At 42.8% G+C, this 144,179-nt stretch overlaps 1 protein-coding gene across 1 annotated transcript; it reads right to left on the bottom strand.

Annotated features, from left to right (window-relative positions):
• Positions 1-75,117: 75,117 nt before the first annotated feature.
• On the bottom strand, positions 75,118-138,239 carry LOC124790833 (enhancer of split M1 protein). Its single transcript, XM_047257814.1, has 3 exons — positions 138,173-138,239; positions 81,174-81,338; positions 75,118-75,371 (listed from the first exon to the last, which is right to left on the bottom strand). Exons 1-3 carry the CDS (start codon positions 138,213-138,215, stop codon positions 75,265-75,267), a joined length of 315 nt encoding a protein of 104 aa, XP_047113770.1. The 5' UTR covers positions 138,216-138,239; the 3' UTR covers positions 75,118-75,264.
• Positions 138,240-144,179: the final 5,940 nt, after the last annotated feature.

Here is a 144,179-nt window from a genome sequence, read left to right as displayed (position 1 = left end):
CATAGCTCCGAATAAATCGTGACATTAAATTACCCAAAGTAATACGATTAACGAGTGAGCAAATGGAATACCACAGACTAACACAAGAATGCCTAAATGCATGTCATACCTTCCCACCGTGAAACAGACGCAGTTCCGAGGGCAGAAACGAGAACAGAAGCCGAGAGCAGAACCGTGTTAAGCTAGAAGGCCCTACGATAAGGGACGGACACCCACATCGCCAGCCAACCGCCAGGACCACCCCCCAGCCCATGTTAAAAGCAAGCAGCTGCAAGTTTTAGCGTGAGACTTTTTCGAGTCTCTGTTACGTTGCAAACTTTAAAAACATTGCCCCATCACGAAAAGTATAGCGTTTCTCATTGGATAGACAGAATTTTTGTAGGCGGAGCTTAAGGTTAACATTGAGACCCTGATTGGTCAGATGAAAACACAGCCAGATAGTTTTTTTTAAACCAACTTCGGTAAATTGTAGTAAGAAGAAGTTTGAGAGAGTTGCTTTCGAGACAACGAGGTGTATGGAGCTGCGCCGCCCGCCGCTTCCTGACGCTGCCTAACCAGCGACAAGGTAATGAAGGCACGCGATGCCGCATAACAGCGCATAAAGCTTCACTCAGAACTGCAGACGTTTCATCTGTTACACCCCCTTTTTACGTAATACTAGTGTTGATCGTCAATTAAATCTCACAGGGTTCACATTTGCTACTTGAAGTAAAAATCTGAAATGCGATGATTTTTCTGTTACATAATTATTGAGAAACCACATCAGCCACTGTAATTTACGACAAGTTAGATAAATAATTAAAGATAATTGAGGGTCACTGTAGACCATTTTGATAGTTTTCTCTTTTGTGAAACTTAATTTAAACCTAGATTATAGATGTGATATGGCATAGGTCACCCTTCGATCCAGTGTAGAACTTGGAAACCCATTCAGGGAATATTCGTTCACATTTTTGTTGAACGCAGTTGGTTTTTATCATCCTGTATTAAAACATTTCCTTTTATCAATAGTGCAATTTATAAATAATGTTTTGTGAGTAGAATAAAATTTCCAATGGTAAAGTTAACTGCTTTTTCGACGTTATTTTATCAGCTAACGAAAACTAGGAAAGCCTTGAACCCCTTCCACTAAATTTAGTTAGTATTAAGATTCTTTTACAGGGAGTGCAGTGGAGCTGACGCTGAAATCATTAAGTATTTGGTTATATCATCGCTAGTCTCACTGAACTCTTCTGAACTCTACATGTGATGTGTGGTCTGGCGTCTCCTTACCAGCAACAGGTCCCAGGTTCAAACTAGTCAATTCCCTAAAAAAACACTCTCAGAGCGTCGTTGCGCGAAAGTGGTAGGGAGACACGACTTAGAACAAACAGACACCACGCAGAATGTTAGAACATTATCTAACAACTTGAAAGCAGTGAGCTTGAGTGGTGAAAACAATAACTGACGAGGACGTCATCTCCGTCACTGTACGACTCTAAGAACTGTATTATCGTTGCATTATCTGGACTGTTGAAAGTTTCTTACCATAGAGAAATAGCAGCGTGGTAAACATGGGTTCTCGTAGGCCCTGAACAAAATGTAAAGCAAGTAAATTAAATTTGCTTTACATGGAACGAAAATTAAGTATTCAACTTTGAGGCATGGTACACTTGGTAGAATTCGTTAACTGAGAATAGTAGTAAGATAATGAATTCATCAAGTCAAGATGTATGAAATATTCAGTGTAAAACGAGGACAGAACTGATGTACAACATAGCCATTCTAGCTACGAACAGAGATCAAGTCAGAACTTTATCGTCCATTCCGGACGTGGCACAAAAAGTTACGTGAAAAATAGCTGCCCAAGCTGGGTAAAAACAGACTTGCGCCTGACAGGAGCTATTTGTAAGCCACTTCAATTTGGGCCAGCTCATAGACGGATAACGACCGCCACATGCTCTGAAGCAACTGAAAACGAAAACGAGGACCCAGCTCTACGCACAGTAAGTCCACATACAAAAGCAAGCACGGAAAGGACATGGTTGTAGCTAATTTCAATACTAGCGCGGTTTCCAGTCATGTGAATACAAACCGCATGCTTGCTGCAGTCTCACAGTTATGTTGAAAGTTGCTGATCGAATGCGTCCGTACCAAACTAAAAAATCGCTCTGAGCACTATGGGACTCAACAGCCAAGGTCATCAGTCCCCTAGAACTTAGAACTACCTAAACCTATCTAACCTAAGGACATCATACACATCCATGCCCGAGGCAGGATTCGAACCTGCGACCGTAGCGGTCGCGCGGTTCCAGACTGAAGCGCCTAGAACCGCTCGGCCACCGCGGCCGGCCGTACCAAACTAAAGCGTCGATCTTCCGCTCCAACGGATGCCCAGGACGAACGAGTCTTGTGTTTCAGATTGCTTCAGGGAAGCAAGCAAACGATGCACCCTTCGTACTTTGGTTGGCCGGCTCTTGTCAAAACTCTAGCTTTGCAGTAAGAGATCCCTTTCTCTTTCTGCTCCACAACACGCGCCACTCCCATAGACAGCGACGACTGGTGACTGAACATCTGCGAATCAATAAGAGACTTAAGCAGACCGCGCAGAAAGGCGACCGCCTCGAAAATTCCGTCTTTCAGTTGGATGGGTGCGTCGTGAAGAAGGTGGAAATTGCATCTTGAATGTCTCCCACTGGGTGGCAAACAACTTCATCTTTCGTTCAGATACAGCTACAGATGCTCTTTCATGGTTCCGTACTTTCGTGTTAAAATTTTTGGGATGTACGCTAATTTGTACACCCGATTTGAGAATGATCTGACACCTGAGTCGTGGTGAAAAAATAAATTAAAGCGCAGTGCAGCTATGTTAGCATAGTAGTTTTACTGTTATATTTTGAGAAATCTTTGTGTTTTTGCTCTAAGAGCAGTAATACTTTAAAGGGTTGTGAGACCATTTTTAAGCAACAGCAGATGAAACTGCGTGGGTGCTACACCATTAAGCATTACGCACGGTGTGCACAAGAATTGTTCCAAATTTTCAAGCCCCTCCGCCTCGTTGTAAAGTTTGATTTGTTTTTATTAATATTCAGCAGTTGTTTCCCGCCGTGTGTTCTGATGTTTCTGAAGCCTCAGTTCTGTAGTTGCATTTCTTGCAAAAAGTATTGTGAGAACAGTGAGGAGCGTTAAATGACATCTAGTACAAGTAGTTGCTGTATCCATAAATAAGTTAACGCCCTGCCATACTTCTCCATTCAGATCCGGTTTAAGGAATCTGTTCCATTATTTGCTTCAAACGAATTAGAGAAGTAACAGAAAGCCTAAATTAATAGGCAGGATTGGGATCTGTACACCGCTCCTCAACAGTACACGTCCAACATCGTCACCACTGCACTTCGTCGCTCCGTAATGGCGGTTCAATGCGCATGGTATTTCGATGGAGCTATTTGTGTCCTAGGTTCGTTCTAAATGGCAAATACTTCAGGAAGGTGGATCGGTCCTGACTGAATATGGGTATGCAGCTCCCCGGGTTCCTGAATTGGGGACTATTGAGTGCCACCAGTCTTTCGATACCGTAAAATCTGTGCTCATATCAGCGGCGACAGTGAGTTGTGATGGTGAAATATTATGTCTCTTGCAGAAGGGTGCATCTTGTCTTGATCATCTGGGTTGTGAAAATGGGATAAAACTCTGTAAGAATCATCTGAACCTTATATTGTGGTACACGTGTATAGGTTAGATGGCTGTAGAGACGAAACAGTGGTTACAATGTAGGCCATGGAGGACCTGTCGTACACTATTTGGGCTAAGTTGATCCAGATAAGTAGAAGTTATGTTTGGATCGGTTGTATATTTTCTTAGCTAATCGTGTTGTGAACATAGAATGTTCACACTGCTCTCTTCTAACCACCAATGACGTTGCCGTGCTGATTACGGGAACCACCATCCAGCCAAACAACTCAGTCCGAGTAATCAGATGACCTGAGGTATCGGTTCAAAAGCAGTCGTACGTTCTTTCCTTTCTCGTTATCGAAGTGTGCGTTTAGTGTTTCAACAAAGCGATTAAAACACAGGGAAATGGAACAGTATGCACACTTGACAAGGGCAATACGTTGGCACACTACATCATCCGGTGCAGCTGCCCTGCAGAAGTCTAGTATCAAGATCCCATCGTTCAGTCCTTCGCCACGAGCTTTTCCATTCCGCCGTGCTTTAATAATTTCACTGGAACATCACATTTGCACTTCGATAACGAGTAAGTCAAGAAAGTACGACAGCACTGCACGACACAGCAGAATATGATCGTAACTACTGCACGTATTAAAATATGTTATCTCAAGCAAACGTTTAGCCTTGTCTTTTAGATGGTTTGTTCCATCAGTAACTTGTGCTTCTATAGTCCTTAGATTTGTCAGCCTTCAAACATCGACTGTACCGAAATGCCAAATTTTACAAATGGTTCAAATGGCTCTGAGCACTATGGGACTTAACATCTGAGGTCATTAGTCCCATAGACTTAGAACTACTTAAACCTAACTAACCTAAGGACATCACACACATCCATGCCCGAGGCAGGATTTGAACCTGCGGCCATAGCGGTCGCGCGGTTCCATACTGAAGCGCCTAGAACCGCTCGGCCACTTCGGCCGGCTCCGAATTTTACAGATAAATGACCTTGGTGAGTGGTAGAACAGGCACAGATGCGTATTTTAAAATCATCTTCACGCGATTTTAGTCGTGCGAGATGAGGTATTTGCCTTGTGTGCAGGATGACGACTGTCTTAGCTGCTAGTGATGCCTCCTAATCGTGTTGTTAAGTCCTTACTGAGCGTGTTCAGTATCTGTGAACTACGGTGTACGCGTTCTTCAGAGCAATGGAACAGATGAGATGCATTCAAGTTATGAAATTCCTCAACTGGATCGACTTTCCACGTGTGCTTCATGAGTATAAGCCCAGCAGAAAAACCAGTCCTGGCCAGTCAGGACACATTTTTTAACTTACAGAGTCCATAGAATGAGTGTCCAGAGAACTCCTATGGCTTTCACGTTATATTCGAAATACCTATGTGCATTACATATATGGAATTTGATGATTGTCAACAGTAAGGTAGGCAACAATTCATTTTTTGCGACGCAGACCATATAAGGCTGTCGCATCTACCTTGCTGTATAGCCTTTTGTTGGTTATCACTGTATTGGAGAACCATAGCTCATACCTTACTATTGAGGTCATAGTATTATCTATGTTAAGTATGTTTGATCCACATGTTTGTTACATCTGATGATGACCTGTGCGACGAAACTGATAGTAAATAAAATTTTATGTTCGGTTACCAGCTTATCTCGGTGAGTAGGACGTGGACGTCTTATGATAATGAATGGGAATAATGCAGGTGCGTACGCTTCCACGGTCAGAATCTGTTAACATACAAGTTTTTTGGGTGTACATCGCGTCATGTTGTAAAATAGCTATTTTCACTCACTAATGAAGTGTAAAAAAGCTATCACTAAATACACGAAACTGAATTTTCGTGAGGATCTACTAATGAAGAAGTATCCATAAGTAAACTCAGGGGACAGTGCAACCGTGGCCGAAATGTAGGTTTTGTCATTTCATTGACAGTCGGTCTACAACATAACGTGGTTCTACACGCAGAAAATCGTTGTGTTAATTGGAAATATGTGAGTAAATAATAGAGCGTATTTACAAAAATGGTTCAAATGGCTCTAAGAACTATGGGACTTAAAATCTGAGGTCATCAGTCCCCTAGACTTAGAATTACTTAAACCTAACTAACCTAAGGACATCACACACATCCATGCCCGAGGCAGGATTCGAACCTGCGACCGTAGCAGCTGCACGGTTCCGGACTAAAACACCTAGAACCGCTCGGCCACAGCGGCCGGCCAGCACATTTACACCTCCTGAGTTACTCTATCGCCTGTTACTCGGAACATTGCCACACATAATTTTTTAAATTTCTTGCTTTGCCTGAAGTACCACATGTTTTAATCACATTAACGTCAAACGTGATTCTCGTACGATCATGGGCATAGATAACTCAATACAAGAGGGTACTGATGTCGCAGTGTAGCTTGTTGCTAACCAGCCATGGTAAACATCCAGCTGCGTGTTTCCTGTGTATATTTAGAGCAAAACACTGAGAAAACCGACGCGACGTGCCAAATGCAGGCACAGAGTTCTCTCTCGTCACGTCGTCTCAGAGGAGGTGCGTGCTTCGGTGAAAGGCCAGACACCTTCCACTGTACAGCTAATGGCCAATGTGTGTTGGTACTGTCTGGTAAATGAGGCGGGCTGTTATCACAAAGCAGCACGAACGGCTACGGCTCGCTCAGTTGACCAGCGAGTGGCGCCTCGTCAAAAGATGGCTGCCGGTCGAGAATTACTCGAGATATACTGTGGACTTGGTCATTTATTCCCAGCGTTTTGCTGGAAATCGATATTGAGGATAGGGTGCTAGTTAGTACTACTGCGCGTACTAAAATGTGTTATCTCAAGCAAACGTTTAGCCTTGTCTTTTAGATGGTGTGTTCCGTCAGTAATTTGTGCTTCTATAGTGCTTAGATTTGTCAGCCTTCAAACATCAACTGTACTCAAATACCGAACTTTACGGATAAATGACCATTTTGTAGTGTAAATTATTTATTTTCTCGTGTCAGAGGGCACAAATATTATATTTGCATATTAATGCAACTTGTATTGTGAAACAACAGGCTGTATAGATAAAAATGAAAATGTGAAAATCATCATCATCACACTCATTAGCTATTTGACATACACTGCAGGATAAGAGCTTCCTCCACACTTTTCCATATATGGAGCTGGTGTTGTGCCTCTAGGTCCTTGCTACAAGTCAGTGGCGCTAGAGGTGGAAAGGGTCCCTTTCCACAAGGGACTATCTCCGACGCTGCTGTGCCTGGGGCTATCCGAAAGTCGTGTTAGTGGTTGTCTCGAGGTAGAAGCGTGCTAATCGGCGCAGGAGCTTGGTGCATCGTGCCAGCGAGTACATTTGTCGTCCCTTGGCGTCTCTAATAACGCACGGTGTCTGTCCTGGGCCCCCTCCGAAAGTATTTGTGCCCCGACAGTTGAGGGGGCAATGGTTAGGTTGCCATATACGTGTTGTAGACATCATAAGTTTCCAGAGGGGGCCCGTGTAGGCGACCAAGGAGGATTTGCGTCAGACTGTGTACCTGTATCGGTGTGGTCTTCCAAGAGGCTAGGAACTGGCTCAGAACCTTAGCCTTGGGTGCGCCGGATAGCCCCTTCTGCATCCGCCCGTTACAGGTATGGATGAACCGCTCGGCTCCACCATTGCAGGCTGTTTGGAACGGTGCCGATCTCAGTTCGTTTAGGCATTTCGAGAGCGGAAATCCTGAAACACATTCGAGCACCTTCAGTGGAAAAAAATTTCTGCAAGGCGATTACTGTCAGTTTTTCTGTGATATTTAACATTCGAATTATACAGGGTGAGTCACTAACTATTGCCACCAAGAATAACTCCGAAAGTATGAAAGGAGCTGAAAAGTTTGTGGGACAACGGGTCCAAAATATGATGTTTGTTTTTTGTTGGTAGGTGGGGTCGCTTCAGAGATATGAAGGTCAAGTTCGTTTTTTAAATGGGATGCTATAGTTTGGTACTTATTTTCTGATAGAGGCTATAGAGACGAATCAAATGATGTGTAACAGTAAGGTCTTTGAAGATCAGCAAAGGTAAAAAATGTGGCATGAACGTACATTTACAGAAGATGTTCGGAGTGATGACCATTGGTATCAATGCAGTGCTGCAACCTTCTTATCATGGATTGAGTGGTATTCCTTATCACATCGGCACTTATCGAAGCTCATGCTCTGACAATTCCTACATGCAACTTACGGATTGACTTTTTTCGGGTGCATAAACATTTTATTTTTTTCTGTTATTACCTTTATGTTGTAATTTCTTGTACTGACATGTTCCATGAGCTTGGAGATTTGCTCCTCAATTTGGTCCTACGGAACTTGACGTGTAAATAAATAAATAAATAAATTACTCTCCTGGAGGTGGGGATCCAGACGTCTGTAGAGTGATCCCCAATCTTCGTATTATGGATTAAATGGCTGTAATGGTGGTGTTGGATGATGTTCTCGCTTGATGAGCTGCTATTGTTATCGTAGAATTTGTTTTTGTAGTTTGTCTTGTGGTGCCTGGTATTGCATTTGAAGATGCAGCTGTTAATATCACGTTTCATGAATTCCAGATATATGGTCACTGAATTTGGTCTGTCATCCTCACACACACGCTAAATTCAAGTCCTCCAGTACTACACCTTCCACGGTGAAACGTACGGTTTGTTACACATATAATATAGAAACACTGTACTCACATCTTATTTCACCACTACCTTCGCTCCGCGGTGTTACCCGCGGTTAAACAGATAGTTAGAAAAAGGTGCCCAGGTATGTGTTTATTCCGATCTTCTACTAGACCACCTCCACCTTCCCCCTCTCTCTGTCCATCTCCCTCTTCCCTCCATCTTCTCTTCCCCCCCCCCCCCCCCCGCCAATCTCTCCGTTTTCCCACTTCCTCCTCCCCTTTTCCTCTCCACGCTATCAGCCCCACCCCAGTAGGAGTCTCGTGTTTCTTACCCCTTTACAGATCGTAATTAATGTGTGTACCAGATCTGGTTGAAATCGTTCCAGCGGTTTAGAATGAGCTTCTTAGCGCGGCTTCGCCGGCGTACGCACATGCCAAATACATTTCACGTGTATTTAACATACTTCAAACGAATTTGTACACATATTTCACCTGTATCTCATCCGAATTTTACCTGCACTTTCATTTTCAGTTATCTCATTGTTTACGACGTCGTATCACCTGAACTATGTATCGCACAGTCACATAATTTTGCAGGTACATCTAGTGGTACATGCGGTTACTAAATATCTGTGACCTATATTGTCCGCAGAGTTATTAGGGTTCTAGTTGCAGCGACTTTGACTATTAATCAACACGTCCTCGGTTCTGGGGTAGAATCCCGCCACTACTTAAATTCTGAATAAAAGTCATCAACAATGGCGACAAAAAACTTACGGCATGAGACGTCACCCTTGTTCTGCCAATGGCCTTCTTGAAGGGGGCGCAGGAGCGGACAGAGGTTCAGGGCATTCTCTTGCCCTTGGGGTGGAGAACGGCCCCTAAAAGGCGGAAGAAACAGCAACGGTCACTGACATAAGGGTGCAAAAGGCAATACAAACCACTGAATTATGAACACATCCACAGTATATGCAACCTGTAATTGAAAGAGTCTTATGGTAATCTCTCCGGCGGCAAAAGATCCCAAGCCGGTCGCTGTGGCCGAGAGGTTCTGGGCGCTTCAGTCCAGAACCGCGCTGCTGCTACGGTTGCAGGTTCGAATCCTGCCTCGGGCATGGATATGTGTGATGTCCTTAGGTTAGTTAGGTTTCAGTAGTTCTAAGTCTAAGGGACTGATGACCTCAGATGGTAAGACACATAGTACTTAGAGCCATTTGAACCGTTTGAAAAGATTCCAAAATAGTCCCCCATTCGGATCTCTTGGAGGGGACCGCCAAGGGAAGGTGACCATGAGAAAAATATTGAATAAATAAGGACAACTTTCTACGGATCGAAGCGTGGAATGTCAGAAAAGTGAACGTGGCAGGGAACGTGGCAGGGAAGTGCAGAGGTTAATTTTAGATATAGTGGGGTTCAATGAAGTGAAATGGAAATACGATAAGGATCTCTGGCCACAAGAGTGTAAAGTAGTATCAGCAGCCGCAGAGAAAGCTATAACGGGAGTAGTATTCGTTATGAATAAGAAGGTAGGGCAGAGATTGTGTTGCTATGAACAGGTCAGTGATACGTTTGTTCTCATCAGAACCGACAGCAAACCAACCCCGGCAACAATAGTTGCGACATTGCGACCAGACGATGAAGAGATAGAGAAATTATGTGTGGATATTGAACAGGTAATTCAGCACCTAAAGGGAGATGAAAATTTAATATAGTCATGAGGTATTGGAAATGCAGCTATAGGGAGGGACTGGAAGAAAGGACTACAGGAGAATGTGGCCTTGGTAGTGGGAAGGAGAGTGGAGAAAGACTGAGTTCTGTAGTAAATATCAGTTAGGAATAGCGAATAGCCTGTTCAAAAACCACAAGAGAAAAAGGTCGGGGAAGACTTCAGTTAGATTACATTATGGTCAGGCAGAAATTCCGAAATCAGATATTGGGCTGTAAGGCGCACTCAAGTTAAAGAGACTAGTCAGGCAGAATCAGTTCGCGAAGAAGTTGGATATGGAAATACTAAGGAATGAAGAGATACTTTTAAAGTTCGCTGAGGCTATAGATGCTGCGATAAAGAATAGCTCAGTGCGCAGTTCAGTTGAAGAGGAATAGACATGTCTAGAAAATACCATCACAGAAGTTGCCAAGAAAAACTTAGGTAAAAGGAAGGTAACAGAAGAAATGATTCAGTTCATCGATGAAAGAATGAAGTACAAAAATAGGAAAATTCAGGAATACAGGAATAAACACTATGAGATAAATAGGTAGTGCAGGGAAGCTAAGGCGAAATGGTTCCATGAAATATGTGAAGAAATAGAAAAAGAAGTGATTGTCGGAAGGACTGGCTCAGCATATAAACAACTCAAAACAACCTTCTGTGAAATTAAGAGCAAGGGCGGTAACATTAAGAGTGCGATGAAAATTCCACTGTTAAATGCAGAGGAGAGAGCAGATAGGTGGAAAAAGAACACTGAAGACCTCTATGAGGGAGAGAACTTGTCTGATAATGTGACAGAAGAAGGAACGGGAGTCGATAGGAAAGAGATAGGGGACCAAGTATTAGAATCAGAATTTGATAGCTCTTTGGAAGACTCATCAGGCGAAGTGGCAACAAAACTAATATTCACTTTGGTTTGCAGAGTATATGAGACTGGTGATATACCATCAGACTTTGAGAAAAACATCATCCACACAGTTCCGAAGATAGCAAGAGCTGACAAGTGCAATAACTATCGCACAATGTCGTCATTTTGGTTTCTAAAGGAAGAAATTCGTTAGTGTCTAAGCTAACAAGTAATACGTTTTCTTCTTTCTGGAGTGGCTGCCAAATCTAATTTCCTCTGACGCCTGCAAAAAATTATTAGTACAGGAAATATTTTTGTTTTTAATTAACCTTTTGTGGTTCGCTTGCTTTCATTTTATTATAATTTACGCCCATCTCTCGTCCTTTCCTTCCTTATTTGATTTCCATTATTATCTGAAAAGATTTCATTAGTGGCTTACGTATATGAATTATAAATTCTACAGCGCTGTATTTGTTTATGTTTACTTGTGACGGTGAAAAACCATATGACACAAACCTGAATGATACCTTGTTCCACGGTTTTAGTTTTACCTTCCTCCATAATTTGCATTATTAGCATTTCTGCCTCTCTTTTCGAGCTATGCCCTGAACTGTTTCTGTGAGACAGCTTTGACCTCTTATAAAAGTTTCCTTATCCTAGAATAATCGTAACAATGGCGATTTATTAATAATATAATAATCGAATTGTCTTCCACAGACCTTCTTATAAAGTGTTTAGTATCGGAGGCATCTACAATGGATCCTCAAGGCATCTTACCTTCGTTTACTTACTTTAATATGGAGGAATTCCTTTGAATCCTCTTACATTACTTAACACTTATCATTTTCTGGGAGTTGTGTCATCTTGTTATTTCAATTATGCTTTCTGCATCTGTTCCTACTGGCAGCTCATACAGTTGATAAATGTTATTATCAACTTCTGGAGTGTTCTAAACTAACATTATTCTTTAGCAAGTGGATGTTTCTATACATAACGTGTCTCGTCGTAATACATGAGAAGTAATCATTTCATCCCTTAGTAAGCGCTGTATTCTTTTATTAAGCTAATGACACAACAATGGGTATCGTTTATTATATAAAAGTGGAAGGGCAGAGGAATTATTTGTGTTTCCATGGGGGCAATGGCGACCACTTCCTTTCACAACGTAGTAAGTCTGTTTCTCTCGTGTAAACGCTTCAGCGAGGATTGTGATGTATTTTCACTACCCATCCGCTGGAGCTACACAAAAAAAGGTGAACTGGGAACAGTGTACTAAGCTGGGCGACTAACTCCCGCTAAAACCCTTTACCTACCTTATGGCCAGCTGCCTCAAGCTAAAAGGAACAAAATAAAATGCTTCACCCTCGCTTCGCTGTCTATGGAAAGCTTATTCCAACCTCGAGTATTGACAACTAAAACTGCTGAAAACTTGGTTTCTCGGACTGAAATTGATATAAATGGATGAACAATAGTGTTCCTCTCATCTTCCTTTTCCTCTAATAGAAAATCCCTTGGATCTTCTAAGTGTACAAAATAAAGTGTTGTAGTGTCATTGTCGCTTCCGCTACAATGTGCTTTTGCTACAAAGCTGTGCTACTCACAGTGCTGTTTCACGGGAATTGTTTTGAGGGTCTGGTGCTGGTGGTGACCTTATTTCAACAACTTCGCGCCGATTTTGCTGCTTTACATCATCATTGGGGGTTGCCAGTCAGGAGCTGACGGTTGCAGTCGTCTGTTTTGAAAATTGGGAGGAGAATTATTATGACTGTTACTCTGAGTAGATATTGCTCAACCTTGATTTGCATTGCCATGACTATTAGATGGCAAATCACATTTATTGTTGTAGCTATCTGTTGGATGGTTACCACCATTGTCAAAAATATATTGATTTGCATGGTTATATGCATGTTCTGGGGAGCATTGTTTCCCTGGAAACTGTCCTGTTATAATAATTGTTTCTTCTATTACCCTTGTTTCTAAAAATTTTCTCACCATTTCTCTACTAGCAATACGAAATGTTTTACATTTTCGTACCTGAAGGAAGTGTTTGTAATCGAGCCTATCGTCCCTTCTGGATTCAGAATTGTGGGAATAGAATCTCATCGATTGGTCCGGTTGTTGCCTATCGTAATGTTCAGGTTGATGGACACTAGTGCAAATGCATTCTGAATGAGGCTGGCCTCTAATATTGTCGCCTGTACAGCCAACGGGTAACGGACCACTGATGCAATCCGACTGTTGCGTAATTTCGCAATCTGTCTGCGCTCCAGTAGCAGCTGGTATTTTTTCAGTATTAAGAATTTTTCTTAGGTTCTAAAGAATTTAATCTGTCTTTGACTTTCATGTTGATGAGCACTTGCCATTCCTGTGTCTATTTCATTTTTTAATACTCTTTCTTTTGGGAGAAGTGCACAGGGGCAGTGACGTCAGAGCTTGTGTCTACATTGCTGGACAAGTCTGTAACCTTTGTCATTAGGTCGTCAGTTTTCTGAGAAATTATGCCTAACTGCTCTACAATAGAATGAACAGTTCCTTCTACAGAATCTGTTTTGGTGCTAATTTCTGTAATTTTACAGGTATTTTGAGCGCAATGCTGTTTGAGAACCGTGATCAAAGTGCTGGGTACAGGATATATACGTGGACAAGGAAAAAAAATCCTCGGATTATTCTCGGATACCCCGTTTAAAAAATATACTTTTTCCCGGGCGAAAATATACTTTTCCGTGCTAAGTGACAGTAGGTTTTCCGTAGATTTTTCCTTTGGAACTGTAACACTTATCACTCCTATGAATGGTTAACGTTTTATACACTAGCGTAGAACTTCCCGAAAAAAAAACGGGGGAAAGAAGTTTTGGAAAGACCTTTGATGTGCAGCAACAATACGCTGCATATTTTCGTATTACAAATGTATAAATCCGAACTGCACAGCACGTTAGTTTCCAGAGCGTTGAAATCGAGATTGCGATGTCCTTTTGTAAGCCAGTCATATCTCATGCCACGTGATCTCGCCAGCCGATGACAGAAGATATTCAAAGCATAGGACACGTGTTATAGTCAGCCAATAGCAAGATCACTGTTGTGTAGGGCGAACACACAAAGAGGAAAAGTTAATGGTTTACATTAATATACATAGTATAGCTACAAGAAAAGCTAAGCTTTCACATATAATATTGGTCTCTAAGATTAATAAGGTAAAAGAGAAGCTAAGCTTTCACATGTAATATTGATCTTTTTGCGTGTGTCATACTTTAAGATACATCACACAAATTTAAAATAATGACATAAATGTCTGGTCTTCTGGACTCGAAATTCTTGTAAGTGGCTGGTCCTCAAGGTGTTCAGTTTTAAACGGTCTGTGATTCAAGAAATTCATCCCACTTTTTCACACGTAACATAATTCATCTTAGGTAAAAAGAAATTTACTGTGTAAGTAACGCTTTTCGAACCACTGTTCGCAATACTATTCCGAGACTGTTAGAAATAGATTCGATTTAGCAGTTACCAGAGACCGCCACAAAACAGGCATTATAGCGCGGGGGCAACTGCAGTGGTTTAAGAAACCCGCATGTTCGTATGTAACAAGCACTAAGAGTGCTTACATTACTCCATAAAAGAAACAGGACATCAGAGGATATTCCAAAAGCATAGGAATTTCGTAAACCACACTAAAATGCGTAATTCGGCTTGAACTGCACATTTGTTTTTTCCAGATTCACAGTGAAGTAGGTCCCATCTGATACTTTTCGTATAAAATTCGTCATCTTATCATTAAAAAATATGGATTCCAAGTTGCCTTTTCCACAAACAATAACTTACAAAAAAATCTCATCCTCAATTTCAAGTCCACAGTAGCTCTGATTCAGGAGTGAATAAAATCACTTGTGATACGTGTCTCGTTTATTATATGCACTGAAGCGCCAAGGGAACTGGTATAGCCATGCATATTCAAATACAGAGATGTGCAAACAGACAGAATACGGCGCTATTGTCGGCAATGCCTATATAACACGACAAATGTCTGGCGTAGTTGTTAGGTCAAGGCAGCACCGGGCGCCGTCGCGCACGCACCTCCACGCCGCTCCGCTCCGTCTCGCAATGCATAGACGCAAGGGAAGCAAGTTGACAGCTGCGCTCGCGCTGCTCGTCGAAGCGTTTGGGAGCACCCGCGGCCGCAAGCGCCAGCCGCAACAGAAACGCAAACGGCGGGCACTGGACGCCGTCCAGTGCTACAAGTGCCAGAAGTTGGGGCACATGGCGAGTGGTTGCACGAACGCTGCCGCGTGTCTGAAATGCGCGGCAACGCACGACCCCCGCAACTGCCCCAAACCACGAGGTGCAGCCAGCAAGTGCGTGAACTGAGGCGGTTCTCACGCTGCAAACTCACGCAGTTGCAGTTACCGCATGGCAGCTCGCCGTCAGACCGCCGCTCCACGCCCTGCGGTGTCTGGCGCCAAGTCGGCTGCCCGCCCTGGCGAGGGGTGCGAGCCACGCCGCCTCGAAGCCGCCACAGATCAAGCTGTGGCCGGCTTCCAAGCCGCCTTTGTGGCCGCAAGGGCCGCACTAAAGGAAGAGCTCGTAGCTGTTCATCGCCAGCTCCAGCAGCTGCGTGAAGAGCTGCGAGCTCTCAAGAAGAAGCCGCCAGTTCCTGCCGCCGCCTCCCCTGTGAGACGGCTGGTGGGGGTCGATGCCGCCACTCAGACATCGGCCGCTCCGCCCCCTGCAGCAATGCAGGAGGTGGCGCCAATGGAGACCGATGACGTGACGCCACGGATGTCCCCCTCTGCGAAGGCAGCTGCAAACAAAGGTGCTGCGGCACCGACCGACTCCTCCCATGAAGAGAAGCCTACAGCAAAGGAGAAGCCGTACCTAAAAATGCCAGACCGACACGACTTGCAGCCCTTCCTCAAGAAGATTGCGGCGTCACTACAGGACGGGTCTTACCCCTACTTGGACCACCCGTACCCCTTCACACCACCTTGTGCTAGGCCTCCCCTCCCCCACCGTCCGTACCGCTGCGACCACTCTAAGCTCAGGTGGCTGGATTTCATCACGAAGAAGGAGATAGCCTTAATCAACAAATACCCCATCTTCACACCTGAAGACTGGCTCTTACTGACAGACCTAGCAGAAATACATGTGACGGGCAAACTGCCTGCCGACATATTTAGTCGTTACAGTCCCCAAACCTAAGTAGCGAAACAACGAGAGGTCATCACCAGACGGGTCGGAGCTCATTCGAAAACTACCGGCCAGCTACTTAGGCTGTTCGTTTTCCACTTCTCTTATTGTCCCTCTGACTATCCTTTACTCTTCCTAAAAAAAAAAAAAAAAAAAAAAAAAAAAAAAAAAAAAAAAAAAAAAAAAATTGCACACAAGTCAAGTCAACCGAAAACTCAAGAAACGTCAAGAATTTTCCTCCCCTAGCCGTCAAGCCAGAACGAGAAGCGCCTCCGAGCGCTAGTACTTCACTCTCAGTCGAGGACATCTTCCTCTTTAATGTGTGTGTGCGCGCGCGCGTAGTTCAAATGGTTCAAATGGCTCTGAGCACTATGGGACTTAACTTCTAAGGTCATCAGTCCCCTAGAACTTAGAACTACTTAAACCTAACCTAAGGACATCACACACATCCATGCCCGAGGCAGGATTCGAACCTGCGACCGTAGCGGTCGCGCGGTTCCAGACTGTAGCGCCTTTAACCGCTTGGCCACCACGGCCGGCACGCGCGCGCAGGTGTTAGATCGCTTACTGCTGCAACAATGGCGGGTGGTCATAGCGCACGAGCGATGGGACACAGCATCTCCGAGGTAACGATGAAGGGCGCATTTTCCCGTATGATCATTTCACGAATGTATCGTAATGTCAGGAATCCGGTAAGACATCAAATCTCCGACATCGCTGCGGCCGGAAAAAGATCTTATAAGAACGGGACCAGCGACGACTGAGCAACCCTTCCGCAACTTGCTGCAGATTTCAGTGCTGGGACATCAACAAGTGTCAGTGTGTACCGTTGATGACTGCACGACACAAAGCTTTACGCCACGCCTGGGCCCGTCAACACCGATGTTGGCCTGTTGATGACTGGAAGCATGTTGCCTGGTCGGACGAGTCTCGTTGCAGATTGTATCTAGCGGATGGTTTGTAGACGTCATGAATCCAGGGACCCCGCAAGTCTGCAGGGGACTGTTCAAGCTGATGCACGCTCTGTAATGGCGTGGGGTGTGTGCAGTTGGAGTGATATGAGCACCTGCATCCATTCATATCTATTGTGAATTCCGACGGATTTGGACAGTTCCAGCAGGACAATGCGACACCTCACACGTCCTTAATTGCTACAGAGTGGCTTCAGGAACACTCTATGAGTTTAAACTATTCCGATGGCCAATAAACTCCCCAGACATAAACATTATTGAGCATATCTGGGATGCCTTGCAACGTGTTGTTCAGAAGAGATCTCGTATTATTAAGGATTTATGAACAGCCCTGCTGGATTCATGGTGTCATTTCCTTCCAGCACTACTTCAGACATTAGTCGATTCCATGACTCGTCGTGTTGCTTCACTTCTGCGTGCTCGCGGGGGCCATGCACAATTTTAGGCAGGTGTACCAGTTTCTTTGGCTCTTCAGTGTATGACAAACTGGAAGGTCTTTTAGTGTCAGGTACAAAGAGCATTTGTTGGGAAAAAGGGGCACTAATGTACACAATTCCACTTTTTCTGATCATATGCTACTTTCCGGACATAAACCGAAACGCGTTGAAGAAATTTCCATTTTGCACAGAGAAAGGAAAGGTCATAGGCTCGATGTACTGGAAGAGCTAGAGATTTTCAAGCATATTTCTAAGAAAGAAGGCCTCGTCCTCAACAAACAGTTACAATTACGTAACAAAAATGTTTCCAATTGTTTCAATCCACTGCTCGGGGAATTTTGATTCTTCTATTTTTTACTATATTTTTCCTGCTTCTGGTTTCGAAACATTATTTTCTTCTAATCTCATAGATATGTGATGCTAAAGTTACCTTCATGCAAATATTTTCTGGATTCTACAGCTGTTTGTAAAATATTTTTCTATGCTTTCCCGCCCTTTACGTGATAATAGTATCTGTAAAGCCCAACAGATGGCTCTATTATACTTAATCTGCTTGACTACTGCGTTATATCAAATAGACATTAAGCTCTCTTTATATTTTGTTTTTTAAAATTGACTGTCTTTCTTCAGTTATTTTTGTTATAATGTTTCAAATGGGCACTGTCTGGTCCTGATAGGCGGCGCAACTCGTTTTCTTGGCACCAATGTAAGCCACTGGGCTGATCAGTCTGATGTTCCCGTTGCAAAGGCTACAATGTTTTCTTTTACTTTTGACTTGAGCTTAGCTGCTCCATATTGTAGCGTTTCCTGATGCAAAGACCCATAAATAAAGTGCGACCGACTATTAATACGACGATAAATGTAAAATACTCTGTGGAATTTAAGCATCTCCGTGAGAACTCGATAACATAGTTATACAGACTGTATTAAGCTACGGCAAAGAGATAATTATTCCATTTTGGACATTGGAAGAAAGATAGATGTATGTCGGATTGAGCGGAGGTTGTTGGAAGCCGACATTGAGGCAGTAATCTATGTTTTATGCTATTTAAGAAAATGAATCTTCCCCCCATGAACCATGGACCTTGCCGTTGGTGGGGAGGCTTGCGTGCCTCAGCGATACAGATAGCCGTACCGTAGGTGCAACCACAACGGAGGGGTATCTGTTGAGAGGCCAGACAAACGTGTGGTTCCTGAAGAGGGGCAGCAGCCTTTTCAGTAGTTGCAAGGGCAACAGTCTGGATGATTGACTGATCTGGCCTTGTAACAATAACCAAAACGGCCTTGCTGTGCTGGTACTGCGAACGGCTGAAAGCAAGGGGAAACTACAGCCGTAATTTTTCCTGAGGGCATGCAGCTTTACTGTATGATTAAATGATGATGGCGTCCTCTTGGGTAAAATATTCGGAGGTAAAATAGTCCCCCATTCGGATCTCCGGGCGGGGACTACTCAAGAGGATGTCGTTATCAGGAGAAAGAAAACTGGCGTTCTACGGATCGGAGCGTGGAATGTCAGATCCCTTAATCGGGCAGGTAGGTTAGAAAATTTAAAAAGGGAAATGGATAGGTTGAAGTTAGATGTAGTGGGAATTAGTGAAGTTCGGTGGCAGGAGGAACAAGACTTCTGGTCAGGTGACTACAGGGTTATAAACACAAAATCAAATAGGGGTAATGCAGGAGTAGGTTTAATAATGAATAGGAAAATAGGAATGCGGGTAAGCTACTACAAACAGCATAGTGAACGCATTATTGTGGCCAAGATAGATACGAAGCCCACACCTACTACAGTAGTACAAGTTTATATGCCAACTAGCTCTGCAGATGACGAAGAAATTGAAGAAATGTATCATGAAATAAAAGAAATTATTCAGATTGTGAAGGGAGACGAAAATTTAATAGTCATGGGTGACTGGAATTCCAGTGTAGGAAGAGGTAGAGAAGGAAACATAGTAGGTGAATATGGATTGGGGGACAGAAATGAAAGAGGAAGCCGCCTGGTAGAATTTTGCACAAAGCACAACATAATCATAACTAACACTTGGTTTAAGAATCATGAAAGAAGGTTGTATACATGGAAGAACCCTGGAGATACTAAAAGGTATCAGATAGATTATATAATGGTAAGACAGAGATTTAGGAACCAGGTTTTAAATTGTAAGACATTTCCAGGGGCAGATGTGGACTCTGACCACAATCTATTGGTTATGACCTGTAGATTAAAACTGAAGAAACTGCAAAAAGGTGGGAATTTAAGGAGATGGGACCTGGACAAACTAAAAGAACCAGAGGTTGTACAGAGATTCAGGGAGAGCATAAGGGAGCAATTGACAGGAATGGGGGAAATAAATACAGTAGAAGAAGAATGGGTAGCTTTGAGGGATGAAGTAGTGAAGGCAGCAGAGGATCAAGTAGGTAAAAAGACGAGGGCTAGTAGAAATCCTTGGGTAACAGAAGAAATATTGAATTTAATTGATGAAAGGAGAAAATATAAAAATGCAGTAAGTGAAACAGGCAAAAAGGAATACAAACGTCTCAAAAATGAGATCGACAGGAAGTGCAAAATGGCTAAGCAGGGATGGCTAGAGGACAAATGTAAGGATGTAGAGGCCTATCTCACTAGGAGTAAGATAGATACCACCTACAGGAAAATTAAAGAGACCTTTGGAGATAAGAGAACGACTTGTATGAATATCAAGAGCTCAGATGGCAACCCAGTTCTAAGCAAAGAAGGGAAAGCAGAAAGGTGGAAGGATTATATAGAGGGTCTATACAAGGGCAATGTACTTGAGGACAATATTATGGAAATGGAAGAGGATGTAGATGAAGATGAAATGGGAGATATGATACTGCGTGAAGAGTTTGACAGAGCACTGAAAGATCTGAGTCGAAACAAGGCCCCCGGAGTAGACAATATTCCATTGGAACTACTGACGGCCGTGGGAGAGCCAGTCCTGACAAAACTCTACCATCTGGTGAGCAAGATGTATGAAACAGGCGAAATACCCTCAGACTTCAAGAAGAATATAATAATTCCAATCCCAAAGAAAGCAGGTGTTGACAGATGTGAAAATTACCGAACTATCAGCTTAATAAGTCACAGCTGCAAAATACTAACACGAATTCTTTACAGACGAATGGAAAAACTAGTAGAAGCCAACCTCGGGGAAGATCAGTTTGGATTCCGTAGAAACACTGGAACACGTGAGGCAATACTGACCTTACGACTTATCTTAGAAGAAAGATTAAGGAAAGGCAAACCTACGTTTCTAGCTTTTGTAGACTTAGAGAAAGCTTTTGACAATGTTGACTGGAATACTCTCTTTCAAATTCTAAAGGTGGCAGGGGTAAAATACAGGGAGCGAAGGGCTATTTACAATTTGTACAGAAACCAGATGGCAGTTGTAAGAGTCGAAGGGCACGAAAGGGAAGCAGTAGTTGGGAAGGGAGTGAGACAGGGTTGTAGCCTCTCCCCGATGTTATTCAATCTGTATATTGAACAAGCAGTAAAGGAAACAAAAGAAAAATTCGGAGTAGGTATTAAAATTCATGGAGAAGAAATAAAAACTTTGAGGTTCGCCGATGACATTGTAATTCTGTCAGAGACAGCAAAGGACTTGGAAGAGCAGTTGAATGGAATGGACAGTGTCTTGAAAAGAGGATATAAGATGAACATCAACAAAAGCAAAACAAGGATAATGGAATGTAGTCTAATTAAGTCGGGTGATGCTGAGGGAATTAGATTAGGAAATGAGGCACTTAAAGTAGTAAAGGAGTTTTGCTATTTGGGGAGCAAAATAACTGATGATGGTCGAAGTAGAGAGGATATAAAATGTAGGCTGGCAATGGCAAGGAAAGCGTTTCTGAAGAAGAGAAATTTGTTAACATCCAGTATTGATTTAAGTGTCAGGAAGTCATTTCTGAAAGTATTCGTATGGAGTGTAGCCATGTATGGAAGTGAAACATGGACGATAAATAGTTTGGACAAGAAGAGAATAGAAGCTTTCGAAATGTGGTGCTACAGAAGAATGCTGAAGATTAGATGGGTAGATCACATAACTAATGAGGAAGTATTGAATAGGATTGGGGAGAAGAGAAGTTTGTGGCACAACTTGACCAGAAGAAGGGGTCGGTTGGTAGGACATGTTCTGAGGCATCAAGGGATCACCAATTCAGTATTGGAGGGCAGCGTGGAGGGTAAAAATCGTAGGGGGAGACCAAGAGATGAATACACTAAGCAGATTCAGAAGGATGTAGGTTGCAGTAGGTACTGGGAGATGAAAAAGCTTGCACAGGATAGAGTAGCATGGAGAGCTGCATCAAACCAGTCTCAGGACTGAAGACGACAACAACAACAAGAAAATGAATAGATATAAAAGCACAAAAGCAAGGTGTGTAGAGTTCATAACCGTCAATCATTTCAAAGGAAATATCCCGTGATTATAAAGACGCAAGTCGTTCGGAAGTGTTGAGTGGTTTGATGGTGCGAACCTGCGGTTTTACACGGTTTTGGGATTCGTCGAGAATATTTCTCCGAAGACCTAAATAATTTCACGAATTAAAGTTGGACGACAAATTCCATACACATGACACAGCATAGCACTTGGTTGTAGCGATCGATTTCCGTAGAGCGACAAATCATCTTTAGCGATTTCAGATGGAGAAGTTCCAGCAAAGAGACTCAACGAGATCTGCTGCTGCGAAACGCGTATGGTATTACCGTATTCTTTAACTTACGGAGAACACTAAGCAATATAGACTTCATAACCACCGCAAACATAATTAAAAGGACTTATATGAAAGGAGTAAACAGTGAAAAGGAATCGCTAAACCAAACCATAAATAAAAATCAATTAATAGTAGTACGCAATCACATCAATAAAACGCTCATTAAATAATAGACAGAATAAAAATAAGAACTTTAAAAAATTCCGACTGTTGCTTTTTAGGAATGTAATTTTACATAAGTAACCTTAGGGTGTCGTGAAAATTATAAGCTTGGTCAACGTGTTTTTTGTTATACCTGATTTTCTATATATTATTTTATAGGATTTTGCAACTGTTCATTCTGATGAAGACACGCACAATAGGTGTCGAACCGTAGGTCAATGACCCTAATGTTTATGTGCAGCCAAATGGCTGTTTCATCTTATATTGAAACTAGGATACGGTTACTGAACAACAGCCATGTTAAAAATTACATCATTAGTTTGTACTGTTCTTTTAGAAGTAAAATGTGACCAGATTTTTCCCTTTATTGAATTGTGGAGTGCAATAGTCGCTCTATTTTGAAACGATGAACAGTAAACTCAAAGATGACTTTGCATCCAATTTCTCATAAATGAAGAGTGTTTTGCCAACTACTTATCTTGCGAGTCGTAATATTATCTCTTTGATGATAATCAGTGTGTGAGTTGAGAGCTAACTATCTACTGTTATTTTCGTAACACAAATTAAAAATATACCGCAAATTTTGTTGTGTTTTGTCTAAATCTTTAAAATTCTGCAATGTTGACAGACATTCAAATGATCACGAAGTCTTCTTCTAAGAACAGTAGTAAACGACAAGAAGTCCTGAAAATATATATTAAGCAAACCACTGGTTTCACAAATAGAAAATAAAAAGGTTGTCTTAGAGACCCCCCCCCCCCCGCCCCTCCCATAGTAACTGTGTTCCTGTCAACGCCCATGGTAGTTAAAGGGTTAAGGCACGAAACCAAGGTGTTGTTCCACGTATCGTCAAGCTAGTTAAATGTGGTTACATATCATGTAAAATTTCCAAGCTTTCGTTCTGTTTTTGGAACTTTTTTATGTTATATAGATCGTTTTTGTCCTATGTAAAGATTACATTCTTCATTCTTGAAGACATTGTTAGGCATAGCACGCCCGAGCAGTGCACGCTGTCCTTCGGTCCAGTCAGAGAATCAGCTGCGAGACGGAAGGATTGAAACTTGCTTCGGTCTCCCTGCCGTGAAGCCCCAGCCGTAACATTCCGAGACTTCATGTCTCGATGAAAAGTAAGGCTAGCATAATCTCACAAAATACGTATTTAATAACACCTGTAAAGAAGTAGTTAATGTTTATCATTTACAAAACTGTCACACGTGTTTTGTAGTATCACTATTTATGTGTGTTCTGTGCTATGTGCTGTATATTCCAGCTTCTGCTGGGCATTTTGCTATTCCTTTTCGGCTAATGATAGTCTCGACACTTTTGCACCACGATTTTTCAAGTAAATAAATATTCCTGGCGATGTACATGCCAATCTATTTTATTTACATTTTGATTTGTAGGCACCCATGGTGCTCGCTGTTCCGGGAGACTGTTTGGAATGTCAGTTGTTGAACACAACACAGACACAGTCTGACCCAGTTTCCAATACCATATACATTTTATCACACGCAATTGCTCATCTCTCAGGTCTGACTGAAATATCTTATTATTTATTTAAACAGTTATTTTGCGGACGTCTTTCTGTTCAATTTAAAAGTTATGTTTCGCTCGCAGAGCGTTCGTGACTCACTGACAAAATCACTAGACTGTTTCACCAGTTCACTTACATGTTTTTCGCTCATACGTACAGGCTACTTTGTGCACACAAAAATCAAGTAAATGTTCTTTCTTTATGATACGTGATCCTCATTCATACTCAAATATTATTTTCCTGTCGGTATCGTTCTTCTACTCATTTACATTTTATGACGTTCTGACAGTTTGATGCATTCATACGAAAGGTTTGCTTACAAATGGTTTTTTTTAAAAAATAAATAACGCTCTTTGCTCAATATTGGGTCAGTTGATCATACCGTACTACGTAATGCTGTGTATGCTGTACATTTTCTGTAGTATTCAACACAGATTCACTCTTTGACTTTAGTTCTTTTCACCTTTCTGCATATAACGAGGACCTATATCCACGTAGTTCCTTTCTTCACAGTGAGAGACAAACTCGCGAGCAAGGATAGATCGCGACCTTACTATGCACAACATCCCAAAAAATCAAATGGACAAAATACGTCCCGATATTCGTAAGTTACGTTCGTTTCTGACTTGAAGAAGTACCCGGAGGTGTACGCTGCATGCATTTAAACGTAACTGGTACATTGTCTTGTAACTGATAGTCAACTTTCATGACATATTTTGATACACAAATATAACCGTGGGTTCTGCACATTAGAAATGAGACAAAAAATGAATATTTCCATAGAAATAACACTAATTACTACACGAACGTACTAAATAGGTATTAAACCCTTCCAGCATTTTGTCTCCGGCATAACTCTCCTTCATCACGGCGCATTATAGGCAGCACAGTGTGTCTGGTATACATAAACTTGCATAAGATAGGTGTAGCCTTTGAGAATACGTCTTGATAATCATTCAGGAACATAGAAGGTTCTCGCTGCTGCGGCAAACTTGGGTAGTCAGATTTCGTTTGGTAATGGTACGTGACTACTCACTTTTTTTTATTTTTACGTCGTAATAACTCTCCTCAGATTGGTTATAGCTTATAAACAAAATATTCGGTCTGGTGCATTTTACCCCAATGTTATGAAAATATTTGCCACGTATGTCAATAGTCTTAACTATTTCTAGTGCTCTCTCTTCTCCTTTATCTACCAGCCAACAAAGTTCACGTGAGAGGTCGATCCTTGAGGCCCTCTCGCGCAAAAATTCCCAGTCCAATATGAAAAGCAACAAGTTATTTACAAACAGAATATTGCATCTGATAGGCTTCTTTTCGGCTTGCACCTGGTGCTTAATTAACTGATTTTTGGCAGCGATAGATCCTATCACGTTACAGTTCTTCACAGGAAATATAATTTTCTGACCTGATTAACCTGTTTGAAGAATTCACTATCCATCACAGAAACTGACGCTCTTGTGAAATCACCAATTGCACATTAATAGCGTTAAAACTGCCATTTATCGCAGCTTCGATCACTTCAGTGCCCTGCCTTTTACGAGTACGGGGTTCTTCTAACAGGTATTGCCTGAGGTAACACTCGTTATTGTACTTAGCATATTTAACACATTGTATTGCGTGCTTTCTCACTGCTCCGCGACCGTCTGCTGAAGGCTAGCATTGGCTGTGCGTAGTCTGACGCTGTGAAGGTATGGCCTGATTACCGTCAGTTACCTTCACAATGAGTGCACACTGTGCGTCTGTGGTTGATTTGGCTGTATGTTCCGTTGCGAAGGGGGCCATCGTAATCTACATGTACATCAACTCCGTAAGCCACCTAATGGTGTGTGGCGAAGGGTACTTTCGGTACCGCTATCTAATCCCTCCAACCCTGTTCCACGCGCGAATAGTGCGTGGGAAGAATGATTGTCGGTAAGCCTCTGCATTGGCTCTAATTTCTCGAATTTTCTCTTCGTGGTCAATATGCGAGATGTATGTGGGGGGAAGTAATATGTTGTCTGACTCCTCCTGAAAAGTGCTGTCCCGAAATTTCAATAGTAAATCTCTCCGTGATGCACAACGCCTCTCTTCTAACGTCTGTCAGTAGAGTTTGTTTAGCATCTCCGTAACGCTCTCTCGTCAGCTAAACGATGACGTGACGAAACGCGCCGTTCTTCGTTGGATCTTCACTGTCTCCTCTATCAGTCCTACCTCTTAGGGATCCCAGATACATAAACAATATTCAAGAATCGGGTGAACAAGCGCCTTATAAGCTACTTCTTTCGTGGGTGAGTTACATTTCCTTAAGATTTTTCCGATGAATCTGACTCTTGTATCTGCTTTTCCCACTACCTGTTTTATAGTCATTCCACTTAAGGTCGCTCTGGATAGTTACGCCTAGATATTTTACGGCTGACGCTGTCTCCAAATGTCATCAATAGTGTAACTGTAGAGTAATTGATTTCTTTTCCTATGTATGCGCAATATGTTACATTTATTTACGTTCAGGGTCAACTGCCAGAGTGCATCATTCATCAATTCTCTGCAGGTCGTTCTGCAAATTCATACTATCGTCTGGCGTTGCTACTTTGGTATAGACATGTGCATCATCTGCGAATAGCCTTACAGAGCATCCGACGCTTTCTGCTAGATCATTTACGTATATTGTAAACAGCAACGGTCCTATCACACTTCGCTGTGGTACTCCGGATACTACCTTTATATCTGTTGATTTAGTTCCGTTAAGAGCGACGTGTTGAGTTCTATCTGCAAGAAAGTGTTGAATCCAATCGCAGGTCTACTCCGATACTCCGTAAGCTCGTATTTTTTTTCATTAAAGGACAATGCGGGACGGTATCAAACGCCCTACTGAAATCAAGGAACACAGCATCAACCTGAGCGCCGTTGTCCACTGCGCTGTGGATCTAATGGAGGAACAGAGCAAGCTGATTTTCACAGGATTTCTGTTTGCGGAATTCATGTTGATTCTTATAGAGGAGATGTTCATTTTCCATGAACGTTATAATTCTTGAACATTAACGTGTTCCATAATCCTACAACAGACTGACGTCAACGATATAGGTCTATAATTGTGTGGATCTGTCTTATAGCCTTTCTTAAAAACGGAAATGACATGAGGTTTTTTCCAGTCGTTAAGTACCTTTCGTTGCTCAAGTGATCTACGATAAATTACTGCTAGAAGGGGAGCAAGTTCTTTCGAGTATCTTTATAGAATCTAATAGGTATTTCAGCTGGTCTTGAAGCCTTTCCACTACTAAGCGATTGTAGCTGCTTTTCAATTCCGCGATCGGTTATCTCAATATCTGCCATTTCGACGCTCGTTCGCACAACGATTGAAAGCAGGTAGAGTGTTACGATCTTCCGCGGAGAAACAACTTCGGAAGACCGAATTCAGTATTTCGGGCTTCTCTGTTATCTTCCGTTTCGGTGCCGGTGTGGTCGCTGAGAAAATGAATAGATGATTTTTGACCCACTGTATTAGTACGTAGGAAAAGCCAAGGATAACCGTTGTAAGCGCCACTTACTGATTTTACATACGACCAAAATCTCTTAGGGTTTTTTCTCAGGTCAGTCGACAACGTCTTACTTTCAAAATAATTGAACGCATCTCTCATTGCTCTTCTTACGCTCATTTTCGCTTCGTTCACCTTTTGTTTGTCAGCTAGGTTTTTACTTCTCTTGAGTCTGAGATGAAGTGGTCTTTGTTTACGTAGCACTTCTCTAACACATCTTTTAAACCATGGTGGATCTTTCCCATTCCTTAAAACTGTACTCGTAACATACTTGTCTAGGGCATATTGTACGATGCCTTTGGATTTTTTCCATTTGTTCTCTACATCTTCGTCCTCATCACCAAATATTTGATGCTGACTGCTAAGACATTCTGAAATTTGTATCCTGTCACCCTTGCTGAGCAAATATGTCTTCCTACCTTTCTTGACATTCCTTGTAGGACCCGTCGTCATAGATTCTGTCACAACCTTATGATCACTTACTCTACGTTAACTGATTCGATAAGTTCAGTTGTGTTCGTTGCCAGGAGGTCTAAGACGTTACCCTCACGAGTTGGTTCTCTAATTATCTGTTCAAGGTAATTTTCGGACAAAACGTCCAGAACAATGCCACACGATTCCCTGTCTCTGGCACCAATTTTGATGGCATAGCACTCCCAATCTATACTTGACAAGTTGAAATCACCCGCTACTACAACGGCATGATCAGGAAAATTACTGATGATATTTTGCAAGTTCTGTCTGAGGCGCTCTACAACTACAGCTCCTAACCCAGGTGGTCTATAAAAGCATCCGACCACCATTTTTGACCGTTTTTCAATACTCAATTTCACCCAGATTAATTCACATTCGGAAGCCGTAATAAGCTCGCTAGATTTTATCGAATTTTTTACTGCAACACGCCGCCACCATTGGCTACTAACCTATCCTTACGATAAACATTTAAGTCTGAATTTAGGATTTCGTTGTTATTGACGTATGGCTTCAACCATTATTCTGTTCCCAACACTAGCTCTGCATTATAACCTTCAGTAGTCCGCCCCGGTAGCTGAGTGGTCAGCGTGACAGACTGTCAATCCTAAGGGCCCGGGTTCGATTCCCGGCTGGGTCGGAGATTTTCTCCGCTCAGGGACTGGGTGTTGTGTTGTCCTAATCATCATCATTTCATCCCCATCGACGCGCAGGTCGCCGAAGTGGCGTCAAATTGAAAGACCTGTACCAGGCGAACGGTCTACCCCACGGGAGGCCTTAGCCGCACGACATTTCCATTTATACCTTCAGTAAGTGATGCTAATTCTGGGGCCTCTCTTTGGATGCTCCAGCAGTTTACTCACATCATATTAATCTTTTCTGTCTCTGATCTGCGAGGGCCAAGATTCTATGAGGTCGCTGTGGCTGACTTAACAGGCAAATCGTCTTTGCTCCCAGGTTAATCGCAGTCAAAAGTCCACTAATCTTAATATCGTACTAGCCAGGAAAGGGCGTTACTTTTACATAACGAAAGAATATTATTTCAAACTTTACAATAATACATGTATTTTCAAACACAAACTAAGAAATTATTAATTGCTACCAACCTTGAGAGATGTACATCGAGCAAAATGTTAGTGCGTCCATTCAGTTCAGCGGTACTAGCCAGACAAAAAAGCTTGCTATCTAGTTTTTGTAGTGGTTTTGTCTTTTTCTGTGAGATCTCTCTCTCTCTCTCTCTCTCTCTCTCTCTCTCTCACACACACACACACACACACACACACACACACGCTACTCAATATTACGTCTTTGGTTCAATTCACCCTGCGAATTAGATAGAAACAATTCTTAACGTACATTTAATGTCTTTACTAAAATCATTTCCAGGAGACGGTACACTGCTAAAGTTAATTTGTAAGTAGGCTGCTTAGGTTTTTATGTTGGTAACGCGACGTAGCGCTCTGTATGAAACTCACTGACTGTGCTGTGTGCAGTCTGTGGCTGGTTGGCATTGTTGCAATATTCGCTATTATAGTGTTGGGCAGTTGGATTTGAACAGCACGTAGCGTTGTGCAGTTGAAGGTTAGCCGCTAGCAGTGGTGGATGTGTGGAGAGAGCTGGCAGAGTTTTGAAAGCGAACGATCTGGACGTGTGTCCGTCAGAAAAAGGAAATTTGAAAGACTGGATGTCATGAACTGATATATATATTATGACTTTTGAACACTATTAAGGTAAATACATTGTTCGTTATCCATCAAAATCTTTCATTTGTTAACTATACCTATCATTAGTTATTGCCTTCAGTAGTTAGAATCTTTTATTTAGCTGGCAGTATTGGCACTCGCTGTATTGCAGTAGTTTGAGTAACGAAGATTTTTGTGAGGAAAGTGATTCATGTAAGCTATAGGTTATTGTTAGTCAGGGCCATTCTTTTGTAGGGATTATTGAAAGTCAAATTGCGTTGCGCTAAAAAAAAAAAAGTGTCAGTTTAGTGTTGATCAGAATAAGTAAAGAGAGAAATGTCTGAGCACGTTCAGTTTTGCTCAGATGTTTGAAAATCAAATAATGTAGTTTTCCAACACTTCCATTTATAAATTTTTCTAAGGGGAGACGTTTAAAATTTAGTCCATGGTGAGGTTTCTTTTCTGAGTCGCCTAGCTTCAGCCAGAGGCTTAACTTGATAGTGAGCATATCAAGGCCATTAGAACTCCGTCTGGCCCAGGAAAGAAGGGAAATGCATTGTTTATTGGAAAGGGTAACTTCTTCAGGAAGTTCATTTGAAACTTCGCCCAACTCTCCGTCGCCTTAATACACCTTCATCATAAGGGAGAGCAGTTTCGCTGGTCCAATACTCAGCAGTCGGCTTTTGATACATTCAAGCAGGCTCTCAGTAATGCCCCCGGTTCTCCAGACTGGTGTCTCCAGTTCTGGAATTTCTGCAGTCCTGTTGCAAAACAATAATGGACACCCTCCGCTGATCACATATGCATCGAGGGCTTTCTTCCTTGGCAGTAGTTAAATACTTTCTATACGAGTTGGAAGCATTGGCAGTATTATTTGCCTCGAAAAATTTAAGTCCTATTTAGAGTATAGATATTTCTTATTAGTGATAGACATTCAGACACTAGACTGGGTACTGGCTAGGGCCTATAACCCTATAAGGCTGACAGGATAGCTAACAGAGCAGTTCGAATTTCCACAAAACACGTAAAAGGTTCTGGCATCAGCTGGCTAATGAGGTGAATCGCATTGCAGCGACGCGGTCCATGTTTCACTCACTTAAGCTTATCCATTACGGATATTTTAGAACCCGTGACCTTTAGTTGAATGTAAATACATAAAAATGCAACCGGTCACTTTTTTGAATATTATTTATTATTTCATGAACCGGTTTTCGAACCTCTTGAGGTTCATCTTAAGATGGTTTTCTGAAAGATATATCATTATTTCTAACATAATGTGGGGTGCTGGCTCGCGACAGTATGGGTGGCTTTTTTCGTTAGTGTCCATCTGTCTGCTTCCGTTTTGATGGCTAATTGGTACATCCCTCTACACACTTTATTCATTTAAACTGTGACAGCGAGACTTTGCCAGCATCCATCATGTGCTATACAACTGTTGCTTGTAACAAAGCTTTATGCTTTATATTAGAATCAACAATGTAACATCCAGAAAACCTGAAAAGGTTCGAAAACCGGTTCATGGAATAATAAATAATATTCAAATAAGTGACTGGTTGCAGTTTTATGTATTTACACGTTTCACTCACTTTGCAGTGATCTTCCTCTGCAGCTTTCTCTGAAGCTACGACCGTGTTCCCTCGGTCACATACGGTGTAGCGAGAACTAGCCACACTAAATGTACTGAACAAGAGCATCAGATTTTTCCCAGTTCATTTATTTATTTGTTCCATCCCACTGTAGCATGTTACCTATAACGTAAACACAAGCTGTAATGGTTCTTACAGAAATTATGCAATATTCATTGATACTAAATTTTATCCTACACAATACTATCTCCCATCACGTAACTATTTCTACTATTAATAATAATAATAACAATTATAATTATAATTATAATAGTCATGAAAAACTATTTCCACTATGAGCAAAAGCTACACTTAGTACCAAATCTATGTGCACTACTGTTATGATAACTTCAGTTTTTGTCTCCCATATTCCGCAACGCACACCATCAGCCTGCCCCGCCGGTTCCTTGGGTACTTGAAGGGCATTGTGATTATGTCTGCCTCTTTCATTGTTTGCTGCTTCTCTGGTTGTAGTGAAGGATTCCTCTGTTCCAAGCGAGCATCGATGTTACCGATGGTGAGCGCAGCCAGACGCCAGTCCAGGTCACGCAGGTTCTGGTTCCTTGGGTGACGAGACACGGCCCACGGCTGCATTTCTCTCTGGTGGTGTTACGATGGCTGCCCTTACTGTGTTGGCAGTTCCTCTTCCGCAGCTGTTGACTCATCTGCCTTCGCTGCGTTGCTTCTCGATCTTCTGCCGCAACCTCTCGTAGCGCAGTAGACGGGGGTTGGTTGATAACTCGCTGCCCAAACCTTTCTTGAAATACTGTCAGCAATGTTGACCAAATCTGTCATTGATTCGTAACGCAGTACCTCCTTGACATGGAGTCTTCCGTTCCGATTCAGTTGCTGCCGATCTATATTTGGCTAAAAACGATAGGGGCGCATCGCTCTTCCGGCATCAACTTATCTTTTCTGCCATAGATGGATGATCCGAATGGGAATGAAGCATCTGACTCCCTCAGGAGGGCTGACACCCTTCTTAACTGGTCGTGGGCCCTACTGGCACTGAATTGGTGGAAGACAGGCCTCCGAGTGTGTCTGTGGTTCACAATGTACGCCAGAACACACTATCTGGTGTATGCCGGTGTAGCTGATACTGATTGGCTACTGTTGAGGAGTGTTGTACAAACCCCACCCAGCCTCCTTAAACTGGATCTGGAGGGAAAAAAACATCACAGAGTGTAAACTTGTTTTGGGAATGTCGTAGAAACCTAACTGTGAAAGAAACTTAGTTATTCATGTATGATATCAACAAAATGCTTTTCAGATGGTAACTACTCATATTTCACCTCATTTAAGGCCCTGCATTATTTTAACAATACATTGTTCCAAAAGCTGTGGCTATGGAATTGAGGCTCCATAGATGTCACAACCCATGATGGGAAAGAGAAAATGAGTTTTAATAACAGCAAATAAAAATCTGCCACTAGCTGAAGCAGCTTGGAGATGTGTAAATATTATTGTACAGTCTCTGTACAGTGATTGTCCGCCTGCTTAGCTGGGTGGTAACGTGCTCGCTTCCCATGCAAGCGGGCCTGGGTTCGATTCCCGGCAGGGTTGGAGATTTTCTCCACTCAGGGACTGGGTGTTGTCCTATCCTCCTCATCCTTTCATCCGCATCACCGGCGCGCAAGTCGCCTAATCTGGCGTCGACTGAAACAAGATTTGCACTTGGCGGCCGAACTTCCCCGGATGGGGCTTCGTGGCCAACGATGCCATACGCTCATTTCAATTCATTTTGTATAGTGATTGATGCTGTAGCAGTTGCGCATTTTTATCCGCTCAATGGCCCCACAATTCTGTAACGTACGACTGTCCTCGGATTAAGTCAGACAGATTTGCGAAGAATGTCAAACCACTTTTCCACTGTAGTTCAAAAAAGTGGCTCTGAGCACTATGGGACTTAACATATGTGGTCATCAGTCTCCTAGAACTTAGAACTACTTAAACCTAACTAACCTAAGTACAGCACACACATCCATGCCCGAGGCAGGATTCGAACCTGCGACCGTAGCGGTCACGCGGTTCCAGACTGAAGCGCCTAGAACCGCACGGCCACACCGACCGGCCCACTGTAGTTGCACTATGTTTTAATACATTATTTCACCATTACTCTGCCCTCAGATCATTCTCAAGCGCGGTATATGAATTGGCATAAATCACATAATTATTTACATTTTGACATCTGCAGCATGAAAGTACAGAACCACGAAAGACGTGAACTGTTTACTACCAAGCACGAGACATGTAAGGCACACTGCCCAGCTTCTGCCCATAGCAAATATCCACACGAACCAAATATTTAAGACCCTTCACACTTATTGTGTATGCTTCACACGTGTAATGAACACTTGATAGTGCAACAGAATCGTGGGATAATTATTATGATGGCTATTCTGTTATTCAACTTATGTATTCAATAGGAACAAGACTTCTGGTCATGTGACTACAGGGTTATAAACACAAAATCAAATAGGGGTAATGCAGGAGTAGGTTTCATAATGAACAGGAAAATAGGAATACGGGTAAACTACTGCAAACAGCATAGTGGACGCATTATTGTGGCCAAGATAGATACGAAGCCCACGCCTACCACAATAGTGCAAGTTTATACGCCAACTAGCTCCGCAGATGACGAAGAGATTGATGAAATGTATGATGGTATGCATTCAGATAGTGAAAGGAGACGAAAATTTAATAGTCATGGGTTACCGGAATTCGATAGTAGGAAAAGGAAGAGAAGGAAACGTAGTAGGTGAATATGGAATGGGATTAAGGAATGAAAGAGGATGCCGCCTGGTAGAATTTTGCACAGAGCATAACTTAATCATAGCTAACACTTGGTTCAAGAATCATAAAAGAAGGTTGTATACATGGAAGAAGCCTGGAGATACTGGAAGGTCTCAGATAGATTATATAGTGGTAAGACAGAGATTCAGGAACCAGGTTTTAAACTGTAAGACATTTCCAGGGGCAAATGTGGACTCTGACCAGAATCTATTGTTTAAGAACTGTAGATTAAAACTTAAGAAACTGCAAAAAGGTGGGGATTTGAGGAGATGGGACCAGGATAAACTGAAAGAACCAGAGGTTGTACAGAGTTTCAGGGAGAACATTAGGGAACGATTTACAGGAATGGGGGAAAGAAATACGGTAGAAGAAGAATGGGTAGCTTTGAGACATGAAATAATGAAGGTAGCAGAGGATCAAGTAGGTAAAAAGATGAATGCTAGTAGAAATCCTTGGGTAACAGAAGAGATATTGAATTTAATTGAAGGAGAAAACATAAAAATGCAGTAAATGAAGCAGGCAAAAAGGAATGCAAACGTCTCGAAAATGAGATCGACCGGAAGAGTAAAATGGCTAAGCAGGGATGGCTAGAGGACCAATGTAAGAATGTAGAGGCGCATATCACTGGGGGTAAGATAGATACTGCCCACAGGAAAATTAAAGAGACCTTTGGAGAAAAGAGAACCACTTGCATGAATATCAAGAACTCAGATGGAAACCCAGTCCTAAGCAAAGAAGGGAAAGCAGAAAGGTGGAAGGAGTATATAGAGGGTCTATACAAGGGCGATGTTCTTGAGGACAATATTATAGAAATGGAAGAGAATGTAGATGAAGATGAAATAGGAGATATGATACTGCGTGAAGAGTTTGACAGAGCACTGAAAGACCTAAGTCGAAACAAGGCCCTGGGAGTAGACAACATTCCATTAGAACTACTGACAGCCTTGGGAGAGCCATCTAATGAGCAAGATGTATGAGACAGGCGAAACACCCTCAGACTTCAAGAAGAATATAATAATTCCAACCACAAAGAAAGCAGGTGTTGACAGATGTGAAAATTACCGAACTGTCAGTTTAATAAGCCACGGTTGCAAAATACTAACACGACCTCTCTACAAACGAATGGAAAAACTGGCAGAAGCCGACCTCGGGGAAGATCAGTTTGGATTCCGTAGAAATGTTGGAACACGTGAGGCAATACTGACCCTAGGACTTATCTTAGCAAATAGATTAAGGAAAGGCAAACCCACGTTTCTAGCCTTTGTAAACTTAGAGGAAGCTTTTGACAATGTTGACTGGAATACTCTCTTTCAAATTATGAAGGTGGCAGGGATAAAATACAGGATCCGATGTTATTCAATCTGTATATTGAGCAAGCAGTAAAGGAAACAAAAGAAAAATTCGGAGTAGGAATTAAAATCCATGGAGAAGAAATAAAAACTTTGATGTTCGCCGATGACATTCTAATTCTGTCAGAGACAGCAAAGGAGCTGGAAGAGCAGCTGAACGGAATGGACAGTCTCTTGAAAGGAGGATAAAAGATGAACATTAGCAGAAGGAAATCGAGGATAATTGAATGTAGTCGAATTAAATCGGGTGATGCTGCGGGAATTCGATTAGGAAAGGAGAGGCTTAAAGTAGTAAATGAGTTTTGCTATTTGGGGAGCAAAATAACTGATGATGGTCGAAGTAGAGAGGATATAAAATGTAGACTGGCAATGGCAAGGAAAGCGTTTATGAAGAAGAGAAATTTGTTAACATCGAGTATAGATGTAAGTGTCAGGAAGTCGTTTCTGAAAGTATTTGTACGGAGTGTAGCCATGTATAGAAGTGAAACGTGGACGATAAATAGTTTAGACAAGAAGAGAATAGAAGCGTTCGAAATGTAGTGCTACAGAAGAATGCTGAAGATGAGATGGGTAGATCACATAACTAATGAGGAGGTATTGAATAGAATTGGAGAGAAGAGAAATTTGTGGCACAACTTGACTAGGAGAAGGGATCGGTTGGTGGGACATATTCTGAGGCATCAAGGGATCACCAATTTAGTATTGGAGGGCAGCGTGGAGGGTAAAAATCGTAGAGGGAGACCAAGAGATGAATACACTAAACAGATTCAGAAGGATGTAGGTTGCAGTAGGTACTGGGAGATGAAGAAGCTTGCACAGGATAGAGTAGCATGGAGAGCTGCATCAAACCAGTCTCAGGACTGAAGACCACAACAACAACAGGAATGTGGTTCACATCCTTGTGCAGAAGTCTTTACTTAAGTTTCCTATACATTTCACATATTATTTCCTTCAATAAGACCCAGCAAATGATTTCAGCATAGAGGTGCTGGATCAATTTAGAGGGGCGCAATTTTCGAAGATCAAGAGCTACATGATGTCTTCGTGCTTATTTGGAAGTTAAGAAGTTGATAAATCTAACATGATCGGATAAATATTTTACGAATTAGCGATGGGAGACATGGTGGTCATGATGACAATAAGAACAGCGGTAATTAGCACTTTCGAACACGGAATACAGCTGTAGGTTTATAGTCCAGTAGGTCCGTTTGTGGTCACCACGAGCAGTGAACATTTCTACTTAGTTTACAGTTTCGTGTCTATCACAGTCTTGGCAGTCCATGTGCAGTAGCACGGCGAGGCTTATCGAGAAAATGTGAGCACGTCTGCGTCATAAAAGTAGTTCAGTTGTGGCTGTGGGCGCAGTTGGCACCCAGCGGTGACGATGGCGCCGTCCATCCTTCCTGGAGCCGTAGCTCTTCTGGTCGCGCTGTTCTATCCAGCTGCGGCCAACCGTAAGTGCTACCGAGCCAACCTCTGTTCTAAAAGCACGGCGTATTAGTTATTGCACCTTTTCTGAGCGAGCTCTGAGACAGAACTGGTATTGTTAAATGCAAGCCTAAATAAGTACTGCTTCTTTCGCGTAATGTGCCGTCATCCTGAGTTACGCACCTCCGCTATCTGAAGACCATGCCAAATTAGTAAATGCAGTTCTTGCATTCCATCTCTAACGTCCTCATTCTTGGTAGGACGTTAAACTCCAACACCCCTTCCTTGTTTTCTTAGACCACAGTGTGCTGGACTTCAGTAGTTGATTGTTATAAATATGTAAGTGTATTTGGTAGTTCTTTTACTAAAAGTCGCGTATAATTTAGTTCGGAATTAGAAAGGCAAGGACTCATTAAGACTCGAGCAGTGCCTAGACAGCCGGCGTGTACTCAGTAACTTAGATACAGTTAGTGTAGTTACTTTCTGAGAGATCCATGAGATTTTGAATGTACATGGATTACGTGTTAAATGGTCGTACATAGATGGAGTGGTCGGGCCTGGTGGTACAGCTTACGAAGCTCGTGCAAGCAAACCGAAAGATGGGCTATTTGAATCCAGTCTTAGTACGAAATAGTTCATTCTGGCTCCTGTCCTTCACCTCTCAGTTTGGAAAACTCTCGCTAGGAACGACTTATCTGCTAGATTCATATCTTGGCATTTCGCTCTTTTTTACTTGTTAGTATTAGTACCCATGTCACGTAACGTAATACATCGCGTAAAGTAAAGTAACATGATACGTGATGTCTTTCCTCTAGGAACAAACCCGTTCACAGAAATTTTATCCTCCAGGAGAACTATAGACTTTAGCCATATGATATTATATATTATTTACTGTGGCTGGCGAATCTACTGGATTTTGGGCACAGGATCATGGGCTTAAGCCTATGAGTTGCAAGACGCAGGTGTGCCAACACCATGCAGCTAAGATCCCTCACTGCGCTGAGGAAGTACAGTTAACTCGTAAAAAAGCGCGTATATGTCAAGATTATCTTGATTTAAATGTCTTTGATGCTGCCTGCCAAGCCTGAAAGCTAATTCGCTTCTTTTACATCTCTAATTCCACCTACGACATGTTCACCTTTTTGTGCTATGAAAGGAGCATTTTTCACTTTGATTTCCAACTCTTATATAATTATGACATTAGGCAGCCGTAGCTTGGCAACCCATGTAGAGTTTTGTTGACTCGGGCGACGACTGATGCGGTATAGGTTTTTTAGTGTCTTTCGAAGCATGTTGCTTATATCGTGGGAAAACAACAGGACGACCATTAATTACATGCGTCTACCTTCCTACAAAATTTGAACTGATTCCCACACGAAACATAGAATTGGTGCGCGTAAAAACCTCACAAAACACTTATTTTCTGCATGTAAAATCCGAATGAGGCTATATTTTTTAAAAGCAAGTTTTCAGTTTTATTGTAAGAATCATTTATACCGTTCCCGCGCATTCAGTTCATGTAAGAGCTATTTTTACGTGCTACATTTAGCTCGACTTTAAACCACCGTATTTCAACAATGGGTAAAGATTACTTAGCAAAAAAAATTCATTTTGAGTTTATCCATCTATCTATCTTAATACAAAGTCTGAACCAATCCATTCAGATTTAAAGTAGAAGCAGTGCGCTTCAAAAACTTCCCAGAGAAATAGGTTTTTGACACTGTTTGCACATAAAATCCGAATGGTCCATATAAAAATGGCGCCGTTAGCAGAAAATCAATTTCACATCTTTTGCAAAAGAAATTAATCGATTTACACAATTTACCTGGACTCCAACGGATTGTTATTCAAAAGTGGCTGCAGTAAGATGTTCGAAAGGCTATACAAATGGCAGCTGGTCCGGTATAAACCAAAAACGTTGTACCCCAAGTTTCTAGCTGAAATAGGAACCGAGCAGCAAGATCTCCCAAAACAGATGTTCTGTGCGCGGCCTTCTCAAACATATTTGTTACAAGCCTTCCGCACTTGACGATTATAGATTGGGTCATGTTTCTGATCTTCAGCTGGTGACGAGTACACGAAAATTTCATTTTATTGTGCTCATTTTGCTGTATGAAACATTTTGTTTTCCTATAGGTAATGTTCTGTTTGTAATATAGAGCTACTTTTGTGTCAGACGTCTTGTAATAAATATAAAGAAGGCAGGACTTCATTAAATAGTAATAAATAAAGACTGGGACCAAAGGTTATAGGTGATCTAAACCCGCTTTTTGAGAATATCTGGAAAACGAAAAAGATTTTAGAAGAATGTAAACAGCATTAATCTAACACTACATAGAAATGGTTACAAACGGAAGGTGAACAACTGCAAGGAAGTTTCAAGTATCTCCGAGGAGTACAAAGTATTACGAAAAATTTTCCTGAACAGAGCTGAAGAAATTTAAGGTAAACAGCAGGTATAACTGGATGGCTAGCGAAAGTGAATATCATGCACAGAACGGATTTTTAACTTAAAATTAATAATTTGCAACGCGATGTTAACCAGAAAACCTGTAATAGAATTATTTATTGATTTGCAAAAAAATATTTGTTTCTGTAGATAGAGAACGAACAGAAAGAATGTTAGAGAGTAAGACGCTAAAGCAATGTTATCAAGTATAATTCATATTACTCTAACAAATGCGATATCTAAAATGAAATCTGTGTTAGAAATTTTTCAGACATTTGAAATAATAAGTAGTGCTAGACAAGGGGATGGTATATAACATTTCCTCTTCAACTATGTTTTAGATAAACGTCAAAGAATCTGATATTTGGAGTTAAAAATACTAAAATTGAAGTAGTAATTCTGGAAAGGAAATCAAGCGGCATTAGACTGATCTACCTGGCTTTTGGAGACGATTTTCCACAACTAATAGAAGTTATTACTCAAATAAATCTTTTGCGAGAAAAAATTGAATAGGCCTGCTCTCAGAATTACAGCTGAAAAAGCAGATTTCATGGCAAATATAAAGAATGCACCAAAACATGTAGCAACACAACTAGGTAAAACAGTGCTATTTACTACATTTAAGTATGTGCAATAGACATGAGAATTAATCAAATGGTAGCAGTAAATAGTTTAACTAAACATATCTACAACAAGAACCGCATACCGGAAACCAAAACTAAAGCGCTATACAGTAGTAGGACCAGAATATTTAAATGCATGCGAATGCTTAATGATGAATGACTACAGACAGAAAACTTGTTATTAGAAAAGTAACGGGTACGCACCGGTCAGAAACATCAAACTACCCACCAGGCAGCAGGCGCTGTTGGTGACTCCTGCTGACGACTCTTGCAGACCCAGCCCTGTCGCCGTGGCCGTCGTGCGACCTGCTGTACAACTGGTACTGGTGTCGGGGCCACCACGATGGCGGCATCATATGCGAGGTGAACGTGAAGCGCGGCTCCGTCGAGCCGCTAGCACCAATCTGGACGCGCTCCATTGAGACGGGCAACCAGGACCACAACACAGGTACGTGTTCTGTCTTAAACTTTGGAAGAGTCTAAGAGAGCTAGTTTTTCTACTTCCAGACACCACATACCCGGCGCGCAATGTATAATACTCATTTGCTGTTTGACTTTACTATTGTGTCGCATGGCACCAGCGAATCCATTTTCCACTAACTTCAAGAAAAATCGCTAGCCTGCTGGGAAGGACAAACTTGATCAGCATTCCTCTTTACCTGATGAAGGATGCATGTAACTGTGGCTGAAACTTCGGTCGTTTCCTTTCGATTACAACACATTAAAACCAAAAGAAATTTTATTTAAATTGACTCATGTCCCGAAGACAATGCTTCAATTATTTACTGCGCTGAATTGAAATAAAATATCAATACGTTTTCATATTTATCGTGTGGCAATACAGACACATAAGAAACAAACAGACAAATCACTAATATAACAAACGTTAATAATTGCAAACCAACATTACTAATATAACAAAGTTTACGGATTACAAACAAACATCTAGTCTATTAATATAATCTATCGACTCTGGAGTTGCGAGCAGGAAGTCGTCTTGGCTCCCATTATAGGCTTTTCTGGAACACTCTTCAACAATGTGGCTGATGGTGTGACTTTCTCTGCAGTCACACTGAGGGGATGGTATTTTACCCCACTTATACAGGGAGTAAGCACACCTGCCATGACGAGTTCTAATCCTATTTAGAATGGACCACGTTTTGCGTGGTAGGTCAAAACCAGGTGGCTTTTGTGTGACGCAAGGCATGTTATGATTTTGCCATGCATTCCATTTTTCAGACCATGCGTTTGCGATACTGAAACCTTCTTGTACACAGTTCCTTGCTGTTCTGTTGGCGGGTTCCTAGATCGAAGCCTATTAGTGTTTGCAGCCTCAATGTCTTGGTGGATTGGCAGGCTTCGATTTCCCATGATGTTTTTGTATTCACGTACAAGGGCGTCAGTACGTCGCAGGTGTGGCGGCGGGATGTGGTTTAATATTGGGAGCCATTGCGTTGGAGTGGGTTTAATTACTCCAGAAATCATCCTTAGTGTGTTATGCAACTGGACATCCATCTTTTTTACATGTGGGCTGTTTAGCCAAATCGGAGCACAGTATTCGGCAGCCGAGAATACAATTGCTAAAGCAGAAGTGCGGAGAGTGGAGGCCGTTGCTCCCTAGGTAGTACCACAGAGCTTTTGAATAATGTTGTTTCTTGTCTTTAATTTTTCGGTAGTCTTTGTTAGGTGCTCTTTAAAAGATAGTGTTCTGTCCAGCATCATGCCCAAGTACTTCGGAGTTTTATTATGCCTGAGAACGGTGTTTTCAAATCGAATGTTGAGTTCCTTTCCAGCGCGTTTGTTGTTGAGATGGAAGCAACTAACCTCTGTTTTGGAAGCATTTGGTTGAAGTCTGCACTTACGGAAATATTCACCCATTATCTTCAGGTCTTTCGTTAGGATATCCTCAGATGCTTCAATTGTGCTACATCTTGTAGCGAGGGCCCAATCGTCAGCATACCCAAACTTTCTTGATTGTGTTTCCGGCAGGTCTGCAATATAGAGGCTAAACAGCAGTGGTGCAAGCACTGATCCTTGTGGTAAGCCATTCTTTAGTTTTTCTGATGGAGCTGTAGTTACATAATTTGTTCAGAACTGCTGACTGATACATTTAATACTACCCGTCCGTTTTGCAACCTGCGCCACGCAAGTAACGAGCAGCCCTTAGTGGCTCAACATCTAAGTTTTCTTCATCTTAAATATCTTTGTGACTAATGCCCATTTGACATATTTATTGTTTTATAAATGACATATAAGTACTGCCAGTCTTTTGCGATGATTCCGTACTTATACCCTATCATATGTTTTTAGTCATAATTCTGTGACCATGTTATAGAATATAGACCATTCTTTGATTTAGATTCTGAGGAAGACACTCCTAGCAGTGTTGAAACCAGATTAATTTGTTAAAAATAGTGACAGAGGGCTGTTTGTCTTTCAACAGAAAATGTAGTGATATCGGTTGCTAGGATCTAGAGTGAAGTCGACGTTCTAACTCAAATCCTCATTACTTCACTGTTAATACTACACGTGATGTCAGATAACGTTCTCCAGGCATTTGCCAAACCTAAATCACTCAAAGTCAGCCATTTTCAGTCATCCTCTGTCCAGAGGTTTCACTCTTTACACCGCTTGAAGCGTCACTTAGCATCGCTTAAGGAAATGTGTGGCTTATGAGAAGCTGCTTGATCATTGTACCCCATCTCCCTACGCACAGTCATTCAGCTAGCTGGTAGCAAAAAATGAGATGTGCATATAACATACTGGGCCAGGAGTCGCCTTTTGGGGATTTCGTTGGAATGTTGCAAGACTTTATATTTGAAGCCACTTCGGTGACTTGTGTGTCGATGACGATAAAATACTGATGAGGATAACATACACACCCAGTCTCGAATGGAGAAATTCGCCGACTCTCCGGGAATCGAATGTTGCGTCCTGTCATCGAGAGTCAGCAAGACTAACCACAAGACCACGGTGTGATGACTGCTGTTGGCAATTTGGAACACACAAGTGATTCCTTCCACTGAATTCACGCGATTTTTGCAGTCACTCCCGACAATACTGGATAGTTTCTGTCCGTTAGTACATGAGATCCACCTTGTCTTGGTTTAGGTGTAGTTGTTCCCTCGCGTTACCGCTTCAAAAATACACTACTGGCCATTGAAATTGCTACACCACGAAGATGACGTGCTACAGACGCGAAATTTAACCGACAGGAAGAAAATGCTGTGATATGCAAATGATTAGCTTTTCAGAGCATTCACACAAGGTTGGCGCCGGTGGCGAGACCTACAACGTGCTGACATGAGGAAAGTTTCCAACCGATTTCTCATACACAAACAGCAGTTGACCGGCGTTGCCTGGTGAAACGTTGTTGTGATGCCTCGTGTAAGGAGTAGAAATGCGTACCATCACGTTTCCGACTTTGATAAAGGTCGGATTGTAGCCTATCGCGATTGCGGTTTATCGAATCGCGACATTGCTGCTCGCGTTGGTCGAGATCCAATGACTGTTAGCAGAATATGGAAACGGTGGGTTCAGGAGGGTAATACGGAACGCCGTGCTGGATCCCAACGGCCTCGTATCACTAGCAGTTGAGATTGACAGGTATCTTATGCGCATGGCTGTAACGTATCGTGCAGCCACGTCTCGATCCCTGAGTCAACAGATGGACACCTTTGCAAGACAACAACCGACTGCACGAACAGTTGGACGACGTTTGCAGCAGCATGGACTATCAGCTCGGAGACCATGGCTGCGGTTACCTTTGACGCTGCATCACAGACAGGAACGCCTGCGATGGTGTACTGAACGACGAACCTGGGTGCACGAATGACAAAACGTCATTTTTTCGGACGAATCCAGGTTCTGTTTACAGCATCATGATGTTCGCATCCGTGTTTGGCGACATCGCGGTGAACGTACTTTCGAAGCGTGTATTCGTCATCGCCATACTGGCGTATCACCCGGCGTGAGTACGGGGTGCCATTGGTTACACGTCTCGGTCACCTCTTGTTCGCATTGACGGCACATTGAACAGTGAACGTTACATTTCAGATGTATTACTACCCGTGGCTCTACCCTCCATTCGATGCGTGCGAAACCCTACATTTCAGCAGGATAATGCACAACCGCATGTTGCAGGTCCTGTACGAGCCTTTCTGGATACAGAAAATGTTCGACTGCTGCCCTGGCCAGCACATTCTCCAGATCTCTCACCAATTGAAAACGTCTGGTCAATGGTGGGCGAGCAACTGGCTCGTCACAATAGGCCAGTCACTACTCTTGATGAACTGTGGTATCGCGTTGAAGCTGCATGGGCAGCTGTACCTGTACACGCCATCCAAGCTCTGTTTGACTCAATGCCCAGGCATATCAAGGCCGTTATTACGGCCAGAGGTGGTTGTTCTGGGTACTGATTTCTCAGGCTCTATGCACCCAAATTGCTTGAAAATGTAATCACATGTCAGTTCTAGTATAATATATTTGTCCAATGAATATCCGTTTATCATCTGCATTTCACCTTGGTGTAGCAATTTTAATGTCCAGTAGTGTATATCACTAACAGCCGACTTGAGAAGCTTAAGATGGATTGAAATGTCTCTGATAGATTTGTTATTCACGTGACATCGAATGATTGTCCTCGTTCGAAGACGCTGAGGCGTCCTGATGATGATGATGTTTGGCTTATAGGGCGCTCAACTGCGTGGTCATCAGTGCCCGTACAAAGTCCCAATTTTTTCACACAATTTGACGCAATCCAATTGAACCACTGTCACGAATGATGATGATAATGAAATGATGAGGAAAATCACATACACCCGGTACCCGGGCTGAGGTGTCCTGAAGGACCCACTCTGCTACTACTACTACTCTATACTGGGATCACAATACTCTTCCCGCCAACCTTTGTACTATCTGATACGCCTCTCGAGACTTCTAGTGGCCTATTCCGCATTACACAGAGGCGTGTCAGTACTTCACATAAGACAGTGCTGCAGAGGCTTCCGAATATTATTTCCTGTGACTGCAGCAGAAGAAAGTATCAGTTGTCGACAATATCTGATGATTGTTTCGTAGCTCTTGCAATATTCGTAATCTGTTTTGCCAACATTTCTTTAGCATCGACAAAATCAAACCTAACAGTTCAGAACGTAACTAATAGTTGACTGATTTTCCTTATAACGTAGAAATTTCCGTCTATAGTGGAGCTAGAGGCACCGTGAATCATCTGAATGATAAATCATTGGACATCATAACTTACTCATATGAAAGTGGTGCTCTGTTACCAGCTACCCATCTACAAAAATTTATTGACAGATTTTGTTCTCATACTATATAGCCTCTTTTAAAAGGAATAAAAATGGTGTTTTATATCGGACATGCATTTCTTTTCACAGGACATGATGAGTTCGGTTTCATATACAATTATATCAACTACGCAGGGCAAATAAAATTATCCCTGAGGTATTGCTCCAAATCGGACAGAACATGGTCAGAACCACTTGAATGGCATCATAAAGGTAATAACTATTCACGTTTGTTTAATGTGGCATGCTAAACAAAATATTGATGATATTAGTGATAACAGCTTAACATGGATTTTATTGTTTATTGATAAACATATAAAAATAATGTTCACTAACTCAAACATTCACATCAGTTTACATACCCAATAACATGGGCTGCAACAAGAGGCAGATCATAAGCAATACGACACTTCGTAACAAGGTGGAAGGTGGATTTTGTTTACTCTTATGAATTCTCTGTGGGCGTGGCGTGTATATAAATCTCGTATGCAAGAGAAGATCAAATTGTTTGTTCTTATGTGCAAGTTTGTTTTGAATATGAGTGCCTACAGAACGTATGTTTGTGAATACGCGTGTTTCATATATAATCTTTTTAAATATTTTTATTTGCGAAATGTGCCATAGTCCGTATGGTAAATGAAGAGCCCTAACGCATGACATTGACTAGAAGAAGGGATCGGTTGGTAGGACATGTTCTGAGGCATCAAGGGATCACCAATTTAGTACTGGAGGGCAGCGTGGAGGATAAAAATCGTAGAGGGAGACCAAGAGATGAATACATTGACCAGATTCAGAAGGATGTAGGTTGCAGTAGGTACTGGGAGATGAAGAAGCTTGCTCAGAATAGAGTAGCATAGAGAGCTGCATCAAACCAGTCTCAGGACTGAAGACCACAACAACAACAACAACAACAACAACACATGGCAGTACTCTTGTGATGTATTAAGCGCGAGATGCAAAAGTTGGCCGTCAGTATTGCCTGCAAGCTTTGGCCTTCGATCACTGTGGCAACACTGAGGCGTTGGTGTTGGAACGTAAACAAAATTGCTTGTGGTAGTAAGCTAAGCAGCTACGCCTTTCCGACTTCGTCAGTCTGTGATCTTCTTTCACCGTTGGTATTACAGCAGTTGTCCTCTTGTGCCTATTTTCGACTGGTAAACGTAATAAGGTTATCACGTAACGAAGGCCATTCTGACACATCATAAGTGGTACTCCTATCGAAATAAGATTTGTGACAAATTATAACACAAGCGAAGGTCGAGTTTCCTTTTATATGACTAATACTAATAACATTTAATGTGCTGGGATACTGAAGCAATTACTAATTATTAAAGGAGGCATGCATACATTATCTGCGTTTGCTAGCACTCTGTGGCCGAACGGCTCTAGGCCCTTCAGTCTGGAACCGCGCGACCGCTACGGTCGCAGGTTCGAATCCTGCCTCGGGCATGGATGTGTGTGATGTCCTTAGGTTACTTAGGTTTAAGTAGTTCTAAGTTCTAGGGGACTGATGACCTCAGATGTTAAGTCCCATAGTGTTCAGAGTCATTTTTTTAGTCTCTCTGCGTGTCAGAGTATCGTAACACAAAGATATGCAGGTGGGTACCATACAGTATCCGTATCAAAAATGGTTAGCTCAGCTTATCTGGTTCCTTATTCCATGTTCCGATTTGCGATTTCTTTACCCAGCAGATTTAAAGAGTGTTAATGAAATTTCACTCGCAAATGAGAATTGTGAAAATAAAGTTGTATTAAGACAGTGCTTGGCATTAATATTCAGTTTCAATTAGCCACACAGCTACAAAGATCTTCAATAACAGTTTTACAATTATGCATAGCTATATAAACTGAAGCGCCAAAGGAACTGGTATACAGAGATATGTAAACAAGCAGAATACGGTGATGCGGTGGGCAACGCCTATATAAGCCGACAAGTGTCTGGCGCAGTTGTTGGGTCGGTTACTGCAGCTACAATGGCACGTTATCAAGATTTAAGTGAGTTTGAACGTGGAGTTAGAGTCGCCCCACGAACAATGGGACAGAGCATCTCCGAGGTAGCGATGACGTGAGTACCGTGAATATCATAAATCCGTCAAAACATCAAATCTCCGACACCGCTCCGGTAAGAAAAAGACCCTTCAATAACCGGACCGACTACGACTGAAGAGAATCGTTCAACGAGACAAAGTGCAACCATTCCGAAATTTTTTGCAGATCTGAATACTAGGCCATCAAAAAGTGTCAGCGTACGAACCATTCAACAAAACATCATCCATATTGGCTTTCGGAGCCGAAGTCTCACTCCTCTACCCTTGATGAATTTACGCCTCGCCTGGGCCCGTCAACACCAACATTGCACTGTTGATGTTAGGAAACATGCTACCTGGTCGGACGAGTCTCGTTTCCAATTGTATCGAGCGGATGGATGTGTACAGACAGATATGGAGGCAACCTCATGAATCCATGGACCCTACATATCAGCAGGGGACTGCTCCAACTGGAGGAGGCTCAGTAATGGTGTGGGGTGTGTGCAGTTGGAGTGATATGGGACCCCTGAAAGGTCTAGATACGACTCTGACAGGTTAGACGTACGTAAGCATCCTGTCTGATCACCTGCAACCATTCACGTCCATTGTGTATTCCGACGGAATTGGGCAATTCCAGCAGGACAATGCGACGCCCCCACACGTCCAGAAACGCTACAGAGTGGCTCCAGGAACGCTCTTCTGAGTATAAACCTTTCTGCTGGCCACCAAACTCTCCAGACATGAAGACTGTTGAGCACATCTGGGATGAGTTGCACCGTTTTGTTCGGAAGAGATCTCGTATTCTTAAGGATTTATTTACAGACCTGCAGAATTCATGGTGCCAGTTCCCTCCAGCACTACTACAGACATTAGTCGAGTCCATGCCACGTCTTGTTGCGGCACTTCTTCGTGCTTGCGGGAGCCCTCTACGATATTAGACAGGTGTACCAGTTTCTTTGGCTCATCAGTGTAAATTAATTGGACCATTCTATAGAAAATTAGTCACGTTCTTTTCACCTTCTAGTTTTTTTAACAGTAGTCGCATTTTCTATTCGTTTTGTGGCAGACACCCTTCCTTAGTTGATTTCTGCTAAAACCCGCTGCAGAGAGGCAGGTGCAACCTCTTCAAACGCGGTCAGGTTTCATATTCTGAGCTCAGCCTTCGCACTCAATCGGATTGTGTACTAACTGTACCTGCAGTAAATCTTCCAGAAGCAAAATCAAGAGGTTTCAGTTTCTGGATACAAAGTGCTCATGCAACAGGCCCTACTCACTTTATCCACTACCGTACAAATCAACCTCTGAGGAGCTCCCGAGCTTCGTTAGAATTCTGCAGTTCGTATTCCATCTCGTTCACGGATTCTTCAGCTATCCTATTGCTCTGTGGAGTTGATCTGTATTCCATCATTACAAAGTACATCAATTCGCAGAAAAGTCTACTTTTAGGAACACCTTGTACAGCATTTTGGACTGCATGGCTATGAGGAATTAGTAGAAAAAATTCCAAAGATGTGATTGAGAAAGAGTTCCACTGAAGATAAGCCGTAAGGAGAAAAACTATTACATAGTGATGAAAATTCGACCACAGCATACAATAGAATATATTATGACAAGAACAGTCTATTTCTACGACAGCATTCGTTGATGTAAGTACTGTAACTTTGTAGATCCGCCGCCGTGCCGAAAGAACTGGTATCACTGCGATATAGTGGATGACAGACTCTCGTGCGAGCTGAGACTGTGTCCCTGGTCACACGAGCCGCTGGTGCCGGCGAGTGGGAAGGGTAAGTTATACGAGCTGGAACAGAATTCATTTCTAGGTCACATACTGCACTTATACCCAAAATCTTTTATTTTCCTGTTTTAAAAACGATATAAATTATTTTTATGTTTTCTTGCAGCCACTGATTGGTATGGTTGTACGAAGACTGGGAACCAGATCGATTGCTACCTTAGCAGTCTTGGTGGTAAGTCTATGAACCAACTGCTGGAAAGTTTCCACTATATAGGATCCAGTAACTACAGGTTGTTGCTCGTAATGGAATGCCACATTTAAGGACACGAACTGTACTGATTGATGAACACAAAAAGTGTGTGGTAATGCACTTTTCCTGTGCAGCCAGGGTTGTTCCCTGTAAACGATTGATAACTGTATTATCTGTCACTTCCAGACTAGTAGAATTAATTATAAGACCGGAGCATCTGCAAAAAATAATGCTGACTTTTCTTGTGATTATTAAGTAGGAAATCATTCACATGTATATGTACACATGCCCGAAAAATGAGCCCTATGGAAGATCATGCTCAGTTATTAAATTGTTTCTTCATCCAGCATTGACTGAATTATCACCATAACACTTTGCATTCGTTTCTGATATATGATTTAAATCAGTTGTTTATAAACTCATCAATGCAAAAAAATAATGCAAACTTTTCTTGTGACTATTAAGTAGGAAAACATTCACATGTATATGTAAAGATGCTCGAAAAATGAGCCCTGTGGAAGATCATGCTCAGTTATTGAATTGTTTCTCCATCCAGCATTGACTGAATTATCATCATAACACTTTGCATTCGTTTCTGACATATGATTCAAATCAGTTGTTTATAAACTCACCGATTCCAGACTAGTTAATGTTTTTAAAGAGAACATAAGACACCTTAGAAGTACCACAAAAATATTTTGTTACTTAAAGCTGACAAAATTTTGCATGTACGTGAAATTCACACTCAAGCAACCCTCGTAAGTGTAACCTTCTTCAGTAATTTGTTTCTATATAAGTGTGGTACTACTGCTGAGTAGGCCCCTACGTTATTTCCTCGATAACGTGTAGATGTCATTAACGAAATATGAACAATTATTCTCATCTTTGTAATAAAGATGTTTAACAATGACATTTTCGTCTATCGACAAAAAATCCTTGTGTTTATGTTACCTTACATATATCATTAAGGAAATGACTTACTTTTTAACACAGTTCTTCAGAATGCAGTCTGAAATAATTACATGAATAGCATATTAACATATGTTTTTTAGATCGTCATAATAGTTGCAAGTGGGAAAACTATTCCCTGGAGGGATCACTTTCTCATAACTCGAGAGAAAAGACACCAGTGTGCATCTAAGGCTAGTAGAGTTAATATTTGGCATAGGAAAACATAAGCATGGGAAGCACATATTAAAATAATTTGTATGTAGCCACTCTTTCACGAGCCTACATACACATCAATTTAAGAAATTAATTGCCGATGAGAATGAAAAGTACATTACATATCTCTAAATTTCATGTCTAAATACTTCGATGACTTGAAAAATATCTTTCTCTGCTATTTTTTACGTTCTGTTTTTAACAAGTGTCTTTCATTGCAGAGCGGAAGAGCCATCCTCACAGCTGGAAGCACATACCGTACCCTGAGTTTCACCACGGGTTCTTGCCTCAACACGAGTACCACGGTATGGAGCACTAGTCCCCTGACCCAGTGCTGGAACCGAATCACGATCCCCCCGCCGCCACCGCCGGTCTGGAGCCGTTGAAAGAGCGACGACGTTTCTTCTTCCTGCATTTCGAAGCCGACGTCCCGGCGACAGAGAAACTGCCGCATCTCTAGAAACTAAATATTCTGTAACGTTCGCCTTTTAGTCGTTAATAGCAACACATGAAATAAATGTAACGATCATAACGCCACAAGATTGCTTTTCTTCCTATAATACTATTACCTACAGATTTAACACTAACAAGCTGTAGGTATGTTACTGTCACAAGAAAACACCTTGGTTAAGGCGTGTTGTGGAAGTTACGTCGCCTAATATTTACAAACAGCAAATATACGCCTTTCGTTGCAGATGCTTACACTAATGTAAGGACTTTATTTATTATTCTTTTAACTTATTTTTGTAATTCCTGTCTACCTCTTTTTATTTTGTAGAGTAACTAAATTATCCATAGCTTGAGGGTGATTGTATTAGAACAATTAGCTTCTCCGTTTTGATGTTTGAAAATATGTCTGTATCATTTATCGAATACTTAGATCTTATAACCGCTGGTGATAGCTTAATACAACGAAAGGAGAAATATTATTTAAAACAACAAAAAATCCATACAAGACTAATGTAGTTTGTATTTTTTGTTTGTTCACTATAATAATACTCAATTGTTTAAGAAGTCGAAAAATGATCCGTTAGATAATTAAGTAGCCATACACAAATATAGATGTAATACCTTTCTACACTGAAGACAATGACTCTATACAGGCGTTACAAAAAGGTACGGCCAAACTTTCAGGAAACATTCCTCACACACAAATAAAGAAAATATGTTATGTGGACATTTGTCCGGAAACGCTTACTTTCCATGTTAGAGCTCATTTTAGTTTCGTCGGTATGTACTGTACTTCCTCGATTCACCGCCAGTTGGCCCAATTGAAGGAAGGTAATGTTGACTTCGGTGCTTGTGTTGACATGCGACTCATTGCTCTATAGTACTAGCATCAAGCACATCAGTACGTAGCATCAACAGGTTAGTGTTCATCACGAACGTGGTTTTGCAGTCAGTGCAATGTTTACAAATACGGAGTTGGCAGATACCCATTTGATGTAAGGAATAGCACGGGGCAATAGCCGTGGCGCGGTACGTTTGTATCGAGACAGAACGAAGGTGTCCCGACAGGAAGACGTTCGAAGCAATTGATCGGCGTCTTAGGGAGCATGGAACATTCCAGCCTATGACTCGCGACTGGGGAAGACATAGAACGACGAGGACACCTGCAATGGACGAGGCAATTCTTCGTGCAGTTGGCGATAACCCTAATGTCAGCGTCAGAGAAGTTGCTGCTGCACAAGGTAACGTTGACCACGCCACTGTATGGAGAGTGCTACGGGAGAAGCAGTTGTTTCCGTACCATGTACAGCGTGTGCAGGCACTATCAGCAGCTGATTGGCCTCCACGGGTACACTTCTGCGAATGGTTCATCCAACAATGTGTCAATCCTCATTTCCGTGTAAATGTTCTCTTTACGGATGAGGCTTCATTCCAACGTGATCAAATTGTAAATTTTCACAATCAACATGTGTGGGCTGACGAGAATCCGCACGCAATTGTGCAATCACACAGATTTTCTGTGAACGTTTGGGCAGGCATTGTTGGTGATGTCTTGATTGAGCCCCATGTTCTTCCACCTACGCTCAATGGAGCACGTTATCATGATTTCATACGGGATACTCTACCTGTGCTGCTAGAACATGTGCCTTTACAAGTACGACACAACATGTGGTTCATGCACGATGGAGCTCCTGCACATTTCAGTCGAAGTGTTCCTACGCTTCTCAACAACAGATTCGGTGACCGATGGATTGGTAGAGGCGGACCAATTCCATGGCCTCCACGCTCTCCTGACCTCAACCCTCTTGACTTTCATTTACGGGGGCATTTGAAAGCTCTTGTCTACGCAACCCCGGTACCAAATGTAGAGACTCTTCGTGCTCGTATTGTGGACGGCTGTGATACAATACGCCATTCTCCAGGGCTGCACCAGCGCGTCAGGGATTCCATGCGACGGAGGGTGGATGCATGTATCCTCGCTAACGGAGGAAATTTGAACATTTCCTGTAACAAAGTGTTTGAAGTCACGCTGGTACGTTCTGATGCTGTGTGTTTCCATTTGAAGAGAAGTAATAAAATGAGCTGTAACATGGAAAGTAAGCGTTTGCGGACACATGTCCACATAACATATTTTCTTTCTTTGTGTGTGAGGAATATTTCCTGAAAGTTTGGCCGTACCTTATTGTAACACCCTGTATATCTGATATAAACAAAGACATAGATGAATAAATGTATTTATAAGCATGCTGCTACCGATTTTTCGTGTAACTGTGTACTTATGGCTTGACGCGATCGATAGTAATCGACGACTTTGACCTCCAATAACTCAAGTACTATTAAAGTCACATGCCTGTAATTTATACCAATTTAGGATTACACTAATAGCTTTCTAAAGACACACCGATCGACGAAATCGGATGAAGCGTTTAAATTTTGGAAATTCGTAGCTTTGTGTTACTTGTATAATTTACCGTCAGATACAAATGATAGTAATGTACATGTGAATGTATGCTTTCCCGGCGTATACAGCTGGCGAAGAGTTCTCGAGCTTCCAGCCGGGTGGCGATGTCTTCAAACTGCGACGTTTCGACGAGTGACATACTCATCATCTTCTGGCGAAGTGCCGAGACTTTGCGGATGCCGGTCCCTTTATACCTGCGGTGTGCCCCTCACCACCTGGCCGCGGGAGGCTGGGTCCAGTGGAGCCGGCGGGCGGGGCGGAGGGGGAAGCGGGTGCGCCGTTCGTGTCTCCGTCAGAGCATTCTGATCGCGTCTCGTGAGCTGGACGGTTCTTGTTGCGTTCCTGGCGTACTGCGGCTAATGCTGGATTCCAGGCCGCGCTCAGTTGATAGCCTTCGTCCCTGTTCACAAGATTCTCGTGGACCCGTATTTCTATTGATTCTTTAATGACGCTATCCCAATAGCTCCCGGCTCGGCACAGCACCCTGGTGTTTTCGAAATCAAAGGTGTGGTTTTCTTTGATGCTATGTTCAGCTACAGCAGATTTCTCTATCTGTCCATGTCGAACATGCCTGATGTGTTCCTCGCACCTTTTAGAGATGCAGCGCTGCGTTTGACCAATGTACTGCACACCACATTCGCAGGCAATGCTGTATATACCAGGTGTGTTTAGTTTGAGTGGGTCTTTAGCTGAGCCTAGCAGCTCTTTCGTCTTCGGCGGTGGTCGGAAGACGGTATTTATGTTCGATTTTCTTAATAGCCTCCCGATTTTGGCTGATGTGGGCCCCAAATATGGAAGAAAGGCGAGTCTCTTGTTAACTTCCTCTTCCTGAAATTTGTCAGCCTGTCTCCTCTTGAAGGCCCTGCCAATCTGTGTTTCAATGTACCCGTTTTTCCGAAATACCTCTCTTAGGTGGTGTAATTCTTCTGAGAGGCTTTCTTTGTCACAAATGACGTGCGGCCTATGTACCAAGGTGGTCAGTACTGACTGGCGTTGCGCCGGATGGTGGCAGCTGGTTGCATGGAGGTACAGGCCCGCCCGCCGGCCGGCTCCGCTGGACCCAGCCTCCCGCGGCCAGGTGGTGGGGGGCACACCGCAGGTATAAAGGGACCGGCATCCGCAAAGTCTCGGCACTTCGCCAGAAGATGATGAGTATGTCACTCGTCGAAACGTCGCAGTTTGAAGACATCGCCACCCGGCTGAAAGCCCGATAACTCTTCGCCAGTAATGTACATGTTTCTTTTCGAGGTATCATGATTCATCTGGCTACTATTAATTTCTAAATGAACTTTGAAATGTCCGCCATGATGGTTTCACAAAGTCCGGATCTTTGGCACTCCCGGCGTGTCTCCTTCACCGACACAGCGTCAGTATGGAATTCCCAACCATGCGGCCGATGGACCCCGTGGTCCGGCCATTGTGCGGCGTCATACGGTTGCTAACGAGCCGCGGCTTGCCCAGCGGCCCGAGCGGTGGCCGCCAACTCTGACCTTACATTATTTCCAAGGCGCCGCAACTCGTCCGTTACCTCACACAGTCTCGCCATAAATTAAAATTATTTCGATTTTCTCTGCAAGAGACACAACATCCATTACACTAGCTGTGTCAGAACAGGCAACAGAGACGAATCGTAGGTGGTTATAAAGGCTCCGGCTGCAGCGGGACGTGGCGCGTGGTGGGACACTGAGCAATATGGCGAGGGAACATTTCTTTATTTGACACGTATGTATCCAGGGCTGGTGCACCTGTCAGTATCACTTTATGGACATTATAGCTCATTACAGTGGTTGTGTCTTGCATTCCTCAGGAGCTCAAAATGACTGGGGCGGGAGTGACGGTGGTTGGATGGAAGAACACACCGAAATCCTGATGGCGGCGTTCGAGGACAGCCACTGAAATCATGGATTCCGATGATTTAGGCACTCACCACAAACAACCCCATATAGAGGAGAAAACGACATTGCCATACATGTAGCTTAGTTTCGAGAAATATGTCTGATTAGCTATATTATTTGTACTGTTATGCGACAATCAGGTCAAATTTGAACTCAGTATCAACCATTAGAAAACTGACATTTTACATTTTCATCATAAATTAAATGTAGAATCAAATGCGACGAGTCTTAATTGCAAAAAGAGGCACATTTGATATTTGTCGATTACAGCGCCATGTGCAACGGATGGGAAACAATGGTTTGAATAAATCATTCGTATTTGTTGGCGTATAATCCGAATATGCAACAAAAATGCATATAAATATGAAAATAAAAAGATGGCACCGCCCACGGAGGAAGGGTGGTTAGGAGGAGGCCAGCTGTAGCACAAAGATATGTCCCCTTTACTAATATCAGATGTCTAACTTGAACATTTTTTTCGTACGATGCGTCGTTTTCGAGATATTTACTGACCTCATGTTTCAAGAAATACGCTGTATATGTACAGTGTCTTTTCTGTCGGGCATGTTCGACGTATACATAGCATGTTGTTGTTGTTCTTGTCTTCAGTCCAAAGACTGGTTTGATGCAGCTCTTCATGCTATTCCATCCTCGGCAAGCCTTTTCATCTCCGAGTAACTACTGCAACTGACGTCCTTCTGAATCCGCTTACTGTATTCATGTCTTGGTCTCGCTCTACGGTTTTCACCACACACGCTTCCCTCCAGTATTAAATTGGCCAACCGTTGGTGCCTCCAAATGTTTCCTACCAAACGATCAATTCTTTTAGTCAGATTGTGCCACAAATTTCTCCTAAAATCTATTCAGTACCTCCTCATTAGTTACATGATCTACGTATCCAATCTTAAGCATTCTTCTGTAGACCACATCTCATAAGCTTCTATGCTCTTCTTGTCTAAACTATTTATCGTCCATGTTCCACTTCCATACATAGCTACACTCCATACAAACACTTTCACAAAGTACTGCCTGACCTTTAAATCTCTACACGATGTTAACAAATTTCTCTTATTCAGAAACGCTTTTCTTGCCGTTGCAAGCCTACATTTTATATCCACCCCCTTAGTATATAATCAGTTATTTTGTTTCGCAAACAGCAAAACTCATCTACTACTTTAAGTGACTCATTTCATGATCTACTTCACTCAGAGAGTTGTTCAGCAGTCAGTGGGGAGGTGCATGTTGGGAATTGTTAACAGAGGCAGTGAAAAAGAAAGAAATTTATCATGGCACCGGTGTCATCAGTGCAGAATTATTGTGAAGGGGGAGTGGGGCTGAATCCGCAGGTCACAAAGGGTACTAAACTCAGGATCCCCCTGAAAAAATTGAAATAATGAGGACATAAAACCACTTTTTGTGGCATTCTGGACGTCTTAGACAATATATTTCGATGGCACATAAAACTTCTAAAGCATGCCAGTTTGAGCCTGTTTTTTAAGTGATGATCGCGTAGCATTCGATTGTTAGCCTTTCTACAAACTTACAGCACATCTAAGCAGATTCGTGCTTATGTACCTTGCTCCTTCATCGCTAGTAATTGTGCCAACACAATCCGTTAAAACTCGGCGTATTTTCTTTTTAGTGAATAATATAAGTGGATTTGATTTACTGGCGTGCTAGTGAATCCTATAAACCATTAATTCTAGCTGCACAATAGCTTTTAGTATGAGAACTTACTTAAGCTTGGATATATTCGTTCAACGCGGTAATGTTTCGTCAATCAAGGCTCAAAAAATTGAAATTTCCTTTCAAAAAATATTAGGGGGCAGGGAGGGGGAAAACACATTCTCCTTGTCCATCTCTCGGCGGTGACGACCATAGATCACGGAAGAAATTGGGGTAGAAGATGGAATTCTGACTGATTAAAATGATGCAGGAGTGGATAGGCTAAGAAGGTAGGAGGAGATTCGAGATTGCAACAGATAAGCAAAAACCGAGGTGTTTACTTTCTCGAATGCGGCTACTTATTACTCCATCATCAGGAAGGAAAGCAAGTAGCTAAATTTTAATTGTTGTAGTTACACATTGTATTATGAGGAATACATTAAATTCGAGGGTAATTTGGGAAAATGCAGGGAGCGAAATTCAGAGCGCAGAGTTGCCACCTCTGACAGCGACAACAGCTCTAACCGATCTTGCCGTCAGTTTGAACTGAACTCTGATGACAGACATGGTCGTATCATTCCATGTTGCTCAGCTCTGTCAGACTTCAGCAATCGTAGATGCTGGCGACACGTGGTGTGCTGGTCTCTCGACAAGCCAACATCAAATGTTGCGAGTGAGTGAGCAATGAGCTGCCCAGAGCAACAGTCCAACAGCCTCCACACCGAAACAGATCAGGACGCAACTGGCAAAATGCGATCTTCTGGTATGTCGATGAAAGACGTATGTTGATGAAAGGTGACATCACGGAACTAGGGCACAGCCACCAGACTGAAAACGTCAGGAGTGTAATGGCCGGGGTGGCCGAGCGGTTCTAGGCGCTACAGTCTGGAACTGTGCGACCGCTACGGTCGCAGGTTCGAATCCTGCCTCGGGCATGGATGTGTGTGATGTCCTTAGGTTAGTTAGGTTTAAGTAGTTCTAAGTTCTAGGGGACTGATGACCTCAGAAGTTAAGTTCCATAGTGCTCAGAACCATTTGAACCATTTGTAATGGCTGCTGTCCAGGTTATCAGCTAAGAGAATCAGAGTTGATCATTACTTGTACCCAATAACATTCCATATCATCGTAGTTGGTGCTGAACACACGTGACGATGTCAAATGCAATCTGCCTACGTTGATCCTCTTCGGAGGATCCACACACACTGGTACATCCATTCTGACGCAGACTGAACCGGGACTTTAGTAGTGCCACTCATGTGTCCAGTACTGTAATCGGGCGCGACACAGCCGGGACGCCTGTCTCTTCTGCTTCCTGAAGGTAAGGGGCAACAGTGGTCGTCGTACTAACAGTCCGTGGTGTTCCAGACGACGATACACGGCCCGTTTCGATACTTGTCTCACTGCAAACACACCGATTTCCCGAATGGTACGCGACGTGACCTGAACGAAGAATATAGTCCTTCATGCGCTCTTCGCTCGAGGCCACTGAGATGCTGTAAGACTTTGAGCATAATCTCCTTGACCCATCCGCTTCTACACTCTCACGACAACAGCTGGCTCCCTATCCAGTGCTGTGAGCAATATCACGTAACGAGGAAACGCAGTCTCGATTGAGATTTTCACTCTGCAGCGGAGTGTGCGCTGATATGAAACTCCCTGGCAGATTAAAACTGTGTGCCCGACCGTGACTCGAACTCGAGACCTTTGCCTTTCGCGGGCAAGTCCTCTACCATCTGAGCTACCGAAGCACGACTCACGCCCGGTCCTCACAGCTATACTTCTGCCAGTATCTCGTCTCCTACCTTCCAGGAGTGCTAGTTCTGCAAGGTGAGAACGGGGCGTTAGTCGTGCTTGGGTAGCTCAGATGGTAGAGCATTTGCTCGCGAAAGGCAAAGGTCCCGAGTTCGGGTCTCGGTCGGCACACAGTTTTAATCTGCCAGGAAGTTTCATATCAGCGCACACTCCGCTGCAGAGTGAAAATCTCATTCTGGAAATATCCCCCAGGCTGTGGCTAAGCCATGTCTCAGCAGTATCCTTTCATTCAGGAGTGCTAGTTCTGCAAAGGTTCGCAGGAGAGCTTCTGTAAAGTTTGGAAGGTAGGAGACGAGATACTGGCAGAAGTAAAGCTGTGAGGACCGGGCGTGAGTCGTGCTTCGGTAGCTCAGATGGTAGATCACTTGCCCGCGAAAGGTAAAGGTCCCGAGTTCGAGTTGCAGTCTCGATTGCCGACGAGCCTGTTGCCGTCGATGTCCCACACGTGCAGGTAAACGCTTTTTCTGCTAACACGATGCATAGCACCAGTCTTCTCACAAGCAAACAACGTTTAAGTGCGATTTTGTGAATGAGATACTCGATGTGTAGTCGTTCTTTGCATACAGAAAGTAAGTGTCGTTATTCTTACCCACTTTATGCGACTGCGCTGCAGTGTTAGTCGCTTGCATATCCACGCATGCAGTACACCTCTGGCCAGTTTGACGTTTATCGGATTCCCCCTTCACTGCCTTGCAGTTTTAATGCCCAGCAGTGTATTAGATTCTAACTGTAGAAACAAAGGATTTAGTTTTTACATATTTCTTAAGAGTCGCTACTAAATCTCCAATCGATTTTTGTTTTTTTTCTTGTTTTATTTTTGTTTTTGGGGTATTGAGCAACAGGTTGGGAACCACTGTAAGAGAACGATTCTTCAGCAAGACAATGTACCACCCCATCACTCCAGAACTGTCAGAAGGACACTTCGCCCAGCATGCGGGACCTCTTGGTCCGACTTTCAGCTTCCTCCCCTCACCCTCGATCATTTTCTGTGGGCACTTGACCTCAATCATATCGAAAGCACATCTCTGGCTCCATCGAGGGAAATGTGCGAGCGTCGTTCATAGCTCCGTCACATCACCGTGGCTAATGAGCGGCAGATGAGCAGATGTAAATCAGGATGGTTGCAAAATGCTTTCGATACGTCGTGGATTGGATATCATAACGAGCCACTGTTATCATCGGGATAAACGGGAGTGCTTCGCGGTGGCGTATTGGTGTCTGTAATTTATTCGTTCATGAGTGTAAGAACCACTATTTGCTTAAATGACATTCAAGGTCGTCAGTCAGGGTACGTAAGATTTATTTCGCAGAGGAAACCGTCCGTGAGCAGATCACTGAAAATGAATTGAGTAAGTAGGTGAACCACTGTAACGGGTGTGTACATCCAACGAGTGTACACAAATAAACGGCTTTACTATTTGTTAAAGTAAGTCATGGTTCAGATAGGACAAAATTTTATTCAAATAACACGCTTAATTCACCGCTAATCGCCAATTTCAGCCAACCGTAACGTTTATTCGATATTCTTTGAAATGCATATTAGACCTTCAGCTGTTGCAAGTATCAACCGGTTTCGGTCTTAGACCATCATCAACGGATATTATGTTAAAAACAGTTCATGTAAATAAATCTTTCTCATGTCATTATTTTAACAGTAGATACATCTCAGGTGTTATAACATGTAATAAATTCCAGTGAGAGCTTTCTAGCTTTCTCATTAGTGTATATACTGCCCTGTTGACTGATGTCACTATTGAGTGCACCCGTAAATTTCCTTATTAGAACTTACTGTACTGGAATTTATCACGTATTGTAAAAGTTGACGCTGAAGGTTAAAAATAAAACAGTTGATGGTCAAATATGCATTTCGTGAATTACTTGACAGTTGTAACAGCCACCTAACAAAAATTCTTATTCGTTATACTCCGATAAGCGTAATTTAGCGCACATTTGGGTGACTTATGGCTATCCACTTATTTTGATATGTCCCTAATTTCACCGAAGTGACTATGAAACGGTTTACTGTGTCAGTTCACATTGAGGCGACGTCATATGACCTACACAGAACTCTCGATGTTTTCCTATACCAATGTCTCCTTCATTTTAGCTAGTGGGACGCGTAAAGTGATATAGTTTGTAATTCTTCTGTTCTACGCTCTGGTTGGTGTACAATATGTACTCTGTAGCGTCCTCATTCGGAAAATTTGGGAGTAATAACAACAATTCATCACGACGCTCTATCGTGATTATGATTATTATGCAAAGGAGTAGTGTACTGCTGCAAAATGATTAGTCCGACGGGGAAGACACCGAATGAATGGATGTAAATGCATAAACATTGGTTTAATGTTCCCTCTATTTATTTATTTATTTACATGTCAAGTTCCTTAGACCAAATTGAGGAGCAAATCTCCAAGGTCATGGAACGTGTCAGTACATGAAATTACAACATGAAAGTAATAACTAATAAAAATAAAATTTTTATGAACCAGAAAAGAGTCAGTCCATAAGTTTAAGTATACGCAATCAACAATACAACAAGAATCAGCTTAATTTTTCAAGGAATTCCTCGACAGAATAGAAGGAGCTACCCTTAAGAAAACTCTTCAGTTTCGATTTGAAAGCCCGTGGATTACTAATAAGATTTTTTAATTCGAGTGGTAGCTTATTGAAAATGGATGCAGCAGTATACTGCACACATTTTTGCACAAGAGTTGAGGAAGTTCGATCCAAATGCAGATTTGATTTCTGCCGAGTATTAACTGAGTGAAAGCTGCTTATTCTAGGGAATAAGGTAATGTTAACAAGAAATGACAATAAGGAATATACATATTGAGAGGCTAATTTCAAAATACCCAGACTCGTGAACAGGGGTCGACAAGAGGTTCGTGTACTTACACCACTTATTGCCCAAACCGCCCGTTTCTGAGCCCAAAATATCCTTTTTCAGTGGGAAGAGTTGCCCCAAAATATAATACCATACGACATAAGCGAATAAAAATATGCAAAGTAGACTAATTTTCGCGTCGAACGATCACTTACTTCAGATACCATTCGAATAGTAAAAATGGCAGCATTAAGTCTTTGAACAAGATCCTGAACGACAGTTGACTATCTATCAGAACACCTAGAAATTTGAATTGTTCAGTTTCACTAATCATATGGCCATTATGTGACATTAAAACGTCAGGTTTTGTTGAATTGTGTGTTAGAAACTGTAAAAACTGAGTCTTGTAGTGATTTAGCGCAAGTTTATTTTCTGCAGGCCATGAACTTATCTCATGAACTACACTATTTGAAACCGAGCAACGTTGCACACAACATCCTTTACTGCCAAGCTAGTGTCATCAGCAAAGAGAAATATTTTAGAGTTACCCATAACATTAGTGGGCATATCATTTATATCAATAAGGAACGCTGGGGCATCCTCCACTTGACTGTACCTCATTCAGACCCCACAAACAGATATTCTCAACATTGTGAATAATGACCTTTTGCTGTCTGTAGCTAAAGTAAGAGGTGAACCATTAGTGAGCTACTCCCCGTATTCTGTAATGGTCCAACTTCTGGAGCAATATTTTGTGATCAACACAGTCAATCAGTTAAATCAAAAAAATATGCCTAGCTTTCGAAACCTTTTGTTTAACCCATCCAGTGTCTCACAGAGAAAAGAAGATATAGCCTTTTCAGTTGTTAAACGACTTCTAAAGCCGAACTGTACATTTGATAGCAAATCATGTGATATAAAATGATCAATTAACCTTACATACACAGCCTTTTCAATAACTTTAGCAAATACTAATGGCACAGAAATAGGTTTAAAATTGTCTAAAAGATCCCTTTCTCCCTTCTTATAAAGCGGCTTTACTACTGACTGCTTTAATCGTTCAGAAAACTGACCATTCCTAAAGGAAAAATTACAAATATGGCTAACATGTGCAGCACAGTACTTTAATCTTCTGCTAGGCACTCCTTTATAACCATGAGAGTCCTTAGTCTTCAGTGATTTAATTATTGACTCAATCTCCCCCTTGTCTGTATCAGAGGAGTATTTCAGACATCAGTCTCGGAAAGGCATCTGCCAAAAATGATTCACTGTAGAAACTAAATTTTCATTTAATTCACCAGTAATGCTCAGAAAATGATTGTTAAATACTGTGCACATATCTGACTTATGAGTAACAGCAACATTTTTACTACGAATTGACTTTACATCGTAGACCTTGTGATGCTGACCAGACACTTCCTTCACAACTGGCCATATGGTTTTAATTTTATCCTGCGAACTAGCTATTCTATTTGCATACCTTATTCTCTTTGCCTTCATAATAACATTTTAAGCACCCTACAATACCGTTTGTAATGGGGTTCTGCAGCTTTATTGTGACAGCTTCTAATATTCTGATATAATTCCCACTTTGTTCTACATGATATCTTTATCCCACTAGTCAGCCACCAAGCTGCCTATTACTGGTAGTATCCCGTTTAGAACGTTCTAATGGAAAGCAACTCTCAAAGAGCATGAGAAATGTGTTAAGGAAAGCATTATGTTTATCATCTGTGTTATGGGCACTATAAACATCCTGCCACTCTTGTATCTTGACAAGGTTTAAAAAACTCTGTATTGTTGTTGAATTAACTTTCCTATGTAGTTTGTAATTATATTTGACATTTGATTGAGTACAAAAGCGTGTTAGTATTAAAATTTGTGCGCCATAATTTGAAAGGCCATTCACCCCTTTACTGACAGAATGTCCAGCTAGTAATGAAGAATGAATAAAAATATTGCCTATGGCTGTGCTAATGTTCCCCTGCACCCTATATAGAGAAAACACAGTCTGTGTCAGATCATATGAATTTAGCAGGTCTACCAAGATCCCTTTTCTTGTACCATCATATACAAAATTTATATTGAAGTCACTACATATAACTAATTTCTGGTACATCCTACAAAGTGAGTCAAGAACACTCTCTAGCTTGAGCCGGAATGGTCTGAAGTCAGAGTTAGGCGATCTATAAACAACAGCAATTAGATGTTTAGTTTCACTAAATTCAGCTGCCCCTGCACAACATTCAAATATCTGTTCAGTGCAGCGCCGTGATACGTATATTGACTCAAATGGAATACTGGTTTTTACGTGCATGGCCACTCCCCAACCCTGCAAGGAACTCCTTGAAAAACAGCCAGCCAATCTGCATCCTGGTAAAGGAAGCCTATGAATTGTCAAATTATTTAAGTGGTGCTCCAACATACCAATAATTTCAGAGTCAACATCTATAAGCAGTTCACTAACTTTAATACCTCTCATATTTTGGTGAAATATACTAATTCCATGACGTCCTCTGAAGGTGAGCCCTTAGTTAGAGGGACTTCCTTTAAGCAGGTATACCTATCAGCTGACTTCAGTCTAAAAACGGTGCAGCTCTAACACCAACTACTACAGGAATTTTTTCTTGAGTAATCTCACCACCACCCACTACACTATCACCTATAATCTTTGCCAGCGTCCCCTTCCCATACCTATTGAGGTGTAAGTCATGCCTAGTGAAACCCAACTGGCACAATTGAAATGTGACCCATGCCCTATGCCATCAGCGCCCTTTCCAGCCCCATGTTAACGCATCTAACAGCCGCATTAAGATGAGGCCGTTCATGATGCTGAAACAGTTGCACTAAATGCACATTGGTGCCACCAGTATGAGAAGCTATCTTTACCAGGTCACCACCTACATAATATTCCTCATCCCTATCACGACTGTTCCCTGCTTCACCCACTATCACTACTTGATCCTCCTTCGTAAAATTCCTTCATAACTCTCCTATGCTGTCAGTCACCTGTGCCAACTGTGCACTAGGTTTCACAGTTCTGGTGACCTGGTACTCACTCCCCAACACTTCCTGCAACTGCTGGCCCACACCTCTACCGTGCGAACTACCTAGCAGCAGAATCTTCTTCTTTGTGCTGGACTTTGCAACTGACCTAGGTCTCCTAACTGCTGAGGATTGCTGCATGTTCCCTACATCTACAGCTACAGGAGGCTCCTCTCCACTCAACTCTGACAGTTGGTCAAATCTATTGCATATACGAAAAGTAGAACCGTCTAAATACTTCCTCCTCCTAGCTGCCTTCTTGCCAACTGCCAGTTCCCCTTCCCCAATCAATTAATCACGGACGACGCCCACACTTGTAATGCCCCCCCCCCTCCTTCATACTTCCATCTATTGTCCACATTAAACAATGTCCAGTCCAAGTAATTAATAACCACAGTCTTCTAGGAAGATTTGAGAGGAGTGAAGATTACAATAAACTTTCTAGTTTACTTAGCTTATCATTTGAAGCTGGCTACAGTCATTGTCTGGGGGCCTGATTCTTGAAGGGGAAATGTCACATCAGGTACTCACAGGTGGTTTGAACTAAATAAATTTGAAGATTGTTCTTGCAGTATTTTTTGCATATATATATTTTCTCACATTTTAGTATACCATACAGAATTTTGATTTTTCACATTAACAAAACCAAAATTACATTGTTCGCACAAAGTACAAAAATACGTCCGATCACGTCAGAGGCATACTTACGACCCTCACACTCTGCGGAATTAACGATACTCCAAAGGGCTTACAATTTTTGTTAACAAATGAATTTCTACTAGTTTTCGTTACATTACTAATTTCTATTATTATTTCATAAATGAATCCAAAAATAAACATACCAAACAGTACGCGATTACGTAATTAATAACAGAAATTTTAAGTGTGTCAGTAATTCGTAATTTCACATGTTTCTTAAAAAATAATTTTAGCTGTACATTCAGAACTAGTACTTATCGATTATAACATCGAGACTAAAATATTTTATAAAGTAATTACTTTTCATAAATTTTAGCTTTGTATAAAATTATATGAAACTTTTCAGAAAAGTAACTGAGGTAATATTGAGCTGCCCGAAACTCGAAAAATAAAATGGGAACGACAACTACTGTTGAGGAAAAGTAATACTAGAGGTGTCTGTTCCCCTACAGGTGTTTCAGCATATCTCTGTTGGTCGTGTAGTAACCAAGGATTTGGCATCAGTAATTGATCACATGGTCATGAGCACCGATTCGGAATACCGTGATGTGTCTGGGAAAGCTCCTCCAAATGATAAGAAAAAACATTGCTTTGGAAAAATCATACGAAATACATATCTCAAAACATTTTTCGCAGATTTTTAGAGTTAATGTTGTTCAAAAGCTGGTAGGGATCGCATGTGGGAAACGAGAAAATAATACTTAATGCTTGAAATAAAAGGAAACCAGTCTGAAAGGTCGCCAAAGCGTAAACTGGTAAAAATGAACAGAAACACAATAGCTTACATCTAAAAGACAAGTATCTACAATAAAGGTACATTACAATAAATGATCCATGGGAGCTAGCATATTTTATGGAGGTATATTTATAAAGTGTTGCAAGAGAGGATACAACACAAATTCATATCATAAGCGTACTCCAGTAAAAAAAGAGGTTTGCAAAAGTACAGTGACTGACCAGAGGATGAAGGCAGGGAAGCAGTAACAAATATTGAAACAAAAAGTCAGCATTTTTAAATGACCTCCCAGTCTGTGTTGTGGAAGAATGTATCGAGAGCATACAAGTTGCCTTAACTAACGTACTAAAGAAATCTTACACCTCAGGTAATGTTCTAGAACAGATGTGTTCAGGACACATGTAGTAGAGCGTGAGCATTCACGCTCGCTCGCCGCCATGGTAGTGAGCGCTCACGGTAAAACGTGGCGCTCAGACGTCATTATGTAGCGCAGGCAAAGTGCAAACTGTGCGCTGTCTTCAGAGGGAAGACAGTGCGGTAATTTAGCAATAGTTTTAAAACCAAGCGTGAATACTTAATGGTACAGTGCTTAAAGTGGCGAGTAGCTCTCTTAAATTCGACGAAAAGTAGCATTATGGCTAGTTCAGGAACTTCAGAGCAGTATCAGTTTACGAGTATAACAGTGTAACACCTCAGTGAAGGCTGACTTGCTACAGGGAGGACTTAGAGAGCAGCAGTGTGATGGACAGCTCAGTGATAAGTTTCGTAATAAAATAAGTCTTGTCGACTCGTACAAAAATTTTCTTCAACGTAAATTTCCGCAGCTTCCAAGTTTGCATGTACGATTATGTCAGTGTTGGATCTATATATGTGTAGAGCAACTTTTTCCTCCACACTGAAAAGAACGAAACCCACCCACAGATGCTCACTGACAGACTGCAAATTAAAAGTTTATCTTCAAATTAGCAGCGTTCAGAAAGAGATACGAGACACTGACGTTTTAGTGAAGAGCAAAGTAACTAGTAATTATTAACATGTAGTGTTCCTTTGTTAATATGTGAATAAAATAGTGACGAAATACATGTTGACATCAGTTTAAACTTCACCCGAAAGTGACATTTCAGAAGGCTGCGTCAATCACAACAAATGTCATGTTTCGTACTTTGCTGCCTCATGCACTTTGCCTCATCAATAGAAAGAAAAGCAGTTTTGTTTCATTGTTGTTTCTCACCAATGCGACAATGTTAGGAAATAAATTTGTCACGAAAGGCATTAATTAGCCACCATGAAGAGATACATCTCATTAGGGCTACTGGGTTGGCGCGGAAGTTCGCAGCGTTTTTCCATAAGTTTAACACAACTGCTACACATCACAGAGACTTAAGTCATCAGTTCTCCTCCACAACAGTCCGCCATTGCCGGGGTAACTTTTCGAGTGCACGACTGTAGAAATCACGTTGTTTGGAGGCGAAGAACTTGTTGAGCCATGTTCGGAGCGCATTTTCGTCCGGATACAAAGTTCCTTGAAGGTGGGTACGGAGTTACTTCCCAACCCAATTACTTTTTGTCAATCTAGCAGAATGCGGGCGGACTTTATCATGGATTAGTATCACTTCATGCAGTCTTCCTGGTCGTTGTTCTTGGAGTGCGTCGGCAAGAAGTCTCGGCTGTTGACAATAAATGTCAGCTCGTAGTCCACCAGGTGTATAATATTATGTTTTGTGGATTCGTGCAGTCTTTGTATTGTGAATTGCTGCTTTTTTAGGGGTCAACCATACCTGTTTTTCCTCTTGATCGCATAAGAAAACCTTTTGTCGTCACCAGTAGGGATACAGGATAGGAATGGTCGGTGTTGTCCAATAGCCAGTTGTTGACGAGCAAGCAGAGACATATGGCCAACAGCTGACTTTTGCTATTTTGACTTAGATCATGCTGTACAGATACACTCGGTTTCTGAACCTTCCCCACAGAATGCAAGCGTCGGACGGTGGAGGAATGATAAGAGTTCAACACATTTGCCAGTTCGCAGGTACAATGACGTGGATCATTGTAGATTAGTGCGTTTAAGGACTCCCTCACTGTCGAGGGTCACTAACGTCAAAACGATTCTCCTTAACACAAGAAAATCATTTTCTTGCTGTGCTCTGTCCAATGGCATTATCGCCATACATGAGGCAAATCTTTCTGGCTGCCTCCACTGCTGTCACCCGTCTATTGAACAGAAGAATACGTCGGAAATGTTCAGATTTCTCCACTTGACCCTAAATTTTTTACCGTTCGCAGGTCCACTCACTATCTAAGAATGACAAAATGGCAATATGTAAATTCAATTAACAACAGTGAACGACAAATAAAAAATGACAACCGATAAATATACCCATAGCAACCGGAATACCAACATTCAAAACAAAAACGCTACGAACCTATGCACCAACCTGATGTTAGTGGCCATGGAACAGACTCGTACCGAGTTGTCTTGTTCCGACTCCTCCTGCCCTCTCCACCTCTTCCCTTTCCGTTACTCACCGTGAGTCGGCCTGTTGCTCATTGCTGAAGCGTGAGCGCGAGCCAGCTCGCACGAGTAGATCGGCGAACAGGTCTTTTCTAGAATACTGAGCTGTCATAATGTCGGCACTGTGGCGGTCCCAGCCCACTCATTATCTGGCGCTAAAATTCAATGCAGTTCTATCGCTGCGTGCGAGAGTGTGCCCGAAATGTTGAGAGTGGGTAGGGCGGAGAGGATGGGGAGGGGGATTGAATCTAGCGCCACAGATGTCGGGGTTGCATTGGCAGAGCGACCGATGCGGTGTGACGTTGGGTGCAGCGGAACCGACACGATATCTGGGGCAGCAAATGAAGACACCGAGCCACGACCATGAAGGACGCTTCACTGCTGGTAGTGCGCCTTACGGGTGACTGAAGAACAGGACAACCCGGTGGCTGTCGAATCTGGAGCAGGCCAACACAGCGAAAGCGGCACTGACTGACCCCATGAGTCCTAGCAAGAGTCTTCAGCTCCGTCAGTCTTCCAGGTGCCTGCAGGATTCTTGCCATTGGGGTACTCGGGCGATGCCTGTGTCCTTTTGCTGTGTTGCTTTATACTTCATATACCACAAGTGGGGGATCTTTCTACTGTGGGTATTGCGGTTTAACTGTTAACACTCTCCATTCTTGAAGTTTGAATTAAACTAACTGAACGGTGCTACTCGGCAGGGCTGGGATGTTAAGGGTTATGTGTATTACATTCCATTCACTACATATTCGCTGTTAAAGTTAGTGCCATGACTCTTTATTTCCATTACAATTTTTAGTTCATCGTGACTCTTGTCAAGATCAAATTAGATGTCTTTTGAGAAATTTAACTGTTAATCTCATGTCCATGTTTGGTATTTTACTTAGTTGCCTTGATTCCTGCCTTCGAGTGTGTTGGTTGATTTTTTAAAAAATCATTGTTCTATTTATTTAATTACCAAGCCAATTTCTTGTACCAAGAGAGTTTTGGACCTAGTTCTATTCTGATTATTTCTAATGTGCTACTAATTAAAAGCCAACATTACGCGCCCACAATTTCCATCCCTTCCACTCCACAGCCGTAACGCTGATCAAGCCCTCTCTGTAGAGTGAGAATGAGTAATTCCTTCATACCCATAGTAGAGTGATATTTGGTACAGCAGTCTGCTACGGTGTTAGGCTCTGTGTGCTGAACTTTCTGAAGTACCCAACAGATAGCGCAAGTCACCAGCTTTCCAGGTCTATGACATACTCCAGCACTCTGTGAGAAAGAAGTCGAGTACAGCACGTGTTGTGCGATGAACAGTGGTGAAGAAATACTGAACTGAGAGGTAAATATCAATGTAAAAATATTAATAATGGTGCTAACGTAGGTAAATTTACAGGCAATCAATGAATCTCATTGTGACAATAATCAAGTGCTTACACAGTGCTGGAAGAACTTCCCTGTTTCATACTACATTATTGCATTTTGTGCAACGTGGCCTTTTTACTTAACGAGGGTTGCAATAACAAATATAGATACAAAAGGTGATTAAATAAAATAGTTTGTGAAAGTGAGGCTATGCTTACATTCACATTCTATGAAGTGCGTAGACAAGTAATATATAGTTTTCATTAATTATTAGCGTACGAAAATAGCGGAAAATATTGTCAAATACACCTCTCTGTACCACAATGAGATTCACGCTGTTCTATATTTGTTTTCGAAGTAATATAGAGTAACTTGCATATTTTTACTTCTTGGTTTTGTTCCGCTGTCAGCAATAGGAAAAGTAAAGACAGACACGAAACATGTAAAACATTCCATCAAGTCATATGAGCTTAGAAAGCTTGAACTGGCCATAAGGAAAATTTTACAGGAAGACTGGATCATTTTCAAAGATTCAAAGTTTTATTCAATTGCTTGGGCTACTCTAAAAGCAAATGTCGTGAAACCTACACAACACTTCGACTGCAACACGAATCTGTTTCAAAAATTTGAACATGAAAAAGTGGGTAGGCCGTTTGCTCTCTCGTTGGAGGTTGAACAACAGCTTACATCGTACACATTTGAAATGCAGGGGATCGCCTTTAGGCCATATGTTATCCAAATAAGAAAACTTACCTACATATTAAGAGAAAAATGTAGAGCAATAGTAAGGTTCTGCTGTAAAAGGCAGGTTGCTAGACAAAAGTAGTATGCTAGTTTTAAGAGCTCATTCTGTCTTACAATGTGAAAAACTTGAAAACTTATCTAAATATCATCTTGTGCAATCCACGTTAATTCAAAGATTTTATGACTGTCCTGAGAAAGTTCTGTGGCATACGTCACATCTACTACTACTGCTAGATATAAGTGTCCACAAATGACTGAAATGTTCCTGGAAATCTGAACTCAACTCGCATATGAGGATGAACCTTGGAAAGGCACCAAGCAGATATGCTTTGCCGGCATTCTCCAATGCATGCTATGAGAAAGCCTCCTGTCCTCAAATAATTAAATCTGGGTTCAAGAAGGCCCGCATTCTCCCTTTTAACAGAGATGCGATTACACCAGAGGCTCTACCACCCTTTTCAGTCTCCGACCAGCCACTTGCTGAAGTTTATCAAATCTCAGAGGAAAAACAGTTATCGTCCATTCCCGTATGTGAACCATTCCCAGCGACGAACACTCGCAGAAAATAACGGACTGCACAAGTTCATACCACAACCCCAACTACATGCAATGCTGATCCTGAATTTAGCCCATGTTCTAAAAAGCCACAGGGAAGAAATGACAAATTTCATGACAACACTACTTGTTCCATGTGCAATTTCGCCTATGAATATAATGTACAGATATAAAGATATATGATGTACAGAATCGCACTGGAGCAGAATGGATACTATGTTGTTTCTACCTAGAGAGGTACCACAACAAATGTGAGAATCTAAGAGATGATTATGATGAAGACGTTTATATGTGATCAGTAATTGCAGATTAATACTTGTGCTTGAACAAAAAGACAGTATCCTGTTGTGTTATACTGTTTGTATATGTTTTTCCCTTTTTTCTTCTTTAGGACATGTGTCGCTTTAGGCGAAAAGAGTTTCGTACATTTGCACATTTAGGACTTTTTCATCAAATAAATATGTTAGCAACATTAACACAATGTAGTGGATCACTATGTAATATTAGCAAACAGTGGTTTTGTATATTTCATGTTCGTTGCTTTTAGTTATATGGAATTAGGACACCATTCACAGAATTAAGATACCACTAACATGGAGATTTAGGTATCCTGTCAAGCATTTAGATGTATCATCACACAATTCACTGCATTTGCTAAAACTTAACAATAGTTATTCAAATAAAAAATGTTCTAGAACTTTCGATCTGTCTTACAGTGTTGCTGTTTAAATGACGTTTTTTCATTTATGAGTACTGTGCATAACTAGCTGAAAAATATCACAGAATTAGGCATCCTTGCAGTACCCAAATGAGAGATGAGTCGAAGATTTGTAAAAGGATGCTGAATAACAAGATATAGAAAATTGTAGGTACGTCTATTTGTTGTCATCATACTCAAAAATAGATCAATTAAGCACAAACATATTAATGATACTAAATATTTCTTCAGGAAAGCATAATTTGCTTGCCACAGTAGTAAAAGTCCATAATCGGCTGTAGAAGAGTTTACCAAGTGTTACTTTATGTACTAGACAGTGATGACTGCATCACAGACGTTTTAAAATAAGTTTTGCAAGGCTTCAAAACTAAAATACTTTTTATTTCCATACAGTATCTTTTTTATACTTTCAGATCAGCAGTTTTGAACATCTCAACTTGATATTTTAAGATTTAAAAGTAATAGTTGCAACACTGATAATTTGACATATGAATTATATTCAGTATTATAAGATAAAACCCAGGAAAAGCTAACCATAATATTCTGCTAAATAATTTATGCCTGGTTCTGAGCTATGTAGGAAAAAATGATAAGGAGACTGGAGGAATGCATGATTGGCAACATTGTGGCGACTCAGAAGGAAGTCCCATGCGGCTTTTCACGGATGATGCTGCAGTATACAGAGAAGTTGCAGCATTAGAAAATTGTAGCGAAATGCAGGAAGATCTGCAGCGGATAGGCACTTGGTGCAGGGAGTGGCAACTGACCATTAACATAGACAAATGTAGTGTATTGCGAATACATAGAAAGAAGGATCCTTTACTGTGTGATTATATGATAGCGGAATAAACACTGGTAGCAGTTACTTCTGTAAAATATCTGGGAGTATGCGTGCGGAACGATTTCAAGTGGAATGATCATATAATATTAATTGTTGGTAAGGCGGGTACCAGGTTGAGATTCATTGGGAGAGTCCTTAGAAAATGTAGTCCATCAACAAAGGAGGTGGCTTACAAAACACTCGTTCGACCTATACTTGAGTATTGCTCATCAGTGTGGGATTCGTACCAGATCGGGTTGACAGAGGAGATAGAGAAGATCCAAAGAAGAACGGCGCGTTTCGTCACAGGGTTATTTGGTAGGCGTGATAGCGTTACGGAGATGTTTAACGAACTCAAATGGCAGACTCTGCAAGAGAGGCGCTCTGCATCGCGGTGTAGATTGTTCGCCAGGTTTCGAGAGGATGCGTTTCTGGATGAGGTATCGAATATATTGCTTCCCCCTACTTATACCTCCCGAGGAGATCACGAATGTAAAATTAGAGGGATTAGAGCGCGCACGGAGGCTTTCAGACAGTCGTTCTTCCCGCGAACCATACGCGACTGGAACAGGAAAGGGAGGTAATGACAGTGGCACGTAAAGTGCCCTCCGCCACACACCGTTGGGTGGCTTGCGGAGTATAAATGTAGATGTAGATGTAGATAGAAGATAAGAGATAAAATGCAGCTTCTGTTATAAAATTGTGTTACACAACAAAGACTCCTGTAATAACAGCATTCATATATAATGTGCCATTTAAATGTAAAAATAGAATAAATTAATTTACTGATCAGCACCATGCTTCCAGTGTATTTGTGTTAAACATGTACTACTGACTTGCATCAATTTCATTTAGTAGGAAGTGACAACATTCTTACAAGTACATCACTCAGTAACTTCCCATCAGTTGAGCTGAGAGTAACTACTCCTTAACTGCTTCATCAACTTATTGCTTTATTCTTATCTAGGGATTCTGCTCTCTATCAAGTGAGACTGACATCAACATGATGTAATAGCGAAATAATATTCAGTTCACTTTTCAAAGGGTTCATTTGTGGACAATGATGCAATATTTTGGATGAAACGTTTTACAGATCTAAAACATATTATTATAAGAGATTCTTGGAGTTGAAACTTGGGATATACAACTATGACATCCAGTGAATTTTGAGGAAGAGGAAAAGTTTTCTTTGCTAACAGCAGCAACGCTGTAGTCTATATACACAGGAAGATTTCGTGATGATCATACAAACTTTCAGAGATGATGGACAATTGTAAATGTGTCACTTTGACGTGAGAGGCCCAGGTATGGAAACAACTAGGTAGAAAATTATAAGTGAGAAATCATTGATACCTCTCACAGTGAAATACATGTGACAGCACTGTTTTTGCTAACAACGTAGGGTAGAAGATGGTAGTACAGACCAAAGGAAATTAAAAAGAATATCTAGAAAAACTTAGTCTCCAAAATGCATGACTTAAGAGTTATGAACACTTGTTCACCTTCACTAATTTGAAACATATCTCCTCTACTGAACAAGTTCCTGTACCTCTTAAGGTATGCACTTTAGATTCCATATTTACCAATCTTTCTTTTTATGATTTTGGTCCATACTTCTACCTCTGAAAGTTGCCTACCCTACTATCTTCGTGGAGAAAATTTATTAAATCTTAAGGGATGTGACAGTTCAGCAGTATCCAATAAACTAACACTGATTATTAGAGAAACAAACAGCATGAATTGCGGGCTAAGGACAGCAGTAATATGTGAAATTAAATGAGCTAATTCCTCAAATTGTGTAACAAACAAAATATTCCCTCTTCACTACTGTCAAATGATGTGAGTGCAAATGCTGGGATACAGAATGTCACTAGTATGTTATGTCATTACAGTCCTGTCATCAGAGTAAAAGCAGAACAGAAAAAGAAACAAGTTCCTAATAGTTACATATTAGTCCTATATGCATTCATTCAGGCACAGAACTCAAAGTACAGGATTGGTACATAACAATAGTAACTAAATAATCATATTTATTGTTTAAAGATTACACATATATAGCTATATCTAAGGTATAACTTAGATAAACAAAGTAAAGGGGTAGGGGAAAATGCAACATAAATGAATAACAGATATTTGCCATTTTATAACATATGTATACAATATAACACATAGTATCAGAAACCTGTATGCACAAGATCACTAATGAACAATGTTGGTTTCCTATAATCTCACTGAGTCCAATATATCCTTCTTAGGGAGCTGTGCTGACTCAGTTTTGCAGACATATGAGAAAGCAGGTAAGGGTACTGTCATTGTACTGATATCAACTCAAAGACTAGTTGTATATTGTGTGCAATGACTAGCATGAGATGAAATTGAATAGTGTAACATTAGCTTTGGCACTATCAGGTAACTGATTTCTGAGTATCTACATATAAAAATTACTGCTCACCATGTGAAATTAGAACTGTAAGTGATTCCACCCTTGCTCATAAGAATTTGTTTGGTAACTAACTAGATTTTTATTGAAGAGAGATGTAGAATAAAAATGTGTTTAGTGTAATAAGTTTATTTCAATAAATTTACAATTATAATACTGTGTTATTAACATTTTTGGAGGTAACATTATAAAAAATATCACAAGTCTCAAAGTAGAAAAATTATAAAGTAGAAATAACAAAAGTTGTGTAGTTGCCTCATCTGTTACTCCCAGTATCAATTGCCAAGGCTTGTTCATTTTGTTCATTGTTCTTGTTGGTACCCTTGTCTCTTTTACATCGTCCTTCAGCAATAATTTTCAGTCCTGCAACAAAATAAATATCTAGAAATAAGCAGTCTTACAGTTGTCTTAAATGAAGAATTACATCTTACCAAATTTTGTAATGTAATATGACACTAAATGATAATATTTATGATTATTTTATTCACATGAATACATTCAAACTGATATTAATTGTCTGACTGCCATAAAACACTTAAATATGATATTAATTGTCTGACTGCCATAAAACACTTAAATATAAAAAAATCTGTCATAGATATATAATAAAACCTACTTCCCACCCAAGACATAGAGAATTAGCTCTTTCCATGCCCCTCAACTCTGGGCAACAGAAGACTAATTTATGTAAAATGTGAATGCTTGGTTTCTCTTGTTTGCATGATTAGTTTCTTGATTATCCATAGCGTTATCTGTAGGTAAAATGTAGTTTTTGTTTAACATAGTCACAATAATGGTGCTGGGACTTTTGCTTAATGTAAGGTACAGGTCTTAGTATTGTGCAGGTGTTATTTTCTTGGTTGCTATAAAAGTTCGAGGAAATGGAACAGGAGCATTTGGTGTATTATTGACTTCAAAATTACTTTCCTTCTATCTGTCTCCCACTGTTCAGTTATTTATTCACTGCTTCCACTTCCTTTACAAGTTTTTGCTCACAAGCCATAAATGTTATACATTTCAATACAATTCAGTACGAATCCATGTTGTAAAACCAGTCTGCCATGTGACATTGGTATATAGTGCTCTAAGTTTTTATTGGTGTAGATGAATGCATGTAATGAATGAAAACATTCATATAAGGACAGAGAAACTGTTGCAGATACACCGTAAATGGATAAATTTTCCATCTGTTTCTAATTTCTGCCTCCTTTAATTGGAATTATAAGTATAAAGGATGTACTAATATGATAAAAAAGATTAAAAATTTTCCACAATATTCAACAATGACTCATCTGTAAACACTACAACTGATTCACATAATTAAGTGATCTTGTTGGTAGTATCACAAGGGTATAATCAATGAAAAGTGAAATAAATAGTTCCATTAAGAAAAAGATGCCAACTTAAGTGTTGGGTACATAAAAAATAAAGTAAACTAAGGCAGGAACTACACCTCAACTGTATGCACTTTAATGAAGAAAGTCTTCGATTATGAAGTTTACTATGACTTGGGTATTTGAAAGAAGTAGTTCGCTCATTGCTGATGTACAACACAGGAAGTAACTCATCTGATTTTCAAAACGAATTTTTGTCAAATGTGGCAGTATTTCTGGACGACGAATTTGCTAAACCTGTCGCGTTTTTTGTAGCGAAAGTGTATAGTGAGGGGATCAGTGGCACCATTGTTAGTAATCATCATCAAAACTTCAGAGCTCCATGTGGTACTGATGTTCATGAGGACTGATCGTTTTCACTTTCTATACAAATCATGGAGCAAGTAGACCCATGCCATATCAGTTTAGTAAACTCTTGAGCAGACAGATGGTGAGGAAATGAATCACTGGAAAGTAATTCAGCATGGCTGACAGCATCAAATGTTTACTGCTGATCACTAATCTCTGACATATTTCTGTGTTATGCTGGGTAGGTAGTGGTAAATATCGGACAACAGGCAACACTTGCTATAAGTACACAAGACTGTTAGGGTAGCGTTAGGCTCCGGTGAATGTTAAACGATTTTTCCGATGCTTTGTGCTAGATCAACATAGTCATAAATGAGAAACAGAATATTGTTTATATTATACAGGATTAATTTATCTAGCTAACCTGTTTTCATGTCATTATTTACTTTATTTTATTTTGGTTGACTATGTTTTCCACATACTCAATGATTACAATTGTCAATTCTTTCTTTCACACTGTTTATGTATGATTTTCTATGTATATGTAATACCTCTTAAAGCCATTCTTTAGTACCTTAATCAAGTACTAATTTAACTGTATTGGGATTATTAACTTATTTGAATTGTTATAAAGGGTGAAGTGAAATTCACACACTCGGGCTTTGCAGCGAGACTACCATACTCCCATGCCAGCGATAAAAAAATGTCTCTGAAAAAATTTCGTCCGGCGAGTACATCCGGCGGAAAAAGGACGTTAGAGACTTGCAATGTGGCAACACTGTAATCACATATATGTTAACTACCTCTGTCAGCACTTCTCAGTCGTGTTGTATAGTTGGCGCAGTGGACAGAGCTGTGGGTTACCATGGAGGAGGTCAGGGTTAAATCCTGGGTTGGGGCTCATTTTTTTATTTGCTAATTTCATTCTGACATTTCATAATGTAATATGACCCATTTCTTCGGTCACATGTATCACCAGTTTACAACATTTAGAACGCTGAACATAACAAAGACGTGGTTACACAAATAAGAAGTAGACAGTTAAAAACAAATAACCTGTCATAGGACAGAATAACTACAAAAACAATAGCAATTTCGAGATGCTAAAGATGATAGCATAGTACAACAACACAACATCTACTTGTCATATATACTACATGTAATATGAGCGCTCAGATGTCACACATTAGCAACCAGTGACAATAATAATATCCATATTAATGATCGGATGACCTTCACAATAAAATACGTTGTCCTCAGAACAACAAATGCCCAAAGTGACCTGCGTTCACGTCCAAACATTGCGCAACCCGCCACATCATACAGCTCTGGACCGTCCACAGCAGAGCTGCATCCACGTTAACAAGAGCAACATGAACACGCACTGCCAATTCTTCTACATTCGCGGAGTAAAGTGCACATACTCTTTCAGGTGTCCCCACAGGAAGAAATCCAGGGCATTTAGGTCAGGTGAACAAGGTGGCCATACAGCTGAACCTCCATGTCCGAGCCATTTCCATGGAAACGTTCTCTCCAGATACTGTCGCACATTAATTCCAGAGTGTGGAAGTGCACCATCATGTTGGAACCATATCCTCTGCCGAACATGTAGTGGAACATCTTCCAGCGCATCAGGCAGATAGTTTGAGAGGAATACAGTCAACCGATCAGCCAACACGTAGGGGGCCAAACACCTGTCGCCCAATATTCTGGCGCAGACGTTGATATCAAAGCGAACATGATATCCACGGTTGTGGGTGACATGCGGGTTAACAACACATCAGTAGTGGGCATTGTGCATATTGAAGACATCCTCATGAGTGATTGCTGCTTCATCCGATCACATTAAAGTGTTCACGAAGTCATCGCTGGCTTCCTGTTGTTGTTGGAACTATTCACAGAATTGCATCCACTGATGGCGATCTGCAGGAAGCAGGTGTTGCGTGAAAGCAAAACGATAGGGGTGCAGCCCATACTCGTGCAGCTCTTTAACGACCGTGCGTTGCCAGACACGCAGCTGCCTTGCTACTCTGCATGTACTTCGCTGAGGTTCTTGGTGTATGACTTCCAGAATAGCTTCCTCAGTAGCTAGACTATGGCGAGTCCATTGACGACCTCCGTCATGCGATGGTGGAATGAGAGAACCTGATTCCCGAAGGCGCAGCTCCAGATGACGAAATACATTTTTATCTGGATGGCGCCGACGAGGATATCTAGCAGCATATTCACGAGTGGTAACACCTGCCCAGTTATCAGATACACCATGGACCAGAAGCATATCTACATATTCATCTTTTTTGTATGCCATACGTCTGCCACATTAGTCTAGAGGTTTAAAATGAGAAAATTCGATATGTGTACGCATGTACATTGGAGTATGTCACAGGCGCGTTACTCCGTTCACAACTAGTCCCTTTCTGATGGACAGCACACACAGCATAAACACGCCGTCAGTGCTGCGTCCTGTTCCTCCTAACTCGCATGATTCATCCCGACACTGCTAATTGTGAAATGTTTCGTTTCGAATAACACTCTTTCCCTAATGGTAAAAGTCGTGATGTTTCCACAATCCCATGGATAGAATAATAATAACAATAATGCACTGAGACACGTACAAAACAGCATGCAGCTACCAGACTCAGTGTTACAAGGCATAATTAGTGGGACCAGGGTGATAACAGATACAAATAGTAACCTAGTTAGGACATCGTTCACAAAGCACTTTGCTAGTTCAAATGGTTCAAATGGCTCTGAGCACTACGGGACTTAACATCTATGGTCATCAGTCCCCTAGAGCTTAGAACTACTGACCCCGCCGGGAATCGAACCCGGGAACACTTTGCTAGTCCCACTGCAAATGTAATGCTCTAACGAAATGTAATGGACCTGAACGAGGCAGGAATAATAGTTAGTACTAATCTACAGGACCACTGGAGGAGGATACAAAGAAAACAGGTTTCTCATCTAGCAGATGAAGTGGTGAAAATAAATTCACGCCCACGACGTGGAAAAGGCTTCTTTCAAAGCTGACCAGTCTTCCATTTCTACGATTGTAGTAAGTGGAATTGTTTTATAGGACCCGCTGCAATCGCTATTGACGATTAAGAGGCCAGGTACCGTAACACCTGGACTACATTTATCAAATAAAAAACATATATTTAAATTCAGGATCGAACCGTCGATGTGCAGCGTGCTAACCCAAAACTCTATCCACTGCACCAACTATACAACACGACTCAGATGTGCTGACAGAGGCAGTTACCCTACAAGTGGTTACAGTGTTGTCAGGTTGCCACTCTTTAACGTCCTTTTTCTGCCGAATGTACTCGCTCAACGAAATTTTGTGGGAGACATTTTTTATCGCTGGCATGTGAGGAGTCGCCCTGCTTCACCCTGTATATGCAGTGTTTCTCGAGTTTAGTGTTAATGTCTTTCGTGGTTTGCTCGCTTTATATTTATTTACTGTTCAACTTTTTACCCTTGTGCATTACCGCTGCACTTTCAAAGACTACATTTACTGCGGATTCCCATCTCAGTCTAGATAAGTAACATCTTTCTTGTGTTGCTTTTCAATTATTGTAGCTTCTTTGACGACGATAGTCAGTTAAAGTCTGTCTATTGTTTTCTAAGGCGAAACCCTGTTAGCTAAAGGAATTAATCCTATAAAACATACACACTATTTTATTTTTCATTTATAACTCTGATAATGTTTTCACGGTATTCATTAGGCTCAGCAACCGATATAAGAGACTTCCTGATTTCGCCAAGATAATACTGATTACCTAAGATCTAGAAATGTCTGAACAGCCCAGTCGAGACCTAAAAATACCTTCCCTTGTCTAAACTTTCCCTGTTTATTCGAAATGAACGTCCACGGAACCATCCAAGCCGTGGAATTCACCGCCTGAAAACTCCACACGGACAGAGAGACTTACAAGCGCCTGAATCACTACTGTCTCTCTTCAACATGCGTTGATGGTTGTAGTTCAGTGGGTTCTACCAGGTGGTCTCAGTTATATGACTCAGTTGCAAAGGGATTCGTCTTCCAACATGTTTGTTAAATCTTGGATAGTAGCTCTCGTCACAAGTGTGAAATGCTAATTTTTAATTTTAAGGAGCCTGCCATAGCACCTGTGGCGGCTTCACTTGCTCTTTATTATCACGTGTGCTGTAAGTCTTGGGGAGTATCTGCTAGGTGCTGTACTAATTCATCTTGTTGCAGCAGTAAGACTGGAGTATTTGCTAGGTGCTGTACTGATTGTCATTATTGCAGCTTTTTCAGAAGTAGGGCTTGGAGATTACGTGTCAGGTATAACAATAGTGGTCTGACTACAGCAGTTGAAGCAGCACGGCTTGTGGACTGTGTTGTAGGTGTTGTACTAACTGGTCTTACTGCAGCAACTGGAGCAGTAAGGCTTGGGACTATGTGCTAGGTGCTGCAGTAATGGTTGTGGCAGTAAGGCCTGCTAGGTGCAGTACTGACTGGTCTTGTTGCGGCAGTTGAAGCTGCGCAGCTCGCAGGAGTTGCGGAACTGCCTGGTGAAGGTCCCGCCCGCGGGGTCTCCGGCGCACACCGGCCGGTAGACGTTCTTGCAGAAGTCCAGGCACGACTCCAGCTGCTGCGCCTGCGCTGCCGCCAGCAGCGCCGCTGCAACACAGGAGTCAGCGCTCAGAGACACGGACAAGGGCGTACACAGCGAGGGCCACAGAAGGCCAGCTGCCCCCCTCAAATCCCTATAAAGACTTTTTTGCAAATGAAACGCACGTCCAGTCTTGTGAAACATACAGTCGTATTAAATCAGTATCAGTTTTGTGAAAGCCAGAACATGTAATGGATATTAGCTAAGTGTGCCCAGAGCAGTTTATCGTGAAATCTAATAAGAAACTCATGTTCAGAAAATACAGAACACTTGAACGACTAAAGATAGGCTCTACATATTCAGAGAACTTGTACATTAGTATGACTGGCATTTGGTCCATGCTGGCCCATTGGTTCAAGACCAAGATTGGTATCGCGGCGCAACACCGCTTACCGGTAAAATGTGCCTGCGGCTCTCGTAACTATAAACCGAAGGTAGAGGACCAGTGTGACTTGAGCAGACGTGCTGGATGCCTCGCAGATGTATGCGCGAACAGTACCGAAAAAAATCAGTAATTTCGAAAGAGGGTACATCATTGGCACGAGGGAAACTGCTGCTCGTATGGGGCAGAGTTTCGGCAGTGCAACAGGTGTGTGCATAATTTTTCACGGAAGGCCACAGAGCAAGACGAGGTGGGTCAGGTCGTACCACCCAGACCACTCCCCTAGCCTCCCCGAGAAGATCGACACCTATCCGAATGGCATTGCAGGACAGATCTGTACCCTTCTCGGCTCTGGCGCAACAATGGGACGGTGCACACTATCAGGGGTGACACTCCGTCGCCATTTATTATGGCATGGGTTACGTGTGCGTCGTTCACTTCTCTACCTACTTTTGACTAAAGTGCAGAAACATACTAGACAGCAATGGTGTATGGAACGACGTCACTGGGAACAGGAATGGCGTCAAGTAGTGTTTTAGGACGTATCAAGGTTCTGATTGTTTGAAAATCATGGCCGCATTTTGGTTCGGCGCAGACAGAGGTATCGGTATCACAGTGATTGCATTCGCACAGGACACACAGCGCCACGTCAATGCCTCATCGTGTGGTGCGCTACTGAACCACAAATGACAGTTGGTGCATGTCCAGGCCACTGTGACCTGTGTGACTTACGTGAATGACATGTATGAGACCCATTCTGATAACATCCCACTGGCACTGCGTCACAGCGCTGAACTCCTCGTTTCACCATAACCCACATATTTTCGACTGGCGACAACTCTGGTGATCTTGCGGGCCAGGCCAAAAGGCTGACATCCTGTGACACCAAAAAGGCATGTTTTCGTGTAGCAACATGTGGCCGTGCATTGTCTTATTGAAAAATGGCTTGTGGGATGTTGTCAAAAGGGTATCCTACGTGTCGGAGGATGTCATTCATGTAGTCACACCTGTCTCATTGCCCTGTACACGTACCAACTGTGGTTCCTGGTTGTATACAGTAGCACCCCACACGATAAAGCGTTGCCTTGGCGCTGTATGTCTTGTGCGAATGCAATCACTGTTATACCTCGCTCTCTGTCTGCGTCGAACCAAAATGCGCCCATCATCCTCAAGCAGACAGAACCTGGATTCGTCCGAAAACGCTATTTGATGCCGTTCCTGTCCCCAGTGACGTCGTTCCATACACCATCGCTGTCTAGCATGTTTCTGCACTTTCGTCAAAAGTAGGTAGAGAAGTGGACGACGCACACTTCACCCATGCCATAGTAAATGCGATAGACTGTCACCCCTGATAGTGTGCACTGTTCCATTATTGCGCCAGAGCTCAGGAGGGTACAGATCTGTCCTGCAATGCCATTCGGATGAGGTGTCGATCTTCTCCAGGAGGCCGGGGGAGTGGTCTAGGTGATGCGACCTGACTCATCTCGTCGTGTTCTATGGCCTTCCGTGAAAAATTCTGCACACACCCGTTGCACTGCCGAAACTCTTTGTGGCACACGAACAGCAGTTTCCGTGATGGATGCGTCACATTCTCTCATGCCAATGATGTACCCTCTTCCGAACTTACTGATTTGATGGTACGGTTCGCGCACACATCTGCGAGGCATCCAGCACATCTGCTGAAGTCACACTGATCCACTACCTTCTGTTTGTATCGACAACGAGAGCCACAGGCACATTTCGCCCGGAAGTGGTGTTGCGCCGCGATATCGATGTTGACCTTGAACCTGCCATTACATTTAAGTCCAAATTTAATCGAAAAGAACGACAGAGGTCTGTAGATCCATCTAGAAAACAACAAATATTTTTCGCGAAGCAACCGTGTAAAACAAGTTTGTTTGCGTTGCGATCCTCCGCACCAAGTACTGAAACATTTGTTTTGTAAATAAACAATATAAAATTTTACGCCGGCCGCGGTGGCCGAGCGGTTCTAGGCGCTTCAGTCTGGAACCGCGCGGCTGCTACGGTCGCAGGTTCGAATCCTGCCTCGGTCATGGAAGTGTGTGATGTCCTTAGGTTAGTTAGGCTTATGTAGTTCTAAGTTCCAGGGGAAAGATGACCTCAGATGTTAAGTTCTGCCGGCCGAAGTGGCCGTGCGGTTAAAGGCGCTGCAGTCTGGAACCGCAAGACCGCTACGGTCGCAGGTTCGAATCCTGCCTCGGGCATGGATGTTTGTGATGTCCTTAGGTTAGTTAGGTTTAACTAGTTCTAAGTTCTAGGGGACTAATGACCTCAGCAGTTGAGTCCCATAGTGCTCAGAGCCATTTGAACCATTTTTGTTAAGTTCTATAGTGCTCAGAGCCATTTGAGCCATAAAAGTTTACACTCTTAGTTTACTGATAAAAAGCGAAGATCATAAATAACTGACGTCCACAAAGATTGTAAAACTTTTTTGTTTTCTTGGGGACATGAAAGGAAATTTGTGGTAAGTCGTATGGGACCAAACTGCTTAGGTCATCGGTCCCTAAACTTACACACAGTTTAACTTAAACTAACTTACGCTAAAGACAACACACACTCACACACCCATGCCGAGGCAGGACTCGAACCTGCGACAGGAGCAGCAGCGCAAGCCGCGACAAGGCGCCTTAGACCGCACGTCTACCCCACGTGGCTCATGGACGTCACATCTGTCACTATTTAATGTCTGCCTCTATAGGCAAACGAACCTGTGACGCTGAAGCTCTACTTAGGAACATCACATACATTTAGGCCTAACACGCCCGAACTACACTGACAGAACAAATCGCAGCACCAATGAAAGTCGTGCGACGTAAATGAACGTAGGGCCGGCCGCGGTGGTCTCGCGGTTCTAGGCGCGCAGTCCGGAACCGCGCGACTGCTACGGTCGCAGGTTCGAATCCTGCCTAGGGCATGGATGTGTGTGATGTCCTTAGGTTAGTTAGGTTTAAGTAGTTCTAAGTTCTAGGCGACTGATGACCACAGCTGTTAAGTCCCATAGTGCTCAGAGCCATTTGAACCATTTGAACGTAGGAATGCGTGCTTTTACATCTGAAAGACGATATCCAAATTTCCTACGAGTCACATAAGATGTAAGATGGCAAGAACTATGCCCCTTACATGAAGTCATTAAAGATCACCTAAGTCACGTTGAGCGAACAGTAGGGCTGAACAAAATGACTGACAAGGCACAATGTATCTTGTAGAGGGTATAGTATGGACATATTGGAATAATTAATGTCGGGTGATGGTTTTAAAGTAATTCCCACGACATGAAAACTTTGTGGAAACGAGTCGATTTACTGGACGCTAGTTTACCCCAGGGAAGTATTTAGAGTTGACCGTGGCCGGCTGGGGAACGGCGAAGGGAAGCGACAATAGGCAGCTTAGGGCGGCTCAAGCTCTGAGAAAGCGGTAACGCGGCGTGGCCTCCAGCCGCCTTAATATGAGTCACAGCATGGGTGGTTGACCCTGACCCCATGCTGGTGTACCGGGAAGCAGACGGAGAACTTGTACGCCTGTTGATAAATGTCCGTCGTCCCGTTTTCAGGGAAACATGCGAGAAAGCAGCGCAAAGCTACGGTGGAGCGGTCAACAGAGGTCAAAATATGCGTGTTCGTGACTATAGCAACTTCACGCTGAATTCACAGTCCGCAGAGTCTGAAGTAAATCAGGTGAAGAGCGACAGAATGAAATACGCCGGCCTCCGATGAGAACGTAGGACTGAGGAATTTGAAGTACTCTCCTGGGAGTCAGAATTCCGGAAAAATTGGTGTTTGTGCAGACGTTAACCTTGATGGGTGGCCTGGGAGGAGCTAAACAGAGGAAGGGAAATTTTGTGGGAATTTGTTCACTTCCCAGAGCAGGCATTGGTCGGCGCTGGGAAGCGACGCATAATTCTACATCTACGTCTACATGATTACTCTGCAATTCACATTTAAGTGCTTGGCAGAGGGTTCATCGAACCACAATCATACTATCTCTCTACCATTCCACTCCCGAACAGCGTACGGGAAAAATGAACACCTAAACCTTTCTGTTCGAGCTCTGATTTCTCTTATTTTATTCTGATGGGCTCAACAAAATATTTTCGCATTCGGAAGAGAAAGTTGGTGACTGAAATTTCGTAAATAGATCTCGCCGCAACGAAAAACGTCTTTGCTTTAATGACTTCCATCCCAACTCGAGTATCATATCTGCCACACTCTCTCCCCTATTACGTGATAATACAAAACGAGCTGCCCTTTTTTGCACCCTTTCGATGTCCTCCGTCAATCCCATCTGGTAAGGATCCCACACCGCGCAGCAATATTCTAACAGAGGACGAACGAGTGTAGCGTAAGCTGTCTCTTTAGTGGACTTGTTGCATCTTCTAAGTGTCCTGCCAATGAAACGCAACCTTTGGCTCGCCTTCCCCACAATATTGTCTATGTGGTCTTTCCAACTGAAGTTGTTCGTAATTTTTACACCCAGGTACTTAGTTGAATTGACAGCCTTGAGAATTTTACTATTTATCGAGTAATCGAATTCCAACGGATTTATTTTGGAACTCATGTGGATCACCTCACACTTTTCGTTATTTAGCGTCAACTGCCACCTGCCACACCATACAGCAATCTTTTCTAAATCGCTTTGCAAACTGATACTGGTCTTCAGATGACCTTACTAGACGGTAAATTACAGCATCATCTGCGAACAACCTAAGAGAACTGCTCAGATTGTCACCCAGGTCATTTATATAGATCAGGGACAGCAGAGGTCGCAGGACGCTTCCCTGGGGAACACCTGATATCACTTCAGTTTTACTCGATGATTTGCCGTCTATTACTACGAACTGCGACCTTCCTGACAGGAAATCACGAATCCAGTCGCACAACTGAGACGATACCCCGTAGGCCCGCAGCTTGATTAGAAGTCAATTAACGCGACTTGCGCTGCAGTTGGCGTAAGTGATTTTGCTGGAGGGGAAACCGAGGCGAAGAGCGGACTGGGAGAAGTCCCCGTAAGGCTCTTCCGTTCCCAGCGTGCCTAGAGTGCGGACGTGGCGTTCTTGACTCAGCTTGCCTGAGAAAGAGTGAGCATCTCTGCAGTTTAGGACTTAGCAAAGGGAACGATTGAGCTTGGAGATAGGAAGTTTTGGTTCAGCTATGTACTGAGCAAGATAGCTAGGAGTGAATAGACGAGCGCAGCCTTGCAGCACCACGAGGTCGGCCGACGTCCACACAATGACGCCGCTCCGCCACGCTGAATTCGGTGATATTGCGCCCTCTCCGGCCACTGATTAATTTGTTGGATCACGTCGGCAAAGTTTCCACGAGGGTTTCATGGGCCGTGTATTGTAGAATTCTTCGCATTACGCCTGGGTCAGTCGATAGGAATAACTTTTGATTTATCGCGCTTTACTCCACGCAAACGCAATTTATTACCACTGCCTGTTAGGAGAGTCATGTAACGTGATGATTGAAGGTCGTGAATTAAAATAAATCTGTGCTAATCGTCTGCATCTGTTTTAATCAAGTAGTTGAAATCCCAAGTCACTTTATTAATTAATTTTATGTTCAACATTCTCATGTGGTGTTCAATAGCTGAATATAACATCAATGTGCACCCCTTTTTAATTAAAAGGGATCAATTCTGAATCAATTAACGTCAACACTGCCACCGCAGTTCAATCAAGAGTCGCAGGGCCTTATTACTTTCTTTGCGTTATCCGACATTGCGGCAGTTTTGCAGTCTCTGTTGATCTGTTAGTCAATTGCCTGGGGTGAACACACACCAAAACCAGATAAGTGACGGGTGGGGTGTTACAAAGAATTCCTTTAAGGGAACGGATACGTCATTATCAACACATTTCTGAGTATGAACGAGGTCGTGTAGTAGGGATACGAGAAGTTGGACGTTCCTTCTGCGATACTACAGAAAGATTTGGCAGGAATGTAGCCACTGTACATGATTGGTAGGAGTGGTGATCATGAAAATGTACTGTCGCAAGAAGACCGGGCTCTGGACGGCCACATGGTACTAAAGAGAGGGCAGAACATCGTGTTCGGCGTATGGCTTTGCCGCACCGTACTGCTTCTGCAGCAGCAATTTGAGCAGCAGTTGACACCACATTGACACAACGAACTGTTAGAAATCGGTCACTTCAAGGGCAGCTCCGAGCCAGACGCCTTGTATCATGCATTCCGCTGACCTCAAACCACCGCCATTTGGGACTTCAGTGGTGCCAAGCGAGAGCTCATTGGAGGGCAGGGTGTAGCTCTGTTGCGTTTTCTGATTCTGTATCGATCCCAATGATGGCGGTGTGTTGGTGAGAAAGGGGCCACTTGAGGGCCTGCAAACAACCTGTCTGCGTGCCAGACACGCTGGATCTGCACCTGGAGTCATAGTCTGGGGTGAGATTTCCTATGACATTAGGAGCACTATCGTGGTTATCCCATGCACCCTGACTGCAAATGTGTACAACACGGTGAGTCGACCTGTTGCGCTGCTATTCACGAACAGCATTCCAGGGCGTGGAACTCAATCCCGCAGCCTAACATCCGACACTTGTACAACATTATGCATGCGCGATACAATGCTTACGTTTAACATTTTCGCGATTGTTCCGGTTATTAATGTACCAGCATTTCACATTTGCAATGGATTATCTCGCTGTTACATTAATCTGTGGTCTTGCAATGTTAACCAGTTAAATACACTACTGGCCATTAAAATTGCTACACCACGAAGATGACGTGCTACAGACGCGAAATTTAACCGACAGGAAGAAGGTGCTGTGATATGCAAATGATTAGCTTTTCAGAGCATTCACACAAGGCGACACCCACAACGTGCTGACATGAGGAAAGTTTCCAACCGATTTCTCATACACAACAGCAGTTGACCGGCGTTGCCTGGTGAAACGTTGTTGTGATGCCTCGTGTAAGCAGGAGAAACGCGTACCATCACGTTTCCGACTTTGATAAAGGTGAGATTGTAGCCTATCGCGATTGCGGTTTATTGTATCGCGACACTGCTGCTCGCGTTGGTCGAGATCGAATGACTGTTAGCAGAATACGGAATCGGTGTGTTCAGGAGGTTAATACGGAACGCCATGCTGGATCCCAACGGTCTCGTATTTCTAGCAGTCGAGATGACAGGCATCTTATCAGCATGGTTTTAACGGATCGTGCAGCCACGTCTCGATCCCTGAGTCAACAGATGGGGACGTTTGATAGACAACAACCATCCGCACGAACAGTTCGACAACGTTTGCAGCAGCATGGACTATCAGGTCGGAGACCGTGGCTTCGGTTACCCTTGACGCTGAATCACAGACAGGAGCGCCTGCGATGGTGTACTGAACGACGACCCTGGGTGCACGAATGGCAAAACGTCATTTTTTCGGATGAATCCAGGTTCTTTTTACAGCATCATGATGGTCGCATCCTTGCTTGGTGACATCGCGGTGAATGCACTTTGGAAGCGTGTATTTGTCATTGCCATACTGGCGTATCACCCGGCGTGAAGGGTTGGGGTGCCATTCAAAATGGTTCAAATGGCTCTGAGCACTATGCGACTCAACTTCTGAGGTCATCAGTCGCCTAGAACTTAGAACTAATTAAACCTAACTAACCTAAGGACATCACATACATCCATGCCCGAGGCAGGATTCGAACCTGCGACCGTAGCGGTCGCCCGGCTCCAGACTGCAGCGCCTAGAATCGCATGGCCACTCCGGCCGGCGGGGTGCCATTGGTTACACGTCTCGGTCACCTCTTGTTTGCATTGACGGCACTTTGAACAGTGGACGCTACATTTCAGATGTGTTACGACCTGTGGCTCTACATTTCATTCGATCTATGCGAAACCCTACATTTCAGCAGGATAATGCACGACCGCATGATGCAGGTTCTGTACGGGCCTTTCTGGATACAAAAAATGTTCGACTTCTGCCCTGGCCAGCACATTCTCCAGATCTCTCACCAATGAAAACGTCTGGTCAATGGTGGCCGAGTAGCTGGCTCGTCACAATATGCCAGTCACTGAACTGTAGTATCGTGTTGACGCTGCATGGGCAGCTCTACCTGTACACGCCATCCAAGATATGTTTGTCTCAATGCCCAGGCGTATCAAGGCCATTATTACTGCCAGAGCTGATTGTTCTGGGTACTGATTTCTCAGGATCTATGCACCCAAATTGCGTGAAAATGTAATCACATGTCAGTTTGAGTATAATATATTTGTCCAATGGATACCCGTTTATCATCTGCATTTCTTGTTGGTGTAGAAATTTTTATGGCCATTAGTGTATGTTACATAGACAAATGTATTCCCAAAATTACAGTGCTCTACATTGATTATTTTTTGGTGCAGTGATTTTTTTCCGTCAGTGTATTTTTCACGCAACATACATCAGTGGGGTTGTCATTCAAAGTACGAAGTCTCATCCTGTTTCAAAACACAACTATTAATCTTGTCACATTTGAATACAATTTGTTTCACCATTAAGACTGTAACGAGATTATCAAGAAAGTATTAATCCATTTTTGTGAATAATGGATAAGCAAACTATTTGTAGTCGTTACGACACCAACTGAAATATTCAAGGGAATTGCATCCGATATTCGGCCACAAGAATATCGCATCAATGGGTCGCCTAATATTTCACGCTACTCTCCGAATGTCTTGACTTCATTCAGGGCGGAATCGGAAGAAACCAGAAGACATCAGAGTTTTGCAGTGATTGCTCCCACTATTACTATATCAGCGGCGGAGAAAACAAAACAACAAAACTGCAGGCTCGGTACCGGAGCGTGGCGGCGCATTTATTGAGCCACTGGGCTCACGTCTGCGGGGTTCAGATCGCATTGATCAACTAGACTGAGATGGACGATGGGACAGTTCCTTTGGAAAAGGCACATGGTCAGTTTCTTTCCCCATTCCTGTCCTATTTGTGGTTGTGCTCCGTTTGTAATGACCCTTTCTTGTTTCTAAAGGCAACGTTGTCGATGAGAAAGAACGATCCACTGTTGAGCTCTCACACTCAGTTTTGCCGCTCCAGCACAGAGTTCTCCCTGACAGAAGTCCTGCAAACTGTATTTGTTGTCTGTTTCCATGTGTCCCTTTGTTCAGGACAGTCTGGTAGTTCCGAGAGTTCACAGCGAGCGCGGACGCGTGTGTCAGCCTGGCGATCTCCTCTGTGAGCAGAACCCATTACGTATCTCACCGTTTGTTGGAATAAAGGTGATCTATGTGTCATGTCGCAAGTTTGTTTTCTGTATCATCATTTGAATGTAATAATGGGAGACCAGTGAATTCTCTCGTCCTAAACACTCAGAACATAGGAAACAGTTGTGTGCATCCTCTAAAATATAATCAGCTGTTGAGCGTATCCTTATTACCGCTCTCTCGCCGACAATAACGAGAGCGAATTTCTTAATTTTTTGTTTTTATTTTTTCCCGTTTTTTTTGCGCATTTCAGGCATAGCCCATCATCAGAACATCAGAGTTCAGAACTTAATACAGAGCTACTAGAGGCTAAAAAGCGGTGATAAAGATGTGCTCAGTATTAATATAATGGTCGCAAGTTAAACAATCAAGTGTTGAATGCGAATATTACACACGACGTATGGTTGTTACAAATAAAAATAGGAAGAGTAAATCCTGACTCTTTATGAGGTTTGTGTATTTCTGACGTATTAACCTGCATTAGTCAGTTGTAGTTGGCAGCGGAAATGCTTGAAAATCCCCGCAGCGGAAATGGCACTGAACAAAATGCGGCCAATGATAACTGGTACGAAAGTGTAATAATGCCTTGGTATTGAAATAAAGAGGAAAAGGCTCTATACTCCGCGACATTTATTCCGTGTAGTGACTAGGTCATTTTATGGGATTTCTTCTAGAGTACTTGTCGATCTGCGCAAGAATGTCACCTCCAATAACTCTGTTTTATTGTGTTGTGATTAACGATGCTAGTTAAAGACGTAAAGATTTCAGTTTCAGTATGTGGTGTCACCGCCAGACACCACACTTGCTAGGTGGTAGCCTTTAAATCGGCCGCGGTCCGTTAGTATACGTCGGACCCGCGTGTCGCCACTATCAGTGATTGCAGACCGAGCGCCGCCACACGGCAGGTCTAGAGAGACTTCCTAGCACTCGCCCCAGTTGTACAACCGACTTTGCTAGCGATGGTTCACTGACAAAACACGCTCTCATTTGCCGAAACGATAGTTAGCATAGTCTTCAGCTATGTCATTGCTACGACCTAGCAAGGCGCCATTACCAGTTACTATTGATACTGAATCATGTACAGTCAAGAGCGACGCTCATCATTTATGGATTAAAGTTAAGTATTCCACCAGCTACATTCGTTTTTCTAAAGTCTAAATTCCTTGTCCTGTTCCAGACCTCACGCCAGCCTGCGTGAGCTAAAACGCGTGCCTTTCGGCTCCCTCTAGTACCCGGTGTTGGCTCTCCCGCCAACCCACAACATTGGCGACGAGGCAACACCGCGTTCGTAACTATACTGCCCTGATTTACTTGTGTAATGGCTTCGCCACCATCTCCAGATGTACTGTCCGAATTTTATCGCTTCCAGAATCAGCAGACGCAGGCCTTGCTGGATGCCCTTGGACAGCTCGTCCAGGGTCAACGTGCACTGCAAAACGATGCGGCAGCCGCCGCTCCACCGCTAACGGGGCCACAACATGCAGTTGCACCAACTTTTCGTCCTGTTGATGCTGCACTGGAAAGCTGGACGGAGTGGTCACGCCAATTTGGATTCCATCTCGCCGCCTACAGAATTCAAGGTAACGAGCGGCAGCCTTTTTTGTTGTCCTCCGTAGGGATGCACACGTACCGTGTGATAGTCAAATTATTTCCCCGACGCGACGTAGCAACTCTGTCCTACGATGAAATTTTGTCTGCATTAGATGCATATTTCAAAGAATCAGTCAATGTAGTTGCGAAACGGTATACCTTCTTTCGTACAAAACGTACGGCAGGTCAGACTAATCAGGAGTGGGTTGCAACCTTGCAAGGCCTTACTAGGGATTGTGCTTTTGAGTGTCAATGTGGACTCCCTTATTAAGATACTATGGTGCGTGATGCAATTGCACAGAACGTTTCTGATGTTCGTATACGGGAACAGATTTTGAAACTAGTCAATCCCTCCCTTCAACAAGTGATGGACATATTGGATCGGCAGGACACACTTGACTTTGCTCAGGAATCATTTGAAACTTCGCCACTTGTGTGTCAGGTTAACCGGCCCGCCGGGCGAGCTGCATGGAACAGTAAACAGTCCTCGCGCCCGACTGCGCTGCTGCCACCAGGCCCTCAGCCACGTGTAACGCGCCGGCAAGCAAATGCAGTGCTAAAATCATGCCCGCGGTGTGCTACTAGACATTCGCGTGAGAATTGTCCATCACACCAAGCTATCTGCTTTTACTGTAGTAAAAAAGGACATGTTCAAAGTGTTTGCCACAAAAAGCTCTGATCGGAAGCTCAAAACCATTCCAGGCCCTTTGCTTTGCACCGGAATCGGAATCGAACCAAGGATACTCAGGCTCGTGAAGCATCACCCATGGAAATTCATATAGTTCATGCCACTCCGCCCAGTGCCACTCTCTCTAACAGTGACTGTGTTCGTCCCACAAATAGTGTGCGTCGACATCGCAGGAACTCCCGTCAAGTCACAAGTGATTTTGTACAAGTGTCAGTTCACGCTGCACAAGACAGTCGCTCTTGTCGTCAGCAGGACAATAAACTTTTTGTGGACTTGGACATTAACGGCAAAGTGATACCATTCCAGCTCGATACTGGGGCTCCAGTTTCACTGATCAATAAAGACACTTACAAACTGCTGGGCACACCTCCGTTGTGTGCAGCAACTGTTAACTGCCTATTCAGGTCACGAGCTCCCTGTGTTAGGACAGTGCAGCCTTATTGCAACATAGTTAATCAGGTCCTATCAGTGAACCAGACTGTGCCTTCAGACAGTGTTTCTCGTCTATGTGAAGAATTTGTAGACACTTTTGCACTGGGCCTCGGTTGCGCTAAGAACTATAAAGCACATTTGGAACTGAAAGTAAATGCGCAACCGAAATTTTTCAGAGCGCGCAATGTTCCCCACGCATTGCGTGATGAGGTCGCAAAAACATTACACGATTTGGAATCACAAGGTGTAATTGAACGTGTGCAGGCTTCTCTCTGGACATCACCCTTAGTAATTTTGCAAAAACCTTCCGGAAAATTGAGGCTTTGTGTGGACTTCAAGGCAACAGTAAATCCACAACTAGTGACTGCAAGTTTTCCTTTACCCCGCCCGGAAGATCTTTTTGACAAACTGTGCCCGGGTAAATATTTTTCGAAGTTGGACCTAGCAGATGCGTACTTGCAAATACCGGTGGACGAAGAATCCCAGCGCGTTTTGGTGGTTAACACGCATCTTGGTTTGTTTCGATTCAAACGACTGCCATTCGGGTGTGCATCCGCCCCTGCATTGTTTCAGCAATATCTACAAACTGTTTGTGCGTCGGTCCCTACTGCAGCAAACTATCTGGACGATATTGTGATCTCCGGACAGACGGAAGAAGAACATTTAGCCAATCTCAGAACATTATTTCAGGTCTTGCGACAAAATGGTCTTCGCTTGCGGAAGGACAAATGTGTGTTTTTTGCTCGTGACTTACCCTACCTGGGACATGTACTCAATGCCCAAGGCATACATCCCAGTCCAGAGCCCCTCCGGGCCGTACAAGACTTGCCTTCGCCGCAGAATTTGAAGCAGCTACAGAGTGTGCTGGGAAAAATAAATTACTATAACAAATATGTTCCACAGGCCTCTTCCATTTCAGCTCCGCTTCATCGCTTATGCCGTAAAGGTGTTCCGTTCGTCTGGATGACGGAATGCGAACGCGCCTTTCGCCAGTTGAAATCGGCGTTGCTTTCCAATACTTTCCTTACGCCATTCGATCCCCAGAAGCCCCTTTTGTTGATGGTGGATGCATCGGATTTCGGGATCGGTGCTGTGCTTGCGCAGAAAGATGGATCGCATGATTACCCTATTGCCTTTGCGTCCAAATTGCTCTCGTCTGCGCAACGGAATTATTCACAGATCGAGAAAGAAGCATTGGCTCTCGTATTTGGTGTTACAAAGTTTCATGATTTCTTGTATGGTCGTCACTTTACCATCATCACAGACCACAAACCTTTGACATCGCTTTTTCATCCGACCAAGCCTGTACCTCCACGTACAGCGCAGAAATTCATTCGCTGGTCTATTTTCCTCTCGCAGTACCGCTACGATATCTTGTATCGGTCCACTGCTAAGCACAGAAACGCCGATGCGTTGTCTTGTTTGCCTGTTGCTGACGATAGAGCATTCGATTCCTCCCAACTTGCTTGCATGTTCATTGATTCGGAAACTGATGACGTGGTCGAATCGTTTCCGATTGATTTTCCTTGGGTAGCTCCAGCCACAGCTGCCGAACCTGTCCTTGCTACCGTTCTGCGTTTTGTTGCTACGGAATGGCCCTTGTCAAAGTCACGGATCGGGGATCCGTTGGTTCGCCGATTTTTTGCTCACAAGGAGAGACTTTTTGTACGACTTGGTGTTTTGCTGTTGCGTTCAGATAATGATCAGTCCAGGGTCGTGGTCCCACGTTCGTTACAGTCCTCTGTCTTACAGCTTCTCCACCAAGGGCATTGGGGTATAGTGAGAATGAAACAACTTGCTCGTCAGCCCTGTACTTGGTTCGAAATCGATGCCGCGATTACGAGTATGTGCTCTTCTTGCACAGTGTGTGCCGAACAACAGTCAGAACCTCCGCGGAAATTCTTTGCATGGCCAAAAGCCACTTCCCCTTGGCAACGCTTACACATCGATTTTGCTGGTCCATTCTGGAATGCTCGATGGTTGATTGTGGTAGATTCATTCATTAATTTTCCTTTTGTTGTCCAGATGTCTTCCACGACGTCATCTGCCACCATCCAAGCGTTATCCGCTATCTTTTGCATTGAAGGTCTTCCACAGACTATTGTTTCCGACAATGGCCCACAATTCATGTCCGCAGAATTTCAGTCATTCTGCAAGGCCAATGGTATTCAACATCTGACGTCCGCGCCGTTTTCGCCACAGTCCAACGGTGCCGCTGAATGATTGGTCGGGACTTTCAAGTCTCAGATTTTGAAGTTGAACGAGTCGCATTCTCGGGAGGACGCGTTATTGCTCTTTTTGTCCTCTTATCACATTCAGCCCCGAGATGGTCGCTTGCCGGCTGAGTTGCTCCACGGTCGCCCTCATTGAACCTTGATGTCTTTGCTACATCCGCCGCATCAGGTTCCTGTGCAGCAGCAGACACCTGCTTTTGCCCCAGGCGACGTTGTCTACTACCGTCAGTATCGAGGTTCACGGCGTTGGCTCGAAGGGCGCATTCTTCGCTGCCTCGGCCGCGCTATGTATCTGGTTTTGGGGGCCTCTGGTGAGGTGCTTCGGCATCTCAATCAGCTGCGCCTCTGTCGTCGCACGGGCTCTGCCGCTCCCCGTCTGCTTTCAGCGACGGTGCCGTCCGGTCAGCGCCCTGGGGACCCATCTACTGGCTCGCCTCCGCCCCAGGTGTTACCGACGCTGCCTTCCATTTTGCCCCATGGCGACGCGCCGCCGCCTGTTCTCCCGCAGTGGACGCGTCGCTGCAACTGCCGGGCGCCTCCCTGGGTCACGCGCCGCCGATCGCTTCCCATTACCAGTTGTCCTCTGACATGGAACTCTTGCCCGCTCCAGACCATATGTCGTCTTCCCCCGTTGGGTGCCCCGGCCCGATGGAGGTTGACCCTTCGGCCCCTCCTGTCTCTCTGCGGGTGCATACACCGCATGTTGGCGTGCACCCTGGAGCAGGTTTTCAGGCGTCTCCTAGCTCCCCACGGTCCGAATGGCAGGGTGCGGGCGGCACAGCCTGGCCTGTTGTTAGGCTCCCCACCTCGTCGCATACGTCAACATGGGGTCCTCCCCACGGCGGGCGGAAGCCTTATGCCACAACCGTGCGCCGATTTGCGGGGAACGAATGTGGTGTCACCGCCAGACACCACACTTGCTAGGTGGTAGCCTTTAAATCGACCGCGGTCCGTTAGTATACGTCGGACCCGCGTGTCGCCACTATCAGTGATTGCAGACCGAGCGCCGCCACATGGCAGGTCTAGAGAGACGTCCTAGCACTCGCCCCAGTTGTACAACCGACTTTGCTAGCGATGGTTCACTGACAAAATACGCTCTCATTTGCCGAGACGATAGTTAGCATAGCCTTAAGCTACGCCATTGCTACGACCTAGCAAGGCGCCATTACCAGTTACTGTTAATACTGAATCATGTACAGTCAAGAGCGATGCTCATCATTTATGGATTAAAGTTAAGTATTCCACCAGCTACGTCCGTTTTTCTAAAGTCTAAATTCCTTGTCCTGTTCCAGACCTCACAGCAGCCTGCGTGAGCTAAAACGCGTGCCTTTCGGCTTCCTCTAGTACCCGGTGTTGGCTCTCCTGCCAACCCACAACACAGTATCTCACATAATTAGCTCAGTTGTTTTCTGCCTTGACATGCCAATCTATAACACAAAAATAAAAATCAGGAAAATATTTTTAAAGAATTTTAGGTGTACGTGGGTGAGTCAAATGAAAACCTAAACATTATTTAAATGCTATTTATCGTGCAGAAGTGGTACAAAGCTGTATCACTTTTCAACATAATCTCCCCCACGCTCAATGCAAGTTCTCCAGCGCTTACAAAGTGCATAAATTCCTTTAGAAAAAAATTCTTTTGATAGTCAGCACAACCACTCATGCACCACGTGGCGTACCTCTTCATCAGAACGGAACTTCTTTCCTCCCATTGCGGCCGGCCAGAGTGGCCGAGCGGTTCTAGGCACTACAGTCTGGAACCTCGCGACCGCTATGGTCGCAGGTTTGAATCATGCCTCGGGCATGGATGTGTATGATGTCCTTAGGTTAGGTTTAAGTAGTTCTAAGTTCTAGTGGACTGATGACCTCAGACGTTAACTCCCATAGAGCTCAGAGCCATCTGAACCATTTGAACCTCCCATTGCGTCTTTGAGTAGTCAAAACATGGAAATCACTTGGGACAAGGTCTGGTGCGTATGGTGGATGAGGAAAACACTCAAAATGTAGGTCTGTGATTGCTGGAACTGTTGTACGGGCAGTGTGGGGCCAAGCATTGTCAACATGCAAAAGGACACCTGCTGACAGCAATCCACGTGGCTCTGATTTGATTGCAGACTGCAGATGATTTTTTCAGGAGATCTGTGTTTGATGCACTGGTGACAGTGGTCCAGCTAGGCATGTAATGCTCCAAAATGACGCCTTTTTGTCCCAAAAGAGAGTCAGCATAACCTTCCCTGCTGATGGTTCTGTTCGAAACTTCTTTGGTTTTAGTGATGAGGAATGGTACCATTCCTTGCTCGCTCCCTTCGTTTCCGGTTGGTGAAAGTGAACCCAGGTTTCGTCCCTAGTAACGATTCTTGCAAGGAAGCCATCACCTTCTCGTTCAAAGCGCCGAAGAAGTTCTTCACAAGCATCTACACGTCGTTCTCTCATTTCAGGAGTCAGCTGCCGTGGCACCCATCTTGTAGACACCTTGTGAAATTGGAGCACATCATGCACAATGTGGTGTGCTGACCCATGATTAATCTGTAAACATGATGCAGTGTCATTCAGTGTCACTCGGCGGTTTTCCTTCACTATGGCTTCAACTGCTGCAATGTTCTGTGGAGTCACAACTCGTTGTGCGTGACCTGGACGAGGAGCATCTCCCACTGAAGTCACACCATTTGCGAAGTTCCTACTCCATTCGTAGACTTGCTGCTGTGACGAACATGCAACACCGTACTGAACCTTCATTCGTCGATGAATTTCAATAGGTTTCACACCTTCACTACGCAAAAACCGAATCAGAGAACGCTGTTCTTCCCTGGTGCAAGTCGCAAGTGGGGCGGCCATCTTTATACTGCGACGGTATGTGTGCATCTGCACTGTGCTGCCACCTATAGGCCATTCTGCACGCTGTTTGTAGCACGCTTACCAACTTACAGGATAAAGGCGTAGAATGCCGACGGCTGTCCTGGAGGCAAACAAAGTTTTAGCACACCACACACAATCTAGTAAAAAGCCTTTCAGTCGTGTCGATGTCCCGTGACGAATCAAGTGAGGTTTACCTCTTTCGGAACTATGAGACTGCTCGCTCTCTCTGTTCCTGCCTTCGAAAAGCAACGGACAGATCTTAATTCCTGACTCCAGAAAGACTGGAATCTTCCGTTGTATCTCCCCGTAACTAGATCCCATATCTGTCAGAACTCTCAGAAGTATTCTATATGGCTGATATGCTTCTTTGTCCTTTTAAAACACGGTTTCTACGGCGAACTATCGCTCGTGTTCGTATCGAACTGAAGGCCTACACAGGTGCAGTTCATTGCGCAGCCGTGTAAAAGCTGCTGTTATGGCTGCCGTTAATCCGTCGCCAATCGCGTGTTTATTGACAAGTGCCTCTAGCACGACTGTGGTTCAAATGGCTCCGAGCAGTATGGGACTTAACATCTATGGTCATCAGTCCCCTAGAACTTAGAACTACTTAAACCTAACTAACCTAAGGACATCACACAACACCCAGTCATCACAGTACGACTGTGGAAGCTGACTGAGTTTCAGGGCGCGGCGAGATGTTACTGGCAGTTACTCGCGTTTCTGTCTGAAGATAGCGTATACAGTAATGCTCATGGACAGTTAAACGAAATGAATCGTATAGCGACTGTCAGAATCAAGAGTCACAATAAAGTGTTTCGTTGATAGCTAGTGGTTATATCCAGACTGATAATTAATTATGCTAGGTTTTATAGTGTTCCATGGATACATTTACATAGGATGGAGCGATTGGTAGAAGCCGACCGAGAGGAGGATCTTTATGTGTCTCGGAGACGTTGGAAAATGCGAGGCAATACTGCCCCCACGATTGATCTTAGAAGGCATGCTGAAGAAAAACAAAACCACATTTGTACCACTTCTAGGTTTAGAAAACGCTTCTTTGAATATTGATCGAGATACCATCTTTAAAATTCTGGAGTCGTCGGGTTAAAGTACAATTAGCTACAACGTGTACGGAACCAAACCGCTCTAACTGAAGTCAAAGGCATTGAAAGTGAGGCAGCAGTTGCGAAAGTTGTTTGATAGGATTGAGGCCCGTCCCACACGTTGTTTCGTTCAAATGGCTCTGATCACTATGCGACTTAACTTCTGAGGTCATCAGTCGCCTAGAACTTAGAACTAATTAAACCTAACTAACCTAAGGACATCACACACATCCATGCCCGAGGCAGGATTCCGACCTGCAACCGTAGCGGTCGCTCGGTTCCAGACTGTAGCGCCTAGAACCGCACGGCCACTACGCCCGTCCGTTGTTTCGTCTGTGAGTGTGTTTAGAGCAAATAGTAGAGGAAGCCTAGAGAAATTTTGGAACGAAATTCAAATTCAGGGAGACGTAAGAAGATATTAAAGATTTTGCCAGTGATACTGCAATCATGCCAGAGACGGCTAAGGACTTCGAAGATCATTTGAATGGAATGGACAGAGGTTGAACAGTGGTCATATGTATAATGAACATACAACAAAAACAAATCTAGTATATCAGCGTGTAGGCGAAATAAATCAGGTGAGGGAAATAGGTTAGAAAATAAAACACCAAAAAGAGTGTTGCTATTTTGGAAGCAAAAATATTCGAAGTAAAAAGAATATAAAATAGTGACATGCAGCTACAAAAAAAGTGTCTCTGAGGAAGAGGAATACATTAGCACTGAATACGAATGTTTTGGAATGTGGTTTCTGAAAGTATTCGTGTAGAGTGTAATATTAAATGGAAATAAAACATGGACAATAAGCGTTAGAGACAACCCGAGATGAGAAGCTTGGGTATGTCGAGTAACTGACGAAGAGGTACTGCGTCGCACTGAAGAAGAATGTGCGTCGTGCGCAAGAGAAGGGATAAGTCGATATGATAAAGTCTGAGACTGTGTGTGTAGAGTGAAGAGTGACGCTGGGGGGGGGGGGGGGGGCAGGGTGTGGGGGGTGGGGCAGCAGCGGGGGTGAGGGTCAGGAACAATTGTAGGCTGCAGAAGTCATGCTGATATGAAGAGACTTGCATAAGATAGACTAATGCGGAGGGCAACGCCAGTCCAGTCTTCGGTCTCTGCAGCTTGTCGCTTATTCGTGCGCGTCTTGGCGCAGCAAACCCAGGACCGTGATTTTATTTTTCCTTGATTCCTCCGAAATACCTTAAGGTGAATGCCAGCCAGGATTCCACGTCCTTTTTTTTCCTCATGCTCCCTACCAGCTCGTGCCCCGTCTCCACTGACCTCATCGCCGGCGGGACGTTAAAATCTAACCTTCCCTCCTTCAAGACGTTTTTTATTTTCTATTTTTGTGAGCTCTTCCCGGTAAGTCTAAAAGCAACTAGACATTACGAAAAACTGGTACTCAATCGAAAACGTTGTGACGGTAACTGCTGTTATAATAACGAAAAGAGATTAATACTAAAAATTTTCTCATTATCAACAGTACTAAGTTTCTTCTCGTTCTCTGTGCTGAGAGTATTTTTGAGTTATCAGTGACAATGAACCAGGACAAGCAAAAAAGTCACCTTCTGCTAAAAATTTAAATTATGTGTTTAGAAATGTAGGTTCTGTAATAGCATTAAGGATGCAAACTATTCAGAGCTACGCCACTATGACAGTGCGCCACGTAAACAGCATAATTGTAATGAACAATAAAGAAAGGAAATAGAGAGCATTAATTTTTGCAAGTACTCAGATTACGTTCCTTGAATGACGTGACAACGAATAACGGGGAGCATCATATAAAGAGTCAGTACATATGTCAGCTTGTCTGAAAGTATTCGTCTGGAAGTGCCGTGATATTTACCTTTACGCCTCTTCGTTGCGAAACCCGTCAGCAGCGGTACTTGGACGTGCTTCATGGAAGTGGTAGTCCGTACGCAATACGCCATGTGTCGTCACTGCCATATGCTGACATACAGACAGCGTGCAGTTAATTTCTGTGCGTGCGCCTTGAGCTAATGTTGAGCTCTGTGGCCTCTGAGAATTGCACAAACCTGTTTTTCCCGTTACTTCAGTCAGAAGTTTCATACACTACGAAAAAATCTGATAAAGGAAGACAGGACTGCCGTGAGTAATATTGCATTACATTATTAAACGTTAGTTATGATATGGTATCATCAGTTGGTGGAGCGAAATTGAATTATAGCTCTCTACTAAACTATAGCGAACCATCGTTATCATGTGCCATTAATCTCGAAAAATCATAAGCGTTTGTGTGTGTATCTGTGTAGCTGGCATATTTTGTGATACTTACAAACTATACAATAAACATGTTGATGCTTAGGAAAACAAAGTGCATCATAGACCGCAGTGTATCGTTGCTGGATATGCTGTTTGGCGGAACACAAAAAATGGTTCAAATGGCTCTGAGCACTATAGGACTTAACATCTGAGGTCATCAGTCCCCTAGAACTTAGAACTACTTAAACCTAACTAACCTAAGGACATCATACACAACCATGCCCGAGGCAGGATTCGAACCTGCGACCGTAGCGGTCGCGCGGTTCCAGACTGAAGTGCCTAGAACCGCTCGGCCACAGCGGCCGGCGGCGGAACACAGTAAATTACCTTGTGACTCAGAAGATGTAATCTATCAACCGACCCTTCCTTTCTGTCAAGTTCGGAGAAATATTTCCTTTCTTGTACCTTTATTACGGGGGGACGTTGATGAAATTGACCAAAAATGTCAATTTTTCATTTATTTTTTATTTGTCAGTACAATTCATGGACAGTGGTTCAAATGGCTCTGAGCACTATGGGACTTAACATCTGTGGTCATCAGTCCCCTAGAACTTAGAACTACTTAAACCTAACTAACTTAAGGACATCACACACATCCATGCCCGAGGCAGGATTCGAACCTGCGACCGTAGCAGTCGCGCGGTTCCGGACTGAGCGCCTTAACCGCGAGACCACCGCGGCCGGCAATTCATGGACAATAAGTTCCTTCAGTTTCAATGTCGAAATCGCATACGAAGTGCCTGAAAATTAATTAAAAATGTAACGCGGCCTCCCTGCCACGCCCACGTTTTGAAGCAGCACTTCAATACCAGCTCAATGAACAACGATTCTGTGTATTACCTTCAACCAAACGTGGGGGATACATCTAGAAGGCCGTGATACATACTCTTTGGTTTTATAGATCATCTTTGGCTGACCCTGCACTTCTCAAAAAGTGTGTTCATGGCAAAACCCCAAATCCAAATGAGTCTCTAAATTCACTCATATGGAAACGATCCCCTAAAAACACATTTGCATCTGCTACAGAATTGCAACTTATGATGTAGTTAGTGTCTTTAAAGATAGGAACTTCGGGAGGATGTAGGTATTAGAAAGAATGAATGGGCTTCAACATAGGAAATTTTACTCAAGACATTCTGAGAAAAATAGATTTACAGCACGTCTCTACAGCTGAAAAGTCAATTGAAGACCTGGTAAAGGAAAGAAGACAGACAACAAGAAACCAAAAGAGAAGCCTTGAAGGGAAAGATGACTCAGAACACGAATGTGGTGCCTTCTGAAGAAGTGACATAAGGAAAAAAGTTAGGTTGAACTTTAAATTGCATTTCCTGAAAAGTTTGTTTTTTAAAGTTTACGTACCTTTTCCTCAGATTCTATGAATGCTAGAATTATGAAATTTTGTACACATATTTCTGTAAACTTAATAAACGTTTTCTCAAGAGCAGATTTTGAAATTCTGATTGCAGGCTTAGATATGGGGCAAAGTGCTTGGAATTTTGTATGAATTTAAAATTGTACTTGTGGAAATATAATTAAAAGTTATGAAAATTCTCCTATTTGACCTATTCCAAAAACTTCATGAGAGAAGCTTACAATGTATGAAGAGATGAAACAGAGAAACTTTTGTAGATATCTCTTGAATATTTTCTGAGAAAAAGGAACATACATTATTTTTTGAAAATATAACTTCAAATTTCATTAAAAAAGTTGAATATATATAATCAAAGGATTTTATTTGTAAATGTGTTACTTTCACTTAAAGCATGGTACAAAATTTCATTGCCTTATCTCCAAAACTGTGGATTTGGTGCAGTTTTGAAATAGTGTGTGTTTTTCATCGACGTCCCCACTTAATAAAATTTCATTAGACTCAAACATATATATAAATGTTCTGTGATTTAATAACAATCAAAATCTCAACTTTTTTAAAAATGAAAAAAATTTGCTGGAAAACCTATGTGTAAATCATCAATAAGAAACTTTCCACAGAACAAATGTAAATAATAAATTTCCTATTCCGAATCTAACAACTGTTTTTCACATAAGAGTCTCTATTTTCGATATATCGAACATTCGGTACCAGAAACACTGATTTTTATATATGATACACAATATGAACCAGAAATCCACCAACAAAATTTCAAAAGTCGTTGACGGAAATTATCTGAGTATTTTGGCACAGTGGATCCATAGTTCCGGAGGCTCGTTGCAGGAGAGCTGCATTTCGTTACATTTCTTACCACTCTCTGTCTCTGTTGCACTGAAAAAGCTGCGCGACAGTGCAAATTTGGACGGTGTGCGTTATACCATCGGCGGGTATGTAAATCATTTGAGCTACAATTCTGTGTGACAGGCAGAGCAGCCAAAATAATGCATTAGTGTTGCTCGTGTTTAGTGTTGTTACCAGGACTGTTAGGGTATATAAGGGGCCTGAACGGCGTCAGGTGTTGAGTGATTGCTGTGAAGCACACGGAGACACAGTGTATTCCCTATCAGCACCAGACAGGGTTTGGAAGGGTTCTTATTGTAGGTACACGTATGGTGATCTGGTCGAATCATGCAATATCCGGATTTGTGATGCATTCGGATGCGACAGTGGCCCAATGTCGGGCTGCATGGGAGTGCGAGGTCAAGCTTACTGGTCTTGAAGGTTCCGGTGGACCACGCCTGACCACCACAGGGCAGGATCACCGTATTGTGCACCGTGCAAATCTTAACCCCTGCACGTCTGTACTTTCAATTGGAGAACAAATAAAAGACTCCCTGCAACATTCTATGTCATTCCACTCCATACGTCACAGACTAACAGCTGTCGGACTAGTGAATTATCGTCCCATATGTAGGCTGCAGTTAACTCCAGAAAATAGGTGCGTTTCGAGTGGTGTTGTGTCCGGGCGATGAATCGCGGTTCTGTACTCCATCTACATCTGCTACCGCGGACGACCGCCGTCGGCGAGTATGGCGACGACCTGGTCGGAGATTTCGATCTTCTAGTGTTGCAACGAGACACATTGGTGACACTCCTGACGTCATGGCGTGGGGAGGCACTGGTAATGACTTTAGGTCACAGGTGTTGGTGATTGACGGATCTCTGATTTTACAGCGCTGCGTCACGGGTATCCTGCGCCCTCATGTGTTACCTCTTATGCGACAGTATCGTGGTGCAATTTTTCAACAGGTCAGTCTTTCTTCCATGCATAACATGTGTCTGTATGAACTGCCTGCGTGATATTGAGGTACTCCCATGCCCAACCAGATCCCCAGATCTGTCTCCAATAGCACATGTGTGGGGCCAGCTGGAAGTGAACTCCGCCCCAGTGCCAGTGTCCAGGTTATCAAGGACGAGGTGCAACAGTTAGGCCGGTATTACACTATCAAATTTCTTTGTCAAAGATTTGATCAAAGATATGATGAAATATTCGTCAAATTTATTTGACAAAATCTTTGACGTGGCGCTAAAAAGGAGTATTACACTCTCATCATATTTTTCGTCAAAGTTCAAGATCGCTAACAACAACTTGTTATTAACCGCAGCAGTTGCATGTTTGACAACTGCACTGTGTGCACGTGGGAGAGAAGCGGGGGAAAAAAAAGGGGAACGTACCTGGGTGAAGCCGTGGGTTTTACCACGAGACGATAAAAGCATTCAACAAAACTTGTTACGTGAGCTTGTAGAGGAGGACGTCAAGTCGTACATAAATTACTTAGAATGGATGAGCATACATTTCAGTATTTGCTCAGCGAAGTGTATCCTCATATCACTAAGCACAATACTCACTTAAAAACTGCTATATCTGCAGAAGACAGGCTCGCTGTAACACTCCGATTCCTTGCTACAGGAGAGAGTTAGGTTAGGTTACGTTAGGTCTCCAATCTTCTTAATCTATTTTTGCATTCAGGGTGCCTCATGTTGTAAAGCGCCTCATCAGCTTCATACATCTCTATTAATTTTGTAGTTGTCGGTACACACCAATTGTATTTACCGGCCATGTTTATAAACACACTACAGATGACAGAACGCTGCACGTGGCAACATGTCACATTGCAGTGAACAGAAAACAAGCGACTTTTATGATCAGATCTACAGCGAGGCCCTAGATTTGATCAAATTTATTTGAGGACAGACGAGATTTAACACAGTGCCCTATTACACCATCAAACCTCCTTGACAAAAATATTTGACATATCAACTTTGACAAAGAAATTTGATAGTGTAATACAGGCCTTATGCGCCAACTTGCGTCAGGTGAAGATACAACGGCCTGATAACAGGCTTCCCAACCGAATCGTGCATGCATCAAGGCCAGAGAGGGTGCAACGTCATACTGAGAAGTGGGTCCACACTGCCAAGTTCTCCATATATCTGACTCCCTTTTCTAATCACGGAAGTAAAGTCATACACCCCCTCAACCCGTGGTGTTTCATTTCGTTTCCTCCTTTCCTTATGAGTGCTTCATTTTTTTGTCAGCCCGTGTATATTTACATCTACATTTAAACCCTGCAAGCTACCGTACGTCAAGTAGTGTAGGGCATTTCTAATAATAGTTTCACTTACACCCTATCCCCTTGCATACCCGAATGGTGTATGGGGGGGGGGGGGGGGAGGACGGCTGTCTACAAACCTCAGTGTGAGCTTTAGTTTCTCCTACATTCTTCTTGGTCGTTTCGCGAGACATACAAGGTGTAGCTATAAAATAAGCTGTCACACAGTAAGTACGCATGCCCCAAAGGCAAACGAACAATATTTGTAAAGCGTGAAGCTTTCTCTGGCGGCATATCTGGTGTGTGTAAACAAATCCGTGTTGCCGTGATCTTTGTTAGTGTAACAGCTTTTATTTTGTTTTGGCGGAAAGATGACAAGTGTAACAGCAGTGCAACGATTGTCGTGAAGTTTCACACAAAACTGGTACTGAAATATACGTTTTACTAAAAGGAGACAGTTTATCGCGTTCGCGAGTGTTTCAGTCGTTCAGCCGTTTCCAAGATGGCTGAGATGTTCAAGATAACTCATGAACGGGACGCCCTTCAACAGCAAAAACAGATGAAAATATCGAAAAAGTAGGTAATCTGATTCGATTTGACCGTCGGTTGGCTATTCTATCGATTTATGAAATTGCAGAAACTGTCAAAGAATGCTCAAGGCGAATTTTATGTAATCAATGTAATATTAGAAAAGTGTGTGCGAAACTGTCACCGAAAACTCTCACGATCGAAGAAAAAGGAGCTCGTCAAAATGTTTGTATTGACAGTCCGAATACAATTGAAAATGATCCTAATTTCATGGAAAGAGTTATAACATATGACGAATCTTGGTTTTTCACTTCTGATCCAGAAACTAAGCGCCAGTCCATGCATTGGATGGGCGCAGCCTCAAAGATAGGGAAATAGCTAGAATGAGAAAATCAAGATTCAAAGCGATGATGATTGTCTTTCTCTGGTACTCATGGAACTTTGTATCTTCACTGGGTTCCTGGAGGTAGAACTATCAATGAACATTACTACCTTGAGCTTCTTGCTCAACTCAGTCAGAAAATAAGAGAAAAAACGACCCGAATCGTGGAAGAAGAACCCATGGTTTCTGCATCAAGACAAGGCACCGGCTTGTACTAGATTATACTGCAGGACTCTAGCGAAGCACAGCATCGCAGTCTTAGACCACTCTCCTTAATCGCCTGACCTAGCACCACTTGACTTACCTGTTCCCTAAGGTCAAACCTACGTTAAAAGGAACAAAATATCAGCCCACTGAAGCAGTGGAAGAAAAAGCGGGTCACGTCATTAAGGAGCTCATAGAGGAAGACTTCCAGTAATGTTGTAGGTATAGAGGAGGGGAGTATATTGAGGGTGACAATAACTAAATGTGTATGATTCGGAAAGAATATGTTTTACAGCGATAGTCCCGTCATTTTATAGCCAAACTTCGTATGTGTGACAAAGTACGTTGCCCGACTCTCGAAGTTTCTACAGTAAGACCTCTTAGTGATGCACAGAGCCTATCTTGTAGAGTCTGCTACTGGAGTTTGTTGAGCATCTCCGTAGAACAGTACCGTCGCCTAGATGTGTTCGTCAAGAAACGTGCCGCTCTTCGTCCGATCTTCTCTATCTGTTCTGCTAATCCTACTTGCTAGCTGATGAACTCGATAACTGGCCTTACAAGTGATTTATAAGCTATTTCCATCGTCGATTAATTGTATTTCCTTGAAACTCTTCCACTGAATCTGAATTGACATATGCTTTCCTCGAAGTGAACATTCCACTTTAAGTAGCTCCTAATAGTAACTCGTAGGTATTTTACAGTGGCTACTGTTTTCAGAGATTTCTCGTCGACCACCGTAATCGAACTGGACTGTATCTTCTCGTCTACTTATGCGCAAATATTACATTTATTTCATATGCAGACGTATCTTCAGATGTACCTCAATGACATGATTGTGTATTAACAACCTGGCAGATATACATCGACAGTAACTTCCGATTTTTGCTAATAATGCAGTTACCTACAATGAAGAAACACCAGAAAAAAATTCACGAATATCTATTCACATCCTGATAAAATTTGAAATTGATTCAAAGACTGGTACATTTACAAATAGAGTACTTCACAAAACGCAGAAACATAGTATGCTTTGAAAATAACATCAATGACTCACAAATTGATTCGGCCAATTATTACAAGTACCTGAATGTAACGCTTTGAGGGAATGTGAAATGGCATTCGTAGGCAAAGCAGGTATCAGACTTCGGTTCATTGATAGCAGCCTACACTGGTTAAATGCAGACTACAGCGGTGATTGCTTACAGCATACTCGTGCCATCCATTCTAGAATGTTTCTCAAACACAAGATGGGATTAATAGTTTTACAAAGTGGCAAGAGATCATAGCATGCATCTCTGTTTCGAACGTAATCTTGTGTTGTGTGTGCAGGCCTTTCCGTCAGTTATTTCACAGCTGATTTCCACTTTTGATACTGTCTTCCCAAGAAACATGACCAACTTGTTAGCTAAATTGTGCAAATGATGATACAGTAGTGGAGGTTGGAGGGGAATTGGGAGGGGGTGGTTGCAAGGACATAATTTACGGTTTCTAGTTCTTGTTTAGAGAGATTTAGATGGCTTGAGGATTGCGTGAAGAGCTCACGATATTCGTGACTCGAGCGGGAAGGCACCTCGATGTTACGGTTGCACGATGCGGCATCCAGCTCGGTGAAAGTGACACCGCTAACATTGAGACTATATGACACAGGTAAACAGCCTTGATTAGTAAGGTGATATACGGTGCATTTATTTAAACGACCGGTGTTAGTAACGAAACTACAGCGTGTTTGTAACTTAGGCACGAACAAACTGAGTGTGATGTAGGTGTAGGCTCATATTAGATTTATTCATGAAAGTAAGCGTACGGTACTAAAAACATTGTCGTCTCGTAAGGAATGCTGTTCCAATGTGGCGACATCTGGATAGTTGCTCTCTTCATGGCAAACCGTCAGAATTCTGCTGTTCGTCTTGGCTATTAAATCGACAAGAGAAACAAAGACTGGATACTGCCTTAATAACTTACATTTATGGAAGGGCAATTTGAAAGTGAAGAATTTGTTAAGAATTCTTATTGAAGTTCGAGGTGATAGTCTTGTCTATAATACTAGAAACACGAGAGTGTAAATTGGGCAACTTATGTCACTGATAAGTATCTACTATGTCTCAAAAGCGTCTGAAATATTTTCTGTCCGTACAAAAGAAACGCATGCTGGGAGAATGTTGAAGCGTGCATACCTAATTTAGCACATTTGTCCGTGAACAATGCATAGTATCGTCACAGGTGATTGCAAAACAAGAGGCTAGTTTTTGCAACCCAAGTTCGGGAATTTGCAGTCGTAGCGAAGTGTCTACAAAACTGGCCATTTGGGTACATACTATGTGTTCAAAAGTTCCTGACACCACCGAAAACATACGTTTTTCATATTAGGTGCATTGTGCTGCCACCTACTGCCAGGTACTCCATTTCAGCGACCTCAGTAGTCATTAGACATTGTGAGAGAGCAGAATGGGGTGCTCCGCGGAACTCACGGACTTCGAACGTGGTCAGATGATTGTGTGTCACTTGTGTGGTACGTCTGTACGCGAGATTTCCACACTCCTAAACATCCCTAGGTCCACTATTTCTGATATGACAGTGAAAAAGAAACATCAACGGACACGTACAACACAAAAACGTACAGGCCGACCTCGTCTGTTGACTGTCAGAGACCGCCGACAGTTGAAGAGGATCGTAATGTGTAATAGGCAGACATCTATCCAGACCATCGCACAGGAATTCCAAACTTCATCTGGATTCACTGCAAGTACTATGACAGAAAGGCGGGAGGTGAAAAAACTTGGATTTCATGGTCGAGCGGCTGCTCATAAGCCACACATTACACCAGTAAATGCCAAACAACGACTCGCTTGATGTAAGGAGCGTAAACATTGGTCGATTGAACAGTGGAAAAACGTTGTGTGGAGTGACGAATCACGGTACACAATGTGGCGATCCGATGCCAGGGTGTGGATATGGCGAATGCCCGGTGAACGTCATCTGGCAGCGTGTGTAGTGCCAACATTAAAATTCGGAGACGGTAGTGTTATGGTGTGGTCGCTTGAGCCCCTTGTTGTTTTGCGTGGCACTATCTCAGTACAGGCCTACATTGATGTTTTAAGCACCTTCTTGCTTCGCACTGTTGAAGAGCAATGCGGGGATGACGATTGCATCTTTCAACATGATCGAGCACCTGTTCATAATGTACGGCCTGTGGCGGATTGGTTACAAGACAATAGCATCCTCGTAATGGACTGACCTACACAGAGTCATGATCTGAATCCTACAGAACACCTTTGGCATGTTTTGGAACGCCGAATTCGTACCAGGCCTCACCGACCGACATCGATACCTCTCCTCAGTGCAGTACCCCGTGAAGAATGGGCTGCCATCCCCCAAGAAACCTTCCAGCATCTGATCGAACGTATGCCTGCGAGAGTGGAAGCTGTCATCAAGGCTAAGGGTGGACCAACACCATATCGAATTCCAGCATTACCGATGGAGGGCACCACGAACCTGTCAGTCATTTTCAGCCACGCGTTCGGATACTTTTGATCTCATAGCGATCTGTTTCACCACTGTCTTAATGTTAAAGTTGGGAAATTGTTGAATAAATGTAAACGCAGTCTAAGAACCATGAGGCATCATCTTCAACCTCAATTAAAAATTATGAACATACCGCAGTGAGATATCATGATAATCAGCAACATGAACTTGGTGGTGGCAGTGATAGTGTTCCTAGTGTTGCATTATTTCCCCTGCCTTCATCTCATAAGCCACTTTTTGTAGATATGTCGTCATGACTCGACACCCCCGAGTTAACAGTTTGGGCACGACGCAACTGTGTGTCGTGCACATGTGAAAAATTCGCATGCAAAGTTGCACCAATCTACGTCAAAGTGTACAAAACTGCCTTTAATGTTTGCTCCTAAGCAGTAGTACAGTTGCTTACTGTAACTTCGATTTTAGGTCGTGTGATATAAAACTTAAAATCAGAATTTTGCTACAAAAAAAGGCTCTGAGCACTATGGGACTTAACATCTGAGGTCATCAGTTCCCTAGACTGAGAACTACTTAAGTCTAACTAACCTAAGTACATCACACACATCCGTACCCCAGTCAGGATTCGAACCTGCGACCGTAGCAGCCGCGTGCTCGTTTTTGGGAATTTTAAACTGTTCCGATTCTAATGGTTCTGCATTCTGTGTTTTGATAACAAGTTGACATGGTTTAAATTATCTTAAACGAAAAACGAATAAAGGAAATGATGCTTCTTTGGAAGAGAAATACCAAGAACTGGAATACATTGTTTCTGCTTAATGTAGTGAAATGGTCACAGTGTCAGGCTGAAAGACGAGAGGGTTCTGTTTTTGCGCCTGAGTACTTTTTTCTTCCTGATTGGTTAAAAGCTTCATAAGGAAAGAAGCACAATAGGCACATTTAAGCATTAATTGTGTGTGTTAAACTATAACTTTATGAATGAAAACACACACAACACTGTTGTCATATTGTACAATATTTAATATTTATTTCGCCAACCGGTTTTCGGTTGTTACACCATCATCAGATACAAACATAAGCATGAGGTGCAGTGAAATTTTGTTGGAGCAAAGATTTCAAACTAGTGCATCTAAACAGTATCTCCTGCATTTTAAGATTATTTAAGATGATATATGTGAAACATTAACAAATGAACTATGTAAAAATCAACAGTTGTTCATAGCAGAAAATAAATTGTAAAATAAATTTTGGTGACATGTTCCAAAGGCATGGCTAAACAAAATAATCTTGTCTATAAGAGGTCCTACATTAAAACGGATATACTAGAGGGGTTAAGCAGGTAAATGAACCAGCTGTGAATATACAAAGTAATATTTTATCACAAAAAGAAAAAAATATAGCAAATGAAATGAAGGAAAATGGGAAATGTGAGAAGAGAGGTAATTTGAAACATGGCCTGGATGGGATTATGAGCAGTATCTGCAGTTAGAAGTGGCGAGTAAGGGAACTGTGTCCGGTCATTCAGTACTAATCTTGTACTGATGGACATAAGTTTATTAATTTCCATTATTTCAAGACAACTCATCCTTCCTTTACGGACGTGATGTAATTCTTCATGTTTTATCTTGTAACTATGGCCGTCTTTAAGCACATGGTCTAAGTTTCCAGCTTCTGTATATTACTTGCAGTTGTGGCAAAATCAATATAGGTCAGTCTGACAGGGCAATATGCACCTGCTTGAAAGGACGTCACAGAAGTTGGAAACTCAGAAAAGGGGACTAATCTTTTAAGGACCACCTACTTAAAGAAGGCCTTAGTTGCAAGATGAAACATTAAGTATCATCAGATCCATAAAGGAAGGAAGGCGAACTATCTTGGAACAGTGGAAATTAATAAACATATGTCCATCAGACACATTTAAGCATTAACTATATGTGTTAAATTATTACTTTATGAATGAAAACAAACACAACACTGGCGTCATACTGTACAATATTTATTACTTATTTCGGTTGTTACGCCATCCTCAGATACAAACTGACAGTGATGATACTGAAACATATCACCTAAGTTAATTGTTCAATTTATTTTGTTCTATGAACAATTGTTGTAATTTGTATATAGTTCATTATTTAATGTATCATATTTTAACTTAGCTAAACAATCTTACGTTGCATTTACGCTGAAACAATCTCTCTTGTTGCAAGTGAAATAGTGATCTTGTACATATGGTAACTGTTTCCGCTGTGTGGTTAAGGTTAGCCGTGCCCCCCTTCCCTGGCCAAACAAGGTTAGAGAATATGTTATTACTTTTACTAAACTATGAGCAAAAAGTATTTTTAACAAATCACAAAATTCCTTAGGAAGTGAAACAGATAAAGAACGAACTAGAAAACCAGTTTAAAGGACTTTATGAACCCAAAAAGTTTTGTTACAAGCAACATGAGCTACTACTCATAATCCATCCAGGCCATGTTGTAAATTATCTCGCTTCTCAAATGCCCCATTTTCCTTTATTTCAGTTGTTATATTTTGTCTTATTGTGATAAAACATTACTTTGTACAATCACAGCTGCTTCATTTACCTGATTAACCTCACTAGTATATCAAATGGTTCAAATGGCTCTGAGCACTATGGGACTTAACATCTGTGGTCATCAGTCCCCTAGAACTTAGAACAACTTAAACCTAACTAACCTAAGGACATCACACACATCCATGCCTGAGGCAGGATTCAAACCTGCGACCGTAGCAGTCGCGCGGTTCCGGACTGCGCGCCTAGAACCACTAGTATATCATATCCGTTTTAATTTAGGACCTATTAAAGACAAGATTATTTAGTTCGGCCATCCCTTTGGAACATATCACCAAAGTTAATTGTTCAATTTATTTTGTTCTATGAACAATTGTCGTAATTTGTGTATAGTTCATTATTTAATGTGTCATATATTTTATCTTAGCTAAACAATCTTACGTTGCATTGACACTGAAACAATCCCTCTTGTTTTATTCGTAAACCTAACGTTAACATTTTTCATCTCTGGAAATGGAGGTGCTCTATAGATGCACTAGTTTAAAATCTGTGCTCCAACGGAATTTCGCTGCACAACATACTTACGTTTGTACCTGATGTTGGTGTAACAGCCGAAAACCGGTTTTCTGAAATAAATAACAAATATTGTAGAGTACGACATCAGTTTTGTATGTGTTTTCATTACGTTTAAAATATTCTACCAAGAACCGACGGAATAGTCAATCAATGCAATGTAAATTATCACTGTTTCAATAATACAATTAGTGCCTGAAGTATCTACCTTAGACAGGTCTGGATTGAATAATCTCCAGTTTCCTCTTTCATGTGTCTCTTTCTTAATTTGCGGCTAACTTGAGTCATTTCAATGTCATCATCCAGCATTCCAAGTCTTCTTTTTCCTCTCGTCCCCTACAATTGTTCTTCGATGGCTTCTCGCTGCTGGAAAATTCGTCGTAGCATATATCCCAGCTAAGACGTTTTCCTCATTTTTATTCTTTCCATTAATTTTCTGTCCTCTCCTGCTATTAGAAATACTTCATTTATCATTCTTGTCCGTCCATTTTACTTTCGGAAAATTTCTTCACAATCACCTTTCAGAAGTATCCCAGTACTTTTCCTCTTTCTATATACCCATGGGTCACTGCCCTGTACTTCACAGACGAAACTCTCGGCAAATCGCTTAATCCCATCGGAATTTCTATTGCTGTCAATAAACCTTTCACCTTTTTATAAACCCCTTTGTTCATAGATATTCCATTTCTTGTTTCCTCCGTACAGCTTTCATTTTTTGTCACCAAATATCCTAAGGACCTAAAAAAATCTACTAATTCCGAGGACTTACCTTTTTATGGTATTGCCGTGAAACCCTCATGTTTTCTGATTTTTATCAATTTGGTCTTTCCAAAATTTATTAATTTTATTCTCTTTTCCCCCGTTTTGTGGTTATATTCATCATAAGTTGTAATTCTTCCTCTGATGCAGCGAACACTGTTTGGTCGTCTGCATACTTGATTGTCTTCAACTATTCTCCTGCTACTTTTATTCCTCACCCGTTCTCTAATGCTTCGCTGTGACTGTTAGTCTGAAAAGAGTAGGTTGCAAATAAAATCCTCATCTAGCACTTCTTCCAATACTCGTTTCGTGTGTTTGTTCATCGCCAGTCCTTACTATCCGTCTTTGTTTTGCGAAGAATTCTGTTATGAATCTTCAGCCCTTCTCGTAATTACGAAAGTATAAAGACAACCATTGCTCCTCTCCCTCCCCACTCCCCCGGCCAAACATGCGTAGAAAATGTGTTATTACTTTTACTAAACTATGAGCAAAAAGTATATGTTATCAAATAACGATTCCTTAGGAAGTAAAACAGAAAAAGAACGAAGTAGAAAACCAGTTTAAAGGACATTATGAGTCCAAACAGTTTTCTTGCAAGCAATTATAGCAGCTTTAACAATATTAAAAGCAATGTCTGTCATTTTCTATAACAGTTTGCAAGGCTATTATCACAGAATCGTCGATTTTCTAAACTGGTATTACATGCGTTACACGAATAACAGGAGTCAAGACCTTTCACCTTTGAAGGACTACACCAGTATTGTTCATACTGTATCCTGGGTTTTTTCCCAGAGAGCTGTCGAGATAAGAAATGGACAATTAAAATGAACTTTGCTGCAAACGTAGGGAGAACCATGTGGAAGGCCACGAGCGTGCTGATGACGCAAGCAGTCACTTGCCGTCAATCTTGCTATTCACCTTCCCATCAAGTAGGAACTTCAAGTTCGGGCTGTGGCCTTGGATGACACAAGGCGCCAGTTATTTGCATGTCTGACGACCGCTAGCGATTTGGTGATCGCGCACATATGGTAACTGTGTTCGCTGTGTGGTTAAGGTTAGCCGTGCTTCTACGGAACCGCAGTACTTCTTCAAAACCACTGTGAGGCAAATGTCTGGATTTAAGCCGGCTGAATAAAAGGTCCTGCATGTACATGTGAATGTTCCTTAAATCACTGACTGTTGTGGACCGATGGGGTGGTGCATTGTCTTTCTTCCATAATTCGACCATACTCTACTGAGAATATTTGACATGAATTCCATGTTCTTATGCTGCTGGTTCACCAACACTTCACTACAGTGTGAGAGCTGCCTCTTAAGGCCTGGATTTCAAAGTGGATGCCAAACTTTCTTCAGCACAACAGTATACATTTGACAATGTTTTCTGCTCACAAGGAAAATTACTTTTCGACTAAATTATGAAGATGTTTGTATCTCTTCAGAATATCTACACTTTTGAGACAGGCCTTGTCAGCGTTAGTCATCCTGGGGTTGAAACAAGAACTTAGGACTGTGTACACCGACTGAAGTGTATCTGTGCCCGCAAGAGTATTCATCGTAGTTCAAAGCTGCAGACCAATGCAAGGTGTTGTATTGCTACCTTCACCTGTGCTTGAGGTATTCGTCTCTTCATGTTTTTCAAAAGCTTCCTAGGTTCAGCACCAAAAATTCCCTTTCGCTCAATAATGAAGTCCTCATTTCCTATAACTTGGAGTCAACGTCACATCTCCTACAATTTTGCACAACACATCGTGCCGAAGATGAGGCATTTTGGAGAGATCGTTAAAGCGGTGAGTCAATTAAACTGCGTTTATTCATAGGGCGCAAGCATAAATATGGAAACCACCAAATACAGCCCAGTTTCACAAACAAGTAAATCAACATGACGTCTACTTCGTTCGAGACCATGTGACGACGTGCAAATGCGTTTCTGACAACAAAGCAGGACCTGAGAACATTTATTTCAACATGTATTCAATAATATTTTTACTGTTTTGTAAAATGAAGTTTATGATAGTGAAGGTGTAGGGTAACCAGCATTCGGTGTTAGATTGAAAGTTTTTAGTTGGCTGCACCAAAGAATGTAACTGTCTAAAATTTGGCTTACTACTCGTGCAGTGTGAATTCAATTTTTCAATCTGTAATATGTGACGTGTGCGTAAACGTCACATACCCCATTTTATAACTGGATGATAGAAGTAAACTGAGCTGGCATCCTATTGCTACGTGTTTGTGAAACTAAAGTACTCTATTTTGTGGCTCAAATGGCTCTGAGCACTATGGGACTTAACTGCTGAGGTCATCAGTCCACTAGAACTTAGAACTACTTAAACCTAACTAACCTAAGGACATCACACACATCCATGCCCGGGGCAGGATTCGAACCTGCAACCGCAGCGGTCGCGCGGTTCCAGACTGTAGCGCGTAGAATCGCTCGGCAACTACGACCGGCGTCTATTTTGTGGTTTTACTATTTATACTTGCTTACTATGCAACTATGCAGTGTAGTTGATGGGCCGAATTGTACATATCTCCCAAATGCACCCTTTTAGAAAGAGCTTTTATACAGGGTGTTACAAAAATGTACGGCCAAACTTTCAGGAAACATTCCTCACACACAAAGAAAGAAAATATGTTATGTGGACATGTGTCCGGAAACGATTACTTTCCATGTTACAGCTCATTTTATTACTTCTCTTCAAATCACATTAATCATGGAATGGAAACACACAGCAACAGAACGTACCAGCTTGACTTCAAACACTTTGTTACAGGAAATGTTCAAAATGTCCTCCGTTAGCGAGGATACAGGCATCCACCCTCCGTCGCATAGAATCCCTGATGCGCTGATACAGCCCTGGATAATGACATATTGTATCACAGCCGTCCACAATACGAGAACGAAGAGTCTCTACATTTGGTACCGGGGTTGCGTAGACAAGAGCTTTCAAATGCCCCCATAAATGAAAGTCAAGAGGGTTGAGGTCAGGAGAGCGTGGAGGCCATGGAATTGGTCCACCTCTACCAATCCATCGGTCACCGAATCTGTTGTTGAGAAGCGTAGGAACACTTCGACTGAAATGTGCAGGAGCTTCACCGTGCATGAACCACATGTGTCGTACTTGTAAAGGCACATGTTCTAGCAGCACAGGTAGAGTATCCCGTATGAAATCATGATAGCGTGCTCCATTGAGCGTAGGTGGAAGAACATGGGGCCCAATCAAGACATCACCAACAATGCCTGCCCAAACGTTCTCAGAAAATCTGTGTTGATGACGTGATTGCACATTTGCGTGCGGATTCTCGTCAGCCCACACATGTTGATTGTGAAAATTTACAATTTGATCACGTTGGAATGAAGTCTCATCCGTAAAGAGAACATTTGCACTGAAATGAGGATTGACACATTGTTGGATGAACCATTAGCAGAAGTGTACCCGTGGAGGCCAATCAGCTGCTAGTAAAGCCTGCACACGCTGTACATGGTACGGAAACAACTGGTTCTCCCGCAGCACTTTCCATACAGTGACGTGGTCAACGTTACCTTGTACAGCAGCAACTTCTCTGACGCTGACATTAGGGTTATCGTCGACTGGACGAAGAATTGCCTCGTCCATTGCAGGTGTCCTCGTCGTTCTATGTCTTCCCCAGTCGCGAGTCATAGGCTGGAATGTTCCGTGCTCCCTAAGACGCCGATCAATTGCTTCGAACGTCTTCCTGTCGGGATACTTTCGTTCTGGAAATTTGTCTCGATACAAACGTACGGCGCCACGGCTATTGCCCCGTGCTAATCCATACATCAAATGAGCATATGCCAACTCCACATTTGTAAACATTGCACTGACTGCAAAACCACGTTCGTGGTGAACACTAACCTGTTGATGCTACGTACTGATGTGCTTGATGCTAGTACTGTAGAGCAATGAGTCGCATGTCAACACAAGCACCGAAGTCAACATTACCTTTCTTCAATTGGGCCAACTGGCGGTGAATCGAGGAAATACAGTACATACTGACGAAACTAAAATGAGCTCTAACATGGAAAGTAAGCGTTTTCGGACACATGTCCACATAACATATTTTCTTTCTTTGCGTGTGAGGAATGTTTCCTGAAAGTTTGGCCGTACCTTTTTGTAACACCCTGTATAAATGTTTCGGGAAATTCGACGACGTCCTCTTTTCGTAACGTATTCGAGCCTCGTGATTGAGGGCAACCGCGATCACGTGATACAACGAAGTCGGTCACTCGGGCGCCACAGCGTTCTACAAAAAGACGGGACGCGGGCCATCATTTCTCTGAAAGCAGAGTGTGAGATGTGAGTGAAGTACATGTTCCACAGGTGATTATAGACTTGAGGTTTTCCCATACAAAGATATCAATAAGAGTGTAGTGTATGCGTTTTCCGGAAGACTTGCATTTTCTGATTCCCTCGATCAACTCAATTTTTTTATGATTGAAAGGTAGATTAATGTAAAAACTACGGAAACGCAACAAGTTCGCTTATGTTTAAAGCTTATGATATCTGCTGGGAAATTACTTATCTTGTTTCCACAGCCAGGTATTAAGAAACTGTCTATGTTGCTGTGAAATATATTCGGAAATGTTGAACTCGTAGACGGGGGGGACAGTCATGAAAAAGTTTGGAACCAAATCGACCCAATTCAGACGACCACGTGAACGCCTCACAGCACCAAGAGATCATGTACGTATAAACAAGGATGAGATATTTCATCTGTAGGGAAGAAAAATATGTGTTTTGTTCAACAAATCGAACTGTCTTTGTTTTATTCCTACGTGTAGTTTTTCCACAATCATGCTACTTATTTTTTGTGTATTGATATACATACAAACAACGAACAGGATACCTATAGCATCATTGGGTAACCGAACGCAATATTGTTTTGCTGGTACGTATAATTTGTGTCATGATCGTCGCATATCACTGTACAATATCGATTCATTTCAGCGCCAGCATAGTTTCCTCTTTAACGTTCGAGCTCGGTTGGGCTGTGTATGTGTGGAAAAGAGAAGCTTTCCATCGGACTGAGGAGCCCGACAGTAAATCTCACTGTATCAGCCACGCACCCATGGTTCGTGGCCGAGTTGTGGCGTAAGTCTGAACCCCGCACCCTACCACATTTTCTGTCTCGGCTGGCGACGTCAGGAGGGCGCCCACTACCCTCTGGAGATAAGTGAGTACGATAATTAGGCTGCTCTGCGTTGGCGTTTTGAGGACCGATGAGCTGGCGCCATTAGAACGTTGGAGCGGAGCCTCTGTTTCGCCTGAAAGCATGATTCAGCCAATAATTGCACCAGTTCGCCTATCATTGGGTGCAGATGAACAGGCCAATCAAAAATACAACGGTTTCACTCTCGTATCGACTTCGGAAAGTAAATTGTATGTGGTGTACGCAGAAGGGAGGAGTCTGCTGTCTTTTTTCCGACTTTTAGAAAATTTTGTGACATTTCTCTGCTGTCATGTTGGCAATACTAGAGGAAAGTTCCCTATTATCGGATATAGTTTTTAAACTTAAAATTACCAGTAAATTATAAGTCTTAATCTAAGGAAAATGTGCTATACTACTACCACGGAATATTTAAATAATAACATTGCAAAAAATCTCATTTAAAAGCTTGCAAAGTATCATAGTCGACCCCTGCACGAAGCTCGTAACACCACCGTAAGCGAGCTATGCACTTCATGAAGGTCTCTTTAGAGGTACCAGTTGATCACAGCTGCTTGCAGTATATGCACTCCCCGTTCCCTTCCTATTCAGATGATGAGTCTTTCAACACAGTTTCATCAATGCTTGAATCGGAGTCTTCCTCGTCATGATCTTCCTTCTTCTTAACTCTCTGGTTCTTTCTTACGGAAAACTTCCTTTTGGAAGAGCCAGATGTTGAAGCTCTGATAGAAGCATCAAATGATGATCCTGAAAGAGATTTTTAGTGGTGTATTCCCTGTAGTCTTGGTACTTGCTTTCTAGCTCTCTTTAGCCGGTGACTCGTTTTTAAAAGGCGATAAAATCAACACTACTGTTTTACCGGCTGTTGGCGTTGGGTTTGATGGTGCAAGTACAGAATATGGTCTACGTTGAAAAGTAGAAACCACTGTTTCCTGCATTCCATGAACTGCAGTCGACAATGGCACTGCTGTGGCTTCTGAGGCCTTAACCCCATTTATAGCTGATGGGCAAGGAGGAAAATCCATAAGTGAAGAAACCAGGAGGTCACGAGGATAAGTCCTACATTTTTTGAAACCGTTTGCAGCCGATTCCATTGTTCTCGCTCTATAGTACGTCCAACCCATTAATGGCCCAACGCCATTTGTCTCTCAAACACTAGAAATGTGGCATCTGAAAAAAAATTCGGAACATCTGTTTGTGTAAAGTGAAGCCAAATTTCGGGTACCAAAAATAGTGCAAACTGTTACTACCCGCTATTAGGGACGATTCCTTACTTCTATTTTTGACACAACTTAACCGTTAACTGAACTGTGGACGACACGTTTTATCTATTAGATAAAAAAGAGCATGCTTCAAACCACTGTCTCTTTCGAAATACTTTGAAAGTACATCGTACCTGGCAAGGGAGAAGGACTTCCAACTGAAATCGTACAAAATGTTTATCTTGAACACAATGCAAAGACAGCAGTGGGGAACGAAACGTTAACAGCACCGGCGCCAGATTCACAACGCATCGGAAGCAATAGCCTGATTTTTCCCAGCTGTTTGCTAGAGGCAAGCAATCGCACAACAAATTCAACTGTTCTTTAGGACAATTGTATGTTAAGTACATTAACGAAAGATCGTAATTTTTTTCTCCAAGACTGTGAGGGTGGAATAAATCGATGTCTTCTAAATAATTTCTGGTTGTAGAACGTATCATAGACAAGATTAAGAAGAGGAAAATTTTAGTGATTGTACCCAAAGTGCTTTTGTGTGACAGAATGATTGTCCTTTTAATTGTATTTGCTGGAAGATAGTTAGGGCTGCATGGTCCTCAGGACTGGCATGCACAGTTGCCTAATTTGACACTTGTAGATTTATTAGTAGGGATATATATGACCTTATACAGTGCAGCAAGGGAGCTTGTCGCTCCGTGAGACCAGCAACTATACATCTCGTCCTTACGTCTTTTGAAAGGCGCATTGAGTTGCGTATTCTGAAAACTCGTTTGACAACCTCATTTAAATCAACAGTGCGCTACCAGAATCTCCATCTTAGCTCAGCCAGTTATGTACACGCGTTGCATAGACCCCTAAAACTTCGAACGCTTCCAGCTCACTAACTAAAATTATTAGCAATTTGATTTAAAGTAATTTGTACTTTGTTGGTTTTAAGTACACCAACTATTTGATAGAAAAAATAATATTCTGCTAAGAAATTATAATTCATTGGTGTAAATCTCTGGAAAATAACTAAATAAAGTGTGCTCATAACCCCACAACGGACAACAGCCTTGCCGCAGTGGATATACCGGTTCCCGTGAGTTCACCGAAGTGAAGCGCTGTCGGGCGTGGTCGGCACTTGGATGGGTAACCACCCAGGCCGCCATGCGCTGTTGCCATTTTTCGGGGCGCACTCAGCCTCTTGATGTCAACTGAGGAGCTACTGGACCGATTAGTGGCGGGTTCGGTCAAGAATACCATCATAACGACCGGGAGAGCGGTGTGCTGACCCTACGTCCCTCCTATCCGCATTCTCCATTGAGGATGACACGGCGGTCGGATGGTCCCGGTAGGCCACTCGTGGCCTGAAGACTGAGTGAGTGCATAACCCCACAGCAAGGAATGTTCCTTCATTTACCTATATAGGTATATATTCCATTCACTTATTATTTTGTCCCTCCGGGAGCAATGCATGACATTTGTAGTACATTCTTGGAGTCATAATTTAAAGCCGGTTCGTGAAACTTTCAAGTATTTCACAGTTCAGTTTCATCACCATTTGTGCGACACTCCCCCACTGGTCAAATAAACCTGTGACCATTCGTGCTGCCCTTCTCTGTATACAATGAGTATCCCATCAAGAAAAAATTAACAGATCACAGTTACATTCTGCAGCTGGTGAAGAGATTTTAGCGGTAATTCACTGAGTAATGTTTTACAGTGAATGGCTGAAGTACATCACGCAGTTCGCAGTACAGAGCCCTGACAGTGTAGTGCCAGTTGTATAGATCTCGTGTTTATAGGAAACAGAGAGGTTACTCTAATATAATCCACACATATTATAAAAACGTGTGTGTGTATGTGTATTTGGTGCACATATCCCCTACTGTCAATCGCTGTCGAGTAACAACCACCTGCCTATCATATGCTAAGAGATATGGCGTCATAAACAATTAGATGCGTGAAAAACTGCCGCCATATGCATATGCATGACATTTAAGTGTACAACTTCTGTGCTACTTACTTATTCTCAATACATTTCACATAAAGTATCCATATATGCTGCTAAATGCATCTATAAAGCCGGCCGCTGTGGCCGAGCGGTTCTAGGCGCTTCAGTCCGGAACGGCGCAACTGCTACGGTCGCAGGTTCGAATCCTGCCTCGGACATGGTTGTGTGTGATGCCTTAGTTTAGATAGGTTTAAGTAGCTCTAAGTTCTAGGGGACTGATGATGTCAGATGTTAAGTCCCATAGTGCTCAGAGCCATTTGAACCATTTGAGCATCTATAAAACATATCGTGGTATCCCACATTGTTCAGAAGATGTGACGTCATAAACACTGAGATGCGTGAGAAAGTGCTCATCATGTATGATGTCTTAACGCGTTTATTCTTTACTACCAAGACACTCCTACAGTTGAGTCAGCCTAAGGAAATTCCTGACAGCTGACAGCGCTTTTGACAGCCTTCAACTCCGAAGTGCAAACGACTGTAGCCGAAATGATAGCCGTCTAAAGTCCTGTGGAGAGGCGTTGTCACAGAGACATTTACAAAGTCACGTTGTAGACACGCGAAGCAGCTGCGCTGAGGGTGTAGAAACAGTCTGGGACCATGTTTCTTAATTTCGATATTGCACTTACACATCTGTACATTACGCATATTTCTTTGTACGACCGTTTCATAATTTCAAAGATGTTCTCACGAGTACATTGAAATGAAATTTTTTCGACACTTCAGTACAAACAGCCTTCATTTTTTGTTTTCATTTCTAATAGAATATTGGCAAAAAAATACCCAGGCAATGCGGAATTATCCAGCTAGTAATAATCTATATATATATAAAAGAAAGTCGTGTTAGTTGCACTATTTGTAACTCAAGAACGGCTGGAGCGATTTGGCTGAAAATTGGTGGAGAGATAGCTTAGAACCAGGAGACGGACTAGAATACTTTTTATCCTGTTCGACCGCTATAAAACGTGGTATAATAAAAACGCATCTGGCATGGAATAACAAAACGCAAATGTCAGCTAAACGACGGCTGCACCGATTTGGCTGGAAATTGGTGGAGAAGTAGCTTAGAACCAGGAGACGGACATAGGATACTTTTTATCCCGTTCGAGCGCTATAAAACGTGGTGTAACAAAAACGCAACTGGCATGGAATAACAAAACGCAAATGTCAGGTAAACGTCACTATAAAACGTGATATAACAAAAACGCATCTGACATGGAAGAACAAAACGCAAATGACAGCTAAATGTCTATGGTTAAGTATCAGTATATATCATTAATTAAAAATTTCGTTTCGTCATAATTTCTATAACATTGTCTCATCGAAAGACGAACTTATCAACAAAGTATTCCCAAACATCATTGCTAACTACAAAAGTAATGAATGGTTGAGTGAGCGAGCAATTTTAGCGGCTAAGAATAAACATGTAGATGACCTAAACTACATGATTCAGAATGAGATCATTGGTAAAATGCATTCATTCAAATCTGTTGACTGTGTAACAAATGAAGATAAAGCCACCAACTATCCAATTGAATTTTTAAACTCCTTGAATGTGCCTGGCTTACCACCGCACAATTTACGCCTAAAAGTTGGCTCCGTAGTAATAATGCTTGGAAACATAAACCAACCAAAACTGTGCAACGGTACGAGTTTGGTGGTAAGTAAATTGATGAACAATGTTATTTACGCGACGATACTCAAAGGAAAATTTGAAGGTGAGGAAGCTCTCATTCCGACGATCCCGATGATCCCAGCCGATATGCCGTTTGAGTTTAAAAGACTTCAATTTCCGATCCGTCTTGCATTCGCCATGACCGTTAACAAATCACAAGGCCAGTCCTTGAAAGTTTGTGGTCTAAATCTGGAATATCCATGTTTTTCACATGGTCAATTATATGTGGCATGTTCACGGGTCGGAAGACCATCTGCGTTGTATATATGGTTCTCGGGCGAGACGTCGGATGTCATAGTGAAAACTCTACAATATTTCATCAGCGCAACTGGCCGACATCAGGTGCGACGAACACACTGATAAGGCATGACTATGGTTCTCGGGCGAGACGTCGAATGTCATAGTGAAAACTCCACAATATTTCATCAGCGCAATTGGCCGACATCTTTAGGTGCGACGAACACACTGCTAAGGCAGGACCAGAGCCCCCTATTTATGTCTTAGGCAGAAAGTGTGCTTGCGAGGAGGCGCCAAATTCGATGGCCAATAGCGACGATATCAACCGATAGTTGGAAGGACAGCAACGCCACCTACAGGATGAAGAACCAAAGACTTCGGCGCACGCGCGGAGGCTGCCGCTGCTGCTCTGCGCTGCCATCGGCCGCCCCAGCTACTTCTGTCGGAAGCCGCAATCAAACATGCGCGTCCGCGTAGGTGCGTGACTATCCTCCCGTTGTCAACAGAATATTTATGTTGCTGGCGAATCGGCATCCGTCGTATGAGCAATAATACTCCTCCCTGCTCGATGCGCTGATGAAATATTGGGGCGTTTCACTATGACATACGACGTCTCGCCCGAGAACCATATATACAACATGTCCGTCGGGACCGGCCAGAGTGGCCGAGCGGTTCTAGGCGCTACAGTCTGGAATCGCGCGACCGCTACGGTCGCAGGTTCGAATCCTGCCTCGGGAATGTGATGTCCTTAGGTTAGTTAGGTTTAAGTAGTTCTAAGTTCTAGGGGACTGATGACCTGAGAAGTTAAGTCCCGTAGTGCTCAGAGCCATTTGGACCATTTTTGTCCGTCGGGAAAGCCTCAAGCACCATCTGCGTTGTTTGTTCTTGCGCCTGATAATAAAACAAAAAATGTCGTGTATCACAAGGTACTTAACTGAAGAGTGGAAGGAACGCACCAAAAAACATAAAGAATGAAGAATCACTAAAATACTTAAGTTTTTTATTTGTATTTCCTAAAAAAAATTGTACTTAACATCCAAAATCCGATTATTCATTGGCTTTAAGGCGGAACAGAGTTCGCCGGGTTAGCTAGTAATAATAATAATAATAATAATAATAATAATAATAATAGCATCGCAAGCGTCAACAGCCCGGTGCAAATCTTTCAGTTGGACGCCCCTTCGACGACTTCGCGTGTCCCTGAAAAAATTACACCCGATGTTATCAGGATACCACCCGTAACAGGAACAGAGAAAGTGCAAGTAATAATCGAAATTCTCTGTAGCTTCTGTTTTGTTTTCAGTCGTTACAAGAGCCGCAACTGACTGTGCAGACGCCAGCGGGTGACCGGTTACTCGGCAGGCTGTCTGTCCTTCTACGGTGGCTGCCTGCTGCGCGGACCGGCCACCTGTCTGTGACAGGGCAGCGACCGGGGCAGTCGGCTCGAGCGAGAACGCCGGCTTCTTGCGGCCTCTTCTGTTCTGCCCCGCTCACTTCTCCGGCCCATAGCGTCCCGCAACTGCGTGGTTTTGCCGAGCGGCAGCAACTTTCTAAAGAGACTCCCGCAGTTTCCCTGTCCCCCCTCTGATCTACGTTTCGTACTGTCTTCCAAATTAGTACTTAAAACAGCCCGCCCAGTTGGCCGTGAAGTCTAACGCACGGCTTTCCGGGCGGGAAGGAGCGCCTGGTCCCCGGCACGAATCCGCCCGGCGGACTTGTGTCGAGGTCTGGTGAGTTGGCCAGTCTGTGGATGGTTTTTAGGCGGTTTTCCATCTGCCACGGCGAATGCGTGCTGGTTTCCTTTATTCCGCCTCAGTTACAAAATGTCGGCGATTGCTGCACAAACAAGTTCTCCACGTACACTTACACCACAATTACTCTACCACACAAACATAGGGGTTACACTCGTCTGGTGTGAGACGTTCCCTGGGGGGGGGGGGGGGGGGGGGGGGGGCACGGGGGGCCGAACCGCACAATAACCCTGGGTTCGGTGTGGGGCGGCGGAGAAGTGAAGTGGACTGCAGTAGTCGTCGTGGGGTTGCGGACCACTGCGGCTGCGGCGGGGACGATTTCCTATTCAATCAACACTGAACTGGAAACAATCATCTTTTGTGGATAAATGAAAAGCGGATAGGTGGTGTAAACATTTCTGTAATGTCCTCATTTTTCCGTTTTCCGTGGTTGCTTAGTTTCTTCAAAATTATTGGAGATGTGTTCTGTTCTTGCAATTCAATCAAAAAGGCAGTTTGTTTTTTGCCGTACGCCTTTCGCTTCTTTTATATAAATATCATCTTCAATGGCCTTTAATAGATGTTTGTTTCTATGTACACACATGAAGAATAGTGTTGCATCACCCCGGTTCCCAGAACTCCTAAGATAGACGTTGACTGTGGATATTCTATTGCAGACACAGTCCCTTTGACTGTATAGAGATGTCACTAAACCCGCCCAAAGACGTAAACAACCATGCATGAACAGCGCCTATTAGACGGAGGGGGTCCGACAGCCCATCAGTTCCAGTCATTCCACCAGGAAGGAGGTACACGGCTCGTTTTGTCTCTAGTTCAACCATGCCTGGACGGTCAATACCGCGGTTCGACCTCGTCCGCATTGCTTCTTTGTGCCAGGAAGGGCTCTCGACAAGGGAAGTGTCCAGGCGTCTGGGAGTGAACCAAAGCGATGTTGTTCGGACATGGAAGAGATACAGAGAGACAGGAACTGTTGTCGATGACATGCCTCGCTCAGGCCTCTCAAAGGCTACTACTGCAGTGGATGACCGCTACCTACGGCTTATGGCTCGGAGGAACACTGACAGCAACGCCACCATGTTGAATAATGTTTTTCGTGCAGCTATAGGACGTCGTGTTACTACTCAAACCGTGTGCAATAGGCTGCATGATGCGCAACTTCTCTCCCGACATCCATGGCGAGGTCCATCTTTGCAACCACTGCACCATGCAGCGCGGTAGAAATAGGCCCAAAAACATGCCGAATGGAAAGCTCAGGATTGGCACGTTCTCTTCATCGATGAGTGTCGCCTATGCCTTAACTAGACAATCGTCGGAGACGTGTATGGAGGCAACCCGGTCAGGCTCAACGCCTTAGACACACTGGCCAGCGAGTGCAGCAAGGTGGAGGATCCCTGCTGTTTTTGGGTGGTATTTGTGGGGCCGGCGTACGCCGCTGGTGGTCATGGAACGCGCCGTAGCGGCTGTACGATACATGTCATCCTCCGACCGATAGTGCAGCCATATCGGCAGCATGTTGCCGAGGCATTCGTCTTCATGGATGACAGTTCGCGCCCTCATCTTGCACCTCTTGTGGATGACTTCCTTCAGGATAACGACATCGCTCGACTAGAATGGCCAGCATGTTCTCCAGACATGAACGCGGTCCAACAAGCCTCGGATAGATTGAAAACGGCTGTTTTGGACGACGTGACCCAACAACTACTCGGAGGGATCTACGCCGAATCGCCGTTGAGGAGTGGGACAATCTGGATCCACACAGTGCCTTGATGAACTTGTGGATAGTATGCCACGACGAATACAGGCATGCATCAATGCAAGAGGACGTGCTACTGGGTATTAGAGGTACCAGTGTGTACAGCAATCTGGTCTCGCTATATGGTGGTACAATATGCAATGTGTGGTTTCCACGAGCAATAAAAAGGGAGGAAATGTTATGTTGATCTCTATTCCAATTTTCTGTGCAGGTTCCGAAACTCTCGGAACCGAGGTGATGCAAAATTTTTTTTGATGTGTGTATAATGAATACATTACATAGGAGTTATAAGTATATTACTATGTTACGTTATCCAGTATTATTCTCTTGTTTTTCTGATTAGAAACGACTTTTGCAGCATATGTTTCATGAAGTTACATTATCGTTTGGTGTTACGTATGATTTCCCCTGTTCGCAGTCCATGTGTGTAGTCCTGCAGAAATGTTTACTCGGTCTCCATACTCCAGATGGTCGATTTCCGGTGGTTTCTCGGTCACATTTACTACAATGCTTCAAGATGCACTTTCCAGTGTGTGCCGAGCGTGTATGTGTTTATGGTGCGTAGTGTCGCCAACTATGACGGTATTTTTGTGTTTCATCCTTCTTTGTGTGTGGTGTGTTTAGTTTGAAATTTTTTTCATTTGTTTTGTGTGTGTGTGTGTTCCTGTGTGTGTGTGTGTGTGAGTGTGTGTTATGTGTGAAGCTGATATTCTTCGTGTACATATGTGTGTGTGTGTGTGGGGGGTGGGGGGGGGGAGCCCTCTTCCTCCCTCCCTCTCTCCCTCTCTCTCTCTCACTCACTCTCTCTCTCACCCACCCCCACACATACACACACACACACACACACACACACACACACACACACACACACACACAAAATCTCCACTCACATAAAGAACAACACCTTCACATAGAACAAACACAGACACACATAAAAGAAATGAACAAATATCAAACTACACAGACCAAGCAAATAAAGGACGAAAGATAAACACACAGCGACGGTTGGCAACAATACACACTGTAAACACACACATGCTCAACACACACTGGAAAATGCAACTTGAAGTGTTGTTATAAATATGGGCGATAAAACGACGGAAATCGGTCATCTGGAACATGGGAACCAAGTAAACATATCTCCAGGACTATACACATCGACTACCAATATGGGAAATCGCAAATAACACCAAACGATGACGTTAGCTCACAAAACTTACGCTGCAAAAGTCGTTTCTAACCGGAAAAACAAGAGAATACCATGAGACAACGTAACATAGTAACACACTTGTAATTAATGCATAATGTACAGGGTGACAGTTACTGAAATATAAGAAATAAAATCTTCATAACTTCTGAACGGTTTGCGTTAGGACGTTGAAACTGTACAGTTGGCCGCAGAGCATGATGCGGGTTAGTATGCGCATGCATGGTTTGGTTTAGCGACGAAGCCGACTTTCATTTGGATGTGTTCGTCAATAATCAAAATTGCCGCATTTGTGAGACTGAGAATCAGCATTTCGCGATCGAGAAGTCTCTTTGCCCTCAAGGGCTGACTGTGGGATGTGCAATGTCCAGTCACGGAATAATCGGTGCGATATTCGTTGATAGCACGGTGACTACCGAACGGTAGGTGAAGGTTTTGGAAGATGGTTTCATACTCATTATCCAAAGTGACCCTCATTTCAGCAAGATGTGGTTCATGCAAAACTGAGCTCGACCCCATTGAAGCAGGAGAGTGTTTCACGTCCAGGAGGAGCACTTTGAGGACCGCGTTCTGACTCTTGGGGTACGCAGAGACCACTGCCATGGGTCTCGATTGGCCACCATATTCTCCGCATCTGAACTTCATGCAAGTCCTTTTTGTTGGGCTGTATTAAAGACACGGTATACAGCAACAATCCCAAAACCGTTGCTGAGCTGAAAACAGCCATTCAGGAGGTCATCGATAACATCGATGTTCCGACACTTCAGCGGGTCATGCAGAATTTCGCTATTCGTCTGTGCCACATCATAACCAGTGATGGCGACGATATCGAACATGTCGGAACCTAAATTCGAATATCTGTAGTGACGGTTACATGTTGAATAAAGGGTGTGCACGCCGCAGTTTATAACTAATTTACGTTTCTTTCCATACAGTTCAATTGTCACTCTGTATTATGTATAAAAAAACCTGTATTAAGGGCCGCTGAAGATTCATCATTTAAAGAAGCGAAACACGTATGAAAAATAACAAATTACGTTTCATTTAGTCGCAAAGACAGGACATACCTCCACGGATTCGTGTAGTGTTTGAATACGGTAATAACGGCATACCGCTTGCCTCGGGCACGTCGATTAAATTTTTAGGCATAGTGCTGAGAAACGACTCGAAATGGTAGAAGTACATAAGATCAGTTGAGGGCAAAGCGAAGGAGCGGCTAAGGATTATTTGACGAGCCCTGATAAAGTGCACTGCACCTGTAAAAGAGAATGCGTACGTAACACCGTCTGACCCATTCTTGAATACTGCTTGAGTCTTTGGGACACCAGCAAGTCGCATTAAAAAAAAATCGAAGCAGTTCAGGGGCCTGCTACTAGATTTGTTAACATGCAGATCGTTCATTAAGAGTGAGCTACGAAAATGCTCCATGAGCCTAGATGAAAATCCTTGGGTTAAGAAGAAGTGGTTTTTGAAAGAAAAGACACATTCTGCATACAAGAATGTAGTGTAGAAGGGACATTTTATGTAAGTCATTGTGCTGTGTAGATCTGTATGCATAGAGCATGTTGCTTACATGGTTCTGAAGATGATCAAATACTCACAATAAAAATAAATGTGCAACAGAGACGGCGGAGTAAAGGCTATATTTTAATTTTCTTGGAACGCTATTAAGACGTTTAGTATTGAGGGCATTGTAAGAGGGGCGTAGGCTTGTATACAGGCGTTCATGCAGTTATTGTCGCCTCCATTCATTTTCGTGTAGAACAGGAAAAGGAATGACCACCAATGGTGCAAAGTACGTTCCGCAGTCCTCAATGCAGTGGTTTGCGGAGTAATAGTCTAGAGAACAGTAGATGCCTGGTATAAATTTAAAAATTGAGATCACACAACTGAAGGGAATTGACTCGTCGCTCGAAAGCTCTGCTGCAATTCTAATACACAGGAGAATCAAAACTCGCGCACTCAGATGCAATAGCGTGATTCCTTGCATGCTAACGGTACAAATATGACTGTACCAAACTTCTGTTCCTGCATATTTTCGCCTAGAAAGAAAGCCAGTTTGGCAGCGGTGGGTAGTATTTTGCCTTGCAACACTCGAGTTGGAGGGTTCGATTATGGATCTAGGTGCAGCTTTTATTGTTTTCTAATTTTACAATGCGTGATATGGTAATTGCTGTCGCATTTATTATACGGCAATTAAAGTTTTATGCCAAACACGTGAACTATTATTTAATACTAACACAGAACTGAGGTGCAATGAAAGACATGCTGTCACTGATAGTCTGTTTAAAATATTACAACAGGCCGCTCTCACTCAATGTGATACATATGTCTAACTTTTTCATACTGATGAATTTAATCCTATTTATTTTCAACTGATTATTACTCTGTATGAGTTTTTCTGAATATCTGACGCATAATTGTTAAATTTGGAAATTTACGATAAGGTCTTATGGGACCAAACTGCTGAGGGCATCGGTCCCTAAGCTTACACACTACTTAACCTAACTTAAACTAACTTACTCTAAGGACAACACACACAGCCATGCCCGAGGAAGGACTCGGACCTCCGACCAGGGAGCCGCGCAGACCGTGACAAGGCGCCCAGGCCGCGCGGCTATCCCGGGCGACATAATTGTTATTTCCAACGTTTAAAAAATAGTTGTTGTAAGGTATGTATCATTTAAGAAACAGTGTTTGCTATAGCATTATTGGAGAGATCAAAACAAGGAAACAAAAGGAGTTACAGCTAGCCTCGAAATTCTCCAACTCGACTATTCTAATGCCAAACTGCCTACTGTACTAACTATACTACGCTAGCACACAGCACTAAATGAAGACACTTGTGAGACATGGGTTTACAGTGCTGCCAAGTTACATTTCTATCTGCCGAAAATATGTATAGGACGAAAGTTTGTTGGAGTCATTTTTGCACTGTTAGCATGCTACCAATCGCTCTATACAGTATGTGAGAATTTCGGTTCACCCTGTATATTCATGTGTTACATGTCTGATTACTACAACGAAGTGGGACATTTTATGGTTCTGTTATCCATAGACGAGAGGCAAGTATACACAAGAGCCATTCAGTAACAGACTTAACGACGATCATTAAGGAAGGAGTGAGCTTAAATGTGCGTAATAATGTAAAAAGTTCTGTGCGAAGTGTTTGTTGTATAGTAGGATATGTAACTGAAATTTATTTTAATATAAATGCGTTAGTAGCTAGTACTGGGACTTCATGTTAATCTACGAAGACGTTTTTCCATGTTAAATAGCTGGACAATTACCTACAATTACAAAATTGAATGTTTAATATTAGATAAGTGCCTAATGTATCTTGTCTTGACACATACCAAGTTACATAATAACGGGAAGTTTACTCACGCTGTAGAATAGTAGAGAACCTCTATAGGGATAATGTTTACAACAAACACACAGTGCTTCCCCTGGCGCTTACTGGTTGCCATTAGCGCTGATTTGAGGACGGTATTGCTCAGTAAGGCGATCTCGAACAGAAGATCTGCTTTAATTTACCTTGCTATAATGATAATACAGCAAAACTCATAACCCTATTTATTGAGGATCCTAAATCGTTTCAATATCAAAATACACTAGGCAGGGAACAGACTTAATGGGATTGACCTTAGCTTCCTAATGGGCCTAAACTGACAAATTAGGCTACTGTATGCATTCACGCAGTAGAGTATTTGAACTTCTGACAGAGGGTTACCTGTTCCGCAGAGCTACTCTAAGGGAGGGAATCTCACCGGCAAAGCCTTGAAAACTGCGACTGAAGCAGATTGTCGGCCGTAGTCGCTAAGTAGGTCCCAGGGACGCGCAGACTGAGGACGATGGCTCTGGGTCAGTGAGTGAAACCGCTGCTCCTTGGTGTAACCACACATTCGTAACAACGCAGCACAAGTGAAAGGAGAGGATCTGAAGGAAAGTCGGTGAGAAAGCGAGCTATGGCAGGTTATACTTTACAGAGCTACTCCCGTGCCAATCTATCAAGTACCGTTTCTGCTCTACATTTATTTTGGACCTTTTATTGATTTAATTGGGATCGTAGTATTGAGCGAGATGACACCACGCAGACGGTCTTGAGCCAGTTCCAGTTGCCCATGTTCAAATCTTATTTAGGGAGACTATGTCCGTTCAATGTTTTAACAGTAATTAATACATTTACACATAAAATCCATGGTCTGTTCACCTTCGTCCTTCGGTTAAAATAATTACCCTAGCAACGTTGCGTCAGAGAAATGAATTGTATGTAGTCAGCTGACGTTCAGCAAAGGTACTGACGCAAACCTACAGGAGATAATTGCCTCCTACTTGTGCCTCATACACGGCTTCACCTTCCATACATTTCGATTTTGAGAAAAACACTAGACTGGAAGAAGCGGTTTGGATAAGATTTCTTTGTGAACTTCAAACAGTAGAATATAAATTGAAATATTTGATCTTCAGTGTTGCGTCCCTTCGTGTGACGTGCGTTTGTATCTTTTCAGAATAAGTTGACACAGAGGCGAGCTTCAGTGATCATGTGGGCAGCTTGACACTTAATCGCTGCTGGAAGACAGTATGGCAGCACTTTCAAGAACGAAATTATTTTTCCAAAATACGCAGGGATGCCCACGGTGGTACTCAAACCCACACATTATTTCGCGAACTCGACTTACCGACTGCACCTAAGGGAGCCAGCTAAAACATGTATTGTGAACGAATAGTGGGATAAGATCACACGCTACTGATACTTGAATCTGAAAACGCTATTCCTCTCAATAACAGAATATTTGCGTAGAGGCAGCCAACATGCGTCATATGCATTAACAACCGCCAAGACAGTCCTCTGGAAACAGTACTAAGGAGACGAAATCTTCCTAAATATTCTCCACTGCTTTCGGAAAATAACAGAAAGGGAATACAGGATTCACTTGCACGGATGCGACCAGCGACGATGAAATCATAACAGCCGAAGGTCTTCTCACCGTAGCCTTGACAAACACATTACCCCTTCTGCGTCGGAGGTCTACTTACGTACGCCCGATCTCGGTAGTGCTGTAAGGGTTCAGTAGTTTTCGATTTCAGACAAGCGTTTGATTCACGATCACAGCTACGCTTATTATCAAACGTACAATAGTATAGGCTATTAAGTGAAGTTTGTGACTGGACTGAAGATTTTTTGGGAGCGGAGAACGCAGAAAGTTACGTCGGATGAAGAATTAGCGACAGATATAGAAATAACTTCGGATGTGCTCTGCTCGTGTTGTATGTAAATGACCTGACAAACAGTATTAATAGTAACCTCAGAGTTTGTGTAGATGACGTGGTTATCTGTAGTGAAATACTGCCCGAAAAAAGCTGTACGCATTGATAAGGTTTGAAAGTGGTGCAAAGTTTGGCAGCTTGCTTTAAACGTTCAGAAATGTAAAATCGCTCACTGCACAAAACAAAAAAATGTAGTAGCCTCTGACTATCGTACCAATAAGTCACAGCTGAAATCGGTCAGCTCATACAAATACCTGGGTGTAATACCTTGTAGGATCATGAAATGAAGCGATCTGATAGGCTCAGTCGTGGGTAAAGCGGGCACGATACGATGGTTTATTCGTAGGATACATGGAAAATGCACTCTATAAAAGAGATCGCTTGCAAATAAGTGTGCGACCCACCGTACAATATTGCTGAAGTCTGTGGGACTAACAGGGGACTCAGAACGTATACAGAGAAGGGCAGCACGAATAGTCATAGGTAATAGGCGTAAACTAGACCGAGAAGGCCTACTTACAAAGTTTCAAGACTGACGACTCCAAGAATATACTACAGCCGCCTCCTAGGAGGAGTTTGAGGTCAAGACAAAGATTAATTACAGCGCGCACATAGACTTTCAGTCATTATTCCGTTTCTCCATATGTGAATGGAACGAGAAGAAGCCCCAGCAACTTGTACAATGGGACGCAGTCTCCGCTACGCACTTCGTAGTGCTATGCAGAATGTAGATGTATTACGCCACGCTGTACCGCAGACAGCTGAACATTCCCAGAACTTACCGAGCAGTGAACGCCTATAAGCGGTACGTGCATTCCGAAGGAGCAAGCCTCAAATTGCATAAAGTATATGCCACAGTCACGCACAGCGGCGTTAGTTTATTTCCTGAGCTAGAAAAATAAAAATGAAAGTCAGATGTAGCATATAAGGAGTGAGGAGGCTTGGTCGTGCGGTAGCGTTCTCGCTTCCCACGCCCGGGTTCCCGGGTTCGATTCCCGGCGGGGTGAGGGATTTTCTCTGCTTCGTGATGGCTGGGTGTTGTGTGATGTCCTTAGGTTAGTTAGGTTTAAGTAGTTCTAAGTTCTAGGGGACTGATGTCCATAGATGTTAAGTCCCATAGTGCTGAGAGCCATTTGAACCATTTTGAAGTGAGGAGGCTAATTAGATTGCGCGCTTATGGAGTGACATCTCAGTTATGCCTCTGCATTCGTGATTACCTGTCGGAAAAATCAGTTCGTAGTAAGTGACGGAAAGTCATCTAATGGTATGTGGGGCTCCCCAACGAAGAGTTACAGAGTTTCTACTGTTGTTACTCAATGTAAACGTTTTAACAGACAATCTGAGGAGCCCTATTAGACTGTTTACAAATGACGTTATCGTTCACTGTTTAGTACAGTCAACAGGAAACCAAAATTAATTGTAAAATGATGTACAAAAGATATGTGCAGGGTGATAACAGTGGCAGTTGACCCAAGAATTACAATTACAAAAAAACTTAAATTGGAATCATGACAAAATGTTGTGGAGAAGCGAACGACAGACTGCGTTTTAATGGCAGAACACTTTGAGGCTGTAACAAAACTACCAAACAGACTGTCTGCACTACGCTTGGTACATGGCCTTCTGATGTATTGTTGGGAGGCGTGGGGCCCTTATCGGATATGACTGAAGTAGGATATTGAAAAAGTTTCAAGAAGAGAACCTCGTTTGATATTACCGCAAAGTGGGGAAGAGAGTGTCACGAACATGTTAAGTGCGTTGGTGTGATATTCTTTAAAACAAAGGCGGTTTTCCTTGCGGTGACATTTTCTCGAAATTGGTTCAAATGGATCTGAGCACTATGGGACTTAACTTCTGACGCCATCAGTCCCCTAGAACTACTTAAACTAACCTAAGGACATCACACACGTCCATGCCCGAGGCAGGATTCGAACCAGCGAACGTAGCGGTCACGCGGTTCCAGACTGTAGCGCCTCTAGAACCGTTCGGTCACCCAGGCCGGCTTCTCGAAATTTCAACCATCAACTTTCTCTTCCGAGTGCCAAAATATTTTATGACTCAGGTCTACGCAGGGAGAAATGACTGGAGTAATAAAACAAATCATAGGTCATACCGTAAGACTGAAGGGTTAATTTTTGCCAGGTGCTATGCGTCAGCCGGCCGCGGTTCTAGGTGCTTCAGTCTGGAACCGCGCGACCGCTACGGTTGCAGGTTCGAATCCTGCCTCGGGCATGGATGTGTGTGCTGTCCTTAGGTTAGTTAGGTTTAAGTAGTTCTAAGTTCTTGGGGAGTGATGACCTGAGATGTTGAGTCCCATAGTGCTCAGAGCCCTTTTTTTGCTATGCGTCAGTGGAACAGTGAAGAAATAGTGTGGAAGCGATTCTGTGAACGCTCTGCCAAATATGTGTGAATTTCAGAGCAGCAGAAGTTGTAAGCCGGAAAGCGTCGCGGAGATGGACATTCAACGCCCGTGCGAGACGTTACAAGAGAGGTATTGTGTATCGCGATGTTCTTCTCTGTTAAAATTTGGAGAGGGTATGTACTAATGTATTCTTTCCTGATACGTATATATCATGGAGAGACATAAAGTTCAAGTTAGAAAAGTTAGAACCCACACGGAGGCTTGCCAACAATTGTCATTCCCGCGCACTATTCGCGACTGGGAGACGAAAGGCGGGAAGTGACAAAGTACCCTCCTTCACGTGCGGTAGGGCGGTTTGGAAAGTATAAACGACGGTAGCTAGAGATCGGTTTCTACTCTCCCCTTGCTGTAGCTCCGCGGCGAGTGCGCAGCTGCGCGGCTCGGCTCACCTGAGAGCAGGAGGAGCAGCAGAGCGGCCGCTCGCGAAGACATGGTGGCGGCGACTGGCGCGCAACACCACGCCTCGCGCTCTGGCAGCCGCGGGCCGGCCTTGGCGGCCGCGATAAAAGTCAAGGGTGCGCCGCGCCGGGCCGGGCCGGGCCGGGCCAGCGGCCTCACCCCGCCACGCAGCTCGGCTCCCGCGCCCTCCCTGCGCTACAGAACCCCGCGTCGCAACCTGGCGTTCAGCACCGAATGTCTACTGTTACGTGCACAGTCGTTTTGCCCCTCATTGAGCACGGGTTCCGCAGTGGAGTGTCCTGCGGATGGGCGATGCTGGCAAATCATCTGGTGTGGGTTACCAACACAAGGATAGCGTACCAATAGGGACAAGAAAGGAGGCATGAAGGGCGCCAAAACAGAAATAACAATCATCCATTACACACGCACATCGTGATATGAGATTATAATTGCCATACTCAACTTATTATGACAAACAATATGTATCACGAAGGGCACACACAATGGAGTTTAAGAAATTACAATGGCACATCAACTCCGCTATGACAAACAGTGTGCATAATGAAGGCCGCACAATTTTACCAATGTAAGAAATTAAAAAGAATACTAGCATAAAATTAACTAAAATGCCTTGAAGGAAATGTTTATGAGAAGACTACGACTGGGCCGCAAGGGTGGTGGCAACACAATACTTAGGTGCACCAAAACGAACAACGGACACCAGGCCGCGTCAACAACGGACACGTAATGCACGCAACTACTCTCTCCGTTGTGGTTCCGCGCGTTCCACCCAAGTAATAGCTACCTGAAACATTTTAATGGTTCAAATGGCTCTGAGCGCTATGGGACTTAACATCTTAGGTCATCAGTCCCCTAGAACTTAGAACTACTTAAATCTAACTAACCTAAGGACATCACACACATCCATGCCCGAGGCAGGATTCGAACCTGCGACCGTAGAGGTCGCGCGGTTCCAAACTGAAGCGCCTAGAACCGCTCAGCCACACCGGTGGGCGAAAACATTTTAATACTTGGAACAGTACACCAGTGATCAGCAAATAAAAGCAACAATAACATGACATAAAAATACAATAAATTAAGAAAATCACATCATATGACTATAAGCTTAAGGTCTTTCGGTAATTAACAGATTACGAAACAGGTAAAGGGGCATGTGCCACTATAAAATCTTCCGTAATTACACTACTAAATTTCTCAGTACCCAAGTTGCAATTAACGCAACAAGAATTAAATCATTTAGTGATAATGTTACTTTAAAATAATAATAAAATCATTTCCTATAGCAGAGGACCAAGAATGGCCCGATCTTTTAACATAACGAGACCTAGCCCGGGCCGGACAACAGACCAAATGCCGGGAAATCCATAAGAAACCTCAGCCAACTTAATACCAAAACAACAATTTATGTTCAATATGCAAAACATAAGACCTCTCAGTCCAAAGGCTCCCGTTTAGTCGCGAAGGTGCCTCCGACACGTCTGCTGAGGTGGCAAGCGTCGTACGGACTGCCGAATCAAGCTTAACCTTCGTTAACGGAAAGCGGAGGCACCACAAGACAAAATAAACTCCAATCCAACTGCGCAAGGCAAACTAAGGAGTGCCACTCGAAGGCTATGCACTTGAAGATCAAACAAAGCACCCAGACTAACATGCCGCTGAACGACGCACTTCCATCACCAGCGTCTAGTAGAGTACGGAGAGCAGCGTACCCCATCGATATACATCCTTGGGAAGGTAAACGAGGATAGCAATCCCAGCGACGGAGAGACAGGACGACGAAATGACATCCTGCCGCACGTAGAAGGTATTTCAAACTCAGGCTCGACAAACTAAACAGGTGATATTTTGCTCCCCTTGCGAATCAAGTTAAACGGCACACCACGCCGCTGTCCACACTATTAACCGTAAAATCACGGTCTGGTCTTCCCATCGGGCCCCACTCGGCGTCCAGACGCAAACAACCCCAGCCGAGCCGAACTGTCTTCACGCCAGCGATCACACACGGAAACAACCGCCAAACGCCAAAGCGCCGTATGAGTGAAAACTCAGCACTAAGATCGATACGGACTTGGAAATAAGCGGGCACCGTAACATCGTCGATGCTACATCTACATCTACGTGATCACGCTGCTATTCACAATAAAGTGCCAGGCAGAGGGTTCAATGAACCACCTTCATGTTGTCTCTCAACCGTTCCACTCTCGATCGGCACACGGGAAAAACGAGCACTTAAATTTTTCTCTGCGAGCCCTGATTTCTCTTATTCTATCGTGATGATCATTTCTCCCTCTGTAGGTGGGTGCCAACAGAACGTTTTCGCAATCGGAGGAGAAAACTGGTGATTGAAATTTCATGAGAAGATCCCGTCGCAACGAAAAACGCCTTTGTTTTAATGATTGCCACTCCAAATCACGTATCATGTCTGTGACACTATCTGCCCTATTTCGCGATGATACAAAACGAGCTGCCCTTCTTTGTACTTTTTCGATGTCATACGTCAGTCCCACCTGATGCGGATCCCACACCGCACAGCAATACTCCAAAATAGGGCGGACAAGCGTGGTGTAAGCAGTCTCCTTAGTAAACCTGTTGCACTTCTAAGTGTTCTCCCAATGAATCGCAGTCTTTGGTTTGCTCTACCCGAAATATTATCTATGTGATCGTTCCAATTTAGGTTATTTGTAATTGTAATCCCTAAGTATTTAGTTGAATTTACAGCCTTCAGATTTGTGTGACTTCGCGTAATCGAAATTCAGCTGATTCCTTTTAGTACTCGTGTGAATAACTTCACACTTTTCCTTATTCGGGGTCAATTGCCACTTTTCGCACCATACAGATATCTTATCTAAATCGTTTTGCAAGTCGTTTTGATCATCTGATGACTTTACAAGACGGTAAATGACAGCATCGTCTGCAAACAATCTAAGACGGCTACTCATGTTGATTTTGATTTAACCATCGACCTCTAAATATCGATGATCGATGATAATTGGTCCCAAAACATCAATAGTTTTACCATCGATAAATGAAAAACATAGAATAGTGAAGAAAGCAACCTACAGATATGAGGGGCGTTCAATGACTAATGAAACATATTTTCGTTCCCAGCTGATTTAGAGTGAAAAAATGCGGAATTTGTTTAGGGACATAGTGGAATATTCCCACTTCAACCATGTAAAATTTTTAGTTTTATACATGCAGCTACATTTAGAGGTACAATTTTTTTACCAATTCTGAGAGAGAAACTCGTTCTTGTAATAGAAGGAGTTGTCCAAAAGAAATGATTTTTAAATCTTGATCTGCTACCTGCTAGACACTATGTTGTTGGACACGTGATCAAAGACTTTTGTTGCTGAATAATTTACTCCTTTTTGAGCAACTGACAGCTTCAATAGGATAGGAAAGGTCATTTTTCCCTCTGCTCTTGTAGTATGAACATCACTGTTCTTCGCAAATTGAGCTGGATTATTTACAACGCATTTCATTATCGAATATATGTACTCTGGTGGTGCAGTTAAAATACCTAACTCCTTCAATAGGTGCCTACATGACGTCCTTGGGTGAACACCACTAATTATTCTCACTGCTTTCTGTTGTGCAACCAGTACTTTATGTCTAAGTGACATAAAGTACCCCAAAAACTATTGAGTGGAAATATGCAAAGTACGTTAGGAGGCTGATCTGTTTATTAGCAAGACTAGCGATTATACGAAGAGCGAAATAAGCTGAACTTAATTGTTTGAGAAGCTCAGTTAATATGCTTCTTCCAGTTTACGTTGTCATCAATGTGAACACCCAAAAATTTGGAGAAATCTACCCTGTCAACTGAGCCCTGTTCATATGCTACATCAGTTGTCGTTATGGCTCTGTTCGGTGTACAGAACTGGATATAGAGAGTTTTATCAAACTAAAGGGAGAGTCCGTTTTCTGAGAACCACTTAATTCTTTGAAGGACATCCTTAACAATACCTTCAGCTGCCTTTTCTGGAATGAGATTTATTATAACAATCGTGCGCGAAGTCGAGCCCCACAATGAGGCCTCTTTCTAATCTCTGTCAGGTGCTGATAATGCCGTCTCATACGAGACTTGCACGGAGCATTTCATTTACATGCCCGCCGCTGATTTGTATATGAATGTAATTACTTTGATCTGTGACCATGTCTTCTGGTTGCTTCACTTTTTTAGCCAATTTGTGTGTAAGTACGTATATCTACATGACTCAAATTTAATGTTTCGTGTTACAAACGGAGAATGTATTCATAAATTCGAAGAATTATTTTTAGTAATTAAGCAAAAAACATTCCAAACAATACAGGCATACGCTACTTGGCACCACGTAAGTATGAACAGAACTGAAAATGAATTGCAGTAGTGCACGCTTAGCCACAATAGCTAATTTGCCTAGCTTAATTCGTTCATAAATATTACTTCCATTCCCCCTCCCCTCTCGTCCCCTCCGCCACCACCGTCCCACGGCATCGCTTGACAAGTCGCAAAAGTGTTGCAAAGGTGTCATTATGAGTCATGTTAAAAAAGAGATTTGTTTAAATGACGTAAAACTTATTCACAGTGGTAACTCAGGAACGTCGAAGGTAGATATTTTGTCTTTAACTTGGATGTTACGATTACTTCATTGTCAATTTTGAAACAATGATTTACAACCCCAACATCGAAAATTTGTAAATGTCGATGGTCAGAGAACAACGCTGCTTTCACTTTACTTCTTTCGCTGCAGAGAACACAGAGCCCGTACTTTCTAAATACTTTCTATAGAATATACTTCGCAGTCGCTGCAAACAGCATTTCTACTTATTTCAATTGAATTTAAGCTAATGTTAACACTAAACTTTCCAATATAAAACATCACACGAATATACACAGTGACATGAAACTTAGACATACAATAATTTGAGTAAAATTACATGGTTTTTGTATTCAAGGGTGCAAGACGCACATATCTCAATGCAGAAAAGGAAGAGAAAGCAACCGTCAGCCCGGAGGTTGGTTCGAACACCACAGAGCTTCACCAGGCATGGTTCTGTTGTGGTAAGTCGTTGCGTTACTCCGATTTCTGAACTGATTTATCTAGTCAGTTATGGGGGAGGAGGCCTACAATTTAATGTGCGCTCTGAAACGCTGCGGAACGCAGCACTTTCCACATTGACAAACATTGACAGAGGAGAAAGTAGTGACTAGTGACCGCTAAAAATCATAAGACTGGCTGGGGATCGAACCGAAAATCTTGAAAGTATACAATAATAAAAGCACAAGCGTTCCAGTAAAAAGGGACCTGCGCGCGCAACGGCGTGATTGGATAACTTCAATGCTAATTAATTCGGAAACTGTGTAACATAGCGAATTTTTTCTTAAAAATTATTTCTCAATACAACTTACTCTGCAATACCCTTGCAAGATTTTCAGTCTATTCCTGACCAGCGTAAATATAGTGTGCAAAACTTAAGGAAGAAAGTAACATTCGCAAGATGTGTCACTGCCAAGTAACATGGCTCGGTGTAACTGTTGTGTCTAGACAAGACAGCCTAGACACAACGAGAGGAAGCCGAAAGGCACGCGCTACGCTCACGCAGATGGGCGTGAGGTCTGATACGTGATGAATGCTATAAAGAAAAGTACGTAGCTTCTGTAATACTTAACTTTAATCCATCCTTTTGGTACATCTGGAGATTGTGGCGATACAAGTGAGACTCTTTAGATACATGCAATGTTACTAATAGCGCCTTGCTAGGTCGTAGCCATTGACTTAGCTGAAGGCTATTCTAACTACCGGCTCGGCTAATGAGCAATGCTTCGTCCATGTAGTCGCTAGCAAAGTCGTCCGTACAACTGGGGCGAGTGCTAGTCCGTATGTCGAGACCTGCCTTGTGGTGGCGCTCGGTCTGCGATCACACAGTGGCGACACGCGGGTCCGACATGTATTAATGGACCGCGGCCGATTTAAAACTACCACCTAGCAA

The sequence above is a fragment of the Schistocerca piceifrons genome, chromosome 1 (genome assembly GCF_021461385.2).
Source record: "Schistocerca piceifrons isolate TAMUIC-IGC-003096 chromosome 1, iqSchPice1.1, whole genome shotgun sequence".
Classification (NCBI taxonomy): Eukaryota; Metazoa; Arthropoda; class Insecta; order Orthoptera; family Acrididae; genus Schistocerca; species Schistocerca piceifrons.
The sequence above is the reverse complement of the archived record's forward strand: the minus strand, read 5'-3'. Positions and strand labels throughout refer to the sequence as shown.

Bases quoted from the DNA above. Each gene is read 5' to 3' on its own strand.
- LOC124790833 (XM_047257814.1), bottom strand. From the start codon at position 138,215: ATGTCTTCGCGAGCGGCCGCTCTGCTGCTCCTCCTGCTCTCAG. The intron at 81,339-138,172 runs GTGAGCCGAGCC...CCTGTGTTGCAG, and splicing joins GCTGCTCCTCCTGCTCTCAG to CGGCGCTGCTGGCGGCAGCG. The intron at 75,372-81,173 runs GTCAGTACTGCA...ATTTTGTTGCAG, and splicing joins CAACTGCCGCAACAAGACCA to GACTGAAAATTATTGCTGAA.